The sequence below is a fragment of the Pseudonaja textilis genome, chromosome 1, assembly GCF_049901715.1.
Source record: "Pseudonaja textilis isolate UNSWEBS1 chromosome 1, rPseTex1.2, whole genome shotgun sequence".
In the NCBI taxonomy this organism is placed as follows: Eukaryota; Metazoa; Chordata; class Lepidosauria; order Squamata; family Elapidae; genus Pseudonaja; species Pseudonaja textilis.
The window spans coordinates 309,501,924-309,616,017 of NC_141990.1; the positions used below are offsets into that span (position 1 = coordinate 309,501,924).

Here is a 114,094-nt window from a genome sequence, read left to right on the forward strand (position 1 = left end):
TCATTGTCATGACCTGCTGTTCACTGTCAAGAACCAGGCTACACAGACTTTAGGAGCAATATGGCCTCTTAGCATAACTCAAGCAGCACTGTAGCTGTTTCAGGGGGGAAAAGGTTATATACATAACAAAAACCCAGCAGTTTCAGCAGGGGAAAAAGAATGAGATATTTTGTCTTGCATTCCGCTTTAACAGAGGAATAACCACACATTAATTCTCCTTCCCCAAACATGTGGAGAATGAAGAAAACAGAGAGAAAGGGAGGAAGTCTGGGATTTTCTCTTGCCCATGTCCCTAGCACCAGTGCCAACCCCAGGGCTCAGGAATTATATTGGCCACAGATGTGTCACAAGGTACAATTTAAAAAAAAAATCAACAGGTCATTCATTACTGACTCATTGAAGCTCCTCCTGTTTTATGTGTAAGGTATATTTAATTGTTGCAGCTGCCATCTTGACTTTTTTGACCATACAGCACTCTGCAGCTGCTTCTGGTTGGTCAATTCAATCTATCCTATCTGACCTGTGACACACAAGCTTCTTTGAAAATTCTGTTCACACGTAGGTCCCGATTCTTCAGAACATGGTGCAACTTTCAAAACACTCACAGAGGTACCCTGTTCGGGATTACATTACACATTTATTTGCCACATTCCTGGTGATCCTGTGCAAAGGGCATTTTAGAGTCACACCAATACACACCTTTTCTTTTTTGGAAAAGCAGAGGTGGCAAACAGAGACGTTTGATCTACCCAGGAAGCTCTTGGTTCATATAGTGTCAGAGAAATCAAATTTATTTCCATAATGGAAAAAGAAGAATGAATTCAAAGCTGCGTTTCTATGCAATTGTGCCACCAACGCGGGAGAGGGGATATTTTGAGGGGCAAAGTCAGTTTCGTTGTAAGGTATGGAATGGTTCCGCTTGCAAACTTTCATTCTGGAGAAAAGAACGTGAGAAAGTTCCCTCGTTCCGAAGTAGAAGTGAGCGCGGAGGCCGCCCTCTCCGCGCTGGGAATACCCCCTCCTCTCCCCCCGATGCTTTCAGGAGAGCAGCGGTTCGCGCGGAAGTTGCAAGGGCAACCCCGGCTCGTCTGGAGTCTGGCGGCGATATCGAGGACGGGCGGGTCGGTCGGGGGAGTGGGGACGGCAGAAGGTGGTGCTTAATCTTCGCCCGCCCGCCCAGCTCCTTTCCTTTCCCACTGAGGAGCGGTCGCTCCGCCAGTTCACCGCGATGATGGACGAGGCGGGCCCTGGAAGCACGCGGCCGACCCCGCTCTTCTACAACAAGGGACAGGGGGCGTCGGTTCCGTCGCCCTTGGGCGACGGCCCGGCCATCTCGGCGGTCATGTTCACAGCCGGCGTGGTCGGCAACCTGACGGCGCTGGTGCTGCTGCTACTGGCGCGGCGCCGTCGGCTGGCGCGGCGGGAGCGCCTGGCGCCTTTCCACGTGCTGCTGATGGCGCTGGTGTTGACCGACCTGCTGGGCACTTGCCTGCTCAGCCCGGTGGTGCTGGCGGCCTACGGTCAACAACGCAAGCTGATACAGCTGGACTGGCGCCTCTGCGACTACTTCGCCTTCTCCATGAGTTTCTTCAGCTTGGCCACCATGAGCTGCCTGGGCGCCATGGCGCTGGAGCGCAGCCTGGGCATGGCCGCGCCGTACCTATACGAGCGGCTGCTGAGCGGGCGGCCCCTGGCGCTGCTGCTGGGAGCCCTGGCCGCCCTCTACGGCCTGGCCGCCGCCTTCTGCGCCCTGCCGCTGATGGGCTTCGGCAGCTACAAGGACTACCAGCCGGGCACGTGGTGTTTCATTCACATGCGCCCAGAGGGCAGAGCCGGCGCCTTTGCGCTGCTCTACGCTTCGGTGGTGCTGCTGCTCTTCCTAGCCGTCCTGTTGGGCAACCTGGTGGTCATGGTCAGCCTCTGCCGCATGTACCTGAGGCGGGCGCACACCGGCCTGCCCGGTGCCTGCCGAGGCCCCACGCTGGGCGCTCAGCTGCGCGCTTGCCGCCAGCCGGAGTCTCGCGGGGAGCGCGCTCAGAGTGCCCGGAGACCCTTCTCCATGTCCGAGGAGCTGGATCACCTCATCCTGCTGTCCATCATGACCATCATCTTTGCCGTCTGCTCCCTGCCTTTTACGGTGAGTCCCGGCGCAGTTCGAGCGAAACTGGAGCTTGAAACGGCGGCCTGGCCTGGCCTGGCCTTTGGCTGGAGTAAGTTGTGCCGAAAAGCAGCAGGAAAAAAAAGGGTACCATCGCTTTTCTCTACCTGGCGCCCTTCGGGTACCCTGGGCTACATCCATTTTAAGCATCCTGGCAAAGGATGATTGGATCTGTAGTCCGGCACAACTGAAGACTGCTGGGTGGAGGAAAAGGAGACACACAGACTTAATTTGCTTTTTCTTTTTTTTTTTTATAATGAAAAAAGGAAAGAAGCCCTGCGAGTGAGCTCAGCCCCTGATGGCTACCATATTGGGGACCATCCATGCCATGGTCATGGCAGCATTGCAGAAGTGGTGCACTGTTGTCTCCTCTGGGAAAAAATTTCAACTTCCCAGTGAAGACTACCGCTGATTTATTTATTTTTATTTGTTTGTTTGTCAAACATGTACAAGATAGCAGGTATAGGTATAAACATAAATAAAGGAAGTAAGTACAGATAAATGGGGACAGTGACAGGGATGGTAAGGCACATTGGTGCGCTTATGCACGCCCCCTTTACGGACCTCTTAGGAATGGGCTGAGTCCACAGTAGACAGTTTGAGGTTGAAGCTGTGAGGGTTTGATGCTGTCACATGGTCTCGTGTAAAATGGTCTCCCATCCAAGAAATAAGATGCCCAACGCTAATTAATTTCTGAATCAAGGGAAGTGCAGCCTGGTGCTGTTGCCTGGCCAATCTTGACTACCTTGAGTAACACTAAAAAAAGATCCAATTTTGATAGACCACAAGAAAATATTGAGAGTATTGTTTGGCATGCAAGTTGAAAAGGTGCGGTAATGGGAAATAATTTTTCCATTGTTGGCAAAAAAATTATATAGATGGGTCCACATATTTACCAGGACCAACTCAAGGGAGAGTCCATCTTACAAGGTGACTCAGTGTTTAACACTGAGTGACCTTGTAGGAGAGACCATAGCTCTCCAATAGAACATTTTTAAAGAGAAAGTCATCCCAACTTAAACTGCCCTGCTTAAGCAAGCAGGCAGGCAGGTGGTGGAGAAGAAGTTTGAGTCTGTCCAAGAGCAAGCAAAGGCTATATCATTTCAACCCAACCAATATCTGAGTCACAAGAGAGCTTTTACTTATCTGGTGATACCCTCTTCTGAATGTGCTGGACATCAATGACAGTCATCCCTTTATATTCAATGATCATCCTGACTGGGTATGATAGAAATCCCCATGACCGGAGTATGCAAGCGTGGTGAGAACTGTCATCAACATACCCACAGCACAGGTTAAATTATATATTTGGGGGCTAAAAAGCTTGCTCATAGTAGGGCATTTTACAAGGTTCTTACGTAGCCAGGGTATGCAAAACCAATCCTGAACTGAAACATCAGAAGTGGATGTAGCAATGTGACTTAGGCTGTGCATATTCTGATGGAATTACACAAAGGGGACAGGAGATTGAATGGGTGCTTCTGTTAATGAACTAAATATTTACTAAATGATCTTAGGCTATGTTTACTCATGGTTGAAGGAATAATGGTTGTAGTACCGTATTTCCCCATGTATAAGCACCCCCTTTGTATAAGCCACCCCCCCAATTTTTGGACTGTGAAGTTTTGAAAAAAATATTTTATTAGAGAAACAAGTTATGAAGAAAGAAAATTTACAAAGAAACAAAATTCGACGTCTAGATCTACAACTTCGGTCATGACGCGGCGGTGCGGGCGACACTAGCAATCTACGCATCGGAACGCAGAGTAGGAACGAAGCATTCAGGCCGATGCCTAGCGTATGCATTTCTATCGCGTACTCGCACTCGTAATCGTATCATCACGTACAATTTTTACAAAAAGTATAGCATACTGCTGGAAAACCAGTTTATTCCTACTTTATTATTTTATGCATTTTCACGTATAAAAGTGTACCTGCTTTGTATATGCCACCCCCCTACTTTTTGGGCTTGAAAATTTTGGAAAAAAGGGGTGGCTTATACATGGGGAAATACGGTAGTTAACTCAATTTTCTGAGTACACCTGGCATACTGAATCATAAACTGCAGAAAGGCTGGGTTTGCCTGATTAAAATGTGGTGGTCTAGTTTGTGGCACAATGTGTGCAGGTGCAAAGGCTTTCATGTCACTGACTTCAGCATTGTGGATAGGAGTGGATGACTGAAGCCCTGCACCTTTCTGTGTGCGAGCAATATGTGTTAAAAAGGGACACGCAAGTTGAAAAAGTGCAATAATGGGTCTTTGGTTGCCCAGGTGCAATTACCATTTTTATGCTAGTGACCACCATAGCAGATGCTCCTAAAGAGAATATCAACTCTTCGAGGTAGATCAGGTAAGGAAGCAAACGCTACGAGAAATACTAGCTTGTTATTGATAAAGGATAAAATATAGAACCATAAAATCTGCAGCATTTCTCCTTCCCTCCCTCTCACACCAAAGAAAGCCAAAGCAGAACACTTTCTAATTTCTTTCTGATACCTTCCTGTTTTCATCAGCTAACTTCATGTCTTCACAACAATTCTTGCTTATTTAAGACCATTTCCAAACTCCTCTTCAGGTGAACTAACTGTGAAGAGGCAACAGAGGCATTTGAAATGCAGAAGTTTCTTGCAGCTGTTCCTCCTATTTTTGCAGCTGGTAGACAAGCTAGTTTCCAGAATGTTGATCAGAAAAGCTTGGTGCGCAGTTAGAACTTAGTTTTCAGCAACCAGATACTGTTGTTTTACAAAAACAGGACATCCTGCAACTGTCATATCCTCCAACTGTCACCTATAAAGTGGGGGAAACCACTTTGTTGAGTATGCACAATTCTTGCAATAATTGTTCAACGTGATGAACAAAGTAATCCTTCTTAAGTGGTAATGATAACCATTTGTTGGGCAACTTTTCTCTCCCTATTCAGTGACCTACATGAAAATTGGATTACAATAACCATCCAGCCACGTAATAATACCTGCCTAATCGTCATAGATCTGAAAAATCCAAATAGCAAAGATCAATTAGTACTTGGATGAGAGACCAGCAGGAAACAACAGGGCTATATATACTAACTGAGAAGTTTAAACCTCTCAGAAGAAAAAGCAAATCCTATCTTATAGTTGCTAAAAAGACTACGCATCCATGAAATCATCAGGAGCTGACCACAACTCAAAGGAATCTCTCTACCTCTTTGTCACCATAGTGATTGCCCATATTGGCTAGTGACGATGGAAGGTATTATCAGATTTCTGAACATCAAGTAAGCAAGGGCTGACCTAAAGTTTCATTTGGCTTAAAGGTTCTTAAAACAGGACACTATTTTATAGAACACTATAAAATGTGGATAGAGGAGACAAATTGTGTGTAATGTTGCCAAGACAAACAGGGAGATCAGATAACTGAGGAAGGCACCCATCATTCAGTATAAAACACCTATTTCACATGCAAAAGATCCCAGTTTTACTTTCTGGCCTTTCCAATGAGAGCAAAAGTAGGCAATTTCTCTCTCTCTCTCTCTCTCTCTCTCTCTCTCTCTCTCTCTCTCTCACACACACACACACACACACACACACACACATCCATACAGAGAACCCAGCTCCAACTTTCTGGCTTGTTTCAGGTGCTTAAGATGCTGGCAACAAGCAAACCATCCAAAAATCCAATGAGAATAAAGCATTTTAATGACTCTTAGAATGAATTTTATATGATACTTAGTGAGGTTAATGTTTTAATCTTTTCAAATAAATATGCAACAAGCATTGCAGTTTTAGTGTCTATGTTTTATTGGAGGACATGCTAAAGCTAAAATGATACCAAAATGTTCCCAGACCACACAGAATTTTTAACATGATTTTTATTAGAAGGCCACAGATAAAAAAATAGCAAATAATTTTGAGTCAAGATATATGACGTTACTGCATGACCTTCCTTTCTTTTGCTGGATGATGTGGCTATGTTTACAGAACTCCACGTCACAGCTGTGTGATAGACTTATACATTCAGTCAGCCAAGAAAGGGCTCATTGTTGTACATCCTGGACTGATAAGAGTAAAACCAATTCTCAGAAAAGAGAATTGCCAACCAGGGTACAGAAATATTGGTCTCACTTGAATTCAAGACAAAATATACTTTAAATGAAATGCACATTTAACTAAGTTTTTAAATGCAAACAAATGTAAAACCATTGGATGAGATGATAGGCTAGAGGAGAAATGTGTGTGTCTAATTCCAATCATGATCCTCCAAAACTGCCCATCTACCAAGCTGCTTTTCCCCCTGTAGGAGGGCACGTGGCACGTTGAGAACAAAGCAATGAGATGGAAAACATTCCTTCCCAAGAATGTCAATAGAATTAGCCATCATCTTCCAACTAATCGTTCTTAGCGTAAACATTTTCAAACTACGTACTGGCTTTTTCCCATCCAGCTTAGTCAGAGCCTGAGAAGGAACAGCTGATGTATCAAACAGTATAACTGATCACTGGGGAAAAAAAACCTGTTGCCCAGTTTTGAGTATCTGGATCCATTTCATTACATGGTTTTGATTTACTTGTATAACAGGATTAGGAATAGTTTTTAAGAATAGTAAGAAATAGTAGAAAAATGGGGACATGATATCTGAGAAGTTTCCAAGTTATGTTACTTTCTGTACTTACTGTAAATGAATGTGTTGTAGATGCAAAGAAAAATTACTGAATTTCACATCCTGAGAATAACTTGTTAACAAGGAAATGGAAGAAGTTTCCAGTTCTCATGGCTGTGAAGAGTAAAAATCTGTGGCTTCTCTAATTTTGGAAGCCTTGCAGTACCATGTGTAATGATGAACATACACTGTATGTCATCTAAATTAAGTCCTATAAAATCTAATTTGAAAGTAAAACTGTTGATCTTACTGGAATTTATTATGGAAAAAATCATATTATCCTTTAAAAGCAGTTGTGATATTCAATTTGTTACAGACCAGATACCTTTATTGTTATTTTTAGGGCTCTGTGAATATTCTATTAGGAAATATCATTAAAAGACAATGCAGCTGAATCTCTGAATCAAAGTAATATATTGTATTGGAAAATTGATTCAAGACATTAAATTAAACAAAATGTGTCTGAATCATTGATATATTTGAATATTTGTACATTCTGCATTATTTCAGAATAAATCTTTGCAAAAGATATATTTTGAATTGATTCAGGAGTCTGAATTAAATGCCATCAATTTGCTCAGTCACACTGAACATTCAGATTAAATTTTACCTAGTTTGCAAAGGAGTAATATTTTATTCAAGTACAGAACAAACTGGGTTTTATTTTAATCTTTGTGGTATCCGGCTGTTTTTATTTTCCTGCTTAATGGGGTCTAATTCTCAGAGACTGACTGAACAAATCCCTGCAATTTTGTTGAGAAGGCTTTTCAGAAGTGGTTTGCCATTGCTTCTTTCATCGGGCTGAGAGAAAGTGACAGGCCCAAGATCATTCGGCTAGTGTCATGCCCAAGGCCGGACTAGAACTCACAGCATCTCAGTTTCTAGCCTTCTAGACCCTAAGGCAGTGTTTCTCAACCTTGACAACTTTAAGATGGGTGGAGTTCAGGCTGGCTGAGGAATTCTGGGAGTTGAAGTTCATACATCTTAAAATTGCCACAGTTGAGAAATCCTGTCTTAAGGAACACTGCTCTAAATTTTACAGTACTGTCTCTAATCCCACAGGGTCTGTTGTAGCAGATAGCCTTTGTGCATTTGTTTAGACTTTTTTGAAGCCATCAAAACTGTACCATGACTATAATTTGGGCAGTCAGTAGTGAGAACTTATAAATACATAATTAATGCCATCCTAAGAGTATTAGTGACCAATTCATTGCTCCTAATCTTTCTGCAAACACATAGAACCATGGGGTGGGGGATTTAAAATGGTGCAGGTGAAAGAGAAACTATTCAATGTATGGCATTCCAAAAAGTTCTGGCAAGCATTAAATTGGAGGTGAGATTCTGTTTGGGTGGATAGTGAGGACAAAAAGTGTTTGCAAGACCCAGATTTCATCACTCACTTCCACGCAGTCTATGTTCATGGGCCAGGTCTTTCTAGTCTGGTCAGGGGAACAGCTGTGTTTCTCAGCAGCTTCCTCCCAGCATCATTTATTTAGAGACATATTGCTTTTGGACAGGGGAATTCCATTTAGTTTTCTTACCTAATAGAAAGGGGGTGGGGTTTTTAGAATTGTTCGTTCATGACCTTTTGCTGGAGGAGGATTTCTACCATACTAAGCCAGGATGACAACTCAGCATGGGGTATCAGAGAGTTCACCATATCTTTTGGAATAATCATATTGTAGATGTGGTATAAATATGGCCAGATAGACTAGGAAGGAAATGTGAATGAATAGTCATGAGAGATGCCAATCTCTCTCTGTGTGTGTAAGATGAGTGACTCTATAAATGTGATAATAAATACAAATAAATACATGTACACATGCAAAAAATTAGCCATTTTTTGGAGTGATAATTCAAATAAAATTATCCTTGTGAGGTCCTGCTGCTCTCTGAACACCAACTAGAGGAACACATCCATCAACATCAACTAGCAGTTAGAAGATACAGTGAAAAACTCCTTAATTCCACAACACATGGATAGACTTGAACTGGAATCTGAACATCTTAGGCCAAGGCAAGTCCAGAAACACTAGAGAATTCCTGGAAACCTAGCACCCACATAAATTGACCATCAGCAGACCCATACAGATTAAAAACATCTACCACTCAAGAAAGAATCACAAAGTCAAAAGAAAAAGACCATAACACCTCCTCATCAACAATCAACCCTGAGATGGGTCAAGATTAACCCCAAGATTAACAGTACACAACAGCCAAGAAGTAAACAATAACCTAATCAAGGAACTACTAATGTAGACAAACAAGTTAACTGTAAACAGCCTAATCAAGGAGCCATCAAGAACACTACCACCAACATTGAAAGGATAAGGCACTACCAGTAGTATATAAAATGAGGGCAAATCCCACTCCCTTCTAGCACTGATGATGTTACCCAGTTTGGTAATGAAATGTCGGCAAGAAAACAGCCAAGTTTAGTGACCACCAAGGACCCCACAGTTCAACCCTGAGCTACAAATGTTCTCTTCCTTTTTCTATATAGGAGTCAGCAGCTCTAATTAAAATATTCCATTCTACCAATTGACTAAGGGAAAGCAAGGAGAGAACAGCATCATATGCGAGCATACTTTTAGGATTTATCTACCTAGTGAGAATTGTGAAAACTTGCCTTGGGCAGGAGATAAACAGAACCTGTAAGGAAGCTGACAGATATAATGTAATTAGCCCAAGACATGCTGAGATCTGTTTTTGAATTTCAAACCAATACCGGTATATACACAGCTAAGCTAAGAGGCCTGCATGATGCTACTTTGCTAGCCATTAATGCAGGAAATACTTTCTATAATTATGGAAGTAGCAGTGGGTCTTGACTTGGACTATAGTATAAAGTTTACTAGAAGATTGCAGCCAGCCAATAGGGGAAATATCCAAAGTTCTCTCGCTTAGATAAAGAAAATTATATATGGGTTGGTAATTTGGGTTCGTTCTTTCTTTCTTTTTTCTCTTTCTCTCTCTCTCTTTCTTTTTCTGATTCAGCTTCCTTTTCCCTGACTGTAGCTTGCTGTATTTTCTCTTCCTTTGTAACCATTACTCTCATTCTTCAAATATGTCAATTAGATACAACCCAGATATCACACAGATATTGGTAATATGCAGCTTTTTTGTACTTGCTCAGTTGTTGGCTAGGAAATTGGGAGAACTGAGAGTACCAAATCAGGGGAAATCAGGATGGGTAGGATTACAGTGGCCATAATTTCCAGGATGGAAGTGATAAGGAGAAGAATTGTGTGGACATCTGTAGGTGGGGGACTGCGGATAATATGATTCAGAGAGTTTATGTTTCAAAGGTTGCTTCTGCCATGAGCTTATCAGTGACAATACAAGGACATTGTATGAAAAATTAGATTAATCTAATTCACTTCTGTTGCTCAACTGTAGCTGTAATGCTAAATCACATACCTGGCAATTAATCCCACTGGACTTGTAGATAAAATGATATATTTTATACATATACTTAATTTACAAAAAGAATTGCATGAGAAAGGGCTCATAAACCTTTAAGTTTTAGACAGTTACTAAATATCTGTTTTGATTTAATGTTTTGTCTTTTCAGATCCACGCTTTTATGAACCATTTTAGTAAAGACTATCAAGAAAAGGATCTTCTAGTAGCGATGCGGTTTCTATCTGTTAATTCCATTGTGAACCCCTGGGCGTTTGTCATCCTGAGACCACCTGTCCTTCGGTTACTGCGATCCATACCCTGCTGTCAGATACCCTTAAAATCACAACCAAACAATAGGCAGATGCCTGTGGAACAGATGGACAGTTGCAGACAATAGAGTACAGACTCAGAGAAGGCATTCAGGTGCCCATTTCTCACGGCTCCTCAGGGAAAATATGGAACTGCGACTGAAATTGTAGCATGAACTCATTTCCTGGGGTCAAAACTCAGTTATAGCTTCCATGATTCCGAGCTGTGTTCTTGTTCATCAGAAGGAGACCTGAGAGGATTCTCCAAATTCACTCAATCCTAAATATTCCCAATCTAACTGCAAGACAACAATGGGCTCAAGAAGCAGATTGGAAGGAACTGCCTTTTGCCAATCCTGGCAATCCTTTATCTTGCTCTATCTTGTTGCAGTGTTCAAGGAAGCTCACAATATTTCAGGCTGGGATTTTTCCCAGTTCTACCTGAAGAGTGTCCACAGAAACGATCGAAAAAGTCAAGATGGTGGCTCCGATGATCTTTTTTCATGAGTGTCACATCTACAGAGCTTCAATCGCACTGATGCAGAAATATCTTGATTTGTTTGACCATAAACCATGATCATCTCTTGTGCTTTCTCTCCAAGAGTGGTGCAACATCTAGAGAGAAAGATAATTAAGGACGCACACTATGCATGGGCCTGGGACCCCAGAAAAACTTAGGATGTAAAGTTGTCACTGAACTGCATGTTTTACATCTACCAAAGAAGGGAAAACAATTCAATACTTAACTTATTAATTAAGCAACTTATTTAATTTATTCTTTAATTGCACATAGATGAAATAAAATAATCAATTTTTTTAAAATCCTGACTCAGCTTTTTGTGGGTGGGGGGGAGTACCCCATATAGGCCAAAGCTGACCTTTGTCGTGAAAAGCTATGGTCCCTTATAATAGCATTTGGATTTTTGATTAACACTTGGGTTTTTTTAAAAAAATAAACCTTGGGATACACTAACTGGGCTGCAGACATCCAGATGAATACTTGATGGAACAAAGATATTTTTGTGTATTTGTCAGCTATCTAGTAATTTTTTTATTTTTTTCATCTCAGATATGATAGCGCTTAGTTGTTTGTACAGTGTGATCATAGAGTGAATATGACATCCGTGACATTAAAAAAAAACAGATGGTATTTCACTGCCATCTTCACTTTATGATCACACCTTGCAGACATCCCTGATATCTCTAGCAAAGTTTTACTGTATTCCTTTCATTTTCACATTTCTATTACCTCTCCCTGCATTTAAATAGTTCAGAAATAAGACCCATTCAATCCAATGGGGTTTATTGCCAGATATATGAGTTCAGCATTACAGCAAGCGTTAAACAAATGATCAATCGGGTCTGTTTTTCTTAATGAGGAAGACAAATTACCCTGAGTCATTAAGTCAATGCTGTGAGTTTATATGTGTTTTGCCCAGAGTATGCATAAGCCACTTGTATATCAAATCAAATATAAGCTAACATAGAATTTGCTTCTTTTCTACAATCATAAAGAATTAATGATATTAATGAAATCATGATCAAACAAAACATCAGTAAGTGTACTGACAAAACCTAATCAGCATTTGTGGCTCATAACAACTGACCCATTTATTGTAGCATAAAAGTTTTATGAACTGCAGGCCACCCCATCAAATATATGAAGTATTATATCAAGGGACCAGTATATATAAATTCCTAATTGAGAGGGGAGAAATGCAAATGGCAAGGCTAATGAGAATATATCATAGATACTCTTCATAAAAGTTATTTATTGACATTGGATATTTACAAAATAGATGCAGAGAGAGATGTGTATTGATGAGTTAATTTATACAAATAGTGTGTGGGGTTGTTTTTTTTAAAGAAATCTATTCTGCTTTATTCAAGTCACGGGGCATGGAATGAGCCAGATGTGTAAAAGTAATCATTATGCGAGGTAATGGAATAACATTTTTCTAATAAAAAGTTGTCTTCACAATTTTAATTGTGCCTCTGTTCTTATCTGTAGCACATCTGACTCAATTTTATACACTTCTTTGGAGGAATGGAATGTTTAATAAAACAATCGTAAAGTTCAGTGCTCTGGCAAAAAGACCACAACAATCATCGTGTTATATTTTACTTTATTTAGTAAAGTAAAGATTTTAATAGTTTTTTTAAAAAAAAAATCAATGGAAATATATTACAGTAATCTAGAATGTCTGCAGCACATCTAACTTTTTCTTTGCATTAGGATATATCAATAGATTTTGGATTCCATTTTGGGGCATTTTAAGTCCTAAAGGCTGGTGAGAAGCCAAATTAAGTCTTCTTCAAATCAAGTTTTATGCCTGGGAATATCCATGTAATTTTCTTTGAAACAGTTTGGAAATGATGTGCTATTTCCATCTTCCAATTTCTTTTTTTACTTTCCAATTTAGCCTATTGCCCTAATGTTCACTATCCAAGTCTTAATCACACTTGATCAAGCTTTGAGCAATAGTAACAAATTAACAGGTCGAAGTAGAAAAGTCAAATAAAAAACAAGAATTGGAACTGACAGCCCCTTCACTAACCAGTAGAGTTGATAAATAAATGTCACATAACCACTGAGTTACCTCAGCTATGGATGTGTTTGATAAGCAAATAATTACAGAATGTTAAGCACAGCATCATGTGACCATGATTTATGACTTCCTGATGGCTTCCACATTGACTTCACTTGTTAGAAGCTAGCTGTGAAGGTTACAAAAGGCAATTTACATGACTATACAAATGCCCATTGGTTGCAAAGTGTCCACATGGATGCTGCAATTGCCATAACTTTGAGGACAGCCTATAAGCTTCCTTTAGCTCCCTTATAACCTCAAATGGTCAGTAAGCGGGGGGCTACGTGTATTCCCAACATCCAGTCTATGCCTTTCATCACTGTATAACATAATTGATAGTAACTCACATTTTTGTTTATTTTCAATAAACCAGTTCCTTCCTTTGAACATAAAGAGTACTTTAGGGGGAAGGAATTTCTATAATGACCCCGTTGGGTGGGCCAGCATTACTATTCCTGTTAAATTATGTGTGCTTCGAAAATGCTTGAGGAATACTTCCGACCTCACTTGGGCACAGCACCATGCAGCTAGCTATTCATTAAAGCAGACTCTCTTTTCTCAGGCTTCTCTGCCAGCCTAAGATTGGTGTGGCTGTTTTAAGAACTATCTTTCCATAAAGTACAAAGCACTTCAAAATCGTTTTTAAAAGGTTCAGAGTTCTACCTTTAAAAAAGAGAACCAGTTTGGTGTGAACCAGACTGTGAGTTCTAGTCCCCACTTAATCCTGAAAATTGGCTGGGTGGCGTGGCTTTGAGCCAATCACCAGGAAACTGGGAATTCTAGGCCCATGTGAGGCATGAAAGCCAGTTGGGCGGCTTTGAGCCAGATACTCTCTCAGCCCAATCCATGCCATAGGATTGTTGTGGGGAAAATAGGAAGAGGAAAGCATAGTAGGAATGTTAATTACCTTGAGTTACTTATAAAGTAATAAAGGTGGGAGAAATATCTAATAAATAAAAATAAAAGTGGCAGAAAGATGATCCCAGAAGATTAGCATCTCTGGGGCCAGTGATATTACAATTCTAGACTGAAAAAATACTTCTAGGTAGATGTGTTTGGCTTTGTTCTGTTATCAAGCTCATGGGAATTAGGAGATTTTGATTGAAGTGTGTACTGATACCACTTGCTATAAAATAATGCTAAGATACTGTATTTCCCCTACTAAATAGAAAAATAAAACTCAAAAGAGCGTTTATTTTTTTCTCATTGAAAAGGAACTAAATTTTCCTTCTCAACAAATGTGGAAAAACAAGATGCTTTTTTAAAAAAATTAAAACTTCCTGATGTTTATCAAACATTAACAATCTGTTAGAATGTAACACAAAGCTTAAAACAGAATTTTCCTCACTTAATGGCATATTTGTGTTCAGGAATATAAAGTTTAGAACAGTGTTTTTCAAACTTAGGAACTTTAATAAGTGTGAACATCATGGTGGCCTGGGGAATTCTGGGAGCTGAAGTCTACACATCTTAAAGTTCCCAAGTCTGAGAAACACTGGTTTAAAAGGAATTTTCTTGTAAAATAAAACCTCTATTCAGGATTCCAAAGGCAGGTTTCTTTTCATAAATTTGAGATAAACCATACGTTTATAAGGCCTTCTTGAATACTTTTGACATTATTTCTGAGAAAATGTACATAGGCTTTGACAAATTGTAACTTTAAAACCCATTTCTCAAGAAGCTTGGATATTACAGTAGACTATATAAACATTAACAGTTGTATACTTTGACTACAGTAAACTTCCTTGCAGTTTGTCACTTCTTTAAAATCAAGTCATTAATCCATCACAGTTTGCAATACTGTCTGTATGCGGTGATAGCAAAACATTTGACTCTCTTCCAAAATCTACAGGATGTATGCTGGCCTTTTGAATAAAAGTGGGATGAGACGGTAGCATATTGTGCAATGAGTGAAGGAGTGACCTGGCTTGAACAAGAAGATCTGTGTATATATTGTAGGTTGTCTTTGTGATAAGTTTGGTTGAAACTTGGTGGGGGGTGCAATTAAATGGCTTCTCTTTTAGGGGAAATATTCTGCCTTTTTAATATATCCTAAAATATTTCATTTTTCTAGGAGAGGGGTGGATTTTAACTTCCAACAACCCAATGTAAAGAAAGAAAATCTCTGATTCAGTAGCTTTTTTTTAATCAGTCTTCCATAGCCTCAGAACCTATAATGGCATGTAGGAATGACTTTGGGAGACAAGAGTCACAACCAGAAAAACTGTTGGATAAGAGGCATCTTGGTCTACAAAAAGGAACTGGGGCATGGCAAACAACTCGAAAGCAGTCTTCCCTCATTTCTTGGGCTTTAAAAGTGACAGGAGAAGTGTACTTTCAGACTTGTGAAATTCTGTTAATATAACCTTAGAATAAAATAGAATTAATTCATCTGGGTATGCTTCTGGTCTGGACCACCTCACAAGGAAGACAGAACCTTCCAGATATTGGGACCAACTTCCAGCCAATACCCTCAGTGAAAAGAATTCTGACAATTTGCGTGTGGAAGGTACCTAGATAAGGAAAGACTAGTAGATCTCATCAGTGCTCCTATTGATACAGAAAGGAGGTGGGAAAGGGAATTGTGTTTCTACTAGTTGTGACTGAGAGTTTTTGAGATGTTGCTCTCTCAGAAGCTGGGTATTGTGTTTTTATTTATTTATTACATTTCTATGATGCCCATCTCCCCTACAAAGTTACTCAGGGCATTTCTAGTATGACAACATCTGGCGCATATCCAGGCTACACAAAATAGATGTCAATGAACTTATTGATTTAATTAAAGGGCTTTCTGTACACTTTCAATTCTCTTGAAGTCCTGTTCCTCCTATGTATGATGTTTTATCACTTGCAAAATTACAAATGATTATAAATGTAACAAAACGGAGCAGGTAAATATAGTTTGCTATCCTGCCATGTAATCCCTGTGACGTATAAGATGCGTCTGGAGGTGAAAAAGTGGGAACATAGTGAGGAACAAAATAGATACATAGAGATTATCAGGTTAGAGAAGAGGAAGTTGAACTGGGTGAAAGCATAAGCAGAAAGAGAGTGTGTTTGAATTGGAGAGGCAGAGTAGATAAACCAAATGACTGCAGATGAATATAGCAGGTTTGAAGATGGATCAAAGTCCACTCAAGATCTGTGTATTCCTTTTGTGGTTAACCGGCAGCAGGTGAGGACGACTGAGGTGAGTGAGGACTCAGATGAGGGGCCAGGACCATTAGGGAGTAGACTGCTGCCTTCAGAGATTGCGGAGGCTGGCAGCAGTGATGAGGACGTTCCCGAGTAGCCTATGCCAAGTGCGCGTGTGTGCAGGATTGCTCATAGGAGAGAGCAGCTACAACAGCACGGGCGACTCAGGAGTAAGGCTGCAAGGTAATGGCCCCTCCTTCAAGAAGATAAAAGCCAGCCGTGAAACGAACGTATTTTGCAGAAGGCAAAGACGTTTTGAAACTCCAGCCTCGGGGACATTCCAGTATCCTGAGTTTGTATCTGAAGATTCTTGTATTGCAAATTATTTCTTGTCTGTTATCTTTTGGGCAAGTCTCGCACAGTTTGGCAAGGCTTATGCTTATCACAGCTAATTATTTTGCAGAAGCATTACAAGGTTTCTGTTCCCTTTGGATTGTGTTTGATTTGTTGGGAAAGGGCGTGGGTCAGAACAATTTCTGAGTGATGGAAGATTACTAAATGCTCCAACACTGGAAGTTTTTAAGAAGACTTTGGACAACCATTTGTCTGAAATGGTATAGGGTTTCCTGCCTGAGCAAAGAGTTGGACTAGAAGACTCCAAGGTCCCTTCCAACTATTCTATTCTAATTCTGTTCCTAAAGATGGAAATAGCATGACATAGTATTCTGTCTACCCACCACAGAAAACCAGAGGGAGAAAAGGAGCTATAGATTAATGTTCTGATAGAGGCTGCCAATTAAGTCTAACAAAAATCTTTAATTAACTCTAAGGGAATTTAGTACAGCTATGTACATTAAAATAGCTTAAAATAAACTGATTTTCAGAAGATCCATAACTCCACAGGTAGGGAAATAGTTAATCTCACACCGGCAGAGAAATCGGAGTCATAAAGAAATGTAGTATTTTTACTGCATGCTGACCAGCTGTTTGCCATTTACAAAGCTATCTAGTTGTAAAGGTCAAGCTGTCAGAGAAAGTAATGTTGTTTTATTTTGCATTGTTAATTTAAAACATTGAAATAATTCAGAGGAAGGTTTTTGTATGCTATCGATTTGTCTGGCTGATTTTGAAAATCTCTATACTCTCCTACTCCAACAGCAGCAGCAAAATCCAACAGCAAATAGATGTATTTAGGAGAAAAGAAATGTGTATCAGCTCCACCAGCCATAACGGCAAGAAAAACACATATCATGCTTCTTAGAGCATATTATCTATGAACGTAGCACTATATAATCTCCATTATACAGTTGTGTTTTATGCTCCATCTAACCTACTTGGCTGGCCCCACTTAAATGGTCAACCTCAGACCAAGTTGGCTCACCCCTGAATTATAATGACCCTTTCCTTCTTTTCATCTCCTCTTTTTATTATTTCCTCTGTTACAGCAGCTGCTACCTTTATGCATCATTTTATAAATATTCTCTATGGGCATTTCCAGTAATTTAAACCTAGTTCCTGTTTGAAACACATACTTTTTTTTTGTTATTTCTAGAATTAATTTGCATTAAGTGTAGAGCAGTTATCATTCAGGATGCCTCACGCGAGCAAAAGGAAAATAAATATGTGACTCTTGACATACATCTCAGTAAAAGAAAAAATAAAAGGTTTAAGATTTTAAGGTAATTTTGATGCTGCTTGGAGTTTTCTGCTTTTATATAGGTTCTGCTTGTTTTTTTAACAGCAATCAGGTCTACAGAAATTACATATGAGTGAAATATGGAAAACTCCAATCCCGAAGGAAAATCTGTCAAAAATACAAGATATACACCTAGAAAAAGTGGTAAAGTATCAAACAAACAAACTATCAGTCACTAATCTAGCCAGATTTTCTTAGCAGCAGGTCAGGTAGCCTACAGACTTTCTCCACTTTGTCCAAGGGCCACATTCCCCATGAGCCCACACACCAAAAGGGTCCTAGTAAGGCCTCATTACATCACATTACCCCTCCCCACTCTCCAGCCAGTCAGCCAACCAGCCAGATAACAGTAATACAGGTAGTCCTCAACTTATGACCACAATTGAGCCCAAAATTTCCATTCCTAAAGAAATTTTGCAACCTTTCTTGCACAGTTATTAAGTGAATCACTTCAGTTGTTAAGTTACTAATATGTTTGTTAAATGAATCAGGTTTCCCCATTGACTTTGCATATCAGAAGGTGGCAAAAAAGGATCACATGACTACGAGACATTGCAACCATGTCAGTTGCCAAGCATCCAAATTTTGATCACATAATCTTGGTGAAGCTGCAAGGGTTGTAAGTGTGAAAAGCAGCAGTCATAAGTCACTTTTTTCAATGTGATTGTAACTTCAATTGGTCACTAAATGAATGGTAATAGCAATAGCTCTTAGACCTATATACTGTTTCACAGTGCTTTACAGCCCTCTCTAGTGGTTACAGAGTCAGCCTTTTGCCCCCAACAATCTGGATCCTCATTTTACCAACCTCAGAAGGATGGAAGGCTGAGTCAACCTTGAGCCAGTGAGATTTGAACTGCCAAATTACTGACAACAGGCAGTCAGCAGAAGTAGCCTGCAGTACTGCATTCTAACCACTGCGCCACCACTGTAAGCTGAGGACTAGCTGTACCGAAGGGAAAGTGAGATGGGCAGAAAAAGAAAACTGGTAGTTCTTAATATATTGAAATCTTCCATTCTTTCTCTGCTGTTTCTCTCATACCCTGCACCCCCAACTCCCACCAAACAACTTCTTAGCTCATTGGTCTCCTGAGACAGAACCAATGACAGGTTGTCAGAAGTCATGCTGAAACCCTAGTTTTTCCCCATTTAAGCAATTCAAAAGGTGTAAAAAGATGAGAGAGAGAGAGAGAGAAAGAGAGAGAGAGATACAACATGCAAATTAATAAGCCCCTATCCTCGTCTGAATTTTCTCTTTCCGAGCAGTGCAGATATTAATTAAAAGAGTTCATGGATAATTTGGCTCTCAGTCTGGGGTCTACAAAGGGAAAGAGGTGCATTTAGACTGAATACCAGGTTTAATTATAGGCAACTATCAGACCATCTCTCTGAGTTCTTTTTTTCCATTTAAGCTATCTCCAATTATTGGACATCAGTAGCACAAGAGAGATTGTTTAAGAGATTGCTTCTATATTACTTTGTCTCTATATTACAGCTTGCACACCAACCCAGAAGGGATAAAATACATCAAGAGAGATTACATTTGAAGCTCATAAAGTGAACTTGGAGGACAATACGGTGCGATTTTAAAATGCTGAACACACTCTGGAACGATTCCACCCACATCACAGGAAGATTTATTTATTTATTTAATATCCAGGACTTGAGCTAAAACAAAGTAGAGCAAAGCTAAACTGGAAGATTTCTCCAGTTAGAGTTGCATGCAGAGTAAGAACAAGCATATCATCAAATTTCACAACATTTAACTGTGTTTGAAATCACTGTATTAATTATATGTCTGAAGTCTTGTGCAGTTTTTGATATTGTCACCTGCCTTCTTCCTACGGTAACTACCATAGGTATTAGATTAGCAAAGGAATGAACTATGATTGGATCTATTAAATTTGAGCTGCAAAAATATCTGGAGGTGCTGGTTTCAGTAGTTACACAAATCAAGAAACAGGTTGTAAAGTCTAGATTGCAACCTTAAGTGCCCATTCTTTATATTATCAGGATGCTTTCTCAGATAGGGAGACAATTTGAAGTTGGTATGAGTAATTTAGCAGAGTGAGAAGGTTAAATGCCTTCCATTCAGCACCACTTGATAAAATTTCAGCCTCATATCTGTTTTTTAAAATACAGTAATTGTCAAAGCCTGAAGATTCACTTGTAGATATCCTCCCATATTGCATAGTTTAGCCCTCGATGTTTATTCAACAAAAAGCTATCCAGAAGAAGATCTTTAAAAGCTTCATTTAGATGAAGGAATTGGAGAAACAAGACAAATATAGCAAGGAAAGAATCCCAAGCATGGGGAAAGATGGCGCAATTAGGACCAAACAGGAGACCTAACCAACCAGAAAATTGTGCAGAGCAAAATAGAAAAACTGATATCGCTTGACTATAATGATCTGTGAAATGCATTCGACAATTCACTTTTATGGGCTATTTTATCAAGCATTTTGTTCCGAGTATCTTGGACTCTCTCCTCTTACCCCATCTCCCTAATCTATTTCATAGGACTTTCAGAGATGACCATCTGCCATTAGCCTTGAGCTTTTGGGAAAAAAAGCAGGATCACAACATGATACTTAAATAATGCACAAACGCTGAAAATAAAATAAAATAATGACATAGTTGTAAACCCAAATGCAGGCACCTAATAATTGCAATAAAACTGGATTTCTGTAATAGGTTTTTCATTGAGGAATAATAATAAAGTTAGATTGCAAAATAATTGGACAATATCACAGCCATCCTATGTCAGCCACTGCTTTTCTGAATCATTCAAGAACCAGATTATAGGAAAGACCTACACTCACATATGACTACCTGTATATTAAAGTCGGGGGGATACGGTGGCTCAATGGCTAAGATGCTGAGCTTGTCGATCAGAAAGGTCAGCAGTTTGGCGGTTCGAATCCCTAGCACCGCATTAACGGAGTGAGCTCCTGTTACTTGTCCCAGCTTCTGCCAACCTAGCAGTTCGAAAGCATGTAAAAATGCATGTAGAAAAATAGGGACCACTTTGGTGGGAAGGTAACAGCATTCCGTGCGCCTTTGGCATTTAGTCATGCCGGCCACATGACCACGGAGACGTCTTTGGACAGCACTGGCTCTTCAGCTTTGTAATGGAGATGAGCACCGCCCCCCCTAGAGCTGGAAACAACTAGCATGTATGTGCAAGGGGAACCTTTACCTTTACCTATATTAAAGTCATTTTTGGATACTCTGATTGGTCCATCACCAAAATCAGTAAAGGTGATGAGCTTTGGCTTCTAATTCTGAAATCCCATCTCAAAAACCACACAGATAGTTCTATCAAGATTGCGTCTCGTTTTTAAAATGACCTTCTAATGGATGACTAAAACATTTTAAGTATTTGATTTTCTCTTTTTCCTTTCAATTTCCTTCCCCTCTTGTAGCTTAATAAAATAATCACGAGATTTGATGTCTGATACGTAATCTTTTCTCCCATCAGTGAAAAAGAAAAATCCTGGAGGCTCACATTAATTTCACAGACTGGCCTCTGGTTAGCAAGAGACCCTCAGATATTGCTTCTTGTTTATTTAATACAAATTATTTCCATTCAAGAGACCATGGCATTTTAGCCCATGGCCTTAAAATGTGAAATATACTGCATCCTTTGAGGGAAGTGGGGTAGGCAATTAGGAAGAGTGTACAACAGCAAAAAGGCCTGGGGGTCAGTTCCCCTTTACACTAATTAGCTCTACCCCATTCCTGTTATATCTTTGCTTTATTGGGCTATTGGAATAGCAAATGTTGTGATGTGGTCTGAGCCTCTTCTTTTTATTGCTTTATGATATCTCTAGACTGCCTTTTCTCTGGAAGGCTGAGTTTTATCCTCACAACAACAACCTTTTGACAAAGATTAGGTTAAGAGGGAGCAACTGGCTCAAAACCACTCAGCAAACTCTGCGGTCAAGCAAGAACTTGGACTATTTCCATGTTCATTACTGAAAGACCACCCACCACTCACAGTGGTGGCAAAAAAGTTTGCTGTCATAAATGAGATTGCACAGATCATCAACATTATCCTGATTTTGCAGCAGTTCAATGCAGAACAGCGTTATCCTCTTGGTGGGGGGGCTAGTACATTCCCTCTTTGCTGCTTCTCCCCCGTTTGCTGCTGCTTCTTTCTCAACATGAAGTGAGAAGAATGTACAAACCAGGGTGCTGAATCTAGATAAGAGTTGCTGGATGTACCTAACCCCATTTCTGATTTGCCCCATTTCACTTTTGTACCTTCGCAGTACTCAAGAATTGCCCAACTCTGCTCTTCCTCCAAAAATAAATTGAATGATTTATGGCCTTTGGCTTCCCTGATTTTAGTTTTAAGAATTCTTGGGTACTCCCTGTGGCACCAAATGACATAGCAAAATTGACTGACGCCATTAAGGAAAGCTGTTAGAATGTGCATTTGGGAATCTGCTGAATAGCTAATTCTCACAGTATTGCTTATGATGTCTATATATATTTGATGATGATGATGATGATGATGATGATGATTCTGTTGCTTTGCATGTACATGTGAGCTTCTGTAGTGGAGACAAACTCCTTGTGTGTTTAATCACACCTCAATAAAACCTATTCTAGTCTAATTCTAATTCTATTTCTATTCTATTCTATTCTATATTGAGGGGTCCTTGGTGCTCTCGGAGCTTGCATGTTTCATTGCATTTGCAAGAAAACAAACAAGCTCAGAAAGCATCAAGGACCCCTCAATTCAACCCTGAGCTACAAATATTCTCCTTTATTTCTATTCTATATTAATTTTTGTTCCTGATTTTATCCGTGCTGTACAACTTTTGTAAAGTTTCTTTCTGATGTGCTGATGCATTATAGGGTGGGACAAGGCAAAACAAAGAGAAATTGTGTGGAAAAATGACAAGCCTTATTTAAAAAAAGCACAGGTAGCTGCTGACAAAGAGCTTCTTAGATCAGGAATGCAATAATAGTGTCAGAATATCACTGCAAAGAGCCCCTCTCAGGTGGGATTGTTCATTGCATAAAAACTGTGATCCCATGTTGGAGAGGAGGCACATGGGTGAGGTTTCTCAGTTATAATTCTGTCCTCAGGAGTAACCTTGGCCTGAGATTAGATGATGATAGTTTAAGGATCAGGCTGCCAAGATAGAGTTACTCGGCTGAGCTTTTGCAGGCTGATGTTGCCCTAGATTGGTGAGTGCCTGTGATGGTTATAAAGATTCTTCTGACATCTTCCAGGTACTTATTTTTATCATATTCTTAGCTGTGGATTTATTTGTATTGTTTTTATTAATGAAAATGACAGAAAGCCTTTGAATTCTGATAGTGTATAAACTACTCTAGGAAGAAGAATGAAGAAAAAAGGAGAAAGGAAGGAAGGAAGGAAGGAAGGAAGGAAGGAAGGAAGGAAGGAAGGACATATTTTTAAATGAATGGGAGAACAAAAAGAACTAGTATTGAGAAGACAAGGAAGAAGGGACGGCAGAAGGGGCATGACCCCAACTTTTGATTAAACATCTCTGTGGCAGTCCCAGAAAGAAAATTGCCTGTATTGATTGCCCCATCCTAGATTTTATGCACCTTTGTTGTAACAGCAAACCCTACTTTTAATCTGGATCATAAATAACTGAACACTGATTAAATGAAGGTTGGAAATAAACTAAGACCAGCATTGATGATCTCTAAGAAAAAAACAGTTTGCCTTCAGAAGTTGCTATATTTAAGAAGAGATTGGGTAGCCATTTGTCTGGAATTGTATAGGTTCTGTGCTTCAGCCGGGGATTGGACTAGAAGCTCCCTACCAACTCTGTTATTCTGTATTTTGTATTCTGACTTCAACTGAAAGAAAGGAAAGAAGCTTGATTCGTGACCTCTTGAATCAAAGAGTTCAGGCCATTTTCTGATTTAAATGAGGGAATAGAAGGGGAACTCGTCAAATTTGCAGATGACACTAAGCTGGCAGGAATAACCAACACCTCAGAAGTCAAGCTCAGGATCCAAAAAGATCTTGGCAGACTTGAACAATGGGCCCTATCTAACAAAATGAATTTTAATGTGGACAAAAGCAAAGTTTACATTTAGGCAGGAAAATCAAAGGTATATAAGTACAGACCTGGCTCAAAAACAGTAACTGTGAGGGGGACCTTGGAGTCCTAGTGGGTGATCATTTGAATATGAGCCAGCAGTGGGCAGCAGCAGCCAAAAAAGCTAATACAATCCTGGGATGTATAAACAGAGGCATAGAATCAAGATCACTTGAAGTATTACTACCACTTTATAAAGCCCTATTAAGACCACAACTGGAATACTGCAACCAATTCTAGTCCCTATAATACAAAAAAAGATATTGAGGCTTTGGAAAAAGTTCAGAGAAGAGCAACTAAGATGATCAAAGGTCTGGGGACTAAAACATGAAGAACTGCTGCAGGATGTGGGTTTGGCTAGTCCAAAGAAAAGATGAATTAAGGGTGACATGATAGCAGTATTCCAGTAGTTAAGGGGCTGCCACAAAGAAGAGGAGGTAAAATTATTCTCCAGAGCACCAGAGCGCAGGACAGGAAACAATGGCTGAAAACTATGGTAATCAAAGAGAGAAGCAATCTAGAATTAAGGAGAAACAGGGAGGACAATTAACCAGTGGAACAGCTTGCCTTCAAAAATATAATTTCCTTTGCGATTTTCCCCTTTCGATGTAGCACCCCCGTACATGGGAATGCATGAAAAATTCACCTAGTTTTCCTTGCATCGTCATCTCCCTTTGTCTCCCTTATCTCTTTGCTTATATTCCCTGCCCCTAATGAAGTAGACTGTGACACTCATAAAAGCTTACACAATGATAACTGGTTTCCCTTGAGAGTACAAGACCTTTGTTTCCCAGCGAAAGACAAAAATGATTACCTTAAAATAGCAACACGAGCCTTGGGTTATATGTTTCTGAATGAGCTTTGAATATAATTCCATTTGATCATTTCAAAGGAGATATCATTTGGATTAAAATCCAAACCCTTGAATGGGTTATGGAACTCAATAAACCTTCTTTTTTCACCCCAAAACCACTTTCTTGTTTGTAAAGTACCTTATATAACAGCATTTTCTCCGACACAAGGAATTTAATTCAGAATGAACCAGTGATAAAGATGGCACATTGACCTCAGCCATACATTTTCTTTCTTTGAGAAGATTAGGAACTGTTCACTCTATGTAGAGGAATTGGCATCAATTACATTGTTGAACTGCTGTTGTTGTTTTCACCAAAATGCATTTTTCTCATTCATTGGAGGCATCTCCATTCAGCTACAAAGTCAGCTGAAGTCAGGCATCATCAAAAATCAAATAAATAAAAAGAAAGAAATAATGAGACTATTATAAAATTAATGTAGACCTGAAAAATTAACCTTGGTGTACCTTCAAGGTTTAGCAGATTAATTATGGTTAAAGATCTCTGCAGATTAAAGTCAGTTTTGTCAGAGCCATCTTTTGGATCCAGATCAGTGGTGAGATTTAAAAATTTTTACTACCAGTTCTGTGGGTATAGCTTGGTGGGCGTGGCTTGGTGGACGTGGCAGGGGAAGGATAGTGTGAAATCTCCATTCCCATCCCACTCCAGGGGAAAGATACTGCAAAATCCCATTCCCTCCCCACCCCACTAACCTGCTTTCCAGCTCCGTTCTCCTGTGCAGGGCAACAAAAGAAGACCCAGTTAATCAGCTGGGACTCGGGAGGCTGAGAATAGATGGGGGTGGGGCCAGTCAGAGGTAGTTTTTGCCGGTTCTCTGAACTCCTCAAAATTTCCGCTACCGGTTCTCCAGAACTGGTCAGAATTTGCTGAATGCCACCTCTGATCCAGATGAGTAGGCTCAAACCTTGAATTATCCCATCTGGGCTACAAGTGGAATGGCCCATGAAGATGACCACAAAGAGATGTTGCATTGCTACTATCTGGTGGAAAATAAAGTATTCATAGTCCAGATATGCTAGCTTAGCTTTTGTGACCCTGTTGATTCCTGGTTTCTGCCTGAAGTAGTCCCTGCAGTTTTCTTCGAAGATTTTGGAAATAGTTTGCCATAGCCAGGAGAATCACTGGTGAAAGCTTACTTGTTCGTAGGACAGAACTAGAGCCCACAATATATTCTAGTGCCCTAACCATCACACCAAACTGGCTCTCTTATTCAAAGTTCAATAAGAAAATGGAGCTGCACATAGTAATATTTGTGAGACAAAGTACTGTATAAAATTAACCCTGCATTTATGCTTTCTAAATCGCAATCCATATAAACTTTCTTTTTTCTTATTCCATCACAAATATTTTTTCCTTTTGTCAAAATTCTATTTCCACTGTAAAATCTAAAATGTGCCTCCAATATTTCTTGAAATAAATTTAAATGGCATTCCATTTATAATTTTAAAAGGATTAATTAAAAATTAAAATTGCAGGGAATCCTTGGGCACATGCCCCTTATGCTGCCCCAAATCACTGCATAAATGTCTGATGAATACTAATAATAATGTGTGTTTTTTTCACTGAATGTACCTAGCTCAGTTCTGATTAATGGTTGGATGGGAAGTTTCTACACAATACTGAGGCTATAGCCTAGCATGACAAGTTTTAAAAAAACCTTTTCCATAGGTGATAGCAACCTACTTCCATAAGGCTAATGAAAGTATGCATGGAAGCTCCAGAAACTGAACTCAACTCAAGGATACAACCTTCATTTTTCATTGTTGCTACAGGCAATCCTTATTTACAGCAACAATTGGGACTGGAATTGCCATTGCTAAGCCATGTGGTCACAAATATTAGCAATGGCTAATACTTGCTAAGCATGATGTCACGTGACTACACTGCTTAACAATGGCAATTCAGGCAGTCCCGGGTGCAATTGTTAAGTGAGGACCACAAGGACATCACATGACTGCAACTTTTGACTTCCTGCTGGCTTCCCCATTGGCTTTTGAGAAGCTGGCAGGGAACATGGAAAATCATCCATTGCTCACTGCAATGTCATAAATATGAGCCAGGCACCAAGTGCTCAGATCACAATCACACGGCAGCAGGGACCCGGCAGCAGGGACCCATGTCATTTGCTCAATGCTCTTATAAGTTTGAATGATCGCCGAACAAGTGGTTGTTAAATAAGGACCTGCATTTTGAAGAAGCAGTTAGGAAGAATATCGATACTTTTGAAATTTGGTGTTTGGAGAAGACTCCTAAGAATATCACGGACAGTCTAGAACAGGGGTCGCCAACCTTTTGGACCTCAGGGACCACCAAACTCATAATTTTAAATTCCGCGGACCAGACACCCTTGGAAAATCCCCCAAAAAGTCTGCAGAAAAATTCCCCACCCTGTTTTCCTACGAATCAATCATTCTTTATTTGGGAGCTCAGGATACCATCTCCAGCTCCGTTCTGGGTGGGGGGAGAGAGAGAGAGAGAGAGAGAGACTGACTTTTGGCTTCATGCAAGGAAACCAGCAGAAGGAGCAGAAGTCTTTTCTTTCTCTTCCCCCAAACTCCGCTAGAAATGAGACTTTGTGAGACTTGTCACGCCGGTGCAGCCTCTTGGAGCAGGATGCCTTGCAGGGTCCCAAAGACTCATTTCTGGCAGAGTTTGGGGGAGAGAAAGAAAGACTTTTGCTGCTTTCATTGCATGCAGCCAAAAGCAGAAGCAGAAAGAAGCAGAAAGAAGCAGCCGGGTGGCCAGGCCAGGCGTGTGGGGTGAGTGGGGCAAGTTCCCCGCCTCCACCCTTTCTCCCCTCCCCTCACTATCTTGTGTTCCCACGGGCCATGTGGGTGGTGCAGCCTTGTGTTCCTGCGCAGCCTGGATTAATTGCTTTGGGGGGTGCTTTGGGGGTGACATTTCTCTGTGGACCATCAAAATTTTCTTGTGGCCCACCAGTGGTCCCCGGCCCACTGGTTGGCGACCACTGGTCTAGAAAACAAACATATGAATCATTGAACAAATCAACTCAGAGTCTCACTCAAGACACAAATCATCAGGCTCTCATTATCTTACTTCGGACACATGTGAAGAGCCAGCTCTCTGGAAAAGGGCCTAATGCTGGGAAAGGTGAAAAGAAAGAGAAGAGGATGACCAGCAGCAAGATGGATGGACCCAATTACAATGACAATGGGTGCACAATTGAAAGACCTGAAAGACCCTGGTTAAGGACAGATCATTGTGGTGAAATAATTGTTCAAATTGTAAAAAACAATTTGATGGCACATAGTCAAAAATCAATTATTGCTGCTAAAATATCAGAATAGAAAAACTTTTCCAGATCATACCAAAATCTTGCTTCCCACTTCCATAGTGCTTCCCACAGTAGCCAATCATGTAAATCTTTGCAAGCTTAAATCTAGGGGGAAACTCTGTCTTCATTATAACCAGAAGTTAGATGGACTCGTCCCAAGGGGAAAAGACAAGTAAACTGGGATGGTGATCCTACCAAACCTTGATCCAACATCACCCTAATCCCATTTTCCCTAATAACGAACGTCGTTGTTCTGTTAAATTATTACATTCAGAACAGACACATTGCTCATTTCTTTTCCAAATAAAGACTACGTCCACCTAGCTCCGGGAAATGTGGGGATGTGGCATCTTGCCTAAGTTTTTAATTATGAGCCAGATGGGTCAAAGGTTCTCTATTAGAGGTTATGACTACTTCAGTGATTCTCAAGCTTCCCGTCTTTAAGATGGTGGACTTATAGAATTTCCCAGCCAGCAATTCTGGGAGTAGAAGTTCACACATCTTAAAGGGGCCAAAGTTAAGAAACATTGCTCTACTTCCTACAATAACACCCTTACCAAATATCCCCATTATTCCTCCAAACTCCCCACTAGATATCCAGGTCAGTTCTGCCAAGTATCACTTGCTGTCCGCTCATAACCTCACTTCCTTTTACAGCTGGTTGGCCCTAATTCCATTAATGGGTTCTGCTAATGAGAGGCTGTACAGGGCTTGGGCAAAATAATGCAATAATGAGGAAATGACTTTTCTGCTCATTGGCCTTGTGCCATCTCTGGACTCTGGAAGCTGATGAACAAAAATCAAAACCATATCTCTCCTGAGAGTTGCTAGGCCGTGGTAGCCAATTAAGCCTTCTATAATCTAATGCGGGACCAGAAATCCCATCACAACCAGTTGTCCTGAACAAGAAGACTGGGGAAAATGGAACAAAATATGCAACCACTTCTTTTATATCCTCCTTCTCATGCTCTGATAGGACTCTGCAATGCTTCAAAGGTTTTTTTTAAAGGTGCTCTGAAGAATAGCGGGGTATAAACATAGCACTAGTCTGCAACGGTTTAAAACAGCCATATTTTTTTAACCAGGATGATGTGACAGCTGAAGGCAGCCATATGATCGTAAAGGGAAATGTTGCTGCTGCTGCTTGAAAGGGTTGAACACTGGTGTTAAGTTTGCACCTGTATGTACTTCAAAGGACCTATTTTGAATTATTTGCAAAATGCTGCCCAGCCCTATTAATTCATTACCAAACTTTGTTGTCCATTAATAGGGCTTGAACTTGTTTTGTAGTCCAGGGTTGAGGAGAATTACCTAAATCATCGTATGCCCATTCAGTTATCAGGATTTGCAGAATCAGCAAATCATGGTTTGATTAATACCAGAAAGAATGAAAAAACTTTATGCAAGCTAGAAATAGGAAAGGGGTAAGCATGGAAAAGTCCTCTCTGGATTGGAGGTTTATCTTGATAAACATCTCTTTCTTTTCTACTAGACATCACACAGGCAGACGATACCACCATTCTACCTGGGCTGTTTACATCATAACTGGGAAACCAGGTAAGCTCATGCACAAGTCATCCTCCGGCTAACATGGGTGCCGCTACAATTTCCCCACTGAAAACTGAATTTTCTAAAACCACTCCTGGTCCTTTCTTTTTTTCCAGGACTTCAAAATGCAGGAAAAAAGACTTCCTTGAGAAAATCATCCTCTTTCCAGGTTGTACATAATTTGGCTGAAATGAACTATTTCTATGAAAATGAAAGTATGCAGGAGGATGTCTGAGATTATCAAGTAAGAGAGGAAAATAGGAGCGTGTGTGTGTGTGTATGTGTGCAGGTATGCATGTATGTTGTGTGTGTTATCTCCAGGTAAATTCAGTTCCCCCTTCTCATACTGTCAATGTATGCAACAAAATTTCATTTAATGTATGCCAATTAATGTATATTCAAAGTAATAATAAAGTTATTCATTCATTCAGTTCCATTTACACTCTCATCATGCAGTTTCCATCTCTTCCACCACTATAACCACCCTTTTTTAAAGCTTTTGGGGGGGCAGAAAAGGGGAGCATTTCTATATGTAATTAAGCTTTTTGGAAAAGGTCCTGCCAGACTAACAAGGGCCCCCGTACCACAAAATGAAGACACCCAGATTTCTTTGGCCCTTATCTGCAGATAATTGTCCTGCCTTGGTTCAATCATACAGCATTGAAGAAAAGACATCCAAGGACCAGATTTCTTTTTTAAATTAAAAAAAAATCAATATCCATATGTAGCCCGAGGACCACAAGTTGCAGCTAGCAATATCTCTTGGGGATTCCCAGGGTAAGAAAACAGAAAGCAGAGGAGGAAAAAAGTAACTAGGTAGGGGTGTCAAACTCACAGCATCACGGAGGCTTCACGTGATGTGGGGGACTTTTTTTCCCCTTCGCTAAACCGGATAATGGGCATAGCCAGCATGTGACGCATCTGGCCTGCACCACAGGCTGGGACTTTGACACCCCTGAGCTAGGGAAAGTCTTATCTCTTTTCAGAAGCAATCACAAGAGAGACAGGTGGAGTGAGTACACAGGAGGACTGCACCTTGCATTCAGGCTACTTCTTTTGTGGCAAGGTAACAAGACAAAATAGCAAGCAAATCACCCCAACTCCTTCCTTCCACCCATCACACATATACAGAAGAGTCCAACTGTTTGCAAAGAGTAGGATAACCTTCCTTCATTTTTGCGGAACTACAGCTATTCTGCTGCAAAAACTTCATTGCTTCTCAGAGCTTTTATACACAAATCCTCCCTCTTCCCTCTGCCAGTTTATACAACCCATATTTGACTTAAAATAGTAAACCCACAAAGGGGATCTTGCCAAGAAATACATTCTTGGGAAAGTTGCAGCCCTGCGCTGCCTGAAATTACAGCTCCATCATGTATAAGCATTATTCATGGGATCGTGAAACAAAGGAAGGAAAATAGATTTTCCATTGAGTTTTCCCACCAAGAGTTCAATAGATCAGTTTAAAAAGTTGGAAGAAAGTAATGCCTGAAATGTATTTTATTTTCAATATTTATATCCTGCATTTTCATAATTTTTTTATTATTTATCCCAAATCAACTTATAAAAAAATGTTGAGCCCTGTGAAGAGGTTGGATTTCCATGGCCCTGTAATTTAAGATTACAGCAACAGAAGTCCAGTAACTCTAAATGGCACAAAGGTTAGGGAAACCTGCCTCTGTTTCTCCATACAGCAACAGTAGTTTTCCTCTGATGCTACATTGGAAATTAGTCTTTAAATACCTGAAACCCACAGGAACTGAGTAAAAGACTACAAAGATTTGGCCATGTTTGAGTACATGCCAGTTAGAGAAAGGATCAGGGTTCCTATATAGGTAGTCCTCAACTTATTTGATCTCAATTGAGTCAAAAACATCTGTTGCTAAGGAAGACATCTGTTAAATGATTTTTGCCTTTACAACCTTTCTTGCCACCGTTGTGAAACACTGCAGTGTTAAGTTAAGTGAAGTGGTTAAGTAAACCTGGATTCCCATTGATTTGCTTGTCAAAAGGTTGCAGAAGCTGATCACATAACCCCAGGACACTGCAACCATCATAAATATGCATCAATTGCCAAGTTTGTCAATTTTGATCATGTGACCATGGGGATGCTGCAATGGTTAAGGTAGAAGGTAGAATTGTTTATTGGCCAAGTGGGATTGGACACACAAGGAATTTGTCTTGGTGTAAATATTCTCAGTATACATAAAAGAAAAGATAAAAGGAAACAGTCAATATAAATCGTAAGGATACAAGGGACAAAGTTACAGTCATACAGTCACAAGTGGGAGGGGATGAGTGATAAGGAGTGATGAGAAGATTAATAGTAATAGTAGTGCAGACTTTGTAATAGTTGAACAGGGTCGAGGGAATTATTTATTTAGCAGCGTGATGGCTTTTGGGGGGAAAAACTGTTCTTGTGTCTAATTGTTTTGGTGTGCAGTGCTCTATAGCATCGTTTTGAGGGAAGGAGTTGAAACAGTTTACGTCCGGGATGTGAGGGGTCTGTAAATATTTTCACAGCCCTCTTTTTGACTTGTGCAGTATACAGGTCCTTGATTGAAGGCAGGTGGATAGTAATTGTTTTTTCTGCAGACCTAATTATTCTCTGAAGTCTGTGTCTGTCCTGTTGGGTTGCAGAACCAAACCAGACAGTTATAGAGGTGCAGAGGGCAGACTCAATCATTCCTCTGTAGAACTGGATCAGCAGCTCCTTGGGTAGTTTGAGCTTCCTGAGTTGGTGCAGAAAGAACATTCTTTGTTGTGCTTTTTTGATGATGCTTTTGATATTAGGTGTCCATTTTAGGTCATGTGATATAGAACCTAGAAATTTGAAGGTCTCTATTGTTGATACTGTGTTAGTCTAGTATTGTAAGAGGTGGTAGTATGGGAGAGTTTCTTCTAAAGTCTACCACCATTTCTACGGTTTTGAGTGTGTTCAGTTCCAGATTGTTCCGGTTACACCACGAGGCAAGTTGTATAACCTCGTCTGTAATGCGGATTCGTCGTTGTCTCGAATGAGACCAATCACTGTTGTGTCATCAGCAGACTTCAGTATTTTAACAGATGGATCATTTGAGATGCAGTCATTGGTATATAGGGAGAAGTGGAGAAAGCACACAGCTTTGGGGGCGTGGGCTGTGCTGATTGTACAGGTTTAGGATGTGATTCTGCCTAGCTTCACCTGCTGCTTCCTGTCTGTTAGGAAGCTTATAATCCACTTACAAGTGGGTTCAGGTACCGCTAGTTGGTTTAATTTACTTAGAAGAATGTCTGGAATGATGGTATTGAATGCTGAACTGAAGTCTACAAAGAGGGCCCTTGCGTAGGTATTTGGAGATTCAAGGTATTGTAGGATATAATGCAGAGCCATGTTAACAGCATCATCTGTTGATCTATTTGCTCGATATGCAAACTGTGTGGGATCTAACAGTGGATCCGTGATGGTTTTCAGGTGGGACAGCACAAGCCTTTCAAAGATTTTCATAACTACAGATGTTAGAGCAATTGGTCTGTAGTCATTCAGTTCCTTGATGGAGTGCTTAAGTGTGAAAAACGGTCATAAGTCACTTTTCTCATTGCCATTGTAACTTTGAACAATCATTAAATGAACTGTTGTAAGTCAAGGACTACCTATCCCTTTAATTATTTTGGTAAAAAAGCAGTTTCATAAGGTATAGTCTGAGGTGTCACTTCTATCTTCTGGAATCTCCATGACCAAGGTTTTATGACTGTTTCTTAAAGATGTAGAGGAGTTAGCCCAGGGGTGTCAAACTCAATTTCAAACTGAGGGTCACATCAGGGTTGGGTTTGACCTTGGAGGGGGGGCAGGGGGGCATGGCCAGGATGTGTGTGGCCAGTTTGACGTCACTCGTGTCAGGGGTGCATGTGGTGGCCCGAGCACTCTGCCTATGAAAACGGACCCCCAAACTCCATTTTCAGCTGCGACGGCCTCCTGCAACCCTCTGCCAGAAAAAACAAAACTAGGGAGGGCCTACCGTGGCCCTTCTGAGCTCCGTTTTCACTGGCAGAGGCACTGCGGGCCAATCCTTCACTGTTACCAAGACGCCCCACGTGCCAGATCCCGTGGGCCTTGAGTTTGACACCGAGTTAGGCCATGGCTTTGAAGTAAAAGTATGCTTTACACTAGCTATTACAAAAACAGCAGCTTAGTAGAAAAATGGAGAGGGAGAAAGAGCCTCGTTGACCTGCCTTGACTATAGTGGGTATAAGAGGGAAGAAAAAGAGGAAATGAAAAATTCTGTCAGGCCTTCAAGATTCTGCTATTACTGTCTACATCAATAAAAGTAGAGTGCTAATATTGCTTGTGGTTTCTCTTTCCTGCCCTGCTCTGCCACAAAAGATTGATAGAAGCCATATTTGTCATTTATTTTTCCAAATGGTACCCAGATGTTCCTGGCAAATTATCATAAACTTGGTTTTTCCAGAACTGGATTCATGATGATTATCAAGGTTATATCTATTAATAATTTCTTTAAAGAATTAAGAAGCAGAAAATTTATTCAAATGCATTCTTAGATATAGTTTGTGGGTGATATATCTTTTCCAAGAATGTATAATTTTGCAGGTTGATCATCAAATAAATTTTAAGGTGCCAGATGTTTTTAACCAGGTGGTATTTCAGGAGAAATAAGAAACAGTAATGTCTCCTATTTATATCCCTGTTTGGTTTTAAATCTTGTTTTAAATATAGCACCAATGGGAAACTAAGGGATCCTTTCGTTGGCACAACTTGAGAACTTGATTATTCTTTCAAAATACAAATTTATGGTTTCTCATAAGCAAAAAATAAAACATCTTTTTTCTGGTCATCTGCTGCCGAAAACCAAGTACTCCTAAAAGTGAAGAGTTGTTAATGTTTAGAAAGATCTGATCAGTATTTTTAAGTTAAGGATAACATAACATCCTTTCAATAAGAACAACTTGACTGTGGAAGCAATTCCTCAGAGAAGCGGTGTGCTTATGTCAGGCCCCCAAGAACCAAGAATGACACATGGAGTTATTTCTGACTAGTTTATTGTTCTTCACTCATCCATAGATGGACTCTTGCGAGACTAAAGCAATTAATTGCGTAACAATTGATATACTTTGGGAATAGCCAAAAGGAGCCATTTTAACCTTCTTCCTGCTAACCAAACTTTCCAAGCTTTGCTGCCTCTCTGGAATGCACTGGGAATCCAAAATACATTTCACAACTTCTTAAACAATGGACTGTTTAAGACTAGGATGACATCCATCATGACTTCAGTCTGGATTCCTACACTGAGTATAGCATTCATCTCAATCACTTTAGTGGTCATTGTAATCTTCAGATTCAAATCTAGAACCAATGAGCTTGGTCCTTTGACTAGAGCACCATATCTTGACCTCTCGGCTTCCAGATCCTTCCAGACCCCTTCCAGATCCTAAGCTGCAGAAAACTGGGCAACTGTTAACAGTGTGCAGCTATCATTAGGTTGTAGTAAAAAAAAGAAGGATGATTATAATAGTGCAAAGTTTTACAATGCATATAAAAAAAACAGGCAATATGTTCTGGAGGCTGGAGATTCTAAGTTATGGTCTCAACAAATCTTCAAAGAACTAATTAGAAAAGACTGGGGTAGACACATCAATGTGAAGGATAACATGGATCCCATATGTATAATATATTTTTAATGTGTATACAGTAAATATATGTGAAATGGGCTGAATGGGTACCTGAACCTATTTTCCTGCATTGAAAAATGTTCCATATAAATTTATGTTTAGCTCAGAAGTGCGCCTCTTGCTCACAATTAAAGTGTTATAGATTTCTTCAGGCTTGGGTGATTACATAGATTAAAAACTCAGTAGATTGTGGAACTATAGAAAAGTTTCATTTTGACTGAAAGGAGATTCATTACTAGGAGAACATTGTATTGAGATGTCTATCTTGGCTTCTGCCTCTATATTCAAATGTTTCAGTATGTTTTGGCTGAACATCTCCCCAGTTGGGAATATGTCATGTTTCTCGAGCACCAGTAATTTTTGCTGCAGTGACTGGTGCAATTCTCTTCCCCCAATAGCTCATCCTCATCACTTCTGCTCTTACTTTGGGGACCAGTATGACTGATACCATTTTGATAGTGTAGATGAAACAACTTTCTCTGTACTTTCTCTGTGTTATTGGAGGAATCTTTTCTGCACCCTTGTCAGTTCTGAAGAAGCTTTTTAGATGAGAAGCTAAACGACTTCAAGGAAAAAAACCCCAAGAAAGTCCATTTGCCTTATGAAAAGTACCTTTGGGACATCTATGACCTGGATTATTGAGAATCTCCACAGACCTTCTGGGCAGAGTTCTCGATGCAACAGATGCTGTCTTGGTTCAAAAGAACATTTATACGACCATGTAGCACATAGATTTCATATTTCTACTCTCTGTACTGGATAGTAGTTATAAAGTAATCTGATCATGTACATATTACTGCTATGGCTTACTAGGATATGTGGTAATCTGTTGAGGATGGGACATACCCTGAAAGCTTCTGAGGACAAATTCTGAATTAATCATTATATCAACTCCTGAATTAATTTTAGAAGACTTTTATAGCCATTAGTTTACAAATGCTTCCCAGAATTTGACAGATCATCCAAACATGTACTTGGTTTCAAAGTGAAATGCTCATTGGAATCAACATGTTTTGCAACTACTCTCATCGGTCAAGCATAACAGATAGCTACCAAATGACCCATTTTCTTACATTTGTGGCATTCTTCCATCTTGGCAGTGCATCCTGATTTTTGTTTATCTTCTTCCACAGTAAGTGCATCTACAGTCCATTTGCTGTATTGATAGAGATTGCATTGAGACAAAGCTCACATAGGCTTTTCTTTCTATAGGACTGTTTGAATGCTGGGCTGTTTAAGCAACCATCTGCAGATCCCTATTAAATTTTCTTGATTTGGTCCTATCTGGCCCTTGAAATGTCTAGAGTAGAATTAGAATTAGAATAGAATAAACAAAGTTGGAAGGACCTTGGAGGTCTTCTAGTCCAACCCCCTGCTTAGGCAGGAAACCCTACACCACTTCAGACAAATACTTATCCAACATCTTCTTAAAAACTTCCAGTGTTGGAGCATTTACAACTTCTTAAAATAATTTGTTGCTTCTGAAATATTTTGTCCATTTATTTTGTGGATGTCTTGATGGTTTTAATTGTTTAATTTTTTAAATAATTTTACAATTATAAGCCACCCAAGTCACTTAACTGAGTTTGGCAGGTATAGATATTTAATAAATAAAACTAAAATACCTACCGTGTTTCTCATATAATAAGGCCGGGTCTTCTTTTTTTTTTTTGAGCCCCGAAAAAACGGCTAGGCCGTGTTTTGAGGGGGTGACTTAATTCCCCCCGCCTTGCATCTTCAGGCGGGTGAGCGGAGATGGCTTGGATGTTGACCTCGGCGTTGGTGGGGTACTTTGTATTGGGGTCAACGCAGGCAGCACCATATCTGGGTGTGCAACAAAAGTACTTCCTAATGGCAAGTCCCCCCCATTCCTATTTTGTATGTTTTAATATAGGCCTTAATTTGGGGGGAGGGGCTTAATTTCATTTCATGCCTATAAAACATGCTGGGGCTTCCTATTGGGGGAGGCCATATTGTTGGAGAAACAGAGTAATTGGTACTTAATATCCTCATTTTTGCTGAGTCCCTGCTCAATCATTGTGCAACTGCCTTTTACTTATTAAATTTATATTCCACCCTTCTCACTGGTAAGACAATTCTGGATGCTTACAGACAGTAAAAAGAAAAATATAGAAACGATTAAAATTTAAAAGGTATATAAAAACTAGAAACAAGACAACAGATGGCATGGGCATGAGATCTTCTCCTTACCACCTCCAGCTATATATAAGATTTTGGAGATTCCCCAGGCTTTTGTCAAACACATTTTCTAATTACTACATGACTGTTTTCTGGCACCAGCAGTAAAAATTTTTAAAAATGCTTTTTTTTTACCTATTACTCATTGGCATAAATAAGGCTCAATACCTGAAGTTCTTCTTCAGTTTAATAGCTATCTTGTATAGGAAGAATCCTATGCAAGATACACAGGAAGAATATCTGCTTCCATCCAGCAATCCAGCAATTAAATCTCTTGCTAATCCCCCAAACTTCAGATCTTTGAGTTTCTTCTTACTCTTATTTCCAGAGTTGCTAAATGTCATATTCCTGACACCATGATTGTTCTCTCTAAATAAGTCTGCGACTTACATTAAACCCCACCAAGGGGTCATTAACTACACCCTGCTTACAACTCATTGTATGGTTTGATCTACCCGCCTTAGTGTTTTGATCAATTTTACCTCAGGATCAATCAAGACATGTTTTCCTTGCAAGATACTTTTCTTTCGTGTTAATCTACTGACTAGGACCTCCTTGTACTACAAGCTGAATTTTTGATAGCTTCATCACACATTTGTGTCATCTAAGGTTGATCAGCTTTTTGACCAGAGTACATCTTATAGCAGTTTGTTTGTATGCTTGATTTCTATAGCCACCCATCTCAGCAAATAATTCTGGGTCGCTCACAATTCAAAACGTATTACAATTATTATTATTTAAATTAAAACAATAAAAACAATTTAAAACATTAAAACAGTAAAAAGAAACACCAAAGCACCAAAGCAAGTACATACAAAAGGTATCTGACCTGTTAACAATATAGGCCAGGAGGCTGGGCCTTTGGTGCATATAGCTTCCCAGGCTAACAGGGTTGGGGCCATTCTAATCTCTGAAGGGAGGATGTTCCACAGAGCAGGAGCTGCTGAAGAAAAAACTCATCTTCTAGTTCTAATGTTTAACTAGATTGCTATGTAAAGTGCTTCCTATGCCTTTAACCTAACTCGAATCTCTGATGTCCCAAGAAGCTCTCACAACTCACATCCTTTCTTCGTGTGATGAATTGTGAGGTGGTAGCAGCACTAGCCTTCACAGGCATCTGTTCCAGTCATTGCACAACCCATCGTTCTGGGGCTCCTTTCAGAATAATTCCTGAATCAGTATCCAACGATGTCAATGTCACTTTGGTAACCCCTTGAAGAACTGGCAGGTCCTTTCCTCACCACCAGCAGAGGGCCTCTTAAGCTGCTTCTTTTACAATAAAAGCTTTATGGTGATACAACATCCATCTGTTGGAAGACAAAACTGATGAGACTGCTCTGTGCCACCTTCTTTCCCGACAGGGAAATATCATCCTCTACCTCAACTTTGTCTTTTGGGAGGAACAAGCAAGCATAAGAGCTATGGTGGCACAGTGATTAGAATGCAGTATTGCAGGCTAACTCTGCCAACTGCCAGCAGTTCGATTCTTACCCGCTCAAGGCTGACTCAGCCTTTCATCCTTCTGAGTTCAGTAAAATGAGGGGGGAAATATGCTGACTCTGTAAACTGCTTAGAGAAGGCTGTAGAGCACTGTAAAGTCTTAGTGCTAAATCTTAACGCTATTGCTATATTATCCAATTAATTCCTGCATTTCAGCCACGCACTTTTTATTGAAAATATCTCAAGGCCAATGAAGAGTCCAACGGCATTCGGGGAAATGTGATCTGGAAAGTTAGTGGGTTGTTTCAGGACATGTATTAAACCACTTGAATTTAAAATTTTAATTTTAAACAGGGGGTAAAAAGAGATGGGAAGGTCCAAAAGAGGATATCTGTGGACATATTCTATCCATAGGATCTGTATCAGGGACTCTTAGTCTAGCGCAGGGGTGTCAAACACAAGGCCTGTGGGCTGGATCCGGCCCGCGACGTGGTCAGATCAAGCCCACGGGGGCATCCTGGAAAATGTAAGGTGTTGTAGAGTGGCGGAATAACCTGAGGCAAACGCGGAGCGAACTTCAGCTTTTACTTTACTGTAACAATAAAGGGTTGCCGCGGCTGCTGCACTAACAAGGCAGCCAGCTGGCGGACAATAGCTGATGCCGTTTGACAGCTCCCTTTTATAGCTAGCTGTCAAACGGCATCAGCCAATAGGAATGGTCCGTGTTCCCACTGGAAACACGGACCGGAGTGAAGACTTCAGTTCAGTCTTTTCCAAACACCACATAAAGGGCTGGCCCATGTGGCTTCGGCCTGGTCTATTCAATGCAAAGAAGAAACATTGGGCCAGCGTGGCTTCGGCCTGGTCTACCCAGTGCGAGGAGGAAACATTGGGCCAGCATGGCTTCGGCTTGGTCTGCCCAGTGCGAAGAGGAAACATTGGGCCAGCATGGCTTTGGCTGGTCTACCCAGTGCGAAGAGGAAACATGCCAGCAGTTTGGAGAGTGGCATCAAGCTGGCCACGCCCACCCAGTTTGGCAACGCCAATACTGTGGTGTCAAGCTGGTTATGCCCACCCAGTTAGTCACACCCATCCAGCCTCTCGAGGTCAACCACAGTCCTGATGCGGCTTTCAATGAAATTGAGTTTGACACCCCTGGTCTAGAGGAACCTTTTCAGGTTTGTAATCCATCCATTCTGTAATTTGCAAAAAAGAAGAAAACAGAATTTAAACATTACATTTATAATCTTACACATTAATATAAACAACATATTTCAACAATACTGTTCAAATTTTGAACATATCCCGTGAGTCAGGTTCAGCTTCTAATGATCTCATGGCAACCATGTAGTTTTTCTGGCAATACAATGAAAATGGTTTCCATTTCCTTCTTTTAAGATATTTTTTTAAATTCCCAGGCTAGTCTTTAGCATTGACATTTTTGGGTGGTCTCCCATTTAAATACTGAGATCCAACTCTCAATAGTGTTTTAAAATCTGTCAACTGGTTGAATATCTCTTTTAATGTATTCTATTGATTATTAGTGCCTGACACCCCCAAAAGCACATTATATCCCCTGCTGTATATTTCTATTCACACAAACACATTCACTGAAGGTATATTTTTCATTTCTTCCCCTTGTAGTTCCATCGCATCCTGTGTTATTCAGAAGTATCTGCCCCCTGAGTTTGCTTAGGAAGCAGGGAAATGAAGGATACGAAACTTTTCTCTTATGAATAACTCATTTTTAGAATGTAAACTATTGAGTCTGGTAGTTCACAGCATGAATTAAAATATACACAGATCTCTATTAAAAGCTATTTTCTCACTTGGTTGGCTAGGAATTAGGGGATTTGAAATCCAGCACATGGGGGAGCTATCAAGTTGGGAAATGAACTTAAAAGTTTATGATCAATTGTTCTGGGCTCTTAAATTGTAAGGTTTAAAACCTCAGTCAGTCAGTTAAGAAGACGCACAACATACCCATATATTTTCTATTGTTCCCCAAGAGCTTGTAAACGCTTTTAAGATTCATCTTTCCAAACATAAAAAATACTCATATTTTATATTTTATGTGCCAGGCCCTCAGCCAGGCTGGATGACACAGCTCCATTAAAACTGTCAAAAACAGTATTGGCCTGAATTTGTATTGGCCTCATTTTTGCCAGATGAATCACATTTATAAGGCAGGGCAATAATATAAAAGACAAACAACACAAACATCATAAGAGGCCCTTGACATGCAAAACCACAATGTACTCAATGTGGAACTTTTCTGACTGGCAGGGACTATGTTCTTTTCCCCAAGGCATCCTTGGCAATATTGGCCTTCATTATAATTTACTAACCCATACCAGAAATACAAGTTCCTGTAACTCAGCAGAATGCCACATGCTTTGCATTCAGACAGGGTTGAATGGAGGGGTTGACATAATTCCAAGGCACATTGGGAAACATGTTGCTTGAAACCTGGGTAGGGACTGTGCCTATGTTTAAACAACAGTCTAAATCACACACTAGCCAACCAAATTTTGGCTTAATATACTGAGTCTATTTATTTGATTTTTATCCTGTCTATATATATAGACAGAATATATATATATATGTGTGTGTGTGTTTTCTTAAGTTTTCGCGGGTACTTACATGTATGGCATTCAGCTTTGTTCGGGTATTTTCCCACATCACTGTAGTTGTGCTTTTAAAGTTGTAACAAGGTTTCATCAGGATCTCATCTGCCATCATCAGGCTTCCTATATAGAAGCCTGATGATGGCAGATGAGATTCTGCTGAAACGTTGTTGCAACTTTAAAAGCACAACTACAATGATGTGGGAAAATACCCTAACAAAGCTAAGCTGATTTATACTGTATTTGAATATAAGTAGCTCAGGGCTGAGCTCTGAGCTTGGCAATTTGGCTGCAAACATTTTGTCACCACTGGAGGAAATATGTCAATGACCTTTGAAGTGTGCTAGTCTGTCAAAGCCCCCCCCCCCCTTTAAATACCTTTTTATGTGATGCAAATTTGTGTGGATGTTGTTTGTTCAGAGTCGTGGTCTGACTTTGGATTGTTTGATTGACTGGCTATTGTTACTGAGGCATGGTCTTTGGTTTTAAGTACTGTGATGTAAATTAGTGGTTTGTTCGGATACTGCTAAGTCACGTCTGGTTTCGGTCAGTTTGAGTGGCTGGTTACTGTTACTGAGATGTGGTCTGATTTCTTGTGAGCTGATGGGTTGTGATTTTTGCTGTTGCATAGTGGGATGCCTTTTGGTTCATTTTAAATGCTATCTTCAGGATTGCAGTTGATGCAGTTCTTTCATTCTCAGCGTTTGGTAGACTGGATCAATGTCAATATGTCTGTTTATTGACTTATTGGTGGAGAACCAGGCTTCGAGGAATTTCCTTTCTCTCCTTGATTTCATCTGGGTTACATACATACATACATACATACATACACACACACATACATACATATAAAACACTTATATACTCCTCCATAGTGCTTTACAGCACTCTAAGTGGTTTACAGAGTCAGCATATTGTCTCCAACAATCAGGGTTGACTTACTGACCTCAGAAGGATGAAAGGCTGAGTCCACCTTGAGCCGGTCAGGATGACAGCAGAGTTAGCCTGCAATACTGCATTCTAACCATTGCACCATCACACACCTGTCTTCAATAAATATTAATGAAATGTTAACTGCTGTCTCTAGACCTCTGCATTATCCTATCCTCTACTTCCAAAACTATCCAGAGATCTGACATTACTTTATAACTCTGAATGGTGCTTAGCCTGCTTCTCCTTTGCTCCCAGATGTGGAGCTGTCCGTAAGACCCTTCCAGTTGGTTTCTTTGGCTTCAGTTCCTCCAGGGTGGAGTCTTCTGTGGGCTTCTTTGTCACTGCAGCTTCTGCCTTTGTTTCTCTTAGGATCTCCTCCTGATGGATACTTATACTTTCTTGAGTATAAATAGTAAATTCAGGCAGGGTGGGTTCCATCATACTCAGGAAGTCATAGGCAGGAAGGCGGGGCTTCCACTCTTTCTCAGACAAGGTAGCTAAGAAGAGGAAAAGCACTCATCAACGAAGTATCAGATTCCCTAATGCAGATTTCCCCAACTTGGGCATACCACAGATATATGGACTTCAATTCCCATAATCACTAGGCAGCTAACATTTCCGAAATTCACATTTTTAGAGGGAATCTAGGTTGTTAAGATTAACCTATTATAACTGGGAGTTGAAGTCCACACGTCTTAAAGTTGCTAAGGTTGGAGACCCCTGATCTAAACAATATGAAGAGTCTGTACCTCTCTGTATCAGAATTTAGCTTTCAAAAACAGTTGCTTTGAGGAAGTCTGCAAGCCATATATAAAGGCTTTGAGACTGCATAGCAGCCACCTTGTAACTAGCACAGGTGTTTTAAACACTTTAATAGCCATTATAATATCCAAACGATGAAATATGTAAAGACCACCTAGAAGCTTCAGCTGGTCATGGGTAAAATTACTTGCAAGAACGATTTAATTCCCTAAATGAAAAAAAGCAATCAAGGGTATCTTATGAAGCGGCTGTTAAGCAAGGTTTACCTTTCCAACTTGCACATGACCTCTGGCAAAAAGGCGTACAATTTCAAGCTCTTTCACTTTTTTTTTAAAGCAGTCAATTTTCTGACCCCTGAGGACATTAAAGTGTTCTGACTCCATTCCACGTTTAAAAATAGAAGATTCCTCAAATGAAAATGAAGCTGTTCATTCTGGGATGTACAGATTCTTATGATGAGGATGAAGAAAATAAGAACATCTTTGAAATTGATTACAAGACAAAAAAAGGGGGAATGAGGAAGGGAGGGGGAAAGAAGCAGTAATAAGGGAAAATTCTCAGAGAAGATTTTCCGAGGAGGTATTTGTTTGGCTCTCATTATCCACGGATTCAATTTCTTCCCAGCATGGCTGGGTGTATTGAGAACCAAAGAGTCCAATCCACTACCAAGAAATAATATGACTTCCTCCTTCTCCGAAGTGTGTTCTTTTTCTTTACAAAGCTCAGAGCCTCTTACAGTGTGATGTCATCCTCTCTTGGCAGTTTCTCCCTCTAATTGGATCCTTCACACCATTCTCTGTATCTTTAGCTAACCTTTGTCTTCTTTCATAATCCCGTCCTGCTGTTATCTGTACAAATCATTTTTTCCCACCTGTGCAAGCGTTTCTGCTAACAGCAGTTTGTGGTTCACTACTTGTTTCCAATTTTAGTTGTTTTAAAGCATTGTGCTCAACTGGCCTGTTATGTATCTACACTTTTTAAAGAAAGGAGAGGCTGGGTGACTGAAAGGCCCTGTAGTGGTTTTTTTTCCACTTGAAAACAAAGCAAGAATCGATGACATGGCTTCATTCATTGTACCTTTCACTCTCACTTTGTTTTTAGAATATTGCAATGTTATTTGCTTGGAGCTGCCCTTCAAAATCATTTGTATGTTGCATTTGGTTCAGAATGCCTGACAGTTGCAGTTTTTAGCCTGTAAAGCCTTATAATTAAGCATCATAATTGTGCTTCACATGTTCAATTTTTTAAAAATCTGAAACAGTGAAAACAAACTGAACCAAAGACCAAAGCAGGTTTGATTAATTATCTCTGATTACTTACCTCTTGGTGCTTCTTGCTTGGTCTTTAGTTTTTCAATCCAAGCAAGAATACTTGTTTCAGAAATTGACTGGTCTGATGGAAAGACGAAGACATGGCCTCCAGAATGAAAGTTGATCCAGAGGAGGAGTGGCACAGGGGGAACCGAGTTTCCAAAATAAGCCTTCAGAATACTTCTGCCTACGGGTGTGTTCTTACTGGGTTAAGAAGAATAAACACACACATAAAATCAATGCTAAAAGAAATAGTACAGATAATTCATAATTCTTCTGAATGCAAGCATATCGGAAGAGGCAAGATACAGCTAGGAGATGCCTCCATTATGCTCACTGGCTTGGCTTGCCAATAAACTTAGTCAGAACTTGCATTTTTATCTTTGGTTTTTAGCAATGCTATTTTGAGTGCACAACAGACTTTCCTGGTATCACTCCTGAGTTCTTGCTGACGCTAAGTAAACATATTACTGTTCACACAAGCCTTTTATATGAACTTATTTAGCCTAGGAGCCTTACAGTTTTAAAACTAGTATCTTTATTTCGGCTGTTAATTTTGTTTTGGTATCCTTTGTTATTATGACTGTTAACCATATAGTGTCATCTTTCCTACTTAAATCACTGCAATGTTTGTTTACAGCAGTGTTTCCCAACTTTGGAAATGTTTAACTTGTATGGACTTCAAGTCCCATAGTTAAGACACACAACAATAGTAATGGGAGACTTCAATTATCCTGGTATCAATTGGAAAACTAATTCTGCACCAAGTGAGAAATCAAATAAGTTCCTAACCAACCTAGCTGACAATTTTGTTGTCTAAAAGGTAGAGGGTGAAACTAGAGGGACAGCCATACTGGACTTAATTCTTACAAACAGAGAAGAAGTGATAGAGGGAGTTGAAACTGCAGGAACCTTGGGTGAGAGTGATCATGTCATACTAGAATTCAACATAACACAAACACAAGCAATAGAACATAATGACACCAGAGTCTTGGATTTTAAAAGAGCTGATTTCAATAAACTCAGAGAGAACTTGGGAAAGATTCCATGGATGAAAATCCTAAAGGGGAAAACAACTCAAGAATCTAAAAAGTATGATCATAGAAGCTCAGACCAGCACAATACCACTGAGAAAGAAAAACAAGAAATCCAAGAAGAAACAAGCATGGCTACACAAAGATCTCTCTGGCAAATTGAAAGAAAAAAAAAGGACAAGTACAAAAAATGGAAAGAAGGACATACCAGCAGATAGCCAGAATCTGCAAAGACAAAGTCAGGATAGCAAAGCCTCAGAACGAACAAAGACTTGCAACAAAAGTCAAAGATAATAAAAAAAAGTTTCTTCCAACATATCAATAACAAGAAAAAAATCAAGGAAACAGTCGGTCCACTAAAGAGAGAAGAAGGCAAGGAAGTAACAGGCAACAGAGAGAAAGCAGAACTGCTTAACTCATTTTTTGCATCTGTCTTCACGCAAAAAGAAACTATAGCTCAACCCCCCAAAAACATAACTGTAAAAGACAGATCAGAAATAAAAGTTAAAATAAGCAAAAAATAGTAAGAGAACACCTGTCTGATCTTGATGAAAACAAATCACCAGGACCTGATGGATTGCATCCCAGAGTTTTAAAGGAGCTGGCAGAGGTCATCTCAGAACCACTGTACCATATCATTCAAAAATCCTGGAGCACCAGGGAACTACCAGAGGACTGGAATAGAGCTGATATGGTTCCCATCTTCAAAAAAGGAAAAAAAAAACAGACCCAGGAAACTATAGACCAATCAGCCTAACATCAATACCCGGGAAGATACTGGAAAAGATAATAAAAAAACAGATCTGCCAACATCTAGAAACAAGTAAAGTAATAACTAGCAGTCAGCACAGGTTTGTTAAAACGGATCATGCCAAACCAATCTTATTTCATTCTTCAACATAGTGACTAAATTAGTAGACCAGCAAAATACTGTGGACATAACATATTTAGATTTCAGCAAGGCATTCGATAAAGTAGACCACAACCTACTTCTTAGTAAGCTAGAAAAAAGTGGAATAGATAGCACCACCACTAGATGGTTTTGCAACTGGCTGGCAAACCGTACTCAACGAGTAGTTCTTAATGGGTCTAAGTCTAATGGAGGGAAGGAAGCAGTGGGGTGCCACAAGGTTTCGTCTTAGGACCAGTACTCTTCAATATCTTCATTAACGACTTAGATGAGGGAATAGAAGGGGAACTTACCAAATTTGCAGATGATACTAAGCTGGCAGGAATAGCTAACATCCAAGAAGATAGGCTCAAGATCCAGATGGATCTTGACAGACTAGAACACTGGGCCATATCTAATAAAATGAAATTCAATATAGAGAAAAGTAAAGTCCTACACTTAGGCAAGAAAAACCAAAAGTACACATATAGACTGGGTGAAACCAGGCTCAATAGCAGTAACTGTGGGAGGGATCTTGGAGTCTTAGTGGACAACCAGCTAAATATGAGCCAGCAGTGTGCAGCTGCTGCCAAAAAAGCTAATGCAATCCTAAGTTGTATTAACAGAGGGATACAGTCAAGATCAAGGGAAGTAATAATACCACTCTATACAGCCTTAGTAAGACCACACCTAGAGTACTGCATCCAGTTTTGCTCACCACATTATAAAAAAGATGTAGAGACTCTAGAGAAAGTACAGAGAAGAGCAACCAGGATGATGAGGGGACTGGAGGCTAAAACATACAATGAACGGTTGCAGGAACTGGGCTTGGCTAGTCTAGTAAAGAGAAGGACCAGGGGAGACATGATAACGGTCTTCCAATATTTGAGGGGCTGCCACAGGGAGGAAGGGGTCAAGCTATTTTCTAAAGCTCCTATATGCCAGACAAGGAATAGTGGATGGAAACTGAACAAGGAGAGATTTAACCTGGAAACAAGGAGAAATTTTCTGACAGTGAGAACAATCAACCAATGGAACAGCTTGGCCTCGAAGTTGTGGGAGCGCCATCAGTTGAGACTTTCAAGAAGAGATTGGACTGCCATTTGTCAGAAATGGTGTAGGGTCTCCCGCTTGGGCGGGGGGTTGGATTAGATGACCTACAAAGTCCCTTCCAACTTTGATTATCTGTATCTGTAACTGGCAATTAAGGGAATTGAAGGCCGCACATCTCAAAGTGGCCAAGGTTGTAAAATATGATTTAGGATATCTAAAGCAGTGGTCACCAACCAGTGGGCTGGGGACCACTGGTGGTCCACAAGAAAATTTTGGTGGTCCACAGAGAAATGTCGTTCTCCCCCCAAGCACTTCCCCCAAAGCAATTAATCCAGGCTGCGCAGGAACACAAGGCTGCACTGCCCACATGGCCCGCCCGCCCGCTGGCCCCCATCCTTCGGCAGAGCGCAAATCTTACTTTGAGTAGAGCCATGCAAGCCAGACTGGAAGGTAAGACCAATGGTGGGGGAGGGAAATCCACCCTGGGGTGGCTTGCTGACATTGGTGGGAAAGTCGGTCCCATATTCCAGAGCTGCAGTAGTCACATGATTGGCCTTCTGATCATCCCAGTGCAGCTCCTCCAGTCCATGGCAGGCCGATGCACCCGGGTGGAGGAGCAGCTGCTCCGGGATGACCAAAAGTCCTGTGAGTACTGCAGCTTTGGAATATGGGCCCGATTTTCCCACCAACGTCAGCAAGCCACCATCGAAGTTCATATTAGTGGTCCGCATGATTTAAAATTATGAGTTTGGTGGACCCTGAGGTCCAAAAGGCTGGCGACCCCTGATCTAAAGAACTTTTTAAATCACAATGCTAAACCTTAACCTAAAGAATATGCTAACTACAGGTGGCCCTCAGTTAATACCACTCATTCAGAGACCACATGAACTTATGAGCTTTACCATGTCTCCTCACAGTTCAGACCGTGGCAGTACCCACTCATCCCCTACGGTCATGTGATAAGGATACACATGCTCATTCTAATTGTTGCAACATCCCACAGTCACATGATTACAATTTGCAGCCATTTCTGCTGACTTTCTACCAGCAAAAACAACGAGTAAGCCAGCAGGAAGTCAGAAGTCATGATAACATGAGGTCCTTTCTTAATGATGATTCACTTAACAGTGGTAACCAGAGGCCACCGAAATTGCAATTGCTAAGTGGCACAGTCATATAATGCTCTACTCTATGACTGCTCACTTAGTGACAAAAATTCTGGTCCCAATTACCATCATTAAGGGAGGACTCCTAGCACAAAATTCATGTTTCATTTATTCACCTCCAATACGTTCAAACCAATAGGAAAGGCCCATATATTGTAAACTCTATCCCCAAAGAGAGGTCAGCATGGTATTCTGCAAGCTTACAGGTTTAGCCAGCAAGCAATAAAGGTTTTGTGGTCCTCGCCAATAGCCACATGCTTAATCTCTTCTACTTCCCTTTCGCCAGGATCCCCGTCACTGAATAAAATGAGCAAAGGTTTCTTCATCTGGAAGTAATCAGGCAGGTTTTCCACGGTGATCTCTGGCTGCAACAAAGCAAAGCTCACATATAATAATGGAAAAATGCTCCAGCTGTTCTAAAAAAAGGGCACCTTCAATTTTAGTAATTGTGTGCCCAGAAGACTCTTTAACCAATTAGGCTTAATTTTCTTGCTAGAATCAGGGCACTCAGATGTGCTGAACTTCTTATTAGAAACTGTCTCTAAATAAAAAACAAACTGTCTCTAAATAAATAAAAAAAACAGTAGAAATTATGCTCACAAATGTTTCCAGCAATGCATGGCGGATTACTTTAACAATGTCTTGCGTGTTATACTGCGAGAGCTGGAAGGCATTCCTTTGCTGAGTGGCAGACTTAGCAAACAGAAGTGCTGGAAGAGGTACATTATATTTATGGGAGCTGAGGAAAAAAACCAAAACAAAAATATATTTAAAAGATCTACCCAAATTGCTTTTTTTATTATCTGATTGAGGAATCTTGGTGAAATCATTAAAGGAGCCTTAGTTAAATTGAACTGATCATCGAATGAAGACTGTATGCATGTGCATATAAATACAGGTAGTCCTTGACTTACAACAGTACATTTAGTAACTTTTTGTTGTGATTTATGACCGTTTTTCACACTTATGACCATTGCAGCATGCCCTTGATCAAGTGATCAAAATCCAGATGCTTGGCAAATGACTCATATTTCTGACGGTTGTGAAAATCTTTTGTGGCCTTCTGACAATGTGTTACTAATTTAACAACTATAGTGATTCACTTTAACAACTCTGACAAGAAAGGCTGTAAAATGGGACAAAATTCAGTTAACAGATGTCTTGTTTTGCAACATAAATGTGAGCTCAATTGTGAGCTAAATTGTGAGCTAAGTCGAGGACTATCTATACTAGATTTCCTTGATGATATACAGTCCTGAAAGTGTCATCTTAGAAAATGCATAGCATTTTTCCTGAGGGAGAAGCTGGAACAGCCCTGGAAAAACAGCACTTCTTAGAATCACACACAAATCTGCTCTCCCATTAATCAACAGCTTTGTGAACCACATTCAGTTATTCAAGTCTCTCTTTAGAAAGAGGCTTCCTAATCTTTTTATGCCAGAGACCCATTTGAGAATCTTATTGCAACCAATGGGCATTAAAATGAATATACAGAACATATATATAACTTACAAAGAAAATGTAATTATGCTCAAATACAGTTAACAAAATATTTATGACATAGTAATTTACGTGTTTTTTCATTAATCCAGTCAATCAATAATGAAATATTACCCTTTCTTGGGACATAATAATTTTAGATGACAAGAACTAAACAGTTTTTTTTTAATTTAGAGGCCATACATTACTTTGCTGCCCCTTGTACATTAATGGATGAAAAGATAAATTCCAGCTAGACATTAATGAAAACATTTTTTCCATTCAAGTTCATGAACTCCTTAAAACTATCTATGAATCTCCAAGGGTTCTATGGATCTCAGGTGAAGAAACTCTGCTTTAGAAAGATGCTGACAATTAGAAACAGAGCTCCACCGGTAAAGAAAAGGAAGAATTCTGTCTAGATCTTGTCCAGTCCTTAAATACAACAATCAACCAATTGGTCCATTATCTGATTTAAGCATGAAAAAAAGCAACATACAGAATTGTAGCATCCTCTTCATAGTAGATCCCTGTTGTGACATATCCATTTAAGATTCTTCCAGCTTCAATAAAAGCCTCTCTTGCTGACAAAACAAAGCAGCCTTAAATGTAACATAATGACCAAATTTCTTTTCTTGCCCCTGGCTAAATTTATCAACTTCAATCTGACATAAGCAATAAGTGAAATAAATGTATATCATACAGTATTGCTTTCAACTGCAAAGAATACCAAGGCTATTTTATAAATACTTGTTTACTCAATTTATATACCCAATACATGTACTGAAAAAAACCAGACTTGCTGCCATTGAATAATGACAATTATTCAATGTCATTGAAAAATGACATGTAGGAATTGGTGAGTTCAACTGTATTTTTATTCCTGATTTTGATAATCAGAACTACGAGGAAACTTTGTCAGATGTAACTCCATTTATCCTATTTTGTTGTCAATGTAATTTCCTTAAATAACATTAAGAACAATGCAATTCCAAAACTGATTTATATTATCAGAAGTTCCATATGTATATTTTGTCACCAATGTATAAAAGTTGCTCTAACAAGAATACCGTGTTAAATTTTCATTGTGCAAATTGCATTACTTTGTTGATGCACTTGTAGGCTTTTCACTGAGCTTTTACCCTAGCCTTGGTCATTATCTAACCAATAATGCAGCCCTCAGGGTGCAAAAGACTGGCCCTCTTGGAAGATGGACAGTGCTAGAGTCCCTTCTAGAGTATCTGATGTTCATATTGTGATTGGATATTTGGATTTTAACAGCTTCTTACTCTTTTTAGAATGGAAAATATGCAGGGCCACAAAATCTCTGGAAAACCCCAATGAGTAAATTCAGTTGCTCTTGGCTTTTCCTATAAAAGAAAAGGAATAGAATAGAGCTAGAAGGGACCTTCTGCAGAAGATCCTATACCAGTGATGGCTAACTTTTTCATCATCACGCGCCAAAAGACCCCGTGTGCACCACACGCCTCTGCGTATGCGCCTCCCACACATGCTCCCTCATGCATACACGGCAGATACTCGACAATCAGCTGGCTGTTGGGAGGCACGCATGCATGTGCAGTCAATCTATTCTGGGTGATGGCTTGTGCGCCACTTCCAGCGCATATGCTATAGGTTCACCATCACGGTCCTACACCATTTCAGACAAGTGGTTGAAGGCAATTTCCCAAATTATCCTGTCCTGACCTATTGTCATTATTGAGTGTGAATTTCTTCTTAAAAGGTGAACAAAACCTTATAGAACGATTGCTCCAAAGTGTTCCACAGGGATGTAAGAAAGATTGAAAGGTAGGCAGGAGCTTTGGGACACTCATGTTTCTATTGGAAAAAGCACCATTTTGCTTGGACAACTGTTTACCTCAGGCCAACATTGCATCTGAGGTTACCTAAGATGGGGGACAGACAATAGGAAGCAAAAGAGATGCTACTCCCTCTTAGAGGCCTCTAGAGTCACTTAGGCAGGAGATGGGATGCTTGCGAGGGCAGGTCTTTCTGACCTTGTGAGCCCTTATCAACTGTCTGAGTGTGTCAGTCTGATTACAAAGAGTTCGGAGCAAAAGCCAGATTTTGCCAATAAAGTGGATCAAACAATTAATAATAAAGATCCTTCTGCCAGATGGTCATGACTTTGCAGGGCTTCGGCGGCAGGCAGGAATCCGCGATCGTGCGCGGTTTCCGCCTGGGCTCACCGCTGGAGCGCCCCGAGCCAGCTGGTTTCGGGGCTTAGCCACCCCATAGAGGTGGTGACGAGGGGGAAGATCACCAGCAGGGTTGAGGAGAGCCGCATCTCTCCTCCTCAGCTGGTCAAACTCCCTTTCCTGAAGGCGGCAGGAGTAGTGGTCAGAAATGGCCACCTCAAAGAAGCACTCAACTGGAAAAGAAAGTGCAGGAGGAAGATAAGAAGTGAAAGTTTTGGCTGACCGGGATAAAAAGCAACAACTAAGGTACCCTGGAATTTAAATTTTATAAAAGATAACATCGTTCCCAAAGAAGAGTCGGAAGCAGAGAAAGAAAGTGAAAAGGGAAAGGTTTTTTTTTCTTCTCTCTCCTTCCTCACATTGACAATGAAGAGAGCTAAATAAGAAATTGGAAAAATCCACTTTGGCACCAATAATTAAGCTGAAAATATAATTAAATGTCAAAGGGACAATAAAGATTTCTGGACATTAAAAAATCCTTTTTGTCTATAAGTAGGAAGGGAGAGGAAAAGAATAAGGGCAGGATCTGGAAGGAGGAGACTGCCTGGATTTCAAAAGAATCTAATGTAAAATCTCTAAGACTTCTAAAAGATATATTTTAATTGGAACTTTGTAACTAAATAGTAACCCCAGGAAGAGAAAGTAAAAAAAGAAGAAAGTGTAAAAAAAACAGCTTGTGTGTATTTGGATTGGTTGGTGACTTTGGGATTTTTAGATATTATATTTGAATGACTAAAAACAATTGGGTGGTTGTTTAAATTTTTTTACAATGACACTATATCTGGATGAACTGAAAATGGAATTTAAAAAAAATAAAGAAGAGACACAAAAAGGGAAGGGCGCCTTTGGCTCTGTTTTTCAATTCTTAGAAATGGCGATTCGTAATTACGAGAAACAACAAGAAAAGACTGTGCAACAAGAAGATTGGGACAAAGAAGAAGCCATCTTTAATGAACAAGTAACTCCATCTGGGGAAGAAAGGGGAAAGGGGGGAAAGAGAATGGAGAATTTAAGACTTAAAAAAACAACCAAAAAAGGGGAAAATAACTTGAAAAGTGTATATAATGTGGGAAAGCAACAGAAAAGGAGAATACGGAAGATGGAAATGGAGGTGGAGAGACAGGGGAGTAAAAAGGGGAGAAAGAAGAAGAAAGGGAAGAAGGAAAGGAAGAAAAGTTACAAAGGTTTGGAGCAAGCTGTAAAGAAACACGATCTATTCAGAGATAATGGGTGAAAATCTAACTGAAAAAGGGATTCTATGAAGGCACATAAGATGGTATTGTTATATTTGTAATAGAAATAATGTTAGAAAATTGGAAACAACATATGATTAAAAAGAGGGATAAAATAGTCAGTGTAATTTAGTGAAACTTTTGTGAACAAAATAAATGAAATAAAAGAAATGAGAGAACTGAATTAGGAAGGAACGGGAACATTTTAATTATTCAATGTTTTCTAAAATATAAGTGAAGTGGGGGGAATTAACTATGGAAACTTCATAAGTGTTCCCATAGAAGTACGATATTTATCTGAAAAGGAATGTGTAAAATGTTAAGATTTAAATTAATATTAATATTAATGATAGAATTGAATTGGTATGGATTGTTGTTCTAATTATATTATACATTTATAATTTTTCCTTTTTTAAAACACAGTATGTAATTTTAGAAAGTGCCAAGCAGTTTCCGAATGGAAGTTATGTATTATATTAAATGTTATAATTTTAGGGGAAAGATATAAAGGCGTCATACTCCAATCAGTGATTACAGGAGAAATTTTTTTTAATGAGAAAAGATAGTAGACAATTGAAACAGGACAGACAAAGAACATAAGTACAATGATTTGAATTGAGATGAAATAAATAAAATAAAATTAAGAAAGTTAAAAGAGGAGAGAAGCTATATTGAAAACGTAGAATAGTAATAAGATATGGAATAGAATATAAAAATGAGCATGAACTGGAATTTGTGTCTGTACAAAGAGATGTAACCTGGGACTATGCTGCTTTCAAAAAAGATGTTTTATGTTTTTATGTTTTATGTTTTGTTTGTTTAGGTTTGTTTTCAAAATCAATAAAATTTTAAAAAAATTCTAGTCATGATCGATTTTCTTGCTTTAAGTGAAGGCACTGGCCTGACACGTAGTAACAATGCCTTATACCCAGAAAATAGCCCTTTGTATTAAATCAATCTGTCCATCAGTTTTACATTTGGCTTTGGGCTTCTTCACACATTCTAGATCTTTTTGTTTACCAATCTCTGAGTCGTGAATAACTTAAATAGTTATCAGTTTTCTCTCTCTTCTTTCTTTGCCTCACCCTCAAAAACATAAACACCATCGTACAATTTTGAAGTTCATTATCAAAAGCGATGAAAACAAATTGTTGGTAATTATCTGACAATCTCAACTCAATTTCCTGCTGAAGCTGATTTGTTTATCTCCATATAAAAGTCGGTGTTTCACCCAGCCATGTACCGTATTCAACAGGCAACAGAATCTGGAGCCAAGTACAGATATGCTGCTGCCCCCTATTGGCCTAAACAAACATAAACATTAAAAAAAGCAGGAATATTAAAACACTTAATGCAGTTCTTAGATGTGGCTGAAAGGAACCTTCCAAAGTTACCGCTAAATCATAATTTTAAAGTGACAGCAGAGGAAAAGTATAAAATACTTTGGGAATAATAATTTTAGTTTAGCTTAGTTTAATAAATTCAATCTAAATTAGCTATTTTCTGGCCTCAACTACTTCCAAGTTGGGAATTACTGTTTCAATGTGTCATGCCCGTCGGAATCTGATTCCGAGGGGGAGGCAGAACAGCTGACAGGGAGTGGGATGGTTCCGTTGGCTGGGGAAGAAACTGGGGAAGGGCACAGTCCAGCTGGGCAGAGCAGGGGAGAGGTAGAGCAAGGCAGAGGAAATTCAGATGAAGATCCAGACCTACCCCCTCTTCATCCTAGGGCACGCAGGGAGGAACAGAGAAGGGAGCAACGTGAGTTGCGTGGCTTATGGGGGAGGAAAGGGCCCTGATTCCCTTCATTAGCTGCAGTGGGAACAGTGTTTAAAAAGGGAGTTTGCGCGCAGCAACTTGTTGGAAACAAAGCGTGTATTATCTTGTTTTGTCGAGGCTTATCTGGATTCCTGGCATCTTCCCAACTGTGTGTGTTTCGCTGGCCTTTGAAGTCTTCAATTCCTTATTCTGCCCTGTCCAGTTAATTGCTGCAGCATGGTTTGTGTGGATTGTTATTTACAGTTTATATGTACTTTGTTTTCGGACTAAATATCCTCCACTTAAAAGACTCTTCTTGGGAGAGTTTTTTCTCCAGCCAAAGGTAACTGGACATTGGGGGCGAAGCTGGAGATATTAAAGGGACTTTTCTTACTTATGTGACTTGTGTTGCCTTTGTGTCATGCCCCAGGTCATCATACAATGCTTCGTATGGAATCAGGTTGGAGAAGTTGAAGGAATGTCTTAAGAGGTAATCCTCAGGTTACAGCAAACTATTCAAAGTTGTAATGGGGACAGATCCTCAGAATTCCGGTCATTGTTATGTCCCCAAGATCATAGGATCATGATTTCTGACATTCCCTGCTGGTTTTCCCTAAGCAAAATCAATAGGAAAGTCAGTAGGAAGTCAGTGGTTGCGATCGCATGAAATTCTCACTTTCATGTGAGGATGGTCCTCATTTAACAACTACGATTGGGACTGCCAAAGTTGCTGTTGATAAGCAGCCTAGTCACATGACATCACTTTCCAACTGCATTGCTTAATGATAGAATTTCCTGTCCCACTTGTTGTCACAACCCAAGAACTACCTGTACTCTACCTGTATACATAGAAGTAACGGGGGGGAACCCCCCAAAAATAGAAGTGGAGCATGAGTAATTTCAGATTTTCATGGTCAAAGAAAATCTGGTACTTGCCCCCCAATCCTTTCTGAATTTTTCCAATATATCCCAAATAGCATCTGAGTTTTGTGTTTGTGTGTATGAGATGAGAGATAAAGGGAGAAGTATAGTACTTGTTTCTAACAAATAAATTCTCTGAAGGATGTTTACATACTTTTTACATTCATTCTTGATTCTCTGGCCTCTTACCTCCCTGGGCAATCCAAATTCTAATATTATAAGGGAGAAAAAAAAATCACTCCCCAGCCCTGAATTTGGCTCCCAAAGTGAAGCAATAATCTTGTATAATACAGCCAGTGCTCTGTCTAGTGGGTTGTTGTGAAAGATCCCAGCATAAATTTTATTCTACAATCACAAGGCATAAAAAAGCATTATTACTTTCAGTAACATTGTGTTTTGCAATAATGTTTGAAATAACCAGGCAATAGATTTACCTTCACTCATGCTTGAGTCAAATATTCCCAATACAGAAACAGTGCGATGTGGTAAGGTTTTGTCACTTAAATATTCTTCTATTTCTTCAGGCGTCATCAATCTCACTGGGCAAGAATTTCTGCTTCTAAAGATGTAAATTGAAACCAGACTTCAGGCCTATTTACAAGGGACAGTTTTATTTTATTTTGCTTTCACAGAATTCTGTTTCCTAGGTGCAGGACAACTCCATTCCCTGCATCTCCCACGTCTTCAGCATTTTTCCAAAACAATTTCAGAGTGTCATGGAGAAATGTATGAATGCACATCTTGTTCTTTCATCTAATCTGAATGGCACATGTACACTTTATACGTTTGCTTCAACTTCAGCTGTAAAATGCAGAGGCAAAGCTACCTCAGATTCAGGCTTTCTGAATTCTTCTTACTGACAGCCCACATAACATAGGAGTTAAGATTCAAGGTTTGGGTCAAGGAGATTCAGGTTTGACTTTCCACTTAAACATAAAGCTCTCTCTGTGGCATTGGGCCTACATTATTGCTAAATCTACCTCCTCACAGGGGTACAATTATGTGGGTACAATTTAGGGGACCACCTTGAAGTCTTGGGAAAAAGTGTGAGTTATAAATGTAAGAAAGAACTAACCACTCCCCAAAATGCAACAATTTGAATTTCACATTTCTCAACTACTTCCCAGCCAATTCTTCCCTCAAGGGTTCCTTTCAATTTCTTTCCAGGTTTCGTCTATTCCATGATTTTGCTTATATAATCTGGAGATAATGAGAGTTTAAGTCCAAAGACATCCAGAGCAGAGGCGGTATTCAGCAGGTTCTGACCAGTTCTGGAGAACTGGTAGCGGAAATTTTGAATAGTTCAGAGAACCAGAAAATACCACCTCTGACTGGAGATTTTACAGTGTCCTTCCCCTGTCATGCACACCAAGCCACGCCCACAGAACCGGTAATAAAAAAATTTGAATCCCACCAGGATCCAGAAAGTTTACCCTAAAGTGGCTCTTAACCAGCAACATAGTACTTACAATTCAATGAACTTCATCATCTCTTTGGTCTCCCACATCCCAGAGTAAGCCAGCCATGCCCTCTCTTTTGTATACATCTTCATGATAGGAAATTGGGTGACATTTTCCTGCAAGCAAAGGTGTGGCCAATCCCAACAGTTTACCCTTGCAAGTGAAATCTCAGGAGTCCCTACAGAAAATGTGTGGAAGAAACAATAAAAGGGGAGTGATATAAATGTTTCTGGCTCTTTGTGTAAGGTTCATGAAACTTTAGAAAAATAACAACCTTAGAATCTACTCCATCGACTACTTTGATTCTATGAAGAACCACTCTAGTTTTTATTCATTGGTTCTTCAGCTGATTTTCTGATACATCAAAAATAAACATATTGGTTGGAATATCATAGGAATTTTGCTGAATCAGATCAAAGACCATCCATGAGAAAGGTCTGAAGACAGTGGCTCTTTCCTCTGTTACTCTTTAATAAGTGCTATAATTAAATCTAGAAGATCATACAGTCAATAGAATTTTGGTTCATTGCCCTGAATTTGTGGTACCAAATTCCACATATTGTTATGTATTTTTACGTATTGTAAAGTACTTTAGTTTACTCTCACCATAATGAAAATCTTGGAAATATTCAGTAGGATTTCTGACTCTCTTTAAAAAAATTTTTTAAAAATCCACCTTTGATCCCTGTGATTCTATTACAGGCTGCTTTTAATAACTGGAGGATTAAATGTTCAGAATTAAATTTCATGTGACGTAAAAAAAAATAATTGTTCTCAGGAAACACATTCTCAACACCCCTTTGAATAGTCAGGTTAATTTTATGTTTCTTTCTGCCTCTGAAGTAAAGTGAAAAAGCAAAATATAGCAATTGGAAAACAAATCAGGAACAAGTACACCAACAGCTTCATCAAGCAAAGAGTTTCTAAGAAAAGCAAGTTTTATCCTCCATTTAAACTTAAAACTAGAAAATTAACATCCACATAGTTATGGTAGTGGTCAGGGAGTTGAGAAGGCCAAAAGGTTTAAATAAACCAATTCTAAGATAGATGTGATATTTTTTTATAAGTTCTAAAAAGAGCAGCATTAAAATTTAAGACTGCCTAGAGCAAGGGTGTCAAACTCGATTTCATTGAGTGACCAGCTTGACGTCACTCATATTGGGGGCGCCTCTGGCCCGAACGCTCTGCCAGCAAAAACGGGCTCCCAAGCAGTGATGGGATTCACATTTTCTTACTGCCGGGTGTGGCTTGGTGGGTATAGCTTGGTGGGCGTGGCATGGCTTGTTGGGTGTAGCTTGTTGGGTGTGGCATGGCTTGGTGGGTGTGGCTTGGTGGGCATGGCAGGGGAAGGATACTGTAAAATCTCCATTCCCTCCCCACTTCTAGGGGAAGGTTACCACCGGTTCTCCAAATTACTCAAAATTTCCACTACCGGTTCTCCACCTCTGCTCCCATGCTCCATTTTCAGCTGGGATGGCCTCCTGCAACCCTCTGCCAGTGAAAATGGAGCTCAGAAGGGCTGTGCATGGCCCTCCCTAATTCCATTTTCACTGGCAGAGGCACTGCCATACTGTCACTATTTCCAGGGTGGCCCCATGGGCCAGATCTAAGCATCCTATGGGCCAGATCTGCCCCTCGGGCCTTGACTTTGACACCCTTGGCCTAGAAGCTACTGATCTTTGGAGCACCACAGGCAGTCATCTGTTAAATGCACTGTTATCACCAGAAGGAGCTGGGTCATACATTTTTTTCATTTGGATTAGGATGAAAGTAAGAGGCTTCTGAAGCAAAGCAGTCCCATGTTCATCTTAAATTCTACTTCAAATGGGCCAAAATCATGCTGCCCTATTTGATTATTGTCCACAGGGTTTCAGCATCTCAATCTGCATGTACCAAAGGATTGCAAATGGGTGCTGGAGGTCTTTAATGCCATAAACAAGTGTAGTAAGACCCCCAAAATAAAGAAAAATAAATGTAACTTTTTGAAATGCTTAAGATCCCAGAAGGTAGACAACTCTGTAGTTGAGAAGTTGAGTCTCTGGAAAGAGTGCAGAGAAGATTGACGAAAGTGATTAAAGGGCTGGGGGCTAAAACATATGAAGAACGGTTACAGGAATTGGATATGTCTGGCCTAGTGAAAAGAAGGACTAGGGGAGACATGATAGCAATGTACCAATATTTGAACGGCTCCTACAAAGATGAGGGGGTCAAGCTCTTTTCCAAAGCACCAAAAGGCAAGACAAGAAACAATGGTTGAAAACTGACCCAGGAGAGAAGCAACCAAGAACTAAGGAGAAATTTCCTAACAGTGAGAGCAATCAATCAATGGAACAGCTTGCTTTCAAAAGTTGTGGGTGCTCTATCACTGAAGGTTTTCAAAAAGACATTGGACAACCATTTGTCTGAAATGATATAGGGCCTCCTGCTTGAGCAGGGGGTTGGACAAAAAACCTCCAAGGTCCCTTTCAACATTTTACTATATGTTCTCATGAGATTTCGCTGTGTTTGCATGGGATCATGTGGATTTTTTCTGCCATTCTTTCACAAGACCTCATGGATTCTGGGAAATGATTACAGAAATTTCTTGGTGACTTCAAAAGTGACTGACTGATTGATTTGGCAGGCTGGACAATCGTTTGAAATCAAGTAATGGCAGCTGGAAAACTGCCAGACTTTGGTAGAAAAGAAATAACTGCAACTGCATAGGAATTTAGGAAGTATATTCAGCCAAAGGCAATTCTTTGTTTTAGATATTGATTTGTTCCAAGGCTTAGCCCAAGAATTAATAACAGATTCTAGGACTACCCACTGAGTAAATTTAAAACTACAACCTTTTTAAAAATGCCACTCTTTGAATCAATAGTGAAGCCTACTGGAAAGTTGACTTACATTATTATAAATCACTCAGCAGTAGCATGGCTGTTTTTCAAGCCTGGCCAAAAGTATTTAATGCCAGGAAAAAGGAGTCCTTATAAATCAATGTAAAATACTGGAATAAACATAAACGCACAGAGAGGGAGAGATACCTTAACATTTAAAACAAGGCAGATCAATCTCTTAAGTGGCTTAAATTAAAGTACATTAGATTTTGATGCATTTGTAAAAGTGCCTCTTGGCATTTGCCAGAAGCTTAGCAACCTAGTAGATAAAGTTGTAGTTCAGATTATCTTCCTAAACAAAAGGGTCACCTAAACATTGGTCATTCTATGTTGGTAAGTTAGTGGGTGCTTTTTTATTTCTTCTCTTAGATTCATGGATCCCTACTGTCACTCCCTGCTGCAGCTGCATTCAGAAGTGAAGTTGGTCAGCTGAGTGCAACAGATCATACATCTGTTTATTGTGTCCAGCTTTTTAAGGGGATGAGTTGGCGGGGTGTTCGTATGCAGCTGGTTTACTTGCTGCTTCTCTGCCTATTGTCAAATAGTAGGTATGCAGGACATACTCTCAGCTCTGCATTTTAATTTCCATTTAGTGACGTCGAAGTCTGCCGGGAATGTAAAAAGCAGACACGGGAGTTCTGAGAAGTAAATAATATAAACACACCCATTCAGCTATTGTTTAACAAATCCAAAGTGAAGTCATTCCGGAAGACTAAACTATCTTTGATAAATGCTCAAGATGTCTTTGACTGTGACTGTCAGAATTCCTAGCCACCTATTTCTAAATAGACCATTTTTTTAAAAAATGCATAAAATACATAAAGTTTAAAAAATAGGAATAAATACAATTGGAAATATTTCACAATATTTTTGTTTGTTAAAAAAAGGGCCACCTCCATTATTTTTTTCTATTTTTTTTCCAGACCTCCACATTCTACATTAGGAAGTGATGTGTTCTCTCAAACCATTGGAAGGATATCAAACTGGGAAAGTCAGAAATGGGAAGCTTTCAAGCAAAAGTTGGATAAATATTTCTTTGGGATTCTATAGCTCTATCAGCTTTTCCTTTTCTGCCACTAGGTGCAAAGCTTTCCCACTTACCAAGATTTCCCACTTACCAAGATTAACTTTATGCTGAATTAATCATTTGAAACGAAGACCTTGTATTAAATTAAATGTAAAGAAATACACAACCCACAGCAACCATACAGACTGAACCATACCTTTCAACTGAGCAGCAACTTCAAGGAAAGACTGCATAACCACTAGAGATACAGCTTCCCCTGTAAATGAGAACAGGAAAAGTTAACCCAATATTTCAGATACCAGAGTGTGTGGAGTCTGCCAAAACTCAAGGCATGAAGGAATCCTAGTCCATATCGGAAAAAACCCTCAACTTTCTTTTGACAACATGTTTTATACAAGACAAGGTATCCAGAAATTCCAAAAAATGCACAGGTAAAGTGCTATCTGGTATAAGTCCAAGGGTGATTTGATGCCTGTACTGAAAAGATTTGAACTGATTGTCAATAGTTATTGGGCACAATTTAAGTTATTAGTATTAATCCCTAAAGGCTTAAATAGCTAATGGACAAACTACACTATATGGCTCTAAACCTCGAAAGCCTATACTGATGGACCCAGTTGGGTTCCATAAGGGGTTTGAGATTGTCTCTGAAGATCCGGTGGGTGATTCAACTAAGGTCTTAGCCACTGGTTGGAATGGGCAGATGGCTGAGACTCTGGTCTAGACTGATAATTTTTATCTGGCTTCTCCATGTGCACAGATCTCAAGTTGCACCTTGGTTCTCCAAAGAACTCTGAGGGACAAACCACCAGGTGACAGTGAGTTTTAGTCCTGCCTCAGGCATGAAAGCTAGGTGAATGACTTTGGGTCATTCTCTCTCAGTCCAATGGATTTCATAGGGTGATTGTTGTTGTGGGGAAAATAGGAAGAGGGCAGAATAGCAAGTATGTTGGTGGCCGTGAGTTATTTTTGATGATAATAAAGGTGGGAAATGAATAAATGAATGAATTCAATATAGTACAGTATATCTCACAAAGCGAAAGGGAGAGAATGGAGGAGGATATTTATACTTGCAAGACTCTTGTTACTATAACCTTTTATAAAAGTGGTTTTAGCATGCATAGCTTTAATTTCCTATTCTGGATTACCTTAGGGGACTGACAGATATCATCAATCACATTGTCCTTCTGGAGTGGTTGTAAGGTTTGGGAGTGATGGGGAGGGCATCATTTTTTGGTGATTCTCCTTCATTCTCCACCTCGGCATATTAAATTGGGCCTTTTCCTGATGGTTACCAAGCTATGAAATTCACTCTCTCAGGATATGCATTTGATTCTTGCCCTTTCCATGTTCAGAGAATATATTTTTGTCTAATTTTTATTTCTTAATTAATTTTAATGTTATTTTTGTTTTGTTTTAAAAATTAACTCTCTTTAATAATAAAACGGGATATACTGTATTTTCAATGAATGATCAGGCCTGTCTTTGGCTTCTACTGGCCAATGAATGATCAGGCCTGTCTTTGGCTTCTACTGGCCAATGAATGAACAGGCCTGTCTTTGGCTTCTATGTCCTTAGAGAGTGAGGAGCCCAGCTAGTCAGAACAGAACATGCAACTAAACTAGAAGATTGCCCAACTACCAGCACTCATAAGACTGCAACCACAGCAAAGAGCTCATAAAAACGTTATTTTTGTGGAATGAGGCAGGATGGATGGAAGGATACGTAACCCAAGAGCAATGCCAGGAGATAGGGCCAATACACTTGTATTTTATTTATTTTATAACACTTCTGGGATTCTTTTGGACTGAAAGGCAGGATCAGCCTCAAGTAAACAAGGGCGCTGCTGGATCCTAATAAAGTTCCAATAAACTCAGCATCCTGTTTCCCTGAAATTATCCACATATGTTTCTATAAAGCCTTTCCTCTTATTGTACCTAGTACAATACAGGACATAGTCTTTAGAGATAACCGCCTATGAACGTAAAAGTTACAGATTACTGTTCTTCATTTAAATGTTTTCAAATGTTTTTTATTATTGTTTATTTGACAGGTTTATATCCTATCTTCATCCAAGAGCTGAACACAGCATTCATAGCACATCCAAGTTTTCCAACTCTTCATGGTAAATAGGCTCAAAGACAGTGACTGACACAGGATCACCTGGTGAGCTCCCCTATCCAAAGGTAGATGTGAAACTGAGTTTCCCCAATTGTAGTTCAATACCTTAACATCCACTCTGTACTGATTCTTCTCTTTTGGCAGTGGAATCCTGCTCTTACTTGGACTTTCTACCACAGATTTCCAGCATGATTATGAAGAACAGTGTCATGACCAAGCCCAAAGATGACCCAATGAAATCAGTAGGGTCCAATCCTTTATTTGCTCATACCTAGCAGACAGAATCTTGCCAAACTAAATCTATAAATTTCTAACCTACTAGGTATAGCCTGAGAGATTCTAGGGTGTGGCTAACCTAACCTCCTCCAGCTCAGGACTGTGCAGTATCTAGATCTGGGTGTTTCTCTGAAAAGATTTACTGGGTCATCCCTGTAAAAGCTCTGTGTTGCCAAAACTCTTCTCCGCTGGTTCTCCTGGTACCCATTTTCCATCACAAACAGCCTCACCTGCTTATTCATTGTCTTTCTTTACCTATTATATTTGCCTTGTAATGGAAAAGCAAACAACCAAAAAACTTTAAAAAGCTTAAATTCTAAAGAGCACTGCAGCCGATGGAAGACACCAAACCCACACTGCACAACACCTTGCAAAATCTGACTTACAGCTGGCATAGAAGAGCACTGCTGTGTGGTTGGTGTCTGCCAGAATTGAGAGGAAGGATTCTTCTGTCAAGGTACGGATGTGTTCCTGGTGGAGTTCACGCTTCCGATCTCTGACAACAGATTCCACCACCTCATCATCCTGAATATCTGCAAAGCAGATGCACATTCTAATTTAGAAGAGGGACGGAGTGAAGAAAAGGTGCTTATATTATCATTGGTGTGAATATACCCTGAGGAAAAAAATGATGGAGAAAATGAAAAATGGAACTGTCTTCTTGGCAGCCATCACTTGTTTCAGGTTTTGTAGGTTTCTTAGTACAAGGTTCATAATCCACTTCCTCCCAAACAGCCCTACCTCTTGTTCTTCACCATCACCATCATTGCCTCACTTGACCCTTCCTTCTCGAGGTTCAGGTTGCCTAGACATTGTTGAACTTAACTCCCAGCATCCCTTACTACTAGCCATCCTCCTAGGGAAGAGTAGTTCAACTCTATGGTTTGGGCCTAGCAGGAAAAGGCAACACAAATGGCCAAGGCTGCTGCTTGTCCCTGCTTCTTTCACCACTTGATTGTTCAATGAGAGCTCCCCCCAAAAAGGTCACAGAAACAAGAAGAATGGCAACTTCGGGGAACAGCAACAGGATTCCTCTGAATCCTGGCAAGTAGAGCATTGCCAGTCTCTGACTTTTATCCTTTGGTCACCAAGGTGAAAAGAGGCCACTGGACTTTCATCAGCAAAATCAAGGACAAAAGTCTGCCCAGTAGGAAAGCCTCTTCAAAAATATAGCAAAAGAAAGGATGTGGCTCAAAGAATAGTCAAGAATTATTAAAAAGGAAGAATATCAGAAATTAAAGAGTTCATGAGATGATTGTCTTCCCTCTTGCTAAAGTTCTGAAAATCCAGTTGGGCTACATAAGAGGGACAATTGTAAAATGAGCCCCCACAATCTTTTGGGATAAGTAAGCATATATGATATATGCTCAAAAATAATGATTACTATCCAGGGAAAGGCTTTGTAGACACAAAATGGACCTATCATAAAATGTCCATTTTCTAGAAGGCAAACTGCTAAATTTGTTCCCTAACAATTCTCCTTCCCTGCAGGATACTGTGAACCCATAGTAAAAAAGCAACAACATATTTTTGCACTGCCAATGGGTACCCTTTACTAACAAAGAACTAGGCAGCAGCCACTTACATTTATTTTCATCTCCAAACCCTATGAAGAATTCAAGGGAATTCTGAGAATAAATGATTTGGAAATTGCTTTCCAGCAAATGCTGGGTAGCCTCTGATGCCAATATCGACCCTGGTTAGCTTTTAGCAACCAGCCAAGATTGGTTATATGCTGCCCTCTAGCTGGGCTAATATACAATAATATGTACAAACTGTGAATGTAAAAAAAGTGGTGCACATAATTTGCTCATCTTTGGTGAAAATTGAATCAATGCAGGCTAGTAGGAAAGGCAATTTTTGTCAAACTCAGCATTTGGAGCATGTTAATTTAACTATTAAGCTATAGAAGGATGGCAATGAAATGTGTTACTGATGAAGGTGTATATTTGTAGGTCAGGGTTGAAATGAGGGGTCTCTCTGAGCTTAGTTGTTTTCATGCAGATGTTTCAATACCCAAACTAGGTAACATCATCAGTGCAAGCAGATGACAGTAGCTATCTGCAGATGATTTTTAATATGCAGATAATGTACTTAAGTTGGGTAATGAAATAGTTGCAAGAAAACAACCTTATCAAAGAGCACCAAGGACCCCTCAATGAAATGAATATCAGACAGTGAATACAATGAGAAGAATATTTTTTTAATTTATTTTTTAATCGGAAAGCAAAGAAACGAATTTGTGAAAACTTAATAGGTCAAAGACGCTTCTGAAGAATCTTAATTACCTTGTTCATTGTTCTCATTCTCCACTCCGTCATCCTCTTCCTCTTCATAAATCTCTTCTTCCTTATTATCCAGACTAGGTTTGCTCTGCTCGCCATTTTTCAGCAACGCTACAATTTCATCTGCATCTTTCAATGTGAGGTATTTAACAGGCATATCCTGCAGAGATGCAAATATCCAGAAAAATGTGGCCCAAAATAGGATGTATGGGACAGTCCAGATTTCAACTGGTAACTCAATTGTTCAGCACACCACACATTCAGAAAGGTGCTGAAGTAAGGCATGGGAATTATTATAGACCTTATAAACAAACGGGGTTTCTACTATTGAATATTGATCTTCAGATCAAATATCCAACTCTCAGATGCATTTTGACTGACACTGTTAAAAGCTGTCTGGAAATATTCCAAGGTTATCATCACCAATAACAAATACATTACTACTATACACTCTATAATACAGAACAGCTAAAGCAGCAAATTTTATGTGCATAATTCTGGAAGTAAGTAGGAGCATTTCCTTTCTAGCAAACAAGCCTGGGTTTGCACAATAAATTAAAAAGTCAGTCCGAAATAACGACTATGACCACTTACCTCCTCAACTGTCTTGATAGCCACATTATATAGGGAAGAAATTTCCAGACCAACAGAATTCCTTTTAAGATATAAGAGTTTATGAATTACAGTAGAGAATTACATTTTTATAACAGTTTCAGAGAGAAATATTGTTATCAGACCACAGGTTTGTGTTCAAATTATTCAAAACTTCTTTGTATAAAAACAAATGCTCCATGAAAAACAATTAGCATCTCAGAAAGATTAAATGAAACATCTTTTGCCCCAATGTGCTGAGTCCCGGTGGCGCAGTGGTTAGAATGCAGTACTGCAGGGTACTTATGCTGCCTGCCGGCTGCCTACAATTTGGCAGTTCAAATTTCACCAGGCTGAAGATTGACTCAGCCTTCCATCCTTCCAAGGTTCACAGATTGTTGGGGGCAATATGCTGACTCTGTGAACTGCTTAGAGAGGGCTGTTAAGTACTATGAAGCGGTACTAAGTGCTATTGTTATTATCCATGTTTATAGATATAAGGAAGAAAGTGATGGTCTTATCTAGAAATGCAGCCAAAGTATTAACCAATTTGTTAAAATTCATAAAATTCAGGTTCTTTTTGTCCTAATTAGACATAGACATAGAAGTATAGGGTTGGACAGGACTTTAGAAGTCCATCCTCCTGACCAGTCCTTCTACCATCCTGGACAAATGGTTGTCCAATGTTTTCTTGAAGACCTCCAGCAATGGAGTACCCACAATTCTGGAAGGCAAACTGTTATATTGATTGTTTCCACTGTCAGGAAATTTATCCTTAGTTCCAGGTTAGATCTCCCTTTGATGAGCTTCCACCCATTCACTGCTCCTTGTCCTACCCTCAGATGCTTTGGAGAGTAAGTCAACCCCTCTTCTCTGTGAATACTCTTTAAGTTATTCTTCTTGACTACTTCTCTCAATCCACTTGTCCTTAATCTCTAATTTCTCTCATCTATCCTAATGTTCTTTCACTATGACAAATTTCCTCTTGGATCTAAGACCAAACTCTCATGAGCCCAGAGACACTTCCAGTTCCTTTGGTTCTGCCAACAGTATTCCCAACAAAACTCTTAGCAAAATATATGGAAGCTCTCTCCTTGGCTAAAACACATGAACACGGAGATAGCAAAAGGTACCCAGCCACAGACTTCACTGGGAAGTCCAATCATGGCATCCAGGGTTACCTGCTTTATAAAAAGAATTGTTCCATATTGCTTGCACTTGCTTCCTTCGAGCAATGCTTGGGGATCCAATTGCACATTAGACAGACAACAGCATATACACAATAGAGCACAAGTAAACATTAACATTAGTAAAGCACCAGCGTGAAAGTCACAGAACCACATGGAAGCCAAAGAAGCGGAAACTTTCTCTTGTTTAGGTTCAGAGACCTATTTACCACCACCCCTGCATGAATTACTGTGGAATGATATTAATTATTTTGCTTTGATTTAAAGCCAAGTAAAATCGAATTTACTTTGTGTCCTGACCCTTCCCATTACTTTTGGAAGTATGGTTCCAGCAAAACTTTCTGCCTGCCATTCCTAACACACACACACACATCAACTAAGATGTATGACCTCTCACTAAGCTGAAATTAGAAAGAAAAGCAGATGTGGATTCTGCCTGGTGCACCTACATTTATTATCTGGTTCATTTTACATTCCTTACAAAACAACCCATTTTGCCAAAGTTGTAAATGAAACTTTCAAAAGCTGTACTGTAGCACCACCTGGTATTTCTTGCCATATTGCAGCTATCCTTCTGTGGGCAACTTCTGTCATCCCAGAAGTGGCTAAATTTCAACTCCCAGCAGTCTTTGACGTAATGGTTAGGGTAAGAGGTGCTGAAAGTTGTAGCTCAACAACTTCTGGCCAATTATAACTCCAAATGATATTAGAATTATTTCACAAGCAGAAGCCACAAAAGCCCAAATGGTATGAATGCACATTTCAATATGCACTTTCATTTTTATACCAAATGTTCAGAGGTTTAAAGGCTTTCAGTCATATAATCAATGGTTAGTGAAGACTGACAGTCACAAATAAAATTTCAATAAGCTATTGGTTTGAACAATAGCTCATTCTCTTCTCCTGGCTTAACTGCAAACTGATCAAATTATGAAAGATGAACAAGTATATTCAGCTCTTGCAGAATTCATCTTTGATTTATTTCAGCAGGGTTCTCATGCTGGGAACTCATGCTTGCTCTTTCCTACCTGTGCTGACAAGATCTTGCACTGCTGATGTTGTTTAATCACAGGAATGAGCATTACTGCAGAAACACCTACCCACCTACAGCCTGTTTCAGTCAAATCAATCCTATTTGCTAAGAATGACGATTGTAATCAAACACTTTTTGCAGACATCAGGCTGGGAAGAGATGCAATTAAAACTTCAGACACCCAAGTTAATTTCTTAAGCCAAGTCTCTTTTTAGCCTTGGCAACTTTAAAATGTGTAGATTCTGACAGCTCAAGTCCACACAACTTAAAGTTGCTAAGGTTGAGGAACACTGTCCTAAGCAAAAGGATAGGCTTCAACTTTGGACATGTTTGATTGGAAGTAAGCCCCTCTTCTAAATCTTCCTTAGGGATATCTGTGGAGGTTGCAAAGATTGGGGGATGAAACTATCGAGATGGACAGTCACAAACAAAACTCGGACTCCTATTACATGCATGTGGGATGCATCATACGCACATAAACAGCCTCACCCTTTTAATGAGGAGATTTAACTGGAGCGTCAATTTAATTGGAGCTTCAACTGTGCAGTAGAATTTGCCTCTGAGTCCACCATGGATGCAAGTCTATGGAGATTCTCAGTCATCCAGGTCATGGTTGTCCCAAAGGTACATTTTCAAAAGGCAACTGGACTTGGGTTTTTCCTTAAAGATGTTTCGCTTCTCATCCAAGAGCTTCTTCCATTTTGGAAAGGTTCTTTCCAAGCATTTTAGATGAGAAGCAAAACATCTTCGAGAAAAAACCAAGTCCAGTTGCCATTCTAAAATGCTTTGGGACAAGCATGACCTGGATAATTAAAAAAACCCGTAGACATGTACTTCCATGATTTTGGGGGCCCCATGCAGATGCCCCTGACACTTGCTGTGAGTCTTTGGGAATTTCCAACCTCAAGATTTACACTAAGAACAGTAGTGAGATAAGTTCTCCCCTCTCTTATGCTTTTTAATTCCTTTTTAATTTTAATTCCAGAGAACCTTGACAAAAGGAGGACTCCTGCTTTCCCCAGCAACTGCCAGGCTACAGATTCAGCAATCCTCTTGTCCGCTTCCAAGGTCTCTTCCTGGCTCAGAATGAAAATCAGTGGTAGGCCAAGCTGGAGATGAGTAGTTGAAATCTTTTCAGGATCTTCTGCAACCTCCACCTGGAGAAGAAACACCAGCATAAAAGATCAGTGGAGATGTACTGCAGGTGGCCCATCAAATAGACATGATACAGAAGAAAAATAAATGGGCAGGACAAACTCCACCACAATAGCAGTGTTTTTTATGTGGATAGTTTCTAATAAGTATCTTCCCTTCCCAAGACTTTTTCTCCCCCATAACCCATGTTGCTCTCTTATCTATCCTCCCTGCATGTCCTAGGATGAAGAGGGGGTCTTCCTCTGAATACCTAGCCGGACTGTGCCCTTCCCCAGTTTCCTCCACAGCCACTGGAGCCACACTCCCACTCCCTGTCAGCTGTTTCACCTCTCCCTCGGAATCAGATTCCAACAGAGGCATGACAGAAGCACTTACTGATTTCTTTTAGGTATTTTTTCACTTTCTCAATTGTCCAGCATGTATTAGCAATAATGTCTCAATTTAGGGAATGAATAATTATACTTTAAAGCATAATGGGCATTATTTCAGATGATAATAAGCTTTTATTTTAAGGTGATCTCACTTCTTATTATACTTTTTCCCTTGGCATAGTATCTTTGTCATTGGGAAGGTATTATGTTCACTCATTAAGAAGATCAGCCAATTATAAACAATTAAAATATTATTTATCAGTAATTGGGAAAGATTGTGAGGAGATTGAGAAAGAAAAAGGAGGTATGCCAGCCATTAACAATTCAAAGATGGAATGGGATGAATTGGTAGTTTATCTCAATCCAATTTGCTATTACTTGGGAAGAAAAGACTGAAATTGTTCAAAGAAACTGCCTTAATGAACTCACTAATAACGAAAGATTGGATTCCTATTGCAGTTGGCATGATTCTGCTTTCTTCCTCAAATCATGGCATTTTAGAAATCTGTCTATCTTGCTTCCTTGATCTTGCCTTGCTAGAAAAAATCTGATAATAACATTTCATGAGGCAGATAGCGTAAAACACCAGTTGATTCGGCTCAGTGATAAAATCAACAAAAAGCTCCTTTTCTGTGTTTAACCACAGAATAACTGTCACAATGACAACCGGTACTTTATTCTGCTTTCCTTGGCTTCAAGACACTAGGGATGATGTAGGCAACAGTATATATTTATTTATTTCTATATCTGCAATGTGGGCAATACAGTGTAGTCCTTGACATACGACCATAAACGGAGCCTGCCTGTTATGATCGTATAGCATGATGAATGTAAAGCATGTCAGTCAAGTGGCTGATGCAATTTTATTATCTTTTGTTCAGGGGTCATTGAGCAAATACAACTGCCATAAAATGAGTACGACAGTTGTTAAGCAAACTCATTATTTGCTCTGGTGCACCTTTGCCGAAAAACTTCCAGTTTTTGGCAAAATGGTCATAAAATGCTATCCCACAACCACAGAACGCTGCAAATGGTGATAAATTTGGCCATATTACCGAGTGCCCAAAGTGCTGTCCCTTAACCACAGGGGAGCTGAGGAAGGTGTCTGTCCTATTTGGGTCGTAACTTCAAATGGTCACTAAGTGACCAACCGTAAGTCAAGGACTACCTGTGTACTGTATTGCACATACTTTCATTTTCCCTTTTTTCTTAAAAAACAAAAAAAGGATTTTCCCCAGTGCCTTTAACGTTTCCACTGATTCCACTAGTCTCACCTGATTCAACTCTGCCCTGATATGCTTTGAAGGGAACTCAGAACACAAGAGGAACATCGGAAAGAAGCCATGGCTCCTGTTCACCTACCACCAGAGGTTCCCCCATCAACTTCAGGAACTTGTGGATGCTTAATGTAGTCAGTGGCTCTTCCATCAGAGTCCTGCGGCATGGCAGTTCAGGATCCATGGCCACTTTACAGTGGCAAAAGAAGAGTTTTGAAGATGGCACCTCTGGCTCTTCATAGCTGAAGTGGGGGGAAAAAAATCAAACCCAAAAATGAGCTGGCTTTGTTTGAAACATCCCAACACCTGGCTACACTATGTACAGAATGGAAGGCAAACAAGAAATAAACCCTCTATCATATGTGAAGGGTCACTTCTGACACCTGGTCCAAATAGCTACCTCTATCAAAGCCTCCGCTCCTTAATTTTGCAGCCCCTAACCTTTTTAGAATGGAATGGAATGGAATGGAATGGAATGGAATAGAATAGAATAGAATAGAATAGAATAGAATAGAATAGAATAGAATAGAATAGAATAGAATAGAATAGAATAGAATAGAACAGAATTCTTTATTGGCCAGGTGTGACTGGACACACAAGGAATTTGTCTTGGTGCAAATGCTCCCAGTGTACATAAAAGAAAATATACATTCGCCAGGAGTCAAGAATCACGAGGTACAACACTTAATGATAGTCACAGGGTACAATAAGCAATCAAATCATGCTAGGAAACAGTCAATAAAAATCATTAGGATACAAGGGACAAAGTTATAGTCATACAGTCACAAGTGGGAGGGGATGGGTGATAAGGAGTGATAAGATTAATAGTAATAGTAGTGCAGACTTTGTAAATTGGACAGTGTTGAGGGAATTATTTGTTTTGGGCACCAAGGACCGGTTCAGTGGAGAGGCTTTTCCGTGGATGGGAGGAGGCGTGGTTTCATGTGCTGCCTTATTCCTGTGGATGGGGCTTCACTTATTTGAGAGGTTTCTGGCATGCCACAGACCGGTGCCAGTCCACGGACTCAGGATTAAGGATCCCTGCCTTAACTGACCCCTGCATTTTTAATAGATCCACAAAACTGGAATCCAGTTACTCATCACTCCCTTCTTAGCATCACTCCCTTTACTTAGTTCAGGGGTATCAAACTCAAGGCCTGCAGACCAGATCTGGCCCGTGGGGTGCTTAAATCTGGCCTGCGGGGCCAGCCTGGAAATAGCAAAGGACTGGCCTGTGGTGCCTCTGGCAGCCAAAAATGGTCATGGGGGGGGCCACCTGTGGGGCCCCATGCCCTGTTTTCGGCCTGGATGGCCTCCTGCAGCACTCTGCCGGCCAAAACGGGGCAGCAAAGTGCTGCAGGAGACATCCGTCCCATCTCCTCTCCCTCTGGCTGGCCCACAGAGAACTACAATGCTGATCCGGCCCTCGAAGAAATCCAGTTTGACACCCCTGAGTTAGTTGGCAATAACCAAAGCAGAAATCATTTCATCTTAAAAAGGATGAAGCTATCACCCTCATGTTCTGTTTCGGTTTGGTCACTGTGTGTGACTTCTAATGCTAGCCTGAAGACTTTGGTCTGATGCAGTTGGGCTCTTATACTCTTAGAGAAATGCATACCGGATGCTCTTCAGAACTGCCACTTCGGTAGTTAAGGCAAACTTAATTGAGCCATAAACGAACGCAGCCTCCATGAAGACTCGGTGCTCTAGAAAGAGAAAATATTTATTCATCAATTCCTCTAGATGACTAATCTTGTCTTTCTGTCTCCCTTTCCCTTTAAGTCAGAAATGTACTGCCTTCAGATGTCTGAGCCTTTTCAAAAACTGCCACCATTTTTTTTAAACATAGAAACAACAATATTGAGCATTAGGGATACAATAGTAACTGTATTTAATTCAAATTTAAAATTAACTTTGGAGGGTGTTTTTTAGAACTCTGAGGTAAAGATAGTCCTTGACTCAAGACCACAATTGAGCCCAATTTTTTGTTGCTAAGTTAAACATTTGTTAACTGAGTTTTATCCCATTTTACAACCTCTCTTGCCATAGTTATTAAGTAAATCACTACAGCTGTTAAGTTAGTAACAAGTTTGTTAAGTGAATCTGGTTTCCCATTAACTTTGCTTGTCAGAAGGTGTCCAGAGGTGACACTACAACTGTCATAAATATGAGTCAGTTGCCAAGGATCTGTATTTTGATCACGACCGTGGGAATGTTACAACAGTCCTAAATGTGAAAAACAGTCCTAAGTCAATTTTTCAGTGCTGTTGTAAGTCACTAAATGAACTATTTATTGTAAGTCAAGAACTACCCATACTCCAGAAATGAAGCACAACTAGGAATATTATCTCTATTTTTATTGTAAAGTTAATTAACAGAATCTTGCAGGTCCAAAGGCACTTCTCCCCTCCTTTCCTTTTACTCAATGGTAAAGGAGGCAGGATCCCTTCTGAAATGCTTCCCACGGCCTCCCTCCTCCTTCTGTGGGCTGAAATACCTTTTACACACTGGTTGTCCAGTCTGTGGCTCTTCCTCCTGTCACCCAAGATCATTCCCACATACCATTAAATTCTTCAGTGTACCACTCAAAGGCCAAATATACTCCTTCGTGAGGAAAATGTTACACACTCACTCCTGTCCTAAATCAACTTAATCCTCACTTTGCAAACACCAGGAAAAATCTACCCATGTCAAAAGCTATTCATGTTCATGGCATGTATGAATAGACATAATGCCATTTACCTTTCATTTATCTACATATTACACATATGGCTTATCTCTTCCAGCCCAGTTCAAAATACAAGAGAAAAACTATTAAGACAGCACTAAAAATAGAAAACATTTAGCAGTATAGTGGCATGTTAGTTCAAAGCAAAACATATCACAAAAGCAGTAGCCCATGAATGATAGAAAGCTTTGGGAATGGATACTAGAGCTGTAGGATTACCTGCTGTCCCAATTGCTTGAACATATGCGAAAGCAAGATCGGACTGGCGCTTCAGAGAGTTTTCTAAATGCTGAAGGTTCATCAGTGTTGAAATGTATTTTACTTCATTGAAGAGGAGAGCGCTGGGAAGAAACGGGATGACCAACAAATGAAGAACCTCAGCAATAAAAACAATCACCTGTATTTTAAATAAGAGGATTTAAAAGAGGCCATTATATTACTGTAATTTAACAAGAATGCATATACTTCCTGCTTGATGGCTCTCCAGCTGGTTCCTTCTAAAAACAGCTAAATGAATTAGGAAATTTTGTATTAAAAGAAACCAAGTTCTGACCTACAAATCAAAATTGATGGCTTCTTATTCTGAGAAACCCACAAAAATAATGAACCATAGCTTCAGATTCAGCTTGCTAGACACAAGGATGTGTGAATTCATTCAAGTCCAGTGAAATCTACTTAGAGTTTGTTTGCTTTGGTGCCTTCAAGTTAGTACTGACTCCCAGCTACTACTTGGACAAGTCCTTGAAGTTTTCTTGAGAAGATTTCAGAATGGTTTGCCATTGCCTCCTTCCTAGAACTGAGCAGGAAGGACTGGCCCAAGATCATCCAGCTGAGTTCATGGTGAATGGGACTAAAATTCTTGGTCTCCCAATTTTGGTGTCTTAACCACTACACTGTCTCTCCTTACTTTGTTAGTAAGGCAGTATTCTAGTCCCTATTAAGTGACTCATTTTTACATAGAATGATTTTTAAAACTAGTGGTTTTAAACACTCCAATGGGTCCTGGACCGAAACCATTGTGGTTACTGGGCAGAAATTTGGCTTGTACATCACCACAGGGTGGCACGCAAAGAAAAGGTAATAAGGAACAATATAGAACTCAGCTTGGAAGGATTGTTACATGTCATTCTTGGTTTTGGGCCTGACAGATTGTCAACATTTCAATGAAATAAATCCAAGCCCTTTAAGAACCATGAGCTCAGGACTTCCGGTTTGAAGGGCTTCGGCAGCAGACAGGAATCCGCGATTGTGCGCGGTTTCTGCCTGGGCTCGCCGCTGGAGCGCCCCGAGCTGGCTGGCTTAGGGGCTAAGCCACCCCGTAGAGGTGGTGAAAAGGGAGGAGATCGCCAGCAGGGTTGAGGAGAGCCGCATCTCTCCTCCTCAGCTGGCCAAACTCCCTTTCCCGAAGGCGGTAGGAGCAGTGGTCAGAAATGGCCACCTCAAAGAAGCACTCAACCGGAAAAGAAAGTGCAGGAGGAAGATAAGAAGTGAAAGTTTTGGCTGACCGGGTTAAAAAGCAACAACTAAGGTAGACTGGAATTTAAATTTTATAAAAGATAACATCGTTCCCAAAGAAGAGTCGGAAGCAGTGAAAGAAAGCGAAAAGGGAAAGTTTTTTTTTCTTCTCTCTCCTTCCTTACATTGACAACTAAGAGATCTGAATAAGAAATCGGAAAAATCCTCTTTGGCATCAATAGGTAATTAAGCTGAAAATATAATTAAATGCCAAAGGGACAATAAAGATTTCTGGACACTAAATTTTTTTTTTCTATAAGCAGGAAGGCACAGGAAAAGAATAAGGGCAGGATCTGGAGGGAGGAGACTGCCTGGACTTCAAAAGAATCTAAAGTAAAATCTCAATAAGACTTCTAAAAGATACATTTTAACTGGAACTTTGCAACTAAATAGTAACCCCAGGAAGAGAAAGTGAAAAAAAGAAGGTGTAAAAAGAAACTGCTTGTGTGTATTTGGATTGCTTGGTGACTTTTGGATTTAATGACTAAAAACAATTGGGTGGTTGTTTAAAATTTTTTTACAATGGCATCACTTCTGGATGAATTGAAAATGGAACTTAAAAAATATAAAGAAGATGCACAAGAAGGGAAGGGCTCTTTTGGCTTCGTTTTTCAATTCTTAGAAATAGAGATCTGTAACTACGAGGAACAACAAGAAAAGACTGCACAACAAGAAGATTGGGACAAAGAAGAAGCCATCTTTAATGAACAAGTAACTATGTGGGGAAGAAAGGGGAAAGTGGGGAAAGAAAATGGAGAATTTAAGACTTAAAAAAACAGCCAAAAAAGGGAAAAATAATTTGAAAAGTGGATATAATGTTGGAAAGCAACAGAAAAGGGGAATACAGAAGAGGGAAATGGAGGTGGAGAGGCAGTGGGGTAAAAAGGGAAGAGAGAAGAAGAGAGGGAAGATGGAAAGGAAGAGAAGTTACAAAGGTTTGGAGCAAGATGTAAAGAAACAGGACCTATTCAGAGATAATGGGTGAAAATCTAACTGAAAAAGGGATTCTGTGAAGGTACATGATTGTATTGTTATATTTGTAATAGAAATAATGTTAGAAAATTGGAAACAACATATGATTAAAAAGAAGGATAAAATAGTGTAATTTAGTGAAATGTTTGTGAATAAAATAAATGAAATAAAATAAATGAGAAAATTGAATTAGGAAGGAACGGGAACATTTTAATTAGTCAATGTTTTATAAAATATAAGTGAAGGCAGGGGAATTAACTATGGAAAGTTTATTATTGTTCCCATAGAAGTATGATGTTTATTTGAAAAGTAATGTGCAAAACGTTAAGATTTAAATGAATATTAATATTAATGATAGAATTGAATTGGTATGGATTGTTTTAATTATATTATACATTTATAATTTTATCTTTTTTTAAGAATACAGTGTGTAGTTTTAGAATGTTCCATGCAGAATCCGAATGGAAGTTATGTATTATATTGTTATAATTTTAGGGGAAAGATATAAAGGCGTCATACTCTAATCAGTGATTACAGGACAAATTTTGTTTAATGAGAAAAGATAGTAGACAGTTGAAACAGGACAGACAAAGAATATAAGTACAATGATTTGAATTGAGATGAAATAAATAAAATAAAATTAAGAAAGTTAAAAGAGGGGAGAAGCTATATAGAAAATGTAGAATAGTAATAAGATATGGAATGGAATATAAAAATGAGCATGAACTTGAATTTGTGTCTGTACGAAGAGATGTAACCCGGGATTATGCTGCTTTCAAAAAAGATGTTTTATGTTTTGTTTGTTTATGTTTGTTTTTAAAAACCAATAAAATTTACAAAAAAAAAAAACACCATGAGCTCAGATCTTCATTGCAAGCTCCTGCCAAAGAGTCCTTACTCTGTCATTTTTCTGCTTCATTCCTAAAATCCTGCTGTCTTTCTAGAGCTCTCTCTGTCATGTCTCATGAACCAGCTGAGATTAACTATCTGCTTTCCACAAAAAATGAAAAGCATTTAGGAAAAAATGCTCATTAGGAAAAAAAATAACATCAGGAAATACCCCAAACAAGAAAATTTTAACTGTTCATTAGTTTTAATATTTTTAATTGTATTTGTATTTAACTTTGTTTGCTGCCTGGAATAAAGGCAGGGTGTTTTCACTTCCTCCTCCTCCTCTTCTCTTTCTCCTTTTACTATTTCAAGTGTCAAAGGACATATTCTTGCTCTTCCGGCAGTCTCAACTCCTGCTATTTGCAGGCAGGATGTATATTGAGTAAATAAAGGATAGAGAACTTACAAAAGTACATTTGCCACAATGGCATCCAAGCTGAACAAGGCATCTATGGCAAGTTCACGAACTAACACACGGTCCCTGGAAAACAAGATAAATTTTTAAAGCCAGCAGGCACTGTCTTCTATCACATGCTACATCTTTGGGGTGTTGGGACTTCTTTAGTTTCCACTGGGGGTGCCAGTGAGCCTTCAATAAGCCCAATAATATGCAGAATGGAAGCAAAGCTACTCAATGCCCTCTCTACTTAACATGGGTTTCTGTTGTCTGGAGCAGTTGCATCAAAAGTTTTCCAGACTAAGATCTGACCCCTTGATCTTTCAAGAATCCTCAGAATCAGCCTTTTTCTCAAATGGTGAATTGATCTGACCTGCTGTAGATTCATATGTCTGAGGGCTGAATGCCTATGGAGATTCTCAATCATCCAGGTCATGGTTGTCCCAAAGGTGCTTTTCCAAAAGTTCACATCCTGGACAGAGAGCACCTTGAAAGAGAGGTCAAAGAGACCATCTATGTCAGAGGTGTCAAACTCAATTTCATTGAGGGCCACATCAGGGCTGTGGTTGACCTTGGGGGGGCAGGGCCGACTGGGTGGGTATGGCCAGCTTGATGCTGCTTACTGGGCGTGGCCAGCTGGGTGTCAACTCAGGGGTAACTGCCAGAATCCTGACACTGAGTGGGCATGGCCAGCTTGACACTACTCCCCAAACTGCTGGCATGTTTCCTCTTTGCATCGGGTAGACCTGGCCTGATAGTTCCTCTTTGCAATGGGTAGACCAGGCCAAAGTGATGCAGGTAGACAGGGCTGAAGCCACACTGGCCCGATGTCTCCTCTTCATAATTGGGAGACCAGGCCTAAGACATGTTGGCCCAAAGTTTCCTCTTTCCATTGGGTAAACCAGGCCTAAGCAACGTGGATAGACCGGGACAGCCCCGCAGACCAGATCTGACCACATTGTGGGCTGGATCCAGGCCATGGGCCTTGAGTTTGACACCCCTGATCTATGTTAAGACTGAACAGCCCTCTCTTAACAGAGGGGGAAGGATATGATACCACCTAGCTCCTGTTTACAAAATAGTCCTTTCAGCAGTTCCAAAAAGGTTCCACACTCATTTGCACGCTGATTTGGGTGATCTGAGGGTATAGATAAATCCCCAGGTGGTCTCAACAACTCTCAAAGTACTAATGATCAGATGACTGCAAAGAATATAAATCTTTCTATTCCACAGAACTGAAGAAACTGAAGGGGAAAAACAAGGAACCTAAGAGAAGACAAGATCATTATGTAATCACAGGACAGGCTGCTATAGTCTCCAGGCTATACTATTTAGTTAATATACCCCTTGATAAAATTACTTAAACTGGTGATGCTCACCACATCTGATGGCATCGATGTTTGGTCTAGTTACAAAATCAATACTTGTCTTATTAGAACTCAATAGCTTTGAAATTCACTACTGGAATTATAATGTTGGGAGGGAAAAAAATGGCATGTTTTTATACACTGCGATCACAACCTAACGGTTTATTTAATGAAATAGGGTATTTCAGCAAAAAAAAAAAAAGTATTTTCAGTTCAAAGCATGGATAAAGAATTTATTCATTTTGTTTCAGAGCAGACTAAATTCAGCCTTCCCTCTTTTGCTTTTCTGTGATTAATATGTTAACTTTGGGTGCCCACATAAATTTTCCTAAATAAATATACTCAGCTACCCTCCAAATGTTGTCGTGTTGAAACTCCTATCCCCTTCCACCGGGGTGGCCAAGAAAAAAAAGGAAGCCGGAAAGGACGCAGACTGAGGGAGAGCACAGACAATCTGATCTCAATGCCCAGCTACAGAGACAGTCCTCAGGTTATGACCACTCATTCAGCAACCATTCAAACTAGCAATGTTGGTGAATGAGGGGGACTTACAATAAAGCTGTGGCCATTGCAACGTCCCCACAGGCACATGATTGTGATTCAGACCCTTGGCAACTGGCTCACACTTAAAGCCGTTGCAGTGTCCTACAGTTACGTGATTAGTATTTGAGAACTTCCCTGCTGGCTAACCAAAAGCAAAATCAGTGAGAAAGCCGCCATGAGGTTGTCAATCTCTCACACTGCCTTTTCATCTAACTGAGCACTGTAACACCACTGCAGCACTTGCCAATGCTCTACTGCAGGGGTCTCCAACCGTGGCAACTTTAAGCCTGGCAGATGTCAACTCCTAGAGTTCCCCAACCAGCTTTACTGGCTGGGGAATTCTGGGAGCTGAAGTCTGCCAAGGCTTAAAGTTGCCAAGTTTGGACAGCCCTGCTCTACAGCACCTGCCCACCCATAATTCTCACCTGCTGTCCTGCTTGCCTGGGATTCCCACCTTTACCAACATTGTGGTCACACAAGATCCTTAATTAACACTGTCCTGGGATTAGCACAGCAATGAGGATTGCTAGGATTGTCGTCACTAATTGATGGAATCATGTGACATCCCACTTTATAATGCATTGTAGAAATTCTGTACCAAGGCCTATTGTAACCGAAAAACCATTTGTGCAAGCTGAGTCACTGTAATGAGATGAACTGTTTACCTGAATAGGTATATTTTTCCCAAGGAGTTATCTCCTCTGCAGTAGCTGGATGCTTCTCCTCCTTGGCAGTTAATCTATGAAAAAAAAAACCTAAAATCTTTACTGGGGTATTATTGAAAGAGTCATGGTGGCACAGTGGTTAGAATGCAGTATTGCAAGCTAACTCGCTGCTCACTGCCAGGAGTTCGATCCTGACCGGCTCAAATGTTGACTCAACCTTCCATCAGTAAAATGAGGTACCAGATCGATAGGGGCAATATGATGACTCTGTAAACCACTTATAGAGGTCTGCAAAGCACTATGAAGCGAGGTATACATCTAAGTAATATTATTATTAACTGTCATGTTGCAAAAGTATGAAATCTTCAGTCTGCTGAATTATATAACAGTGAATTGGTTACTATCATCTAGAATTAATCAAGTCCAAATCTGCTTAGTTTTCTAGATTAGCTCAAATCACCTGCTGAGGCTTACTTTAATTGATTTGGAAACACTTATATGAAAAACCTTCCTCTCATCTTCCACATCAATAAATTAGACAAACTGAATGTTGCATCAAATATACATTTTAGGTGTCTGAATTTGCTTATTTTTACAAAACGGCTTTTGGGGAAACCTCAGGATTGAGACTGAGGCATGCGGAGTTGGGTTATTATGTCCCTGCATCACAAACCTGTTAAAAATCCTAACTTCCAAAGCTGTTTTTTTGCTCTGGGAGAGAAGCTTCTATTAATATCTGATGTGAAATAGTAGCACCTATTATTATAAATAAAGCCATGTTATATAAAACCATGGTGTTAATGAATTGTCATATTGGACCCATATTAAATCAGAAAAAAACCCACTCTTCCTTTGTTATTCCCAGATCTCTGACGTTCTTCTTCTACGTGCCTTTTGTTCATATAGTGCTAGAAGACAGTGGCTTCTAATAGAACAATGATAGAACTGAGTCCTAGAAATTCTAATTTACAAGCTAAGGAAAGCATATAGAGGACTGCTTGAATTCTTTCCAATCCCTTCCAGAGTGGCCCTAAATTCATGCATATGTATATACTGGGAGGCACAGGACAGGCTACATATGATTTTGCTCTGGATCACATGAGTAGAACAGAGCAGCTGTCAATAGAGCCTTCCCCACAGCTGAAAGAATGTCCTTCTTTATAGCCCCCAGACTGACCCAGACCATTCTTTTTACCACATTCTTTCTCCCTGCACACCAAATGTGGTTCCATTCTGTTCAGTATTCAGAGATTTACCATGCTGACAGGCAGAGGCATACAGTCTCAATTGCTTTACTTAATTTCTTTTCCAATTTTCTGTTCAGTTGGGCAGCACAAAAAGAAAATGGGAAAAACAGTTATCGCAGAACTTAACAGTCAAATAGATTACACTAGATAGACGGAGAATAATTTGACATAGTAGGATTATGTTTTGTTGAAAACAATGGGGAATTATTTCACTCTGCAGTCAAAAGCTGATGGGCAATTTGTCATTTACATTGTGGTAGAATTTGTCTTGAAATTCCAAAAAGATCATGCTTCTCTAAGAATTATAAAGCAGAAAACAATTCTACCTTTAAGATAGAAATCCCATAATCTTGGAGAGCTTCTCTGGAGTTCTCCAGCTGTTCCAAGAATACCTCACTAGATGGTGAAACTGGAATAAAAAAACAAGACCTTCACTGGTATCATAATGACAATCAAAGTGATATTTTTAATATTTCTAAAACATTGTTTCATTTTCATCTTCATTTTTTCCCAGAAATCGGGGGAGCGGGTATCAAGCATTTGAATTTAACAGCAGGAATAAACCCATCCCTCTCTGTACAATGCTGGCTTGACTTGAAATCTTCATGTTGATTTAAAGTTATTTTATTAACCTGCTTCCCTTTTACCTCTGTTCTGTCCCCATGACAGAAATAGGAGATGCTGAAGGGCACAGGAAACGGCCTTGAAGGACAAAAGGAAGAGCTACTACCAAGGCAATGATCAGAAAAGAGGGGTTTGAGTCTAGGCCAGGAAAATAATTTAAGCAAATGTTTCAAATAAACCTCTCCATAATTCACATGAAGATAAAGGGGAGGAAGGAAGAAATGCATTCAGATTTATATGATGTCACTGCTAGACTTTTATGTTAATAGTAGTACAGGTAGTCCTCTACATACAACCACAATTGGGCCCAATATTTCTGCTGCTAAGTAAAACATTTGTATAACAAATGGAGAATATGTAAAAAGGAGAATATGTAACCTCAGGACATAGTAACCATCACAAATATGAATTATTGCCAAACTTCCAAATTTTGGTCATGTGACATGGGGATGCTCATGCTTACTGTAATAAGTCACTTTTCGAGGTGATGTTATAACTCTGAATATCACTAAATGAGCCTTTGTATGTTGAGGATTACCTGTACTGATTTATCTGGCATTAGTTTTCAGACTGGTCTAGCCCAGAGGTGTCAAGCTCAAGGCCTTAAATCTGGCCAGCAGGGCTGGCCTGGAAATAGCAAAGGACCGGCCCACGGTGCCTCTGGCAGCCAAAACGGGGCACGGGTGTCTGTGCCCATTTTTGGCCTGGACGGTCTCCTGAACCATTTTGCTGGCCAAAACAGCTCCCCGCCCCCCCCCGTGCCGTTTTGGCCAGCAAAATGCTGCAGGCCGTCCAAGCTATTCCACTCCTCCTATAATGCTGATCAGTTCTCAAAGAAATCCAATTTCACACCCCTGGTGTAGCCTGAAGGAAGACAGAGCCTTCCCTGGAATGGCACATAAATTGTGGGATTCCTTCCAATGAAATCTTGCAGAACTTCCTCTCACACAGAAGGACTAGGGGAGACATGATAGCAGGGTTCCAATATCTCAGGGGCTGCCCCCAAAAAGATGGAGCCAAGCTATTCTCCAAAGCACCTGAGGGCAGGGCAAGAAGCAATGGGTGGAAACTAATCAAGGAGAGAAGCAACCTAGAACTAAGGAGAAATTTCCTGACAGTTAGAACAATTAATCAGTGGAACAACTTGCCTCCAGAAGTTGTGATGCTCCAACACTGGAAGTTTTTAAGAAGAGATTGGACAACCATTTGTCTGAAATGGTATAGGGTTCCTGCCTAAGCAGGGGGTTGGACTAGAAGACCTCCAAGGTCCCTTCTAATGCTGTTATTTTATTATATGACTCTATTATACAAGGCGAGGAAAATCTCTTGAGGATGAGCTGAGGTCTATACCTACTACTGAATGGCATACTGAGGATTAAAAGCTGATGTGCTCAAGGGGGAAATTAAGCAAGCCATAACAGGAAAATTAAGCAGTTCAAAGTTTACCTATATGTAAAATAAAAATAAATGTATCAGTGCCAATGTCAATATCAAAAGCTCCAGAAGGTGACCATGAATATTGATGGCTTTGTTGTGACCATTGTTCTTCAGACATTAAATCAAATCAGGGTTTGAACAGCCAGGCAAAGTCACCTTCCTGAGGAGAAGACACAATCTATTCCAGTAGAACCACTATAGAAAGGGTCATAAAAATAAATAAAACAAAACCCAGTCATAAAAATAAATTAAACAAATCCCTTTTTGGGGCATGAAAAAAAAATCCTCAGCCACAGCTATGTAAGAAATCCAACCAAAATGTCACAAAGTCATATATAACCTTTCGCTTTCTGCAGAACTCTTCATCAAATTAGACAGGTGGAAGGAACTAAGGCCTGAGGGAATCCGATCACCCTGGGTATCTCCCTCATCATCCAACCCACCTGACTTTTTGAAATATTATTTGAATCGGGATTTCCGCTGTGAGTCATGGCTGACTAAAGATGACTCCATGAACGAGCGGAGGGGATGATCACTGTGTAGAATGAAAAGCTCATTGTCATTAGGAATGAATTATCAGAATATACATTTCATGCATGCTACAACTTGGCTCCTAAACATAGTCATATAAGTTTTCTTTCTTTCCTAACCAATTTTTCTCAAGGAATCTGGTGAAAATACTCACCATCCTTCTGAAAATAAACCAAAGATGCTTTCGATGCTTGCAAGCTGCTAAAATATTCCTGGGGACTTAACTCTGGAATCACGTTTTTGACACCACTTGTCACTGAGATGCAAGAAATCCATATGAGGAGGAAAAAGAAGTGAGTCCGTTGAGTCATTTGTGGTGATGACATGTCTACAGATGCTCAAGTTGTCTCAGGAGAATTCAACCTTAAAGATATATTGGGTAAAAAGGAAAAATAAATAAAATATAAACTTACTATGTACAGTACAGTAAAATGGTAAATTCAACATTCTAATCCAGAGTACCCCAAGGTGGTCAATTTCGACCCCCAAGAGTGGATAGAACTATCCATTGTTGTTGTTGTTATTGTGGTTGGTTGCACTGAGTGGAGCAGTGGCTTAGAGGTGAAAATGCTCGCCTCCCACTCTGAAGGCTAAGAGTTAATCCTAGGCAAGCAACATGTGTTTCTCTATCAGGGAACAAAGACACAATATCTGCTGCAAACTCCATGTAGGTGTCAGGAAGGGCATCCACCCAGTAAATGCTCATGGCCAGTTAACAATTAACTCCATTCAGTCTCCCCAACTCAATAGCAAATTGAGGGATTACGGGGTTGTAAAAAAATGTGGATGTTTGCATAGTCAGCCAGATATTTAGATTGGATTTGGCATTTTTATCCACCTAGCAAGTCCATCTCAGGATTTGGGACAGACAAATGCTGTTGTTTGATGCTGTTAAAGGTTATTTATTCTTCACAAGAAATAAGTTTTCCAAGTAACACTGCCTTTTGCAATTGACTGATGGTAATTTTGTTACCATCATTACCATGGTGACTCAGTGGCTAAGACACTGAGCTTGTTGATTAAGAAGATCGACAGTTTGGCGGTTCAAATCCCTAGCGCCGCATAACAGAGTGAACACCTGTTACTTGTCTCAGCTTCTGCCAACCTAGCAGTTCGAAAGCATGTAAAAATGCAAGTAGAAAAATAGGGACCACTTTGGTGGGAAGGTAACAGTGTTTTGTGCACCTTCGGCATTTAGTCATGCCTGCCATATGACCATGGAGATGTCTTCAGAAGTGCTGGCTCTTCAGCTTTGTAACTGAGATGAGCACTGCCCTCTAGAGCTGGAAACAACTAGCACATATATGTGAGGGGAATCTTTACCTAATTTTGTTAGTAGCAATAACAATTAGACTTATATACCGCTTCACAGTGCCTTACAGCCCGCTCTAAGCAGCTTACAGTCAGCATATTGCCCCCAACAATCTGGGCCCTCATTTTACTGACCTCAGAAGGATGGAAGGCTGAGTCAACCTTGAGCCCCTCAAGATTGAACGCCTGGAGTAAGCCGTGAGTTAGGCCTGCAGTACTGCATCCTAACCACTACACCACCACGGCTCAATGCTGATGCTGTTCAAGTGGTGCTCCAGATGTTTTGGAATTGTACCCAAGGCACCTATTAGTGTTGGTACTATTGTTGCATTCTTTTGCTACAGTTGTTCAACTTCTATTTGCAGATCTTTGTATTTTGTGATTTTCTCCAGTTTTCCTTCATCCTACTATCTCCAGGCATTGCAACATTCGCTATCCAGATGTTTTTTGTCTTTCTTATCAATAATTGTTATGTCTGGGTGTTATGTGACAGGTGCTTGTCAGTTTGAATTATAACGTCCCAGAGCACTTTAGCTTCTTCATTTTCTATTACTTTGTCTATTTTATGGTCTCACCAGTTCTTGCTCGCAGGCAAGTGGTATTTCTTGCAGATCTTCCAGTGCGCCATTTTTACTTTGTCATGCTGTTGTATGTAGTCAGCCTTTACAATCTTTATGCAGTAGCTAAGTAGATGCTCCGCTGCTTCTGCAACTTCTTTACAGTGGTAGAATTTGTTTTCTGTTGGTCTTCTCAATTCTGGCTTTGCATTTGTTCTTAAGATTTGTTCTTGTGCAGCTCAAATTAGCCCCGTCTGTTTTTTCAACTTTCCTGCCATTGCCAGATATAGTTCTTATGTGCTTCACCTGTGTGTGTGTGTCTGGCCATGTAATACCTTCTCTTACCATATCTCTTTTCTGTTCTTTATTTAGTCTTGTAGGGTTTACTCAGCCTTCAGCTGTACTAGCTTCAGTACATCTTCTTCGCTGTCCTTCAAATATTCTTTCAATGCCCTTTTTTCTTATTTAATTATACTTTGTATCCATGCTCCTTTGTAAGTAGAGTCTCTTTGAGCATTGCTGCAATTACCTCATTTAATTGAGGGCTCCCTGTATTAAATTATTTCCAGTAATAAATCTTTGAGGGTAAATGGACAATCTGAAATTTCATGAGGGGTTGACAAACAAAAGGGTTGGGGAATCCCTACTCTAACCATTACACCATGCTTCCTTTCTAATCAAACCTCTCATGTTATAAATATCCTTTTACAAGGCCTCTGGGGCCATGCAACTGACTGGCACTGTATCATCCACCGACTTCTTTCCAAACAAGATAGGGAACAGATCAAAACTGATTATTTGTGATGCTGCCAGTAACACAGTATTGCACAGACTTCAGGATGTTTGCATGCACACCTACACTTGCTCTCTTACCTCACAAATAAATGTGGCTAAAATGGGAGTAGGGCATTTGAAAGTTGCATTTGTCCGAAATGTGATAGGGTTTCCTGCTTGAAAAGGGGGTTGGACTAGAAGACCTTCAAGATCCCTTTCAACTCTGTTATTCTCTTTGGGCTACTTGAAGGACAACTCATTGACTCAGGAGGAATATTCACCATTGCAGAGTCGGTAGATATTCATTTTGGATGCTTTGGGCATCAAATTAGTAGCTATGTGGATGTACCTACCCTAATTTTCTGTGAAAAGCCAGCCATTATATAAAAGAAACTAACAGATAGGTTTCCTTTCCTCTATTATTCTAAATAAGTGGGAAAACACACAAAGCATGGCGGATTTTTGTAGTCCTGAGTTATACTTTGAAGTTTAATCAACTGTCGGGGGGGGGAGAGATAAATTGGATGGCATTAGCAGGCATCCTAGGAGTTGAGGGTCTGTGTAGGTGGGTGTGATGGAGAGGCAATCATTTTGTGAAGAGCCCTTGACGTGCCCTTGAGGTAGTCCCTAAAGATACTTAAGACATTCAATCTCAAAACTTACAACCTTTGAGTCTGTGAACATCTACGAGGCTTTTTTGTTACCCTGACAATTAGGAAAAAAATCTAATTTATATTCACACCCCCGAATATCACATCACTTATCTCCTATGGTAGTACATATGCTTATGAATTTGGCCATAATAATAGTCTCCATAGCAGTCTCTTCCCTCTGGAATAAAGTTTCCCCCAAGATCTGAATGGCTCACTGTTGTTTAGAGAAGCCATGAAGACTTGGTTCTCGACCCAAAACTTTGGCCAAGACATGGTGAGACACCTTGCTACACTCCGTTTAGGCTGTCACATTTGCCATTTTTATCTTTATCTTTGATCGACGTTACAAGTAATCCTTGACTTACAGCCACATTTGGGGGTAAGAAAATTCATTGTTAAGCAGGCAAGTGTGATAAGTGAGGCATCCTATCATTGCACCTGATTTTACAAGCTTTTTTGCCACAGTCATTTTGCAAGATATGCACAGGATCCCAATTTGGAACCTTCCCAGTCAGCTTCCCCATTGACTTTGCTCGTTGGAAGCCAGTGGGAAAGTCGCAAATGGCGATCGCCTGACCTCAGGATTTTGCAACTATCATAAATAGATACCATTCTCAAGCGCCAAGATCACCTTCACACGACTGCAGAGATCCTGCAATTATGTAAGCACAAGGACCAGTCATAAGTCACTTTTTTCAGCACTGTCATAATTTTGGACAGATGCTAAACCAACGGTCATAAATCAAGGACTAATTAATGATCAAAAGTTCTAATTTCTTATGATTGTTATATATTAAACTTTAATATAAAGTTATTGATATACATAAAAGTGAAATACCACTCATGCATCATCACAAAATCTCCAGAACTGTAAAGCCTACAAACTTGAAATTTGGCACATATGTTCCTCTTGACTTCTAGATGCTCACTAAGAAAGGATTTTTCAAAATGACCATCGGAGCATTAATATTTCATATATTATTATTATTAACATGCTCTGATGCTCAGGAGTTCCATTCCACCTCCCCACCTGAAAAGAAATCTGTTCCAAATGCAAAACACAAGCAGAGGAGAGGAGTTTCAATTTTAGGTTCACAGCACCAAACAGCTTTAGTACAGAACAGTTGAGCTAAGCCATGCCCAGGCTCCTTGCTGTCTTCTTGCTCACACAGCAAATACTCTTTCAGTTTCCAAACAGCTCTCTCAAACACTGACAGGACGCTAGCCAAATGAATACCAATGGATGTTGGTAGGCAGAGGCAGAATTCCGCCCCCATTATTTTCCTCCCCAAAAACTAAGCCCAACCACATAGCATGGGTATATCAGTAGATATTACTGATCAGAGTTATGACAACAAAACAACCATCAAAAGAAGTAACTCACCTGACATTTCACTCTGTGCATCTGGAATGCAATCAAAGCTGTCTGCCACCACTCAATGTTTGTTCCTGGGGAATTTCCCCACCGCCAAACTCCCCAGATTCAATTGTGGTTTTTGAGAACTCTTATTTCCACCGCCGCAGGATCCAGATTAGTGGTGTGTGTGTCAACCTGGACTTCAGATTCCGGTCAATTTTCTTCTAGACTAGAGGGTTGTGACTTTCTGAAGTGATACAGGGGCGCTCCAGCGACTCAGTCACTTTAAAACAAGACTGTCAAGCCATTTCTTAAATACTGATGTTTTATGAGTGGAAAACCACTTGATGGAACATTATCAAGCAAAGCAAGCAAACAGCAAAAGAGGGTTTGGTGGAAAATACATGTTAGGTACTCAACTCTTTCCAGTGAGCCGCACTAGTTTTAATGGCCAAGATGCAATTAAAGGAAATCACAGCCGTCTAACAAAGCAGGGGGAGAGAGCATCGTTCTGACGAATGCATTTCGGAGATTGGGGCACGGGGGCGGGTAGAACTGCTGCAACTGCATTCAAGAAAGGAGGCGGTCAGTTCGCAGGAATCTCGCTGCGCTGGACAGAGACGAAGGAATCGAAGGGAAAACAGCGATCGCATCTGCAAAGCGCTCCAAGCAACAACGCCGCAGCCCACCCCCTCCAAGGAGAAGCGGGGAACGCAGTTAGGAAAACCGCTAAGTCTTACAAAATCGTCTCCAGCCGAGCGTTTACTCAGGCGTAGTAGTAGGCCTCTCGCAACACCGACCCAGCAGCCAAATGCAAAGCAAAGCGAAAGCGAAAGGAGCGGGCATTAAAAGAAGCGAACCGGGATTGTTTTCTTTTGGGGGAGGCAGAGCGCCGCACGGGCGGGCGCAACAACCCACCTCAAAAAAAAAAAGCAAGCCTGATTAGAAAATCCGGCGGAGCAAAAAAAAAGGGGGAAGGCGAGGGGGAGGAGCGAGAAAGAGGCGGAGCCTTCTCTGCTGAATGACTCGGAGGCGCAGCCAACGGGCTCGGCGGTTGGACGCCCGGCGGGCGGAGCCGGGCGCTGACCAATGGGAAACGGCGCGTGGCCCGGAGCGAACGCCTCAAATCCTCTGGGCTCTCAGCTGATTGTTTCTCGGGAGCAAGAGTTGGTTCGGCAAAAGGGAGCCGGCGCTGCAGAGAGGCGGGCGGGCGAGCGAGCGAGCGAGCGAGCGGAGGAGGACAAAGGGAGGGCGGCGGGGCTCTTCCCCCTCTTCTCCGGGCGACTTGCATGGCGCTCTGATTTGTCCTGCCAGAACGAAGCGGGACGGCATTCTCCCCCCGCGCCCCTGAAATTGCACTTTAATCTCTCTCCCTCTCTCTCTTTTTTTGCACACTCGCTCCTCCCTCCCCCCCTTGTTATGGTGGGGCCGGGAGCGATGGGACTCGCCGGGTCCGATCCTCTTGCTCCCCTCTTCCCCGCTCTGGAGTTGGGGCTGAGCGTCCTGTACACGCTGCTCTACGCCGGCCTCTTCCTCTTCACTTACCTGCAGCTTTGGCTGCTGTTCTACTACCGGGAGAAGCGGCTGAGTTACCGCACCGTGTGCCTCTTCCTTTGCCTGCTCTGGGCAGCGCTGCGCACCGTCCTCTTCTCTTTCTACCTGCAGACGTCCACCCGAGCCGTGGAGCTCCGGCTCCAGCCTTTCCCACACTGGTTGCTCTTCTGCTTCCCGGTCTGCCTGCTCTTCGCCACCAATTGCCTCCTCAACCTCTACTTCGCCGAGGTAAGTACTAAGTGGTCAAGCTCAGCTTGGCCGGCGCCGGCTCGCTCTCTTTTTTCTTTTTTTTAAAAAAACTATTTGCAACGGGGTTGCCGTAAAAAAGAGAGGCGGCAAGCCGGGCACGCCTCCCCTTCTCCTGCGTGCTGCTTTTTCTCCACCGTTTGCCTCATGTTTACCACATTCTGGTGCATCTGCAAAAAAAAAAAAAAAAAGCCTTTCGATGGTTTACTCGCCCTCCCACCGCCTACTACTGTCTCTCAACGAACAAACAAGCTTCGGGGAGCCCCCCTTCCCCTCCCCGGTCGAGCCGCCAGCAAAACCGCGCTCCAAGGCAAAGCCCTCCCCCGGGGTGGCATACAGTATCTGAACCGGCGGAATTGCGGTGTAACCAATGTTGCCCTTAAAGTGCACACACACACACACACCCATTTTTTTAAAAAAAATTAAGAATCCTCCTTGGTTCTGGATGCAGCACAGTTAATGCGGCGACTTCTTTGGAAAGCGTAGATGAGTATTTCTTTAAGAGTGAAGCGAATAAGCAACAGCCTAGGTTGCTCAGCTGGGATAGGGACGGCTGACAGCCATTACGTCATTGCTTTGGGCTTTCTTCTCCACCTCCTATTGTTGCTGCTTTCTTAAAATATTATTTTAAAAAAAGACTTGGCTCTTTCTCCCCAACCCTTCTTTTCCTTTTTTTTCCCCTGCAGAAGACAGCATCTTGCAGCATGGTAGTTTGGGTTTTTTTTTTTTAAACCTGACTGGGTCACATCTGAAATGTTGATATAATCTTTGTGTGGCTTGCTGGATACATTTCCAAACCTACACACACACACACACACACACATGCACACTCCTCTTGAGGCTTGCTGATCAGCTGTTTTCAAATCTTTAGTGTCATCTTTGCTTTTTAGCTTCCTGTGAACTCCTCATCTATTGAAACAAAGCCAATAGCCAAATCCTTACAGCTGCAGAAAAGATTTGGGTGGCCTTATAGGGTCCTACATTGCAATCTTATACCTAAACAGCAAAGAATTTTTTGGCATTTGAGAAAGATAATATTTGTGCCATAATACAATCTACTCTCTTAGCTGCATCTTCCCTTATAAGGTGGATGGTTTACTTTCAAGCAAAGTACCTGAAATTACAGCTTGTTTTGTTTCAATTCTGCATGCCTGGTCAGTGATCTAAATAAACTTTTTCTACCAAGGGCATGTATCATCTCTATGTTGCACTTCCTCCAGTTATTGGGAAATTGTTACTTCTCGGACAAACCTGCAGACTATCCTTTCCCTCGCACTGCAAAACTGTACTGTCACTTAGGAGGCGGTCTCGACAATGACTTCATTCTCTGAGAAACTCAGGGGTGTTCACATGATGAGCACAAGAGAGCTGCTGTTCTTGCCATGAAAATGAAAATGTTTGTTTTGTGAGCAAGCCTTAACATTTTGGGGAGGACAGGGAGCTCAAACTGGCTGACATCGCACATGTGGGTGGAATTGGAATGGAGAAGGGTTGTTGTTTTTAAACTGGGTATTTGAAGGCTTGGTGCTGCTGTTTTGCACTAAGAAACACGGGAAAACTGTGAACTCCACAGTCAATATTCACCGAGCATGATAAAAGTCACAAAAGTCACAAAAAGGGAAAGGAGCCATCTAAGGTGATACCTATGTGAAAGGAGGCAAATAGCTTCTTAAATCTGGAGCACCTCTACTGTATTGGCCCATTTTTAAAATAATCCATTGCAATGAACAGACAAAATATTTGAATAGTATAACCAGCTATAATATGGAGTCAGATCTCTGGTGTTGGTTGATTACTAAAAAAAAAAACACCAATAATGCAATACAGTTTGTTCCTCTTTCCTTCAAGGGAGGCAAGCCATGTCCTTTTCTTTTAGAGAAAAAAAAATGGAAACCTAAAGTTATTTGTTCCTTATTAACAAATAGGGGAACTTGGAAAAAATTGAGTTTATCTAAGTTACTTCATCTTCTAGAATCTAGAACAACCTTTTGTCTATTGTACTAGCAACGAATGATGCAATTTGTGGTTTATCTGTTATGCAGGATACTAGATTGGAGAATGCTGGGGAATGACTGCACTTTAAATAGAGACTGTATCCAGCTTGTTAAAGTTTAAGAGTGTGAGCAAGTATTATGAAGAGACAGTAACAACCCATGATAATGTTTGATAAATCCCCATGTAATATGAATCCCAAGAATGTTGGGTAGAATGGGAGCTAACTAAATCAGTGAAATAGCTGCTGAGCAATAATTTAGGATAAATGAATGACATCACCTCCAGACAAGATAGGCAGCATCTCAGTTGAATAAATAAACATTCTTAATTTTGTCAATGCTGAAGAAAATGATTCCGATTTGCAAGATCTTTTGTAATCCAGAAGAATAGGGACTAAGATCAAGTCCTCGAGCAAAATTTGTCATTGTGGATTTTATACCCATCTCCTTGAGCATATATTTTTGCCTATAAAAGTAAATTCACTCTTGAATTATGACTGATTGACAATTCTAACCACAAATTCTAAAGCCTATTAAAGGAAATACCTATTATGACATAGCCAAATAATATCGCAATTTGCAGGATATGGAAGATTGGGTGATATTAATCCACTGCCAACCTGGTTGGCCACAAATCAAGTTCAACAGAATCGAGACGGCTTTATTTCAGTGCCCTCTGAACCATTTACATTTGACCCCCAATTCAAGCAATGCTGCCATTCAATCCCAATAACAGGCTCACAAAACGAACAACTTTACCCCTGGTAAGTTTCTTTCGTGCAAATAAAGTGTAGTTGGGAACTGTGCATGAAGATGCAGGAGTTTAAAAATATTAATTTTACAGATAAGAGATACCAAGCTCAAAAATGTCTCAGGTAGAAAAGGCAGTGCCTTTGCTGGAGAATTAAATAAAACTTACCACTTGAACTAAACATATATATTTAAATAGAATATCACAGATGGGAAGAAAGAGTGGTGCAGAAAGCTTTGCTGAGTTCAGATACCTTCTCTCTCTTGTGCCACCTTTTCTAAAATACATGTGCTGTATATTATACATCTCTGAGATATAAAATACTGTATATGATCTCTTACGTGTGTATGGCAGAAAATGTTTTTAAATGCAAAGGAAAGGAGTGTTTTAGAAAAAGGTTGGGTTCACACATCATGCTAAGCTATGACGTCTTGTTTTCATTTATTTTCTTTAGCCAGGCAGCCCCGGTGACAATGTGCAGACCCTGTAACAGAGTAAAGGAGAGTCCTAATATAAATGGGGAAAAGAAGGGGAAAGTTTTCTATATATTCAAGCAGAGATGTCAGTTTTTGAAATATTTTGAATTAAAAAAAACATTGCTGTGTAGAGAAGTATGATTCCAAATACTTTATTCACTGTCCAGAGTCTGTATAAATATCTGGGCTATGTTACTTGTTCTGTGTGTGTGTGTGTGGTGGGGCAAAATTAGCTTATTAGATAAGGTTTGAATAGAGTATTCAAAGAAACTAGATTTTCTGATGTGTAGGAAAAATTATTTTTGTGGGAATGTTGGGAACATGGGCAATCAAGCCTCATACAACTTTGAAACTACCTAACGTGCCTGAAGTGGGACATTTTCTAACCCATAACCTTAAAGATAAGAGTGCCTGGCCATTGAAGGTATTGTTAGGACTAGGTTCAACAAACACAGAGAAAACATGGAACCCCACTCCCCAAATCAATATTTTGCTCTCCCGGCTAGAACTCTGGATTACCCACAAGATGAATGTCTTCTTGGTAATAGAGGCAGCGTTGGCCCTTTCTTTTGTACAAATGATCAAAGCTATAATTTCTTTTTCTTAGGAAACAATATTGACCAAAAATGTAATCAGTGTTTGCAGTCCTTCTACTTGGCCTAGAAAGTTAGTTTAGCCTGCTTAATTAATTAATTAAATCATTCATTTGTATACAAACTATGGTACATGTGAACGTTCAGAATTCTATGCAGGTTTTCAGTCGCTTAGTAAATCTCTCTTTGCAATTAAGAACAGTAGATAGATGGGATGTCGGTTCCCATCCATGTGCTGAGCCCAGAACTAGTCACATTTTGAGGGAACCATCTGAAGTGGGGAGACTTCACTAGGTTAGAAATATGATTTAAACCTTATATGTGGAAGAGATTATCAAGTAGGGCCTTTTTTTTTTACAAAGCTTACTCTCACACTGTGTGGAGGGTAGAATGAACTGAGAACTTCCCAAATAAGACTTGACATTTTTTGAACCTGCACTGGTCCTTGAATTCAGAATGTCAATCAAAGAATCAGCTTGAGTGCTACTAGTAACAATTTATGGAAAGTAGGACCTGCCAACAGGAAAACCAAGATAAGAAGGAAACCTTCATATTGATAAACTGAAGTTGGCCAGGTGGCATTTCCTTGCAGAGTGAAATTTGGCTTGTATCTCTGCTTCTCTGCCACCTTTCTTGCCTTCTCTCAGCCCACACATTAACAAATTGCTGCTGTGTCTGACAAAGAGTCAGAGTGGAATCCTAACTCTCACATATGTTTAACTTGAAGTAACCTTAATGTAAACACAATAGCAAGGAAGCAGTATTTGCAATATCTTCAGAACCTTTTTTTTTTTAAAAAAAGTTGAATCTTCTGTACAATAGGTAATTACATACCACCCGTTTAGTAAAGTAAAAAGGGATTTCTTGTCTGTCAGTTTATAATCATATAAAATTGAAGCCCCACTATTATCTGGGTGTGGTGGGTGTTATATCTTTATCAAGTAAAGAGATTTGCTTCTCTTTATTTAACAAACTATGGCTAATGGGGAAAGGATATGTGATTCCCACCAGTAAGTAGATTTCGCTGAGTTCCTTTTCCAGTAATTAAAACATTAAGGGAGATATTGGGGAGTTCATTGTTTCCTCTTGCAAGTATGCATATGTTTAAGTTATATATGTTTCCTCTTAAAAGTATATCTAGAAGACAACCAACACAAGAATAGATGGAGCAAGTTAATGTGGCACCATTGGAAAATCTAAAAGAAAAGGTTTAAGGCGGATCATTATGGAGATAACCTATTAGATCACTAAGAGTTGCTTCCAACTTGACAGCACATAATCAGTCTCTCAATGTATACATTCTACTCAACTGTGTTTACCACAATTAAATAAAAGTTTGCATTGTCTTCCTTCCAACTGCTCCGAAAGACTGATTTTACCGCAATCTGGCCAAGACTTTATATACTCTTCAATTAAACGGATAGCTGTATCCAAATCTATGCGTTGTGAGCAAATTCTGATTTTAAGCCACTTTTCTTCCCACCAAAGTACCATAGCTAGTTTTTTATTTGAGGTTTGGGGTCATCCTGTTTTCCATCTTTTGCCAGATCTTTCCTAATATGGCTCCTGAGGCTAAAATGTTGAAACCAGGGATCAGAAACAGTTGTGCCAAATCCCTTCTGCATTTTATAGAATGGAACCAAATAATAATGATGAAGAAGAAGAAGAAGAAGGAAGTAGTAGTAGTAGTATATGGGAGGATCATCTGGTTTACAATAGAAATTCATGATATTTATCTGCTACCAAAGGATTGTTCTGAAAGTAGTTCCAAAATATGGGAAGCATTGCACCAAAGCTAGAATTCAGGTATGGTAGTTAAGCAAATGTTGCAGGTAGTCCTCGAGTTACAACGGTAACTCAGCCTAGCCATTACAGTTATAAATCATAATGGTCATAAAATAGGTCATTGCATGACCGACCCAATTTGACAATCTTTTTTTGTGGTGGTTGTTAATCAAACCATTTTTCGCTATGGCATGTTGTTGCCCAAAACCAGAAGTGCAAAACCATCATAAAACATGGTCACATGACTGTGGATGCTGCAAATGAACATGAATGCATACAAGTTGCCGAGTGCCTGAAGTGTAGTCATGTAATGGGGGGGAATGTCTATTGGAACTTTGGATCCAAGTTGTAAGTTCCTTTGTCAGGTCTGTCATACCTAAGTGACCAGTCTACCTGTATGAAAAAATATCAACGCAGAACTGGAATTCTCTCAAATTGTCTTGACTTCTGAGAATCTCAACATGGAGCGTAATAGAATAAAAGCCAGGCATTCTATTTCAGTTACAATTTTTCACCCCAAATGTTCACATTGAAATCACGGTTTTCAACAATGTGGTGCTCCAGATGACTTAATGAAGCAGCCCTGCCAGTTGCATGCAAAGCAATACATTCTTACTTATTGATCTACAGTAGTTTTAATTGGGATCCTTCTTATTGTTGATCCCTTTGAAAGGTTGCATATACCAGAAAGCATTGCTTAAAATAAAGTCATACAGAAAAGGCATTTTAAGATCTTAATTTAGAAACCAGAAACTGCTTGTTATGAATTGGTCAGCAAAAATTTTCTGTGAACATTTAATAAATAGATAATATTTATATTATACAAAGAAGTGGGGGTCAAATTATTCTCCAAAGCACCAGAGGTCAGGACAAGAAATGATGGAAACTAATCAAGGAAAGAAACAACCTGGAATTAAGGAGAAACTTCCTAACGGGACAATTCACCAGTGGAAATCGTGGGCACTTCATCACTGGAATTTTTTAAGAAGAGACTGAACAGTCACTTATCTAAAATGATATAGTTTCTCCTGCTTGAGGAGGGTGCTGGACTAGAAGACCTTCAAAGTCCCTTCCAGCTCATTCTATTCTAAAGGATTCTAATGTAAAAGGAGTGGTTTTTTTATTTTTTGTTTTGACTCCTTTAATTGCAAGTGTATGTTATAGTCAGTTGCAAACATCTAGATTTGGAGATGGTTCACCGAATGGAATCCCACTTCCACAGGGCTGGCTTGTAGATATGGCCTTCAATTTTAGGAATGGATAAAGAATCGTGTATATTCTCCATGTTTTTAGACTATGCTTTTATATTGGAGTTTATGATTATAGACCAGAATAGAGCAGCACTGTTACTCAAACCTATTCATGTGTGCTTATAGCTAACTCTACTTGATTCTGTGTACATCACTCAACTTGATACGATTGTACTTTTTATAGATAATGTATAAATGTATGTATACACACATGTCAATATTTTACATTGTGCCTTATTTTAAAAAATCTTTAAAGCCTGTCCTGCCTGATTTGAATAATGGGGTCCCTTAGAGTATTTTGGTTCTTCTGTACCAGTATCATTTCTGGCTACTTGTTCTTAATATGCTTATCATATTATACTCTGCTGAGAATTGAACAGAATAAGTTGAATAAATAAATGTTCTATTTATGCATTTTGACATTTTTGAAAACTGCCATAGAAACATCATTTAGATATAGTATACAAATGTTCTGGATAGATAAATAAATGAACCATAATGAGGTCAAACATTTGGGAGAGCTCTGAATTCCCTCTAATAGCTAATTGGCTGCAAACCATGGCATCTTTTCTATTCTCCCTCCTTTTTATGCTTCCAATAGAAAAAAATCTGTATTTGTGCTTGCATATTATTAAAGTGTTTTGGGTCCGCTGTGACTCTTGAACCTGTGCAATATATAATTTTTTTCTTAAAGCATTTTCTTTTTTTAAAGGTTATTTTCAAAGTCAAGTGCGCAGCTGAGTTCAACAAATACAAGTAAGTTTCACCTTAATCTGTAGATACTGTAGCCAATTAATCAACGTATTTTAAAGATGCCCTTAGTGAATTGAAGAGCCCAGTGTTCTGGAGCAGACGCTGTATCACCATCTGTCTCTTAATTTGCATTCTTGCACCAAGCCAGATGTTGAAGGTTTGACGGTTCAAATTAATGCATAACAAAGTATAACTTTTCCATGGAACCTAGTAATCTTAACTGCTTTATAGCATTCTACGATAGCTCAAAAGTTGCTTGTATAAAATAGGATTTTTTAAAAAAATCTGATTATATCACTTTGACAACACAGCTTTCAGAGCAAATACGCTGTGAGTTTACTTCTAATAGCAGGACAGGGCTATGAAGCAGATTAAGCAGATGGTGTCCACCTGCAGATTGTTGTGGGTACACATTGGGAATGGGAATGGTCTTACACCATAAAAATGTGTATCAAACATGTTTATTGTTCATATAAGGGCTGCATTATTCAGATACGATCATTAATCCAAAAGAAGAAAGCAAAGATTAAGAGAATGGATCAGAAAGAAAGCTGTGCTGGACACCAATTGTGCTTTTTCTTTTCTTTCCAGGACTTTCTTGTACATGGGGTCTGGATTTATCAGCCTCCTCTTCATCTTTGTGAACCTAACATGTGCATTATTGGCACAAGATAATGTTCCAGAGGATCAGTTAAGCTGGACGGTTTTTGCCCGGGCCTTGATCAATGATAGTCTCTTCATTCTTTCGGCCATTTTGTTAGCTTGCTGCATGTGCAAACTTTCCAAAGTGTCTTCAGCCAATGTTTACCTCGAGTCCAAGGTAAGGAAGCAGCAGCAGATATTTCTCTATTATAACCTGTCAGGTTCTGAATATGGAGATGATCCGTATTTCAGACACGGAATAAAATTGTTTTCAGGGGACATGTACAAAGATGTTATATTCCACTTTAAAGATTGGAGATGTGGGCCACTTTTTAAAAAAATTCTTTTAAAAACCCTACTAGCCTAAAAGATTAGTAACAGCTGGGTTAAAGTATATCTGCAGCTTTCAATGGAAGATCAAATATCAAATTACTCTTTTTCCTATTGCTTTTAAAAACATCTGACAATTCTGTGCTCACTTTATGCCTTGGAGGCAGATTTTTGTTTAATGATTAGGTAAGGAAGTTCCTAGAAAGTGGGAAGGGATTAAAGTTAATAGGCTTTTTAAAAAAAATAATAATTGTGAAATAGTGTTTGAAGAATGCTTACCCCAATGGAGCAAAGCCAACTCAATGGAATGAGTTGGAATGGAATGGAATGGAAGGGTTGTGTCTCTGTATGTGTGTCCATGCAGGGCTTTTATTGCATGCTTGCAGCATCCATCTTGATGTTTTTGACCCTGGGGACACTGCTGGAATGGGTGGGACTGTTCCAATGCAGTTTAAGGGGGACTTAAGCTACCTCGTGCTCACTTAGTGATAAAAAGAGAAAAAGACAGTCTAGCAAGAAGCAAAATGAAGCTTTCTAAGAAAATATGCCCCTGGTTACAAAACTATTATATTTACTTTTCTGCAGTTACTTAGTTTTGCCTTCTTTAGCTTTCAACTATTGTTGGTGCAACATTCTTGTTCCTTGCTACTTGTTGTCTTTTCACACTACTGTTTCTTATCTTGGTCACTTTAAGATGAATGAACTTCAACTCTCAGAATTTCCCAGCCAGCTATGCTGGCTAGGGAATTCTGGGAATTGAGGTCCACACATCTTAAAGTGACCAAGGTTGAGAAACTTGGCTTTACACAGTTTCTCTCTAGGAGAGTTTATGCTCAGCCAAAAAAGACCATATTTGCTAGCCTTATAGAAATTTGCTGACAAATATTCTTTTGTTTCAACCAAATATTTATCAATACCACCCAAGATAGAAGCGCCATAATTTTGGGTATGGTATTGGAACTTTATACATGTCATGGTCATTCCAGTTGCTGTTTTCTGTATTCTTTTGATAGGATTCCCTATTTGTGGGAAGTGAATTGTCAAAGTCTGTAGAGATTCTCAGTCATCCAGGTCATGGTTGTCCCAAAGATGCTTTTTCAGGAGGCAACTGGACTTTCTTGTTTTTTCTTTGAAGACGTTTCGCTTCTCATCCAAGAAGCTTCTTCAGCTCTTGACAAGATCCTTCCATTCCCCACTATCCTGTCACAGCTGAAGAAGCTTCTTGGATGAGAAGTGAAACATCTTCAAATAAAAAACAAGAAAATCCAGTTGCCTCCTGAAAAAGCACTTTTGAATTGTCAAAGATATTTTCACTGTAACCTGCAAGCAATCCATATAACAACTGCAAATTCTGCTTGTTTGGAAATAACTGTTTCATTTGCATAAATACAAAGTGGCAAACAATGCTGATGCAGGTCTTTTTACAATCAGAAGCCATCAGCGAAGTATGAATTAATGCTGCTAAGCAGGAAAGTGTTTTGAAAAGAAGCGTTGTCCTGCTTCTTAGCATCTTCACATTATGGATTAAGAGCCTGGTTCTTGGTAAACCAATGATTAGCGTCTGGAATTATTCAGTCTTCTGCTGAAGTCTAATGAGCAATAGCAGTTTATTCTAGTTAAGAGGGTCATTCCAGATTGGATCAGTGATAGTAGAATATTCAATTTCATTGTACACATGTTATGCATTGACAATAAATGTTTAATTTGATTTGATTGTTTTACCAGCATCATGTCAGAAAGTGAATTCCTGCAGCTAGAATCAAACATGAAGTGGACTCGGGAGTCAAACCTCTCTCGATGAAGTGCATTCTAACTATTGAACAACTGTAGATTTGCCTGTATCCCCTGCAAATAATTTTGAAAAAGTAAAGGCCTCTCTTATTGACCTTACTGCCCAGAAATATTCGTACTGAGCTTGGCAGTTGTAGCCATGTAAAACCTTTAAACTAGTTCTGCAGAAAACTGATAATCAAATCTTCAGAACGGAAATGTCATGCTTCTGGTATCATGCATCAATTAACAATCCAGTTTTGCGTTAGTGCAAGCCTCTGGATGCTCATGAAGGGTGACCCTGCATAGAATTCGTTGCATTAGTCAAATTGAGATGTATGCAGTTCCAAGGCCAAACATCTTGGAAATACCTACAGTTGGCATGCTGGATATGATTATGCAAATGCTGTCTTGGCCACCGTTACCATCTGAAAATCCAGAAAGAACTTTAGGTTAGGCAGCACTCCTAAATTTCAAAATGCTGTTGCAGAGGAGATACACTAGTTAGTTTCCGAAACTTCGTAGCAAGTGTATTGAAAATATAGCCAGCTTTACATTTTTTTCTTTGGAGGAAAAGGAAGAATGGTAACTCCTGTATTTACATTTTGCCGCTTACCCTGTAAAGACATAGATTTTTCCATTTGCCTGTTCCAAGCATCCAGTTCCACAGAAGAGAATTACTGCAAACTTTTCAGTGATATTGGTCCACTTTATTCTTTAATGAACAGAATGATTTTATAGCCTTATCCTCACCTCATTGCAGTGATTCCCATTTTGCAGTTAAGAAATGGTTTGGAGGAACTTAGGCCAAGGGAGAGGATAATGACCAAAACAGGGCTGCGAACATGAATCCCGGTGCCTTGTACTACAACAGTAGCTAATATTTTCTTTTTAGTCATTATTTTCACCCTTGAAATCTTCATGGTTTTTTTATAAAAAAAAATTCTGTATCTGGTATTGTGCTCCCACCTGCAAAATAATTTGCCTATTGCATAGCATCATAGCCACGTAATTTGCTTTCAGACTTGAGTTCTGATTGTAGAAAAAGCATGTCACTGATACAGAATCATTGAAATGATTGTTGAAAATATGGCATGGTTTAGGAGAAATCTTCTTTCAAAGGTATGACTGCATATGTTTTAACTACTGCAAGAGCAAAATGTACAGGGGTGTCTGAATCAGTGTGACTCTTAGATTCATCAAAAGCTTAGTTGGAAATGAGGATCCCAGTTAAATCAGGGGCCTCACAGAAGAGAAGACTTTGGTGGAAGGCTGGAAACATCTCATTTGTGTCATGAGGAGCAACGAAGTAGAATGCTCAAAATTTTGAAGGGAAGAACATTTGAAGAAGAGAGAGATGCTAGAATTAGAAAAATAGCGTCCATTGAACATGGATGTAATTTATTACTATTATGTATTAGTTATCCTCTAGAAGCTTAGGGCGATACACATGGGCTTTTTACTTATTTTATCTCATGAGCATTCTCTGGGTGGTGACTGCCCAAATCTCTGAGTAAGCTCCATAGTTGAATGTGGTCTTACACCTTAACCATTATATTACTTCTTTTAAGTGTTAAAATATAGGACAAGAAGATTATCTAATTATTCTAATACATGTGGTATTCCTCCTATTCCTTGTTTCTTATTCAGGATAGTTACAATGGTTTCTTTTGTATTGGATTACTCATCAATTGACTAGTCTGTCTTTCCTTTTACTAACAAATACATGTCTGGGTCCTTAAAGCTAATGAAGGATGAAGTATTTTTTATATCATATCTGGCTCCATGTAGCTGTATAGGGTTAGATCTGTCATGCAGGGTTTATTTTACTTAAATACTCAAGGCTTTCTTTAGATAATGTTTACTTAACAGAACCTCTTAAAGATCTTTTTGTTAACTTACCATATTTAATACCTCTTTATGTATTTTTTTTTAACTAGGGCACATCTCTCTGCCAGGCTCTCCTTGTGGGTTCCGTTGTCATCCTCTTACACTCTTCAAGAGCCTTTTATAATTTGGTGGCGGTAGTGATCACTCCAGATCATGCACCTAGTCCATTCAACTATGGTTGGGATAACCTTTCAGATAAGGTAATCAAGCTTTTCACACTTCTATAGAAATAGAGAAAGAAAGATCACATCTGAGTTGGAACACTAATGTTGTCCACCCTTTTCCTTCAATGTGCCTCCAATGAATAGTAATTGGGAGAAGGCACCGTGGTGGGAGACAGTTAAGAAAAGCACTAATGAGATCTATATATGTTAGAAAGCAACTTGAGATGAGCTAATGAAGCTGCCTTATCCAGAACCGGCTCATTCATCCAAAAGGATTAGGCTCAAAGATCCATCTCATCGTTGGCATCCTTTTTTTGAACTGTTACCATCTGACAGACAGTACAGGATAATAAAAACAAGGACAAATTGGCTGAAAAACAGCTTCTATCCCAGGGCAGTAGCTCTTTTGAATTCTACTGTATAGTACAATATTAATGCAATATCAGGGGTTTCAATTCAATGCATAGAACATGAAGGATGTGTGTTTGTGTTTATTTTCATAGTCATAATGTACACTGAAGATGGTATTTAATTTTGTTGTTCGAGGTGCAATGACAATAAAGTAAACTAAACTAAACTGTCAAAGGCTACATGTCAAAATTGATACAGTATGTGATGTGCATCAGTGGTAGGATTCAATTTTTTTTACTACCGGTTCTGTGGGCATGGCAGGGGAAGGATACTGTAAAATCTCCAGTCAGAGGTGTTATTTTGTGGTTCTCTGAACTATTCAAAATTTCCGCTACCGGTTCTCCAGAACTGGTCGGAACCTGCTGAATACCACCTCTGATGTGCATGTGTCTATCTGTTCACACAAGTACGTATGAGTACATGTATATGATAAAAGACAGTTTGCATTTGAGTAACAGCTGCAAGGAAAATATCCTGCTTTGGAGCTTTTTGATGGTGATTTGATTAACCAACTTTAGGTATAGTCCAGGACTGCTGCTATTATTCTGTGGCAAGGTTCACACATGAGACTAAGCCATAGCATTTGATTTTCCACAATACTAAGGCATGAGTTATGGTTTATAAACCACAGTGGCTTGGATTCACATATCACATCAGTCCAAAAACAACCAACCATGTTATGGCTAACAAGATGATATGAAAGATCCCTAAGTGTTCTTTCCTGGTTTCTGTTTTTTCCAAGAGATAGCTATCCTTTGTTGTCTTGCCCATTAGCTCAGATTTTCCTTTTAACATGCCAAAAATTAAAATAGAGGCCTTCTAATGCCAAACTTTGCCAGTGGATTATGAGGCTATTTCTAGAATGGAAGAAAGGGGGCTCAATTGAATGATCCTGTAATGAAGAAAGAAAGATGGAGCCAATTTAATCATAAATGTCTTGGGATTTAGGATTAGATCCAGTCCTTTAAACCCAGCCTGAAACTCAACTGGAAACCAAAATACAAGACTTGTCTGTAAAACTCAAAACTCTTTTGTTGTTTTTCTCTGAATGTGTGTCTATGTCCTGTTCCTACAGCTTCAAGGAAAAGAAGTTAATGGTGAGGAGTACGTAGTCTTCGGTGTGGTGCTTTTTCTCTGGGAGTTTGTGCCAACCATATTTGTGGTACTCTTCTTCCGAGCACAGAGGTTGGCCCAGAATTTGGTATGGATTGGGATCAATCGTTACTCTTTTTCTATTTCTTCAAAATAAGGAAATGCTCAACATTGTGAAGGGAAAATATGCAAAGGGACTTAGAACACAATGAAAATGTTTATTGGGGGACAAAAGAGGACACTCCAAGTTGAAACTTGAATAGAAGACTGCTTTGTATCAAACTCTGTCCAAGGATATTGCTCCTTAGCCCTTGGCAGGGATGGGGACTGTGCCAATTTTCTGGCATTGTAGGGTTGATTTGTCACAGAGTTGGAATGTTACGCACAGGGGGATTATGATGTGATATTGGAAAAAAAAATATCACGTAGGGAACCTTGTACTCTGTCATTAAAACAAAAAAGAATTAGGACTATTGCATCCCACAAAGTGCTGAGAGAAAATTTGTGAACCTTTAGGATTTAATCTCACTTGTTATCTGTGAGATCTGAGTTTCATGTAGGTAAAAAAAGATGAAAAGATTTTGATAAATAACACCCAAAACAATGTACTATACCATGCCTTTTTAAAATCCAACTTTCCCTGCCTTTGTTGGAAAACTGTATGAAGCCCTAAAATAATCATCAATCTTAAGGGTTGAGTCAGAGGTTTCAATCAGGAGTAAACTTGAAGGTTTATTTCAATAGCATGCTAGCAAAAGAGCCTTATACCAATTGTGAAGTATAATGATGAAGGTATCATGTTTAGGATTCTTTTGCAGCTTCGGGATCCAAGCAGATTGGAATCATTTAATCTTACCAGCAAATTCTATTTACCAGCAAATTCTACAGAGCTGATTTGGTATAGAAGTTAAAGGCAGTGAGCTAGAAAGTGAAGGCTGGGACTTCTAATTCTGCCTTAAGCATGAAGCCAGCTGGATGACTGGTGTCAGTATCTCTGTTTCTCTCTCAACCCTAGAAAGAAGGTACTATCAAACTATTACTGAAAAAGTGTTGCAAAGAAAACTGCATAGATTTGTTTATGGAATCTTCAAGAGTTGGAGATGATTTGAAGGCAGACTCACAAACACAAATTCTGTAGGGGAATGTCAAGAGATCTATTCCTAAGAAAATGTAAGTTATTCAGCCAAGACAGTAATTCTGAACACAAAAGTATGTCTGCAACAGAGTAGCCAAGGTAGAAGTTTTACAGCCAATGCTCAATTCAAAACAATCATTATTTTGAATTAGTTCTGCAAAGATGACCTGGGACAAATAATTTTAAAGACATGTATGGGACTGATCAACAAACAAGAAAAATATTTGGCTGATGTCATTGCTGTTAAGGAAGTACCACCAATTGCTGTATCTCATGTTCACACACTTTTTCCAACCGTCAGTAAACATTGACCCGGAGAATTCAGTAAGGACAACAGAAAGCGTACTGTTTTGTATGTTGCTGATTCAGAAATTCTCTTCATAAATTAAGCTTTTGTCTTATTGCTGGTCACAGTTCTACAACATTCTGAGTACTTCTGAGGGTTCACAGACTTTTCTGTCTTTACTGTATAAAAATGTTTCTCAATGTATAGGCTGGCTGCGGAATTCTGAGAGTTGAAAAGCTACATTTTAAATTTGCTGAGATTGAAAAATGCTGCTGTATAGCAGCTTTTGTTTAAAACTTTTGACAAACTTTTGGCAAATTGGAGGGCATCTTTCAAAAATGCACAGGATCAGGAAAAAAAAGCAGTATGTTAAGACACGGCAATTTTTTATTGATTTGAATTGCATTAATTTAGTGCATTTCAGACAATTGCTATTTATTTAATAAATTCCTCCTCCTCTTACATTCATTAGAATGCATGATTCCACTGTAGCTTTTGCATGCAGGCCCCTGGAGAACGCAGTCTGCAAAAGGGGATGGCAACTATTTTAGTTACTTGATCTGAAGACTGTAATTGAATTTTGTCCATTACTTAGCAGTGGCATGTGCTGTGCTGTGTTTTGCCTGCCTGGCTTGCACAAGATTGTTTCATATGCAAGTAGTTGTTTTCAACAGCTTCCTTTCACTTTGCCTACCCTCTCTTATTATAAAGACTCTGTAAGTACTACAGAGGAGCAGACAGCTCCTTCATTTATCAGACTGGAATAGTTTATTACAAATGCTGTAACAATTACATTTTTAAGAAATAACATGCAGTATATCTGCATATCTTGATTTTGGAAAAGGCAAAGAACTGGCATATTTTTCCTTATAGATCTCTAAGGCAAATGTTTTCTTTTGTTCTTAATTCTCCCCCCCCCCCAACCCCCAATGTCCCTCTTAACCTGAAAGGCACCTGCTGGAATGATCAACAGTCACAGTTACAGTTCACGAGCCTATTTCTTTGACAATCCAAGAAGATATGACAGTGATGATGATCTCCCAAGGCTTGGTGGAGGAAGGTAACTTGATTTCGCTAAGAGGAGGGAAATATAGCTGAGAGTAAAGTTTCGCAGATTTGATGCTTGTGGAACATCTATTTCAGCTGAAGATTCATTAGTTGGAGCCTGAGGTAGCAATAGCAATAGCACTTAGATTTACATACGCTTTCACAGTGCTTTGCAGCCTTTTCTAAGCAGTTTATAAAGTCCATCATATTGCCCCTAACAATCTGGGTCCTCATTGACCTTGGAAGGATGGAAAGCTAAGTCAACCTTGAGCCAATGAAAATTGAATGGCTGGCAGATGAGCAGAATTAGTCTGCAATACTGCATTCTAACCACTGCACCACCACGTTTCATGTAGAAGTAGTACACTTGGGATGTTAAGATTCTGAAATGCATTGTGACCATTGGAACCAAATGGCTTATTTCACTCCCTGCCATTATTCTTATTTCAGCAGTATGATGGGGTACAGCTTTGCTGCTATGATCGCATAATTGGTTAAAATAAAGTTTAGTTTTGTGCAAATCAAGAGATCTAGTGATCTGTATATTTGCAACTATTCTCATGCAGATTTGTGGCAGTTATTTGTTTTACAGGCAGCAGTCCATTAAAAAGTTCAAACTCCAGGTTTAATAGATCACTTTTGGACATCATGATACGGTATTCCATATGCTTACACTGCCACTGTTCTTAGACTACGCCCTATTGTAATCTCTGCATAAAGGTTCTGTAAGTTCTGCACAGATAGTAAAAAAAAATCCATTCTAAGAGAATAAAAATGTAGTTTAAAAACAATGAGAAAGGCTCTCAACCAGTGGTGGGATTCAAATTTTTTTACTACTGATTCTGTGGGCATGGCTTGTTGGGTGTGGCAGGGGAAGGATACTATAAAATCTCCAGTCAGAGGTGGTATTTGCCAGTTCTCCGAACAACTCAAAATTTCCGCTACCAGTTATCCAGAACTGGTCAGAACCTGCTGAATACCATCTCTGCTCTCAACTCAATCAACATCTCATTTCTTCCGGGGATCAACCAGATGTCTTCTGGAAACTCAAAAGCAACACATGAAAGCTCTATAACTTCAAACCTGGGAGAAATGACTGTCTGCCCATTCACAAAGGAGAAGTCATAAAGCTCTTACAATATGCCTCTCCTTGTACAATGAGGTTTTTTGTTTCTGCATACCTCTTTCATTGTTGGACAACATCATGTTGAAGCTGTTGAATGCATCTTGCACTTCCTTAATGAGGAGTATAAATTGCCTGCTTTTTTCAGTGCTCCTTCAGGAACAACAGCTCCTCTTGGCCTTCTATATACAGTAGACGGCATCCCACAATTAGATACCTTTGCAGAAAAAAAATATGTTCCTTAATTGCAGCTTTCCCTTCCTAAAATTGGCAGATAGCCATCAATTGGTAAACATCCTCCCCAAATAACCATGCTGTTTGTGGGAATTTGGAGAAGTGAAGTCTACATTTGGAGAATGCTTAGTTTGGGGAAGGTTGTGTATTGCTGATTTTTTTGATGATGCTGTTTTCTAATATGATATTTCTATGTCTTACTCTCCCAAATTTCCATTTTGTATTTTTCAGCTTGGCTACTCCTCAGAATTCTGGGTGGTACGGCTCTCTGACAGGGAGCGACAGCTGCATCATGATTCCACCTTTGGTTGCACCTTCAATGGATGTCGCTCCACTGCTGTTCAGTCATGAAAGCTTGGAATCCAGAAGTCATCACAGTTCACATCCAAAACCACCAAACTAATGATAGAGTAGCTTTGGGGGAAGGGTTTCTGTGAGGTGTGAAGAACCCTTTAGGACCAGTCTTTTCCTTACAAGCTGGTTAGAGCAAAAGAAATCCTAAAATCCTAGGATTGAAAGGACATTGCCCTGAAGGTGTTGTTTGAATCTCAGGCCTGGAGGAATTCCCAGTGACCTCCAGGTTTCCCCTAATGCATATAGTATTTTCCATTGATCTTCTAATATGGGAATGGAACAATATTGGCTCATAGCTCTGCACTTTGGACTGGAGACACCAATTGTTGCTATGTGGTACTGGAAATAACAGAAGCCAAAGGAGAGCATATTCTGAAAGCATTCTATTTTATTGGCCAACAGACCATGACTATTGTCCAGATGGATATTTGCACTTTGAATCAACCATTTCCAAGGGATAGTTCTCTTCCCTCCCAAACTTTCTTCTCCAATGGCATGAAATGTCTGTTCCAGACAACACTTTTAAATTGCACATCTCTGGTTGGGAATCTTGTTCTGTCTTCCTATGATGACAAACAACTCTACATATTTAACAGTGGAAAACTTTTGAAAGTGGGGTGGGATGAAGAATCTCTTTTGCTTTTAAATTGGAGAGCATTTTACAAGTATGGCACAAGTGCCAGTCTCACAAGGCTAACATAGCTGGCGTTTACGTTTTGCTATCAATCATTACTGAGATTGCTAAAGCAAGCCCCACTGTTGCATGTGTTGTTACATTCCTTGCAGCCTCCTTGTGTTGTTTTGGCCTATTTCTCGCATTACAGTAATACTTCATTTTAAATAACTAATTTATTTTATACTGGAAAAGCAGCTTCAGAGTGGGTTATAGAAAGAGTGGACCTTTGAGAATTGCAGGCTTGTTTGGGGGTGATGCATAGCCAACTGGCACAGATGTCCTTCACTGCTTTCACTGGCAACTGCTTTGATGTTCCACAATGGAATGAAAGCAAGACTGATTTCTTTGCAACCACAGAGATGTAAATTGCTCCTAGATTGCTTAACCACCACTCAAAAGCATCATTCTCTAATACTGAGAAACAACTGTTTGGAATGTGAAGCAAAGTCAATTTTTTTTCTTCCACCTACCAAGGAAACAGTACTAGACAATGAGATCACCAAGAGATGAGGCAAGCAGGGGAAGACAAGGGCAACTGTAGCCATGGATGCATCTCCTGAAAGATTTGCAGTTAGATCCACTTCAGGAGAAAGTGTTAATTATATCTACCTCCACTCAGAAGTGTGCGATTCCTATTTATACTTCAGGCAGCAGAAGCTTCTAGAAGTATTTTTTAGATTTGCCGTTCTCAACTTGATGACCTTTAGATGAATAGCATCAACTTCCAGTATCATCTTGATGCTTGGGAATTATGGGAGACATAGCTCCTAATGCACCTGGAAGATTTAAGGATGAAGAAGCTTGGGAGAATGTGGAAAACTGAAGTACCTCCATTTTTTAACTGGAATTAGGATTACTGTATATCTTCTACTAGTGTTAATGGCCATAATTTCACAAATGGCATCTGACAAATGTATTGTCTTGTAGCTCTGGGATTAATCTTTTCCTTACAACCAATACATACATAGTTACAGCAAAAGAAATCTGAAAGTCTTAGAATTGAAAGGACCTTTTCCTGAAGGTGTTCATGAAATGAATCCCAGCCTGGTAGAACTATTGGTTACATCCAGCTTTCTTAAATACATTTTTGGTGAATCTGCATACAGTGGGGCCAAATGCATTTTATTCCCTTTTATTGTGAAAAGAGTACGTGTGCCTATGTTGAGTAGAACTGTTGGATCCCACACGCTCCTAGTTGAAAATAAACTTAAAACATATTACAGCAGGGATAAATGAACCTATTGCCTTCAGGAAGTGAATTAACAACCCCTAGCATCTCCAGCTGATATAGCCCACAAAGATTACAAGGAGTTATGACTTATTATCCTTAAATGAAAGTGTGAGCCAGTTTGGTCTGGTGGTAAGGCATCTGGTTAGAAACTAGGAGACAATTCCAGTCCCATCTTAGGCACAAACCAGCTGGGTGACTTTGGGCCAGTCCCTCCCTCTCAGACATAGGAAGGAGGCAGCCGCAATCCATTTCTGAAAACCTTTCCAAAAATGCAGGGTCTTGTACAGGGAGTGTATGTATGGGAGTCAAGACTGACTTGAAGATATTCCCCCAAAAAATCTGGGAAATAATTTCTGGGACTAGGCATTTCACTTCAATAAGGATTTTAAAACTGAATTGAAGTCACCAAGTGGGGGGGATGATTCCAAACAAAACTAGGTGGTTTTTGTTTCTAATCATTTCAACTTCTGTTACTTCTAACATGTACTACAACTCACTCCTTGGCCAAAGAGTAGCTATGGGATAGACTGAAACCTTTTAAAGTTCTTGAATTTTCATAGCTGCTTTCTAATCCATACTAATTCTCTGTAAAGATGGCTGCACTGGCAAGCCTGTCAGTTCTTCATCTTCCTCACTACAATACACATAAACAGGAAGCATAAACTGTGGTGGAGATCCTCTGTGTAATTAGATGGATTTCCTGATGTGGAATAGGATTGTGATTGGGAGCACTATCCATCTGGAGCAAAGACTTGATTATCAAACCAGAACTGTGTTTCTCAACCTTGACCACTTTAAGAGGTGTGGGCTTCAACTCCTAGAAATCCCTCCAATGGCTGGCTAGGGACTTCTGGGAGTTGAGGTACACACATCTTAAAAGTGACCAAGACTGAGTAACTCAACTACAGCAAGAAGAGAGTTGGTGTATTTAAAACATCCACCCCCACTATGGTGTCTGTAAGTAGATCGACACTGCAGCTGCCAGGGGTCATACTCGAGGAAATCTAAGAGTTGAGAGTCTCCATACATTTGGAAGAGGCCAGGTTGGGGAAAACTGGCATAAATTGTAAGATATGGCTGCAAAACTGTTGGGAGGAATTTGAGGTGCTTCATTTTTCAAATCTCAAGCTGTTTCACAGCTGTTCCATCTCAACTGCAATGCAAGTAGATTGCTGTTCTGCAGTTAACAGCTGCAGAGCCCTTTTAATTCCTCTTGAGATAGGCTGGACCACTGAGTTGACTTCCCTGGATGTGCTAGGTATAGCTTCAGGGATTAATCACATGCACACAGCAGTAGGCATTTCATAGGTGTGGGGAGAACTATTTGCTGCACAATGTTCAAAATTTGGGGTAGGGAAAAAGGTAATTTTTCAGCATTAATATGTGAAACTTAAGTTATTTCAAACATTCCTTGAGCATATTCCTATACAGCTCTGCTCTTAAGACACCTCTCCTTCCCGTCCCTGCTTAATTGGTCTTTGACTTGTAGCAAAAATTTAGCTAAGACTTGAATTTGTCTGCCCTTTTTTTTTTTCAACAAGCCACCAAAGACTAGTTGAGCTACTCCTTTCTCTGCCCCAAATATCTTGACTTTCTCCTTTATCAGTTGTATAATGCACTTGGAGCACTTTAAGTTTGTTTCTTGGGAGGGAGAGCTATTGCATGAAGGCCAGGGGATTCTTTGTCTTTGCACTGAATTGCATTGAATGAAGATGGCTGTTCCTTCCAGTCATAAGCTCAGTTTCTTTTATTAAAGCTTTTGAGTCGGTTTTATTCACATGGCTGTTGAAATTCTGGCTGCATTGAAGGGGGCCAGTTTTGTGTTTTATTTATATCTGTTACTACTTTTTATATATAATCAAATTAAGCCTTTATCAAGAATGGGGTATTTTAGGTATGTTTCATTTTGACACTATTTGCCTGTTTTCTCTCCAATCACCGGAGAGGCTAAAAGAGGCAACCCTGGCTCTACCGTGTTCATTTCCTTCTCTTGAATTGTAATGTTACATTTCAAAATAAAGAGGCTTGTTTTTAATCTTGTGAAAAGATGCATTTTGACTTTTTCAGTTAGTTTTGTCATCTTCTTCCTTGAATCTTCTTCCAATTGCCAGAATATTACTTGTCTAGTCTGCTGCCAGAAAAATAAGCTTGCGGGAGGTGGGGAGGGGGAACTTGGATAAGGTCTCAAAGGAGTTTTTCCAAAGGCAACTGGACCATTTTTTTCCTTGAGTAAGAAGAAAACATTTCACTTTTTATCTAAAAAGCTTCATTAGTCATGATGGTTAGGGGGATGGAAGGATAGGCACTGACAGTTGAGACTGGATGAATGCAGGAGAATAAGTATAAATGCCTATAGACTTCAAAAAGGCTACAAGTGTGGCAAAAGATGGAACCTTATAACTCCAACGGTTTGAACAACTTGTACGTATCTCCTAATAGAAACCAGAATGTTCTCCAGTAAAATGTTATCCAGTAAAATAGGAAGTCAATCACTTACTTCTATTTTAAAACATAAATGTATATCTTCAAGCAAACAGGAAGCAGAGAGGTTAAGGAAAGTTCTTAAAACTTTCCTCCTATCCATACAGTGTATTCCTAGATCACAGTTCTAAAGTATGTGAAATTGTACTTCCACAAATATTCTA

General features: G+C 39.8%; 3 protein-coding genes and 1 long non-coding RNA gene across 5 annotated transcripts; 2 read left to right on the top strand and 2 right to left on the bottom strand.

Annotated features, from left to right (window-relative positions):
• Positions 1 to 1,214: 1,214 nt before the first annotated feature.
• PTGER2 (prostaglandin E receptor 2) lies at positions 1,215 to 10,728 on the top strand. Its single transcript, XM_026698394.2, has 2 exons — positions 1,215 to 2,137; positions 10,372 to 10,728. Exons 1-2 carry the CDS (start codon positions 1,229 to 1,231, stop codon positions 10,597 to 10,599), a joined length of 1,137 nt encoding a protein of 378 aa, XP_026554179.2. The 5' UTR covers positions 1,215 to 1,228; the 3' UTR covers positions 10,600 to 10,728.
• Positions 10,729 to 36,888: 26,160 nt separating this feature from the next.
• Positions 36,889 to 37,486, bottom strand: LOC148128296 (uncharacterized). Its single transcript, XR_015741235.1, has 2 exons — positions 37,410 to 37,486; positions 36,889 to 37,045 (listed from the first exon to the last, which is right to left on the bottom strand). It is a non-coding gene; the product is annotated as an uncharacterized LOC148128296 (long non-coding RNA).
• A 951-nt stretch (positions 37,487 to 38,437) lies between these two features.
• Positions 38,438 to 89,821, bottom strand: TXNDC16 (thioredoxin domain containing 16). Of its 2 annotated transcripts, XM_087922439.1 has the most exons (21): positions 89,690 to 89,821; positions 85,165 to 85,373; positions 82,745 to 82,827; positions 81,172 to 81,245; positions 78,606 to 78,680; positions 75,041 to 75,162; positions 73,712 to 73,799; positions 72,179 to 72,335; positions 70,281 to 70,447; positions 67,074 to 67,134; positions 66,483 to 66,639; positions 64,581 to 64,727; positions 61,994 to 62,053; positions 57,901 to 58,069; positions 56,866 to 56,990; positions 50,801 to 50,885; positions 49,423 to 49,561; positions 49,027 to 49,187; positions 44,691 to 44,884; positions 42,818 to 43,105; positions 38,438 to 38,551 (listed from the first exon to the last, which is right to left on the bottom strand). In XM_087922439.1, exons 2-20 carry the CDS (start codon positions 85,334 to 85,336, stop codon positions 42,819 to 42,821), a joined length of 2,523 nt encoding a protein of 840 aa, XP_087778565.1. In that variant the 5' UTR covers positions 85,337 to 85,373; positions 89,690 to 89,821; the 3' UTR covers positions 38,438 to 38,551; position 42,818. The 2 variants fall into 2 exon arrangements, with proteins under 2 accessions (XP_087778565.1, XP_026554516.2); XM_026698731.2 differs by lacking the exon at positions 38,438 to 38,551 and having other exon boundaries at positions 42,679 to 43,105.
• A 940-nt stretch (positions 89,822 to 90,761) lies between these two features.
• GPR137C (G protein-coupled receptor 137C) lies at positions 90,762 to 113,495 on the top strand. The gene is made up of 7 exons (XM_026698733.2): positions 90,762 to 91,444; positions 99,024 to 99,067; positions 99,656 to 99,884; positions 103,747 to 103,896; positions 105,347 to 105,472; positions 107,735 to 107,844; positions 109,420 to 113,495. Exons 1-7 carry the CDS (start codon positions 91,082 to 91,084, stop codon positions 109,589 to 109,591), a joined length of 1,194 nt encoding a protein of 397 aa, XP_026554518.1. The 5' UTR covers positions 90,762 to 91,081; the 3' UTR covers positions 109,592 to 113,495.
• The last annotated feature ends 599 nt before the right edge of the window (positions 113,496 to 114,094 follow it).

Coding starts and splice junctions, on each gene's coding strand:
- TXNDC16 (XM_087922439.1), bottom strand. CDS start 85,336: ATGTCATCACCACAAATGACTCAACGGACTCACTTCTTTTTCCTCCTC. Junction 78,681..81,171: donor GGAAAAATATACCTATTCAG/GTAAACAGTTCA, acceptor CTTGTTTTCCAG/GGACCGTGTGTTAGTTCGTG. Junction 49,562..50,800: donor GAAGAGGATGCTACAATTCT/GTATGTTGCTTT, acceptor TTTTTTCCTCAG/CTCCCATAAATATAATGTAC.
- GPR137C (XM_026698733.2), top strand. CDS start 91,082: ATGGTGGGGCCGGGAGCGATGGGACTCGCCGGGTCCGATCCTCTTGCT. Junction 91,445..99,023: donor TCAACCTCTACTTCGCCGAG/GTAAGTACTAAG, acceptor CTTTTTTTAAAG/GTTATTTTCAAAGTCAAGTG. Junction 99,885..103,746: donor ATGTTTACCTCGAGTCCAAG/GTAAGGAAGCAG, acceptor TTTTTTAACTAG/GGCACATCTCTCTGCCAGGC.
- PTGER2 (XM_026698394.2), top strand. CDS start 1,229: ATGATGGACGAGGCGGGCCCTGGAAGCACGCGGCCGACCCCGCTCTTC. Junction 2,138..10,371: donor TCTGCTCCCTGCCTTTTACG/GTGAGTCCCGGC, acceptor TTGTCTTTTCAG/ATCCACGCTTTTATGAACCA.